General features: G+C 33.2%; 23 protein-coding genes, 2 long non-coding RNA genes and 3 other non-coding genes across 41 annotated transcripts in view; 12 read left to right on the plus strand and 16 right to left on the minus strand.

Annotated features, from left to right (window-relative positions):
* Nucleotides 1-390: 390 nt before the first annotated feature.
* Nucleotides 391-1,892, plus strand: LOC103484645 (1-aminocyclopropane-1-carboxylate oxidase 3). Its single transcript, XM_008441832.3, has 3 exons — nt 391-547; nt 625-1,185; nt 1,281-1,892. Exons 1-3 carry the CDS (start codon nt 440-442, stop codon nt 1,572-1,574), a joined length of 963 nt encoding a protein of 320 aa, XP_008440054.1. The 5' UTR covers nt 391-439; the 3' UTR covers nt 1,575-1,892.
* Nucleotides 1,893-4,156: 2,264 nt separating this feature from the next.
* On the plus strand, nt 4,157-4,281 carry LOC127150796 (small nucleolar RNA snoR111). Its single transcript, XR_007823377.1, has one exon. It is a non-coding gene; the product is annotated as a small nucleolar RNA snoR111 (small nucleolar RNA).
* Nucleotides 4,282-4,665: 384 nt separating this feature from the next.
* LOC103484649 (uncharacterized membrane protein At1g16860) lies at nt 4,666-8,613 on the minus strand. Its single transcript, XM_008441835.3, has 4 exons — nt 7,485-8,613; nt 5,973-6,128; nt 5,378-5,589; nt 4,666-5,290 (listed from the first exon to the last, which is right to left on the minus strand). Exons 1-4 carry the CDS (start codon nt 8,553-8,555, stop codon nt 5,098-5,100), a joined length of 1,632 nt encoding a protein of 543 aa, XP_008440057.2. The 5' UTR covers nt 8,556-8,613; the 3' UTR covers nt 4,666-5,097.
* Nucleotides 8,614-12,168: 3,555 nt separating this feature from the next.
* Nucleotides 12,169-15,915, minus strand: LOC127150602 (uncharacterized). Its single transcript, XR_007823100.1, has 2 exons — nt 15,767-15,915; nt 12,169-15,675 (listed from the first exon to the last, which is right to left on the minus strand). It is a non-coding gene; the product is annotated as an uncharacterized LOC127150602 (long non-coding RNA).
* Nucleotides 15,916-20,178: 4,263 nt separating this feature from the next.
* LOC103484646 (uncharacterized) lies at nt 20,179-21,121 on the minus strand. Its single transcript, XM_008441833.3, has one exon. The coding sequence runs from the start codon at nt 21,019-21,021 to the stop codon at nt 20,410-20,412; it is 612 nt and encodes a 203-aa protein (XP_008440055.1). The 5' UTR covers nt 21,022-21,121; the 3' UTR covers nt 20,179-20,409.
* A 3,066-nt stretch (nt 21,122-24,187) lies between these two features.
* LOC103484650 (probable carboxylesterase SOBER1-like) lies at nt 24,188-27,048 on the minus strand. Its single transcript, XM_008441836.3, has 6 exons — nt 26,648-27,048; nt 25,849-25,901; nt 25,353-25,476; nt 25,136-25,257; nt 24,599-24,706; nt 24,188-24,514 (listed from the first exon to the last, which is right to left on the minus strand). The coding sequence occupies exons 1-6, from the start codon at nt 26,925-26,927 to the stop codon at nt 24,425-24,427; spliced, it is 777 nt and encodes a 258-aa protein (XP_008440058.1). The 5' UTR covers nt 26,928-27,048; the 3' UTR covers nt 24,188-24,424.
* A 3,583-nt stretch (nt 27,049-30,631) lies between these two features.
* On the minus strand, nt 30,632-32,546 carry LOC103484651 (uncharacterized). Its single transcript, XM_008441837.3, has 2 exons — nt 32,013-32,546; nt 30,632-31,931 (listed from the first exon to the last, which is right to left on the minus strand). Exons 1-2 carry the CDS (start codon nt 32,377-32,379, stop codon nt 31,441-31,443), a joined length of 858 nt encoding a protein of 285 aa, XP_008440059.1. The 5' UTR covers nt 32,380-32,546; the 3' UTR covers nt 30,632-31,440.
* Nucleotides 30,853-30,954, plus strand: LOC127150794 (small nucleolar RNA snoR109). The gene has a single exon (XR_007823375.1). It is a non-coding gene; the product is annotated as a small nucleolar RNA snoR109 (small nucleolar RNA).
* Nucleotides 32,547-33,939: 1,393 nt separating the features above from the next.
* LOC103484652 (alkaline ceramidase) lies at nt 33,940-36,053 on the plus strand. 4 transcript variants are annotated; one of them, XM_051088662.1, is made up of 5 exons: nt 33,940-34,243; nt 34,352-34,374; nt 34,817-35,117; nt 35,310-35,478; nt 35,597-36,053. In XM_051088662.1, the coding sequence occupies exons 3-5, from the start codon at nt 34,864-34,866 to the stop codon at nt 35,651-35,653; spliced, it is 480 nt and encodes a 159-aa protein (XP_050944619.1). In that variant the 5' UTR covers nt 33,940-34,243; nt 34,352-34,374; nt 34,817-34,863; the 3' UTR covers nt 35,654-36,053. The 4 variants fall into 4 exon arrangements, with proteins under 4 accessions (XP_050944619.1, XP_050944618.1, XP_008440062.1 ...); XM_051088661.1 differs by lacking the exon at nt 34,352-34,374 and having other exon boundaries at nt 33,943-34,243; XM_008441840.3 differs by having other exon boundaries at nt 33,944-34,243; nt 35,310-36,053.
* Nucleotides 36,054-36,323: 270 nt separating this feature from the next.
* LOC103484653 (phosphatidate cytidylyltransferase 2-like) lies at nt 36,324-42,068 on the minus strand. Of its 3 annotated transcripts, XR_007823101.1 has the most exons (13): nt 41,884-42,068; nt 41,315-41,452; nt 40,776-41,029; nt 40,471-40,622; nt 40,054-40,195; nt 39,779-39,935; nt 39,345-39,392; nt 39,169-39,255; nt 37,775-37,903; nt 37,631-37,687; nt 36,879-36,949; nt 36,689-36,772; nt 36,394-36,562 (listed from the first exon to the last, which is right to left on the minus strand). XR_007823101.1 is itself a non-coding variant. In XM_008441841.3 (12 exons), the coding sequence occupies exons 2-12, from the start codon at nt 41,387-41,389 to the stop codon at nt 36,479-36,481; spliced, it is 1,269 nt and encodes a 422-aa protein (XP_008440063.1). In that variant the 5' UTR covers nt 41,390-41,452; nt 41,884-42,066; the 3' UTR covers nt 36,324-36,478. The 3 variants fall into 3 exon arrangements, 2 of the variants coding, with proteins under 2 accessions (XP_008440063.1, XP_016899297.1); XM_008441841.3 differs by lacking the exon at nt 36,879-36,949 and having other exon boundaries at nt 36,324-36,562; nt 41,884-42,066; XM_017043808.2 differs by lacking the exon at nt 36,879-36,949 and having other exon boundaries at nt 36,324-36,562; nt 41,921-42,065.
* Nucleotides 42,069-44,327: 2,259 nt separating this feature from the next.
* Nucleotides 44,328-47,925, plus strand: LOC103484654 (fumarylacetoacetase). Its single transcript, XM_008441842.3, has 14 exons — nt 44,328-44,674; nt 45,014-45,092; nt 45,273-45,331; nt 45,405-45,529; nt 45,612-45,686; nt 46,123-46,198; nt 46,322-46,421; nt 46,520-46,579; nt 46,763-46,833; nt 46,908-46,970; nt 47,152-47,216; nt 47,304-47,400; nt 47,490-47,618; nt 47,708-47,925. The coding sequence occupies exons 1-14, from the start codon at nt 44,471-44,473 to the stop codon at nt 47,813-47,815; spliced, it is 1,311 nt and encodes a 436-aa protein (XP_008440064.1). The 5' UTR covers nt 44,328-44,470; the 3' UTR covers nt 47,816-47,925.
* A 549-nt stretch (nt 47,926-48,474) lies between these two features.
* Nucleotides 48,475-50,798, minus strand: LOC103484655 (rho GDP-dissociation inhibitor 1). Of its 5 annotated transcripts, none has more exons than XM_008441844.3 (7): nt 50,442-50,798; nt 50,300-50,339; nt 49,697-49,972; nt 49,522-49,588; nt 49,178-49,399; nt 48,944-49,068; nt 48,475-48,838 (listed from the first exon to the last, which is right to left on the minus strand). In XM_008441844.3, the coding sequence occupies exons 3-7, from the start codon at nt 49,907-49,909 to the stop codon at nt 48,761-48,763; spliced, it is 705 nt and encodes a 234-aa protein (XP_008440066.1). In that variant the 5' UTR covers nt 49,910-49,972; nt 50,300-50,339; nt 50,442-50,798; the 3' UTR covers nt 48,475-48,760. The 5 variants fall into 5 exon arrangements, with proteins under 5 accessions (XP_008440066.1, XP_050944622.1, XP_050944620.1 ...); XM_051088665.1 differs by having other exon boundaries at nt 49,178-49,396; nt 50,442-50,777; XM_051088663.1 differs by having other exon boundaries at nt 50,300-50,797.
* Nucleotides 50,799-51,132: 334 nt separating this feature from the next.
* LOC103484656 (uncharacterized) lies at nt 51,133-53,323 on the minus strand. Of its 2 annotated transcripts, none has more exons than XM_008441847.3 (3): nt 52,913-53,323; nt 51,641-51,859; nt 51,133-51,533 (listed from the first exon to the last, which is right to left on the minus strand). In XM_008441847.3, the coding sequence occupies exons 1-3, from the start codon at nt 53,102-53,104 to the stop codon at nt 51,324-51,326; spliced, it is 621 nt and encodes a 206-aa protein (XP_008440069.1). In that variant the 5' UTR covers nt 53,105-53,323; the 3' UTR covers nt 51,133-51,323. The 2 variants fall into 2 exon arrangements, with proteins under 2 accessions (XP_008440069.1, XP_008440068.1); XM_008441846.3 differs by having other exon boundaries at nt 51,641-51,862; nt 52,913-53,236.
* A 730-nt stretch (nt 53,324-54,053) lies between these two features.
* On the minus strand, nt 54,054-55,949 carry LOC103484658 (uncharacterized). The gene is made up of 5 exons (XM_008441848.2): nt 55,578-55,949; nt 55,343-55,454; nt 54,913-54,994; nt 54,739-54,790; nt 54,054-54,437 (listed from the first exon to the last, which is right to left on the minus strand). The coding sequence occupies exons 1-5, from the start codon at nt 55,947-55,949 to the stop codon at nt 54,324-54,326; spliced, it is 732 nt and encodes a 243-aa protein (XP_008440070.1). The 3' UTR covers nt 54,054-54,323.
* On the plus strand, nt 55,453-56,068 carry LOC127150603 (uncharacterized). The gene is made up of 2 exons (XR_007823102.1): nt 55,453-55,597; nt 55,701-56,068. It is a non-coding gene; the product is annotated as an uncharacterized LOC127150603 (long non-coding RNA).
* A 4,836-nt stretch (nt 56,069-60,904) lies between these two features.
* Nucleotides 60,905-62,367, plus strand: LOC103484659 (uncharacterized). Its single transcript, XM_008441849.2, has 2 exons — nt 60,905-61,107; nt 61,641-62,367. The coding sequence occupies exons 1-2, from the start codon at nt 61,093-61,095 to the stop codon at nt 62,061-62,063; spliced, it is 438 nt and encodes a 145-aa protein (XP_008440071.1). The 5' UTR covers nt 60,905-61,092; the 3' UTR covers nt 62,064-62,367.
* A 1,367-nt stretch (nt 62,368-63,734) lies between these two features.
* Nucleotides 63,735-70,348, minus strand: LOC103484660 (E3 ubiquitin-protein ligase UPL5). The gene is made up of 3 exons (XM_008441850.3): nt 68,207-70,348; nt 64,631-65,220; nt 63,735-64,164 (listed from the first exon to the last, which is right to left on the minus strand). The coding sequence occupies exons 1-3, from the start codon at nt 70,128-70,130 to the stop codon at nt 63,901-63,903; spliced, it is 2,778 nt and encodes a 925-aa protein (XP_008440072.1). The 5' UTR covers nt 70,131-70,348; the 3' UTR covers nt 63,735-63,900.
* Nucleotides 70,349-72,433: 2,085 nt separating this feature from the next.
* Nucleotides 72,434-75,080, plus strand: LOC103484661 (inositol-phosphate phosphatase-like). The gene is made up of 11 exons (XM_008441853.3): nt 72,434-72,650; nt 72,758-72,813; nt 72,928-72,978; nt 73,069-73,149; nt 73,238-73,341; nt 73,428-73,512; nt 73,729-73,783; nt 74,191-74,234; nt 74,328-74,396; nt 74,493-74,650; nt 74,770-75,080. The coding sequence occupies exons 1-11, from the start codon at nt 72,620-72,622 to the stop codon at nt 74,861-74,863; spliced, it is 828 nt and encodes a 275-aa protein (XP_008440075.1). The 5' UTR covers nt 72,434-72,619; the 3' UTR covers nt 74,864-75,080.
* Nucleotides 75,081-85,607: 10,527 nt separating this feature from the next.
* Nucleotides 85,608-87,974, plus strand: LOC103484662 (U-box domain-containing protein 4). The gene is made up of 2 exons (XM_008441854.3): nt 85,608-87,404; nt 87,504-87,974. The coding sequence occupies exons 1-2, from the start codon at nt 86,088-86,090 to the stop codon at nt 87,564-87,566; spliced, it is 1,380 nt and encodes a 459-aa protein (XP_008440076.1). The 5' UTR covers nt 85,608-86,087; the 3' UTR covers nt 87,567-87,974.
* A 742-nt stretch (nt 87,975-88,716) lies between these two features.
* LOC103484663 (inositol transporter 4) lies at nt 88,717-92,390 on the minus strand. The gene is made up of 7 exons (XM_008441855.3): nt 92,180-92,390; nt 91,264-91,495; nt 91,103-91,173; nt 90,675-91,010; nt 90,469-90,576; nt 89,459-90,067; nt 88,717-89,361 (listed from the first exon to the last, which is right to left on the minus strand). The coding sequence occupies exons 2-7, from the start codon at nt 91,397-91,399 to the stop codon at nt 88,894-88,896; spliced, it is 1,728 nt and encodes a 575-aa protein (XP_008440077.1). The 5' UTR covers nt 91,400-91,495; nt 92,180-92,390; the 3' UTR covers nt 88,717-88,893.
* Nucleotides 92,391-95,728: 3,338 nt separating this feature from the next.
* On the plus strand, nt 95,729-95,819 carry LOC127150787 (small nucleolar RNA SNORD96 family). Its single transcript, XR_007823368.1, has one exon. It is a non-coding gene; the product is annotated as a small nucleolar RNA SNORD96 family (small nucleolar RNA).
* Nucleotides 95,820-96,105: 286 nt separating this feature from the next.
* LOC103484664 (pentatricopeptide repeat-containing protein At4g16470) lies at nt 96,106-98,598 on the minus strand. Of its 2 annotated transcripts, none has more exons than XM_008441857.3 (2): nt 98,231-98,598; nt 96,106-97,980 (listed from the first exon to the last, which is right to left on the minus strand). In XM_008441857.3, exons 1-2 carry the CDS (start codon nt 98,365-98,367, stop codon nt 96,681-96,683), a joined length of 1,437 nt encoding a protein of 478 aa, XP_008440079.1. In that variant the 5' UTR covers nt 98,368-98,598; the 3' UTR covers nt 96,106-96,680. The 2 variants fall into 2 exon arrangements, with proteins under 2 accessions (XP_008440079.1, XP_050944623.1); XM_051088666.1 differs by having other exon boundaries at nt 96,106-97,973; nt 98,231-98,380.
* An 851-nt stretch (nt 98,599-99,449) lies between these two features.
* Nucleotides 99,450-100,940, minus strand: LOC103484665 (uncharacterized). Its single transcript, XM_008441858.3, has 2 exons — nt 100,387-100,940; nt 99,450-100,307 (listed from the first exon to the last, which is right to left on the minus strand). The coding sequence occupies exons 1-2, from the start codon at nt 100,694-100,696 to the stop codon at nt 100,003-100,005; spliced, it is 615 nt and encodes a 204-aa protein (XP_008440080.1). The 5' UTR covers nt 100,697-100,940; the 3' UTR covers nt 99,450-100,002.
* A 178-nt stretch (nt 100,941-101,118) lies between these two features.
* LOC103484666 (scarecrow-like protein 13) lies at nt 101,119-104,264 on the minus strand. The gene is given in 2 exon segments (NM_001328442.1): nt 101,119-103,176; nt 104,174-104,264. A coding segment is annotated over 1 exon segment (1,626 nt). The 5' UTR covers nt 102,972-103,176; nt 104,174-104,264; the 3' UTR covers nt 101,119-101,345.
* Nucleotides 104,265-118,088: 13,824 nt separating this feature from the next.
* Nucleotides 118,089-118,802, plus strand: LOC103484667 (uncharacterized). Its single transcript, XM_008441862.3, has one exon. It carries the CDS (start codon nt 118,237-118,239, stop codon nt 118,765-118,767), a length of 531 nt encoding a protein of 176 aa, XP_008440084.1. The 5' UTR covers nt 118,089-118,236; the 3' UTR covers nt 118,768-118,802.
* Nucleotides 118,803-119,526: 724 nt separating this feature from the next.
* Nucleotides 119,527-120,917, minus strand: LOC103484668 (TPD1 protein homolog 1-like). Its single transcript, XM_008441863.3, has 3 exons — nt 120,272-120,917; nt 120,053-120,145; nt 119,527-119,975 (listed from the first exon to the last, which is right to left on the minus strand). The coding sequence occupies exons 1-3, from the start codon at nt 120,336-120,338 to the stop codon at nt 119,641-119,643; spliced, it is 495 nt and encodes a 164-aa protein (XP_008440085.1). The 5' UTR covers nt 120,339-120,917; the 3' UTR covers nt 119,527-119,640.
* Nucleotides 120,918-124,331: 3,414 nt separating this feature from the next.
* LOC103484669 (putative protein FAR1-RELATED SEQUENCE 10) lies at nt 124,332-127,475 on the minus strand. 3 transcript variants are annotated; one of them, XM_051088668.1, is made up of 4 exons: nt 126,141-127,475; nt 125,604-126,047; nt 125,475-125,513; nt 124,332-125,384 (listed from the first exon to the last, which is right to left on the minus strand). In XM_051088668.1, exons 1-4 carry the CDS (start codon nt 127,158-127,160, stop codon nt 124,899-124,901), a joined length of 1,989 nt encoding a protein of 662 aa, XP_050944625.1. In that variant the 5' UTR covers nt 127,161-127,475; the 3' UTR covers nt 124,332-124,898. The 3 variants fall into 3 exon arrangements, with proteins under 3 accessions (XP_050944625.1, XP_050944626.1, XP_008440087.1); XM_051088669.1 differs by having other exon boundaries at nt 124,332-125,041; nt 125,249-125,513; XM_008441865.3 differs by having other exon boundaries at nt 124,332-125,513; nt 126,141-127,469.
* A 6,825-nt stretch (nt 127,476-134,300) lies between these two features.
* Nucleotides 134,301-136,314, plus strand: part of LOC103485330 (microtubule-associated protein 70-5) — a 4,077-nt gene continuing 2,063 nt past the window's right edge. Inside the window, exons 1-4 of the mRNA XM_051088670.1 lie at nt 134,301-134,647; nt 135,786-135,871; nt 135,958-136,023; nt 136,096-136,266. Of these exons, the coding sequence (XP_050944627.1) occupies nt 134,545-134,647; nt 135,786-135,871; nt 135,958-136,023; nt 136,096-136,266 (426 nt within the window). The 5' untranslated portion in view covers nt 134,301-134,544. The remainder of the gene's footprint in view (nt 134,648-135,785; nt 135,872-135,957; nt 136,024-136,095; nt 136,267-136,314) is intronic.

Below are 136,314 nucleotides of genomic sequence, written 5' to 3' on the forward strand. Positions count from 1 at the left end.
CCACTTTCAAACTTTACTAAAATCTACACTAATTCTACTAATCTAATGAAACATACAACAACATTGGAAACAAACTCAAAAATACAAAATTACTCTCTAAATTACATTCTCTTCTACTTCCATGTGACTTTCCTTCATCGGCATGTTCCTTCTCATTGAATACCTAATTTATTTAAACAAATATTCCAACTTTTTTCTTTTTCCTGAATTTATTCTCCCACTGTTTTTGTCCTTTCTTCCAATTAAACAAATAAATAATTACACAACAACACACTTCATCCTTTTCTCAACCTTTTCCACTATCTTGTCTTTTTTTTTTTTTTCATTTGTTAATTTCCCACTCCCCTCTCCCCTACCCCCCCCACCCCTATAAATACCAACCATTTCCATCACCCAAACACACACTCAACCGAATTACAATAAGTTCTAGAGAGAAACAATGGAGATGGATTTCCCTGTCATCAACATGAACAACCTCAATGGCGAAAGCAGAGTATCTGTCCTGAATCAAATCAACGACGCCTGCGAAAACTGGGGCTTTTTTGAGGTAAATATCTTTATAAATTCATCATAAACTCGTTACCTTAAAGCTTCTGGGTTATTTATTTATTTCTTTGTTTGAAGTTGGTGAATCATGGGATATCACATGAGCTGATGGACAAAGTGGAGAAGCTGACAAAGGAGCATTATAGAAAGTGTATGGAACAGAGGTTTAAAGAAATGGTAGCTTCAAAAGGGTTGGATTCAGTGGAAACTGAGATTAACGACACTGACTGGGAAAGCACTTTTTTTCTACGCCATCTTCCTGTTTCAAACATGTCAGAAATTGGTGATCTGGATGAGGAATACAAGAAGGTGATGAAGGAATTTGCAGATGAATTGGAGAAATTAGCGGAGGAAGTTCTGGATTTGTTGTGTGAGAATCTTGGGCTTGAAAAAGGGTATTTGAAAAAAGTGTTTTATGGATCAAAAGGCCCAAACTTTGGGACAAAAGTTAGCAATTACCCTCCATGTCCTAAACCTGAGCTTATTAAAGGACTTAGAGCCCATACTGATGCTGGTGGTCTTATTCTCCTGTTTCAAGATGATAAAGTGAGTGGGCTTCAGCTGCTCAAAGATGGCAAATGGGTTGATGTCCCTCCAATGCATCACTCCATTGTTATCAATTTAGGAGATCAGCTTGAAGTACGTGATGATCTTCCTAGTGTGTGTCTGCTCCTTTTGTTTTTGTTTTGTTTGTTTGGTATTAACATTTGTCATTTTGTTTTTGATTGAAATAGGTAATAACAAATGGAAAATACAAGAGTGTAATGCACAGAGTGATAGCACAGGAGGATGGAAACAGAATGTCGATAGCATCATTCTACAATCCAGGAAACGACGCCGTAATCTATCCGGCGCCGGCGCTGGTCGAGGGAGAGCAAGAAAAAACCAAACTTTACCCAAAATTTGTGTTCGACGATTACATGAAGCTGTATGTGGGGCTTAAGTTTCAAGCAAAAGAGCCAAGGTTTGAGGCCATGAAAGCCATGGAGTCCACCAATCTCAATATGGGTCCAATTGCAACTGTCTGAAAAATGAAAACAAACAAATAAATTAAAAAAAAAAAAAAAGAATTTGGATTAATTGTGGGTGTTCTTATTATTACAAAAGAAATCAAGAACAAATGTTAGTGGTGCATTAGTGATGATAATGTTTGGGTGTTGGGGAACAGTTTAGCATGTATTTTTATTTTACTTTTTAAAACATATTATGATAGTGGTTTGGGAGCAATATATGAAGGGTTTCTAGGTTAATAGTTAACTTTAAAATAATGAATATGTGTGTCTTTATGTTTCTGAATTATGGTTTTTATTCAGAGTGGAAAATAGACTAATTACTTTGTATACAAACTTGTATGATTTTGATTTTTTTTTTTTTTGTTTCTCTTACTTAGAAATCTACAAATGTTGTGGCCATATATAAAAGTATATACCCACTTGAGTGTTTAAAGCAGAAGATACAGAAATCCCAATTGAGGGCATGAAAAATAATGAAGCAAGAAAGAACATAAAAATGGAAAAAGGTTCTAAAAAGGAGAGAGAGAGAGAGAGAGAGAGAGAGAGAGAGAGAGAGAGAGAGAGAGAGAGAGAGAGAGAGATAGAGAGAGAGAGACACCCAAAATGAAAAGTTATTGAGGGAATCTTAATAAGAATTGAGTTAATGTAGATTTGAAAATCGAATGACTTAAATGGAATAACTTCCTTTCTTACTGAATATAAATACTGAGAATGGAATTAAAATCTCACCTTAGTTAACAGAAAGTGTAAAGTGTAATATATAAGGTGACAATGGATAGATCATTCCTATTGAAATTAGATTTTGGGGATAATTCTGTTGCAATTTTAGAGCCCATTTAGTTATAGATTCATTTTTTGTTTTAAAAATATAATATTATAAACACTCATACCACCTATTAATTTTTCCTTTTTTGCCATAATATCTACTTTTTATCAATATTTTCAAAATCAAACCGAATGCCATAAAAATAGTTCAGTATTAGAACTAAAAAATTATTGGCAATGAGATGTTAAGTCATTTATGTCTTATAAGCTCGTAATGTCGTATTTATTTGTCAAGCTAACTTAATATCAAATCCATAGAATTAAAATCTGGTACAAGAACAAACATGAACTCACACCTACTGAATTTATATGTATGTGTTTGAAGAAAAAAGTTGGGATTCAAATATCCCATCATGAGATTGTACTAAAAGAAAATTAGACGCAAGAGTTTCGGTTTGTGCGACCAAATGGGATGTTAGGGGATCAATAATTTGGGGCATCGGCGCGGAGTCCAACACTTTGCTGACACTACGACTTACTTTGATGGTTAACTTTTGGTGAGAATCATTCCCAAATATAGCAATGAAATGGGTATAGGAATGAAAACAAATGGGTGAATCAAAATGCTGCATTTGGTGCAATAAGATATTGAGAAGATGCATTATCACTGATAAACATCATTCAAATTTCAGAGCGTTGATTGAAATTTGAACCCCCAACCCATGCAACCCATCCACTTTCCGCTTCAAAGGTTGCGTGCGGAGAACATAAATATTTGGTATACGTTTGCATAACTCGACCAAAAATATATATCTTTATTTGTGTTTATGAACGAAAAAACAAATATATCATATATAATTTTTTAAATCACATATCCATGTTCATATTTATAAATATATCAAGATATCATAAATCATTTCGTGTCTATAATAGCACGGATAGGTATGAAAAATAATCTATGTTGGATTATGATGGTTCGTCGTAAATAGGTTGTGATATTTTATTATATTTTAATTCATTTTTTAATATTTTAAAATTTACGTAAGAGTGAGATCAATTTAGCCTCATAAATGACCGATGGCTTGAAGATGAAATGTCTCATAGTATGTATTTCGGAGTGATTAAAATTATTATTTTTTCTCTTGCCAAATTATTTAAATGATGATGTTTGACGTTCACTAAAATTGATTTTAAAAAGTCTAAAATCATCTTAAATTAATTTCGAAGAAATTAATCCAAAAATTGTTATCTAACTCAGTTTTTGCTAAAATATGGTTGGTTAGAATTCAAAACTTGTATTGAGAAATAGTATGATGCGGAAGTAGATAGTGAGGAAGAGAATGAGAAAAGTTGGTAAATATTTTTATAATAAACATTACATCAACTAATTCATAACACAATGATAAAAGTTTTCATACCAAAAATGCTTTTTAGCCATATTACGTTAATACAGAACAAGCCGACACGTCGTAACGTTGCCATCAAATCGTCGTAACGAGAGAAGGGTAGGAATGTAATTAACGAAAGAAAGATATGCTAGGGTTTTGCAATGGAACTTGGAAGCTTCAACTTGACGCCGCCATTGGAATGAGGATAGCCACTATAAATAAAATTCATACGATTCAGCCATTAACAAAACTAAAGCTCAAATGGAGGGGGACTTGCAGTGTCGCCATGGCCAACCACTTTTTTATCTTTCGATTTCGTTTTCTTTTATTTCAGTTCTTACACATTTCTTCATCCTCTCCGATATTACTTTTTTTTTAAAAAAAAAAAAAAAAAAAAAATTCTTTCGTTTTCATTTTTAAAGGACCAAAAGCCTCTGTTCTCATATGAAGCGGTGCTTGAGATCATTATCTCTTCCGCCGCGAAGAACAGTGAGGTATAGTGAAGGCCGAGATATCGTTTCAGTCGTCATTTGTTATCGGTTGGCGATTCGATTGTTGCTCGTCCACATTCTTCTTTACTGAATAAAATCTTTCTCTTGATTTTGATTCCTGGATAATTTCTCTCTTGTTAAGATTTTCAGCCGGCCTAAACCCTAGTGCGGTTTTCCTGTTATCATCTTCGAGAATCTTAAAAACCGATTTTGCTATTAACTTGGTGGAAATTCCATTTTTTTAATATATTCAAGATCATATTACGACATCAAGATCGTTTTTTTATCTGAATTATTTTCGTTTGTTTGATCTTGGTCGGACTAGTTGGATCTGTTTGAGCTGAATCTGATGCTTTAAATCGTCTGGCACGAATGTGATCTTCATGTGTGACAATCAAATTTTAGAAATTGGATTTGGCGAGAGTGCAAGTAATGTGGAATGTTGATAGATACATTCTCGCATCCAAGAAAGTTTGAGATTGATTAAGATCGATAATATCAAGGCATTTTAGCTAAAATAAAGCTTAAAAATACAGACTCACGTGGGATTTCCCCTTAGGAAATGAGTTTTATGTACATAATATAATCAGTCAAAAATAAAAAACATGAAGATTATGCTAATGAAAAGAGTCTTCTTGCGTCATAGACTCGATTAGCACCTTGGGGACTTGATAATGCACAGCAACTCCATAGACAACAGATAACACTTGTTTATTATCTGGTCTTTCTGCATTCTTTTGATTTGCAGCTTCTAAGCCAACCTTACATACAATTTTTTCTTTTGCATAGACTTAACCTGGAAAATAAAAGTGGCATATGTAATTCGTGGAATTCATTCTCACATCCTTGGGATGGTGTTTACTAAGAGAACTTTGAGAGGAAACTACGGCATATCTACACGGGAACCACGTCTGCATTTTGATTATCGTCACATGTTATTATTAAGCCTTCAACATAGGTTGGAAGGAGGCATCGTGCCCATTGACATCCTGTTGACACAGGCTCCGTCGATGGAACTACCATGAGTACGTTATCTTGTCGTCGAACAACCCCCATTACACTCACTGTGCTTCCTTCCTTGATGTACCTGAAAATGGTGAAGCAGTAATTAGTTTCATCTGAATGTAACAACACAAGTGACATTCTGATCATATTGTAGGGAATTGCGTAATACCCTTCTTTAAGCCGCATTATGCGATCGTCACTCGACAGTTTGCGATCAGCTAGCCAGCGTAGGAAAGTTGGAGACAAGTCTCGGTTTTCTTTTGTCACATCGACAACAGTCGAGGGTTTGACAAATGGAGCAACCTTAGCTCCATAGCCTGCTTTCACCAGTGCTCTTAATCCAGATTGGAAGTCTGATATGTAAAAGTCAGCTACATATTTCTGTATTAGATGTGCAAAAACCAACCCATTACAACTCATCACATATGCTAAAGAAATAGACAAGTTTGGGTAATGGTGTATACATGCTGTATGAATCTATGGTAAGTCGATTCAAGAAGAATTTATAAAGAAATTGTATAGCATTCAGCCATCATAAACAAGACACATCAGTCCAGAAGCATGTGCACTAAACAAAAGATGTAATAATGTGCTTTATTACTACATGATGCTCTCTTTCAAGTTTTGTAACATCTCAGTTAGAGAAAAATTTACTGAGTAAACCAGAAATTAACACAACAAACCTACGTGTAAACTAAAAGCCATAAATCATCCATCAAGCTGCGAGAAGTAATGAAAAACAAGTTGGTGTGAAGAGTACTGACCTCAGAATACCTCGATCCCCACGAAAAGCAGCGGTGTTTAGGATTTGCAGGCTTTCCACCCCATCCTTTATATTCATATAGTTCTGTAGACACGTAAACGCACCTACCCACTTTCTGGTAGGACGACTCTAGAGGAATACTACCGCAAGTTACGACCTACAAGAGAAAATGATAAATATAATACTCAATTTCTGAAGAAACAAATTAACAAATCCAAACCCCACGATCAACCATAGTCAAAAAGTGGGCGCAAGTTAGGTTTCTTCAACCCGTGATCGTCCACGTCAGTTTATTGAAATTATTGATAAAAGTTTAATCGACATGGGCTTGTAATAATTTTTCCAATTGGTAAACAACACGTCTAAGGGAGAGAATCCAGGAAACCAGCAACCTAATATGCCATTTGCCTAAACAATTGGGTTCCATTTTGGTTAAATTACAGATCTAATCTCTCAATTTTTACGTTTGAATATCTAATAGGTCCTTAAATTTTAAAAAGCATATAATAGGTTCTCACTTTGTGTTTGATAGCTAAATGAATTTTAAGTTCAACAACGTACTTCACACAAACTTGAAAGGTGAGACTAAACTGATTGGGTTCGACGTACAGTTGCAGGTTCATAAGAGGATATGAATGTATCATGTATGGCCGAAAGTTAATTGCTAATCAAGGTCGATAACAGCTAAAGCCTATCTACTAATATATATTGCACCTGAAAATATATGTGATTGATGTGATGTGAATTAATTAAAGTTACATTTTTTTAGGCTTATTTTCATCAATAAGTCTAAATAATTTGACTTAAAGTCACCAGATGGTGACCAACAACCAGATATGGACTGAGAAGACTATATTTTTGAACTCTCCAAATCCAAAAATACTTCACACTAATCCCTTTCACTTCTACAAATAGAGTACCTATTCGTTAGGAGGGTGTATAACTAGTTAACAAGTGAAATTTCAAAGATGAGATTTATCAGTTAGCCGAGAAAGCTAGCTGTTAAGAAATTCATCAAATTCTGCAGAACCTCAAAGAAGTTTCCCTTGAGTGAAAACTGACAAAAGCAATGGTGAAGATTACAAAAGAAATGCATATTTGCTGGAAATCTAAATGAAGCCTTTACTAACAATCATACAAACCCAAATAAAATATGTTATATTCTCCATGATGATAATAAAGGCCAAATTTGGATTCCTCGTCAAAGATTTAGATTGATTTTGTCCGGCCACCGACCCTCAAATTTAGAACCTATACAATTTTAATAATTTTGTTTTATATTAAACTAAACCATAATATTGGCAAACAGTCAGCATCGTATTGACTATTCAATCCTGTGGCATAATACAAAGAGGAAAGTTGCATCCAAAATTGAAGAAGGAAAATGCTCCATGATTAGCCATAAAACATAGGATGATTAATCGATTTGACGAGTCATTACTTTTTGATTTTTTTATAAAAAATAAAAATAAAATTGTCATTATAATAATCTTAAAGCGAGAGAGGAAATTACCCCAGTGACCTTCACGTACTGTCCATCAATAGCACCTCTGAGCTCAGCGTCCGGATACCTTCCCACAAACCCTATCAACCCCCTTTTTCCCCAAGCTATATTCCACAGAACAACCACCACCGCCGGTACCAAAAGCCCTGCGGCCGCCACCAGAATAATCGGCTTCTTCGCCGCCACCATCAGAAACCCACCGACCAACAAACCAGTGACTAAAACCACAAGAAAAGCCCAAACCACCGCCTTGGAAACCTTGAACCCTATTTTCACATCCTCACTTAAGCTCGTAACCGCAGACCCATACATGGTTTTCCCAAAGGACGCCGCCTGTTCCAGAGGACCGGAGCGCCGTCCTCCACCGACGCTGCCGGAGGATCCAAGAGAACCGGATCCCGTCATAGGGCCGGAGGTTATGAGGCCAGTAGGTTGGAGGGAAATCGGGCCGGAAGATTTCTTGGAGATTGGACCGGAATTAGAGTGTTTAGTAACAGGACCGGAATTAGGGCCGGATCGCACCGATCCACTGTTGTGCTGAGAAGAAGAGGAAGGGCGAGAGGATTTAGAAGGAGGAGGACCAGAAGTTGGGGAATCAACAAGATGGAGGTCAAACATTTTACCAAGCTCGCCGGATTTCTTGACGTCTCCGCCGGTGTAAGGGACGGCGCGTGAGCCCATTGTAGGTGGACGCTCCTTGAGCTGCTCGGGGCGGCCGGAGACATAGAGACCGCTACTGAGCTGGTGAGATGGAATTCGAGAACCCATTAATGGAAAGGAATTGGGGATGGAGAAAGTGAAGTGGAAGTGAGTGAATGTTGGCGAAGAAGAAGAAGAAGAAGAAGAAGAAGAAGAAGACAGTAATGGAGTTAGAAGAGCGAGGGGGGGGGGGGGGGGGTGAGATGGGTAAAATGACGAAAAAGGGGCTGTTGTAATTTGAAGTAAAATGATGAAATGAAGGTGTCGGGGCGGGTGGGTTTTGTTTAGATTAGATTCTTTCTCACTCTCCACTGTTTGCAGTTTCCGTTTTAATTTCTCTTTTAATTTTTTTTTTGATGAAAATAGAAGACAATAAATCATAATTATGTTTATCACTTTCTTTTCTTCGTAAAATAAAAATAAAGATGGCTGTTTTTGTCCAGAATTTTGAACTCTTAACTTCACTCTGAATTTTATCTTATACAATGTTATACAGCTGTAAAAATATCATACATATATTATATATATATATATATATATATAATTAATAATTTTTCTTGCTAAAAAAACCAAATCCTTAAAACAATATTATAAGTTTAAAATTATATTTTGAGAGTGTTGGTGTTTTCTGGTTCTTAATATTTTAATTTTAGAAAGCTTAGAGAAGCATGAGAATATTAATCAATATTAACATTTTTTTTTTCTTCATAAATTTGAGAAAGTACGGATGAATAAAAGAGTTGGGCAGTGTTTTATAATTTGTCATTTTCCTGAGGGGAAAAAAGAAAAGTTTGGATCCAATCAACCAAAGTGGTTGCCTGTGTAAGATTCTTTGTCCATTCCACCTTCTCTATTCATTCAGTGAAAAAAATATAGGTAAATTACTTTTTTTTTTTCTTTTCTATAATAGTTATATATTATATATATTGAAAATTTGATGTTTAAAAGTTTGATTATTTATTCTCTTGTTTTCCTTTTAAAAGAGAGACGAAAGTTCTGCAAAGAATGCAAAACCTTCAATCTCCCTTTCATATATACATTTGGATAGTAATGCGCTTTTACTGTTGTAATTTCTTCTTTTAAAAAAAAAAAAGAAAAGAAAGTTTGCAATTTGTGCAAACTTTATATTTACAAACATTGATCAGAAGGAAAACTTATAGAGTATTTCTAAAATATGTACACTAAAAGCCTATATTGAATTTTCAAGTGCTAAAAGTTATTTTTTAAAGCAAGAAAAATGTCTTTTTAAATTCAATAAAATATTTGATCAAAAGCATGTTTGGATCAGTGGAGTATACTCATACTAATAATTACGACGGAACTCATAAAAAACAAATTTAAAAAGATGAACATATATATACTAAAAACTTCACATTAACGTTTTAGTCTGCATCATATATGTTTGAGTATCATTAAGTGAGCCATAAAATTAACAAAACTGTTATTTCTTCTACACTTATTTTGTTTTTGGTTTAATTTTTTGAAAACCCATCATTCATCATTTATTATTGATAAAGAAGGCAATGTCCAAAATCTTTCATCAAGCAACACTAATGAATGTCACCAAACACAAAGCATTATTTTAAAATCATGAATTATATAAATAAATGAGGTAAATCCACGTATATAATTTAGTAAAAATTAGAAAAAGTGGGGGGGAGGACCAGAAATGGAGGAGAGAAAGAAGAAACATGGGACGGTGGTCCGTAGGACGTAAGAAATGTTAGCCAAACAAAAAAACTAAAATGTTATCCATTTCCCTACACCATCTCCCAGTTTCTCCAATCTTAAACCCACCCCTCCCTTGTTTTTCCAATTGGGCCCCCGATTTTAAAATCCGTCTTGTTGTGTTAATTCCATATTGGGCCCATTTTAGATCTCTCCCCCCGATCATGAATTTCGATTTCGACGGTTCGGATCTTCCTCTTAGCCACGTGGGACCCTTCGTTCTTTGAAGTGGTAGATCTCAGGTCCACGTCACCACCCCTCCTACCTATGCATAAAGAGAGACTCTCGTAATGCTTCCAAATTTCGCTGGACTTCTATGGGCCCTTGATTTTGCTACTTGCGGATGTAGACGCTTCCTTGTTTTCTCCAACGCTCCCGATTTCTCCATCTTTGATCTTTCGAGGAAGATCAACGGACCACAACGACTTTTCTTTGCTGATTGAAACCCCTAAACCGAACACAATCCGTTGAATATCGGTTTTATTTAATATTTTAATTTCGATTTCGTATGCTCCAAATTCAATTTTCTTTTTTCTTTTTAATCAACCACCGACATATGTGAGTAATTAATTTTTGCTATGAAATAAAAACTACATCTTTCATTCTCTACTTGAAATAAATTACATATGTGTTTATTTATGTTGGAAAGTTTGGATTCTTAAACATCAAACCGTTCTTTTACTCCTCATGTGAAAAAGTCAAGTTAAAAAGGAGATTTGTTGAAGTGTTGAGTTATGAAGAATTTAAATTTATGTTTATGATTTAAAATTGTAAAATGGAGTTCATGATAAATGTGCATAGAAGGGAGAATCCAACACCGATTTACTGCAAACTTAAATTATTGAACACCCAATTACCAATAGTCTTTTTGGATTGCCATAAGATAAAAATATTTTACAAAAAAAACTTATAATAATGTAAATTAATACAATTAATTAACACAAATATTAAAAGAATGTATCGTAAAACTTTGAAAGTAAATGAAAACTAAACTTTAATGATAAAAGTATACTTTATAAAACGTAGGATGGGCGACAAAATATACTTTCCAATGTACATAAATTAATATTTCAGTATATGCATTTGAGATATGTTATGAAACAGTACATGAGAGAAGTGTGGGTATGTATATATTTCATTGGATGTTCCAATTGACATCATAGAATAGTATATTATTGATATGAATTTGTAGGGCATATGGATTAAAAACTTTCCAAGTTTTTGATTGTTAACGTGCAATTGTTTGGAGTTGGGGTCCTTATTTATTTCGAACTTGTTTATGTACTAATATTTGGCTACCAATTTCAATACCTCAATACATCTTCATCATGCAAATCAATTTTTTGCCATTATGTTACATAGGACACAAAAATATGATGTATTACAGATGATTTAAATAACTTTTATATGGATGAACAAAAAAGAGATTAATACATTTTTTTTAAAAAAATAAGTAGTTTTATCATGGGAGATGAAAATTAGTGAGAGTTGATAACTTGACATATACTATATTTATACAAATGACCCTAATTTTGTTGCATTAATGTCGAATGATCTAAATTTTGAAAATAGTGAAATGAGAACTAATAATTTTCATATAATACAAAAAAAAAAAAAAAGTACTAATCAACATTAAATTGTCATTAGATCCCATTGTAGTTGTAAGGTTCATCACAATTTTAATAAAGTAAAAAATTCTCGCCCATTATTAGAATATCGTAACCTTGAGAATTATCTCGAATATGCAATTGTGTTCGGAGCTTCGTCAATTCATGATAGGTGATATTTAGGATAATGAATGTAAAAACTTAACGTGATTCATTGTGACATAAGCAAAATGTTTAAAATTTAGGTCATCTAACAATAAGAAAGCTAAAAATTGAGTCACCATATAAAAATATCTATAACAAGACGTAAAAAACACATCAATCGATAACTATTAAAAGATATCGATCGATAATTATTAAAATCACCACAAATTGTTGTATAGTCCATGAATTCATGGTACAATACTAGTCAATCAACATCAACAATTAATTATGTAAATCAACCATTCTCACTTCAAGTCAAAACTTTCCATTATTATTATTTATGTCAACCAATGCTTAAAAAAAAATATAAAAAACACTTAGCTGGTATTTCCTTTTATTTACATTTCCATAAATATTGTAAAACAAATATGCACACATAATTTTTTTTTAAAAAAAGGAAACAATTAAATTTTCATAAAATGAACATACATCCTAACTCTCATTTAAGACTCAAATAAAGAACCTTTCTTTCCTACTCTTGTAGAATATGAACGAGTCCAAGCTTTTATTACAATTTCTTTTTCTTTTGCTTTAGTTTGACAAACCTACAAGAAAACTCAAGCTAGTGTGGTACCAAATCCAGTACACTCCAATGTCTTAGTGGTTAAAGTGATGAATCATGAGGTGGAAGAATGAGAATATTTATTGAAGTCAAGGCATGGGATGACATTCACTTGAGTTATGTACACTGCTCATGGTGCTGACATAGGTTGAGTTATTGTGGTTGCTGAGGTGGAAGAATGAGTTCGACACAACCATTTCCTCTAATGTGAAACCAAACACACCCATCTTCTTGCTTTGAGACTTGCACACTCCAAGGGTTCCCTTGGGCCTAAGACTGCCTCATGGGCTTTAATGTTGCCCAACACAAACTCCTAACTCCTTTTTTCAAAACTCAAATTCAATCCCCTCGAATAAAATGGTAGAACTTCTTGGGGGAAAAAAAAGGTCTTGATAGTTTCACATCTTCCCGAGTTGGACATCAATATTGATATGTATCATTCGAATTACAAGTCTACACAAAAAAATGAGCTTAATAGATTGCTATCAAACAAAAACGATGAATTTGGACGTTTCTTGCTTACCTTTCAAAAAAATTATCAAAAGTCATTGGGCCAACTCCATTTCTCTCTGAACTTATGCTATTCAACTGTGACAAAACTATTTGAAATACAGAAAATAATTCTTATGTTGTTGCCACAGTCCTTTCCACACATTTTGGTACACAATATGTTGACATACATTATTCCTCTAATCATTGATTTCCTAGTTTTATAATGTACCCATGGCCTTAGGACTGGAATAACTTGTCTGTCTTATTTTTTAATTCAAAACATTTTAACACCATTAATTTGTAACAAATTCCATATGTTTTAAAAAATCAAAGTGGGCAAGTTTGTCAATTGGTTTCATCCGTTTCTGGATGAAACCACACGTTATTTAACATATTTAACAAAGACGATACTAAACAAAATTTGAAGATAAAGCAGAACCACTAACCCCCATTGAAAAAAAAATGAAGCATCAAAACAGAGTACTCAAGAGACTTTTAACAAATTAATATTAAAAACAAATAAATAACAGCAATTTTTAAATCAAGGCCCGAGGGTGTGTAAAAAGATAAGTTAGAATAAACAACAAATTCAAAAATTCAAAAGCTATCGAACAAAGTAAAGAATGAGTCCCACAATCAAAGGAGCCGAGCAGTCCAGCAGAAGAAAGAGTTGAAGGAATTTCAAAACAAGTTATTAAATAACAAGACAACATTGGCTACTGACAACTTTAGTACAAAACTAAGAATGTGATTAAAGCTAGAAAAAGAAAACGACGAATACAAATAACAACAGACAAGTAATTGCAAGAATTGCAATCAAAGTACACAAATCACGGTTGTTGTAAACAATAGCTAAGAGAATAAGGATTTGACAAGCACTAACTAAGAACCACAGGATCTAATCTCCATTGCATTAAGCTACAGACCTCCATGTTCTTCACTATTGACTCGGCTCAGATGGTTGCCTTTTCACTTTAGCCTGGCCCACGTGTGCCTGCCACTTGTAGAAAAAATGTGGGTTTTTTATTTATTATTATTTTGTTTTGTTTTGTTTTTTTAGGGAAAAAAGATTGGTATTGGCATATATGCTTATTTTCTCTTAAGAGTTGAAAGCTAATCCATTGAGGCTTTGCCACTTCGGCCACTTAGCATTGATGATGGGAAATGAAACAGAAACAGAGGAGCTGGATTCAGTTGAAAAAAGAAGAACAAATAAAGCGGTTCCTTCTTTAAAAAGTTCGACTTTTGATCAAAGAGACGCCAAATCACGAGACGCTTCTGAACTATCTGCACCTTTTCATTGTCTTTCTACTGCCAAACGACCTAATCCTTCTCCTTATCATTATACACAACCGTGAAAATCAGACCCTTTTCTCTCTTCTACCTCCAAAAATTTTCTTTCTTTCTTTCTTTCTTTCTTTTCTTTCTTCTCCCTTTGATTCCACTCCCTGTAGCCATGAAATCCCAAGTTCTATCTTTAGGGTTGGCTTTTTCTCTGATATGTTCCCTGTCTTTTCATGAACATTTGCCTAACTATACAAAAGGCGTTAATGCTTGACGCGGAAAACTGTTCTTTGTGTTTTTTCTGCCAAGTTTTCTTTTGGGTCTTCGTCCTTGCTACCATTGATTCAATAAATTCATGAAAATCCATATCCAATTATCATTCTTCTTTAGAACCCATGTTTTTGAATCAGTTCATGCATTTCTTAAAATCAATTCATACTTTCAGAAGGAAAATTCCTTACGATTGTTTGCTTTGACATAAAAAAAAAAAAAAAAAAAAAAACAAGCCTGTGTTTGGTATAGACAAAGTCCAATTCACGTATAGAATCTTCATGGCGACCTCATGTTTCGGTTCACTTAGGATTCGTAAATCAAAAAGCAAACCCTTATCAACCCCTTCCTCTTTGAAATCCCAGATGAATTCTGAAATGGAAAATATGGAAAGGAGAAGATTTGATAGTTTGGAATCGTGGTCGATGATCCTAGAGTCTGAAAATGTTGAAACTTGGGAGACATCAAAGGAAGATCAGGAAGAGTGGACAGCTGATTTATCTCAACTCTTCATTGGTAACAAATTCGCCTCTGGCGCTCACAGTCGGATATACCGTGGAATTTACAAGCAGAGAGCCGTTGCTGTGAAGATGGTGAGAATTCCAAACCAAAAGGAGGAAACAAGAGCCAAACTCGAGCAACAGTTCAAGTCCGAAGTTGCCTTGCTTTCTCGTCTCTTTCATCCCAACATTGTTCAGGTAGAATTTCAACCTTCTAGTCTTTTAATTTCCTTTCATCTACCTTTCCCAGTTATTCCTTACAACAGAACCATAGACTTTCTCTCTCTGATATATGAACTGACAAATACAAGTTTTTAAGAATGTTAAATTCATGGCTGTTTGGTGTACAGTTCATTGCAGCCTGTAAAAAGCCACCCGTATACTGCATAATTACAGAGTATATGTCACAAGGAACTCTGAGGATGTATCTAAACAAGAAAGAGCCATATTCACTCTCCACAGAAACAATACTGAGGTTAGCTCTAGACATATCAAGAGGAATGGAATACCTCCATTCCCAAGGAGTAATCCACAGAGATCTCAAGTCAAACAACTTGCTTCTAAACGATGAAATGAGAGTAAAAGTAGCCGATTTCGGAACCTCCTGTCTCGAGACACAGTGCCAAGAATCAAAAGGGAACATGGGAACTTACCGATGGATGGCGCCGGAGATGATCAAAGAGAAGCCTTATACTCGCAAAGTTGATGTGTACAGCTTTGGGATTGTGCTGTGGGAACTCACCACGGCTCTGCTTCCCTTTCAAGGAATGACCCCCGTGCAAGCTGCCTTTGCCGTCGCCGAGAAGGTACCAAATCTCAAACTCCCCCTTCGACAAGTAATGCTGATTTTGATACTTACCCGTTTGAAGAAAAATCACAATCAATCATCGTAATTTTGCAATAATAGAATAGGAGATTAGGGTTTTGAGAGTTGAAATGTCTTACTTGAATTGGGCAGAATGAGAGACCACCATTGCCGGCAAGTTGTCAGCCGGCACTAGCCCACCTCATTAAACGGTGTTGGGCAGCGAATCCGTCGAAGCGGCCGGATTTCAGCGACATTGTGGCGGCGTTAGAGAAATACGACGAGTGTGTGAAAGAGGGACTTCCTCTTGCACACCATAGAAGATTGGTAAACAAAAACGCCATTATTGAACGCTTGAAAGCTTGTGCTTCAACCAGCTCTTCAATACCTGTACATGCTTGATCCTGATCCTGATCCTGATCCTGATCCGCCATAGCCTTCGTAATTCGAAAAGGTATCATTTTGGTCAATTTGAAGCAGGAAGAAGAAGAAGAAGAAGAAGAAGAAGGAAGGAAGGAAAGAAACGATCAAATACTTTGTAAAATGAGAGGGCCCCGCCGTAGATTCAGGTTCAATATCTGGATCTTGAAACATTGGGCCCAACTTCGTCGGCCCAGCCCATTGCAAATCTCACTAATTATTACGGTTACTCTTACTCCATCGGTTTTTAATTATAGTTTTGATCTTCCAAACTAAAAATTTTACTTTTTTTTCTTCTTATTTCATCTTTGAATAGTCCATTAATTTCAATCTAATCTAAATCTTAGCATTCCCTACCCCAATTTATACTTAAAAAAAACATGTTTTCTTACCTTGAATTGAAATAATTTTTTTAAATTTCGGTGGGATGTTTTGTTGATGTAGCTATCAAATATAATAATTCACATATTAACACTTAGATGTTCTTTTAATACAGACGAGGTGTAGGAGATTTTAACCTTAGATATATTCGTTCTTGGATAAGAAGTCTCTAAATTATCACTGACTATTATTATTATATATAAATTATCACTGACTATTATTATTATATATAAATTATCACTGACTAAATTTCTTAGTTTAGCTTTAGATTAGAACGAACTATATCTATTTATATATATATATAGTTCTAGAATCTTGTCTTTATTTTCAAAAGTGTTATTAGTAATCTATCTTTTTTGAAATTTTAACGAGAATTAGAACATAACATATTTCATAGTCAATGATATATATCTAAACTAGATAAGATTACCTTACGTTTAGACTTGAAAGATTCTCGACTTTGTAAATTATTTAATCTTAAATTTAGGTGATTTTAAACTTAACATAATTTGAAAAGATATTGTAAGAAATAAAAAATAGATAGTTGTAAATGTAGTAATTATATTCAAAATAATTAAGTATATAGCAACATTTTAAAAAAATTGCAAATATAACAAAATCTGTCAAAATCTATCAATGATATGAGTCTATCACTCATATCCCATGTACCAAATGTTAGTCTATCACCACCGATAAACCTTAAAAGCCTATCAATGATAGAACTCTATCACCGATAGACTTTGCTATATTTGCAATTTTTTTTATAAAATATTGCTAAATACTTAATAATAATTCTAAAAATTGCTACTTATTATAATTACTCATAATTTTTTTTAGATAACAAAATATTAGAAACATTAAAAAAAAAATTAGTAAAATTCATCGTTAGTGAACCTAAATTTTTAGTACGAAGTTTTGTTTTTCTATACATAACAATTTGCCAAATTAAAAAGTAGAGATATTTGTTTGTTAATGCAATATATAATGAATAGAATATGATAGTCAAAGAGTCCAAATTAAGGGGAAAGGGGAGGAATAAAGGTTTGCACAATATAGAGAATTTATTGAACAGCAAAAAGGGGTAGAGAATAAAGGCAACGACACTTTCTTTTCTTAGAATTATTGGGTTACCATTTATGTTTTTCTTCTTTTTTGTTTCTTTGAAGAAATCGCATTTAATCTTTTCATAATTAAGATACAAATTACGTATTTTTTAAAATTCTTAAAAGCATTATTTTCTTTATTCTTTTCCTCCTGATGTGTATATGGTTTGATGACTAAAGCATTTTTAATATCATTATTCATATAAATTATATCTTATAAAATAGTGTTTGTACTATCATTTGAATAATCCCATTATCAACTTAGGTTGTTTTATTAATTATAACTAACTAACCATACTTCACATCTCTCTTAACTATTATTTTAACATCGCTGCATTATATCAATTAAGATTATATATTGATTTCCTCACATCAAGATTAATCAAAGGCCTACTAATATTGATTTTCTAAAAACAAGTAATTATGTGATAATTATTTAAATAAAGTATTGTTACGACGTATGTTATAATTCATATATGACTACTAAAGACGTATATAGTGACTGTTTATCTTGAATAAACACATTTTATATTTCATGATTAATATCCTATGTTTGAGCTAGCTTCTAATTTCAATTCTAATTAATAACCTATGATATCATGAAAAGATAAATTAAATTAAATTAAATTCACTAAAACAAAAAATACGTTTACATAATTATGTACATTATTCATTAGAAAAATCGAGATGAATGTGACATGCATAGCGACAAAATATAGCAAAAAAAAGAAAATGATAAGACTTCTTTTAAAACATTTGTACCGTTTACGATAATCTTTTAATATTATATTATATTTCATTTAAAAGAAAGGGCATGAAAAAGTGATAGAGCTAAGAATGGACAGTGCTAATTAGTTTAACCAATGTATCTTTTTCTATATGATTAAAGTTGAAAAGAGTTAAAAAGTTAAACCTCTGTTACCTCACATGCTCAACTTTGGGGTCTGTATAACCTTACCTCAAAATTAATCTAACCTCGAGATAGGGCACACTTCCTTTTTTGTCACTTTTAAAATAACTTTGAATTTTATATTTTTAGAACTTTGGATAAATATTATTCTTCAAACTCTGTGACAATGAATACTCCTAAAAGCAAATGGTAAACATACTAAGATATAATAATAAATTAACTACCACACTTTCAAAGGTTACGTTATATAAATTAATATCTACATTAATCTAATTTTAAATATTTGTACAAATTAGACTCTTAGATGATTAAAAAAACGAATTCTTTGTGATACTACATCTAAAGGAGGCGATTTTTTACAATTTATTGGTGTAAGAACATAAGCTCAAAGAAAAGTATTGTGAGATGACATAAAGTTTGTAATTAACTTTATGAAATTGAGATGAAGGATACACTAATCATCCACTATAATTACAAATTTCCACGAAAGAGAGCCACCATATCACGAATACTTTATGAAACTAATTAACCATCTAATACCAACTTTAAAGTTGAAACTACAAATAAGCATGCCTAATTAAGGGCCATAAATTAAAACTACACTGAGGTCCCTCTTATATATATATATATATATATATTATATTTAGGTACTCAATGCCAACTTTAATTTTTCACTTTTTCGGCTTCTCTTTTAGCTTACAACTTTCATGAATTGCAACAAAAGCCCATCATCCACTTCTTACTACACACTTTTTAATGCATTAAAAATAACCATTTTTATGATTATTCACAACTCTTTTTATCTCAAAACTTTTTTAATCAACTTTTTGAGGGACTCTTTTGTCGATCTCTAAGCAAGAAGAAATATTTATCAACAAGAGCAAGTGTAGAGTGAGGAAGACCGATCATAGGTCCACTTTCTTTCTTATTTTTCCTTTTCTTATTTTTCCTTTTCAAAACTACATTCTTGGTGTTCAAAACAAACCCTTGTTTTACCTAAGATGAAATAAATTTTGACCCTTCAAGATTGATTTACACTCCAATATTATAAGTTCTTCGACTCTTCATATTAAGACTCATTTATTTCTGTTGAGTCAAACTGTTAAAAAAAATGAACGAATTTGAAAACAAAACTAACCCGAATGTCGAAATGTAAAATCTAATCTAGGGTGAAAAAGTTTTTTTTTTTTTTTTTTTCCGTTAAAAGATAACACCAAAGAAAGAAATTAAAGATATACCCTATGTGTCACTTCATACACATAACATATCTATATAGCTATTGTGACAATCTTTTTCAACAATTTTTCTATAGTTCGGGCCTACGAAATATCGAAATTATTATTTTAATTTAAAAGGACACCTCATTCTCCATTTGGGAGTGGGAGAATTACTTTGTTGTTTGGTGATGGACAGCCACCAAGAACCTTTCCAAATCCAACTATCAAAAACAATCCCCAAAATACTACCAATTGGGTGTCAAATTTAATTTGCAAAAGGCCATGCATGCACGTCTTGGCAACTCTCTTGCATTCCATATTCATATTCTTTCTATATTTATGTTTAAATTGGTGGGTCATACCCTAAACCCTTTTATCACATCGTTTTCCAATTATAAAGGAAATTCAACAACATAATTAATGATCAATTGTGTAAGAAGTTACTCTCTAGAATGGAATGCAATTCTACTTCTTCAATTGTAATCAAACATACTAAAACCAAATCTAAAATTTACCCTAAATTTGAGTAAGAACACGGAGAAGATTTTCCTGAGTGGAAATTATATAGAGATTATGTTATAATCATTCATTTTTACAAGGGGAAGTAATTTACAGAAAACAGAGCAAACAAAAGTTCAAACCAGAGAAACCAAAAACAGACCCCTATATTCTCCATCTTCTTAGATGATTAGAAGAAGAAGAAGAAGAAGAAGAAGAAGAAGAAATCTACCTTTGCGATTGTTCAATTCTGATTAACCCCAAGCACCCCAAATTTTCTCACCTACAAAACTCACGAATCTTCTCACCGATCCTCTCTCTTCTCCTCCTTCTTCTTCCTCCTCCTCCTCCTCTTTTTCATTCCTCTGTCTCCCGGTCTCCTGCACAGAATCCAACAACACCTCGTTTGTTTTCCCTTTCCCTAAGCTTGACTCACCGTTACCTGATTCGTTGTTCTTCTTTCGTCTTTCCTTTTTGCAATTCCTCTGTGTGCTTGTTGTGGCTTTCGATTTCGTTAATCCATCTTCATAAGCATCGATTATTTCATGAATAAGTTGCCGATTGGGTGACGAATCCCATCTCGCCCAGTATCGTCGATAGCACATGAAACAATCGCAGTCAAAGAGCGGAGCGTGATCGATACCGACTTTCAAGGCGGCAATTTTCCGACCGTTCTTACGGCTGCCGGATAAGTTAGAGAAAGAAGCAGTGGAGTTGGAACAAGAGATGAGATAGGCGAGAACTTCTTTATCATCGGCGGAGAGAGCGACGGTGAGGGCAAATATAGCGGCGGGTAAAAAGGAAAGGAAGTCGGAAATAATAGGCGGCGATGGATGAACGGTGCTTTTCCGGCATAGCTTCTTCATGGTGAGAATAGTAAGAGAGAAACAAGGGTTTTGGCAAGGAGAAAGCGGTGTAGAGTTTTTTTTAGGTTTTTATTTTCCAACTCCGGAGAGAGGAAAGCATTGGAGTTGATGACGTGTGTCTGAGGGTGTAATGGGCGATAGTCCCCTGCAACACACAACACCATTCCAATGCTGCAACGCCACTGATTGATTACTTTTTCTTCTCATCGGACGGCTGGGTTTGATTTGAACGAAAGGGACCCGCCACGATCAGTCTCTTTTCAAACACCCCCCAAATGCGTGTTATCAGTTCGTATACAGTGAAGCATATTTCTAACACTAAATAAAGTCAAAGTCAACTACACCTCAACTTGACCAAACGATGCCGTTTGTGACTCGGCTTCGACTCAGTCTTAGCTATCCACACCACACCACACCACACCACATTCCTTTTCTTTCTTCACCTTTGAATTTAATTTGTTTGAGAAAATAAATCATCATCTGTGGGTTATGCCGAAACAATACTTCTAAGCAATTTTTTAATATCTAAATTCGTCACATAGCTTCATTTTTCTTTTTAATTACTTTGACATATGATGCATGTAATATAAAATATATCATCATCTTCTTCTTTAATTCCTAATGACATGCTTACAGTTTCTTACTTTTATCACAATATATTTAAATACCAAGTTATAAACTTACATTTTCAAATTGTATCAACTATGTTAAACTTCTTGATTTGATAAGCTCGTTCTTTTCGTTGTGATTACCTTTGAAATTGGCTTTGCATTCATCTAAGTGAATAACGAAAGGAAGAGCAAATAAATGAACTATTTAAAAATATTTTATCGATATGTATTAACTTGATTCTTTATAATTTATGTGATTACGGTTTCAATTTATGTATAACAAACATTTATAAAAGTTGATTTAAATTATTACGCTCATTTTTACTTAGGTGCTTTTATGAGTGTTTTATTAGTTTCGGATATAGATAAGAAATTATATAAATAATGTAACGGCTCAATTTCGAGAAAGTTGAATTTCTCGCTACTTTAAAGAGAATAATACGTCATTGATGTTCTTTTCTTTTGGATAATTTGTGTAATCAAAGTATTTATGATCCAAACAAGTATAGTTACGTGGAATAATCATCATTCTTTGCTTTCTTATGAGTCAACTTGATTTGTTCAAAGTATTGGTCATAACTCTACTTTGACCTACGCCTCTCCAAACAAATTTTTATTATACGGCTTTTTAAAGTTGTTCAAGAAAATGATATTTATTCATTTTATCCAAGTTAAATAAAAATAACAAACTTCCAAACGATGAGTGTGATGCTCCAAACAAAAATGAGGAAGAACAACATTTTGCTAGAGTTTATATAGAATTTGGAGGTAAATTACTAATTAAATTTTTTCATATTTTAAATTCTAATAAAAAAATCATATCGAACTACTATCTACCAAATTGAGAGGAGGAATATCGAAAAAAATACAAAGAAACATACATAAAGAAATTGAAGATATAACAAATCCAACATATAACTTAAACCATTTAATTAGTAAATATAGTAAAATAGATATCAAATAAATATTAGGTCAATACCATATGAGTGAATGACATTGTTTTACACCATGATCATAATTAGAAGATTTAGAAGAGAGATAGGAAATGGAATGGTAGAATATAGACTTGTAAGCCAAAGGTGTGAATCATTTAGATTTAGGGTCAAATCCAGATTTAGATTCAGGTGTTTCAGATCTACAAAGCTTTTCAGGCTCACATCCTCTAGTATAAGGATTGACTGGATCTCCTAATATTTTGCACTTACCATTTCTACATCTTGCGCCTCCACCCTCGATGGCACCGTAGCTAATAGGAGTCGCGTTTGTTGAATTTACCATTAATGAACAAACCATGATCGTAGCTATCAAAATAATAAGTGTTTTGTTGGTGTTGCCTACCATTTTAATGATTTTGGTATTGACCTTTCAATTCTTCAACGTTTCGATTCTTCAAATTTTAGTTTGAATGAGGGATGAAAATAATAAGGGAATGGTTTTCAATTTACATTTTTTCCCTTTGAAACAAACCATACCCCATCAATTGCTTTCGCTTGATCTATTTTTAGCATCCTTGGTTATTTTTACTCTTAATTTAGTAGCTTTTTTGTGGTTCTTATTATAATTAGAAAGGAGCCTATGAAATGGTTGTTCAATCGAATAGGAACTCGTGCAACAATTTTTCGAAAAGAAAATATTTGGACGTATCCTTTGATGTACCTATTTTCGTCCATTCCATCAATTTATCTAATTAAATTTTATCATGTGTCAAATTTAACATTTAAAATACGAATATATACCAGACAAGGTGCATATGCAAAGCCAATACAACCAAATGAAAGTTTTAATTCTTCTTGTAATATCCTCATCTATATCTATACTGTGGGTTATATGAGGAGATATTTATTATTTCTTTTTCCACAACCTATTATTATTACTACGATACATGAGCTAATTTTATGAAGAGAAATAAAGATTAAAAAGTTTATTTTGAAGCCAAATTATGATTTGAAATTTTTTTGAAGTAACAATTTCTTAAAACAAAATAAAAATCACTAAAAACATCTGCCACCCTGTCTTTTTCCTTTTTTTTTTCTTCCAATCTATTGATTGAGATATAGAACTATTTCGAGAGCTTTATAAAGTTTAAGTTATTAATGAATTTATCAAACAGTGAATTTGTCCAACTTTTGATATCAAAATTTAAATGAGTGTGCTTATATGATAAACTTATGAACATTGTGGACAAAAATCTAATACCTTTGAAAAACATAAAGATCATAACAAAACTTCTACGTACTTTATATTTTGTCCCATTCTCATTCAACTATACATTTATTTAAGTGAACATATGAATGACGTTGGATTGACAGTAGAGAAAAACATTCTGAAAATAATAATAAAAAGAACAATTTATAATACACCCAATGTTATTTAGTTTGAATGCTTTTCAAAATCACTTTATTTTAAATTAATCGCTTGAAAATTACTATTTTAATTTAGAGAACTATTTTCAAATAAGAAACAAAATATAGCAACACATTAGTTCTTATTCGATTGACTAAGATAAATTATTATTTATATTTATTTATATCATGATAGACACAAATAATACAATCTTTTAAAATAAATTTTCAATTTCAATATTATAATAAGTACGAAAACGACATTATATTTCTAATAAAGTTTAGAATATACAATTAAAGAAACCCTACTTTGACGCCTTTCCAAATAAATTTCTATTATAAGGCGCTTAAAGGTTGTTCATGAAAATGATATTTATTCAGTTTATCCAAGTTAATAAAAATAACATCTTCCCACGTCAGGAAACGATGAATGTGATCCACTAAAAGGGTTTAGGAAGAGCTTTGTAGACGGCTCTTGATCCATGACTCAAGGTGTTTAAGCTCCTCCATGCTTATCGAATGTCCAAGACCGGGATAAGCCTTCAGAATTAGATGAATGAACCATTTCAGATTTTCAATCAAATTTTCCTTATGATTTGTAGGAGAGGAAGTTGCGCAAGTTACCTTGAATTCACAGCTCAGTCCTGCCTTTTCGAGGAATGGTGGCCCGGCTTGCCCAGCTTCAAACAATACGGTTCTGTCGTCGATTCCATGAGACCATAGAATCGGTGTCTGCACAGACAAAACATTCAGACCTAAGAAATTGAGCGGCATTCACACTTTCACAGCTGAAGTAGCCATGATGACAAGCACCTTCCACCATAAATACACGTTATAATTCTAACTTTTGAATAAAGATGTAACAAAAGGGATGTGTTGATGAATGTGGAATCATTTGGTTCATTCTAGAGCTGTTTGGATTGACAATGTAGTTAAAATGATTGAAGTGTTCTGATAAAAAGAAATGCTTTCGCTGCTTCAGTCATATGGAATTCAATTCAAACTGCACGTTTTAAATCCCAAAAAATGATCACCAAGGAACTTTATGAAAATAAACCCCCTAATCCAATAACATATCACCAGTGAGCAAACTCTTAGGGAGAACAAGCTCATATAACAATTTCAAAGTATGATCACATGGTCGCAGAAAGAGTGAAGTACCCGTTTTGCATCTGGATGTATTCGGTCAATAATGGTTGAGTTGAAAGGAACCCATCCACTAAATACTGCACCTCCTCCTAGAGTTTTTGGATATAGAAGAACACTGGCTAATGTCAAGGCACCTGCGAGAAGTTACCAGCAATAAGAAGGAACTACCATACAGGGTCTATAGATACGCATCTCAAGCAAATATAGATGGGAGAAGAAAGACTAAAACCTCCTTGACTGAATCCACACACAAATATGTTATTTGGACTTATGCCACCATCTACCACTTTGTCTATCTTTGCATGTACACTTTGTACTGCTTCAAGTACAGAGCTTTCAGCCTTCGGAGAATCCTGATTCATGAAAGAATCTGAGATTTTAAAGAAAGACTATATAAAACCTTAAAAAAAAAAAAGAAGAAGAAGATGAAAGAAAACTGAAAAGGAAACGGCTAGCATTCCCCTCTTGGCGATTCTTCAGGTTCTTTTCTCTTTGCTTAACCCTTTTAAAAGAAGTCAACAATAATCCATTGTCCATAGAATTAGAGCAAGTCTTCAGAAGTTTTAAGCGGAGATGCATCTTTTTAGAGGCATTAGCCCATTTTTAACAATTGAAGAGTTCAAAAATAATAATTAACCTTTGCTACAAAAGAAAAAATCTTCACATGGTACAACATTTTTAAGAAGAAAAAGAGTATATAAAGATGGGTTAATGCCTCAACTTACAGCAGTAACTGGAATCTCATGAATGTCAAACCATGAAGGCATTACAGCACCATCTGCAAGTTGAATGAAAAAGGCAAATTGAAGAATAAGAAGACTAAAACACTTGTTTAAAAGGGAAGATGCTGAAGACAACAAGTGGCAGTAGGGGTCGCAATCATAGGCCTATCACATTCTTGGCTATGCACAGGAGAACGAACGGAAATATATGCATTTCAGTTATTTGTCACCCCTTTCTCTTTAGTTTTCAGGTTATAATCACCCTAGGCTGTCCAAGTCATTCATTGCAGAAAAAACTGACACAGTCATCTCTCAAGGTAAAATTTACTACAATGGATAGTAATCTAATAATTGATAAAGAGCAACAAACCTCCCACATAACTCTACAATGGTATGATATGGCCCACTGACTTTGTTTTTGAAATCACCCAAAAACCAACGAAGATAATTGTTCTTACTTGCTAAAGCAAGTTCAGGTTCAGGCATCACACTTTTATCCGATATCATTCTAAAGCATTTAAGCACAAGGTCTGTCTTCCTCGGATCAAGACCAATAGTGATATTCAAGTTCATCATTTCAAATTCAATACACGAAGCATATAAGTTCTTTAATTCGAACAAGGAATAGGGTCAATTAACACAAGGATATCAAACCCATAAAACTACACTCCCATAACATGGGAAGATAATTCACGCAATAAGCCAAAAACATACTGATCAAATAAAACCTAACGCAAGCAATTTCATCCAAGCCATTTACGGACAGAGGAAAAACCCTAAAAATGAAACCATAAAAACTTACAATTACAGGTGACAGGGTTGTTAGGAGCAGAGGGGAAGGACCAGGAAGTGCGCTTAAACTCAGGGGAAGTGAAGAGACTCTTAATTGGCTCGTTGGCAGGACCCGAATCTCCTAATCCATGAAGCCAGAGGATGAAACTTCGAGCAGCCATGGGATGTGGGGTTGTTGAAGAAGATGAGTGAGGGGAATGAAATAGAACAAAGAGAATGGTTGCGGCGAGGGTGGCTACAGAGAGTGTGATGGGCTTGGTTAGTTGCAGACGAACCGATGGAGTAGGCATAGTTGGTCTCCCATGGCCATCGCTTCTTCTCGTCTAGAGTTATTGCAGAATTTTCTTCACGTTGACATGTTACTATATGTTATAAATCTCATATCATCTTTATAATCAAAACTACTTATATTGTTCTACATAAGGTATATATTTTACTTCTCAAAAATATATTTACTTCACCTAAACACATGAGAAATTAATAAATTCAATGTTTGAATTTTCTTAACCTTACTATATTTTAAAAATATTTAATCCGGTTAATTTGAAAAGAATCTAAGACATAAGGTCTAAGGAATAACATGTGGTTTGTTGTAAAAAAAAACTTATCGTAAATATAGACATATAATATAATTTATTAACTAAACCTCTTATTTTTAAATATAGGAATCATGTCAGTACCATCAAAACTAAGCTAACTTTGTTATATTAGATATATAAGAGAGAAAAGATAAAAGTTAAATTTGAAATTGAAATATTGGATATTGGAGATGATGCAAATTTTAGAATCCACAACGACTGTTATGTTGCAGTCCCATACTAACTTAGTTCCCAGTTTCTACATAACTTACATCCTTTGGTATAACTATTGAGTGGGCGCTGGATCTCCAAGGTTTTGGCAATGACCCTGGAACAGTTTAGTCTTTCCATCCTCACCAATGATGCCATAATAGAGTTTGCCTTCGTTGGAGTTACTATAAATGAGCAAATCATCATCATAGGTGGAGGCTGCCATTTTGATGCCTTTACTCTTATTTATATATATCTTCCGCTTCAATATTACTATGAATGAAGGTGGAGAGAATGAGGCAATGAATTTCACTTTATATTCGCCTTTTGAAACAACCATAGCAATGAATTTCCTATTTCTCACTTTTTTTCCCCACAAGCTTGGGTGGTTTTGGCTTGTTCGTGGTTGATATTATCGATGTTATTCGAACAAGTCATTGAATCGAATAGTGAAATGAATCGTTGTGTTACATTATTGTCACTTTTTCAAAATTGATCCACATTTTTTTTATCATTTATTTTTATCTACCTAGTTAAGAAACATGTGTACTGAAAATCTCGTGGTTTGACAAAATGTATCTTGAATTCATAAAATGTATTTGGTCTTTGAGATTTCAAATCAGATACTTTAGTCTCTTCTTTATTCTTCTTATTCTTTTTTTGCCTTACTCTTCTATTGCTGTTGTTGTTGTTATATATATATATATATATATATATATATATATATATATATATATATATATATTCAACAAAAACACACTTTCGATTGTAGGCAAAACTACATGAAGTTGATTGTTTCAAATCTTGTTATTTCAATGGTATAAAAATAAATTTACATTCGTTGATAATTATTTTTCAATTAATGATTTAACAAACGCAAACCGATATTAGAGAAGTGAAAATTGAATTGTGAATTTTTTTTATAGTATCTTTGTCGATCAAGGACTTACATAAATCCCTATATACATAAAAATTACTCTGATGATGATGTGAAATTTTGATCGGCATGGGCAAGTGAAAACCATAAAGTCAATAGAGAAAAAGGAAAAACGAGATTTGATTGATTTGCTCGTGTCAAAATCATCCATACAATACTATATTCAATCTAAAGTCTTAGAAATATAAAAGTTGAGCCTATTTAAACAAGAAATAAACCGGTTTTCTATAATAAAAATTTAATTCTATAATTCGACCACAATGTCATGTACCATGTAAAAAGTTTCCAAATTGATACTCATAAATTCTTTGGAAGAGGTTAAAATATTTGATAGGTTATAAGAGTAATTAGAGATAAATAAAATGTGATCTAGTTAGTTACTTGTAATTGTAAGGCAAGTCAGACAGTTAATGTGTGGTTAATAATAATCACTCTTGTCGCTCATGCATATGTACTAAGATGGTTGTATATAGGTTTGATCTTCCATGGTTTTTAACATAAAAATCAATTGGATCGAAAATTCGATTTTATATATTAATAACAATCCATCGTGTATTTGATTTATCTAATTCTTTTATCTCCTATCTCTCCCCTACTATCTACACAGCTGAGAGGAGGAATATCGAAAAGAATATAGAGAAACATACATAAAGAAATCGAAGATTAATCCAACATATATCTTAAACCATTTAATTAATAAATTCAATATCACGTAAATGTCAGTGAGTGAATGGCATTTGTTTTACACCATGATCATAATTAGAAGAATTATAAGAGAGATAGGGAATGGAATGGTAGAATAGAGACGTGAAAGCCAATAGTGTAAATCATTTAGATCCAGATCTACAAAGCTTTTCAGGCTCACATCCTCTCGTATAAGGATTGGCTGGATCTCCTAATATTTTACACTTACCATCTCTGCATATTGCGCCTCCATCCCTACCCATGGCACCATAGGTAATAGCAGTCGCATTTGTTGGATTTATCATGAATGAACAAACCATAATCATAGCTATCAAAATAACAAGTGTTTTGTTGGTCTTGCCTGCCATTTAAACGATTTTGGTATCACCCTTTCAAATCTTCAAATTTTAGTTTGAATGAAAGGCAAAAAGAATGAGAATGGTTTTCAATTTATATTTTCCCTTCGAAACAAATCATACCCCATCTATTGCTTTCACTTCATCTATTTTTAGGATCCTTGGTTATTTTTACTCTCGCTAATCTATCGAAAAAGGTTGAAGGTAAATTTAATTATATACACTCCCAAGTCCCAAAAAATAGAAATCAATATTAAATTAAAAGAAAATGACATTAGAGTTACTTAATCACACGACTTTCATGGATCATGAATAGAGGACTGATTTCATCTTAAGTCATCATTTAACCCCAAAACTTAAAATTGATATATAAAAGCAAGTTTAATCATGCATCACCAACAAATTTAATCGAATTTAACATTTAAAGTATGATTATATACCAACCAAAGAGCATGAAAACCTATACACATAATTGTAATAATCTTATCTGTATCTATAATATGGATATGTATGAGGAGATATTTATTATTTATTTTTCCGCAACCTATTATTATGATAGGTTGGGTAATTTTATAAAGAGAAACAAATATTAAATTTTTTATTTAAAAGCCAAATTATGATTTGAAATATTTTTAAACTCAATAATTCCTTAAAAGAAAAAAAACATCTATGAATCACTTTTACAGATTGAAATTTTGAAGTATTTTAAGAGCACTATAAAATTTATATTATTAATGAATTTGTCAAACAGTTATTTTGCCCAATTTTTAATATCAAAATTAAAATGAGTTTGTTTATATTATCAACACAAAAATCTAATACCTTTAAAAAAAACAATTAAATAGACTTTGAACTATAAGAGATACTATTTCTCATATTTTTACCAGCCAACCCATAAAAGATGCTATTTTTCATATTTTTACCCTAAACCAACTCATTTAGTATTTTTTAAAATGACTTTATTTTAAATTAAATATATGTTATAAGCATTAGATTAATATAAAGTGTTATCTATATTTATTTATATCATGATAACACAGATGATATTCTTTTTAATCTATATTTATAGATATTTTTAATATTATTATAAGTTTGAAAACAATACTATATTTCTAATAAATTTTAAAATACAACAATTAAGGAAACCCTATCTCATCGCCTTGAAATATCAACGGCCAGGATCTCTCGTACCCACTACATTCCTCTTCACTGAAATCTTCTATTAAATGGCCTCGCTAGGGTTTAACAACCTCATCGTTCCTCTGTCCTCTCACCGCAGCTTCTTCAACACCTTCGCCAGCTTATCGATTCCGTTCAGTCAGTCTTCAACAGTTTCGTCGCTCTGAAACTTTTTTCTTTCGTCTTTGAATTTTGTTTCTTACGATCTGTTTTTCTCGAGGCTGTATTGTACCAAGAGCAGGGCGATGGCCCTGTTCTTGACCTGCCGTTGAGGCTGCAGCTAAATCAATCCATGGAAGTTTACTGGCCGGTTGTTGTTTCAGATCTAATCTGATCTTCATCGACGAATCTGCTTACCGAACTTCTTACATTTTCTTTATAAGAATCTCTTGTTTTGTTTGATTATGAGAAGGAGAGATGAGTGAAATGGCATAGTTTTTAGCCTTTTTTCATGAGAACCTTCTCTCACATTAAGTTTTTCTGTCACCTTCCAGGCAAGCTGCTTTGATTTCCCAATAGCTTGCGTCTATCGGTGACTACAATTTTTCTATTTTCTCTGGTTTCTAGGTCTTGAAGGCTGACGAGCTCGAAACTGGGATCGAAATCGAGTTTGCAATTCTTTGATATATTAAACCAGAACACTTGTTAAAAAACAATATAGATCTATTATTGGGTATGTCCTTGGAATTTGTTGCTAGAATCAAAGCTAAAACCCCCCAATTAAAAATCTGTATAGATTGCTCTGAATTTGGGTGCAACTTTGGACCAAAAGATGCAGAAGAACACTAAGAATCAAACCCTAACTATACAAATTATCAATATGAACTAATTTTATATACACTTTATTGACCTATTAATCCTACAGAAGTAACTCATTGCCACCAAAAACAGCAGTTAAATTCCCAACTCTGATACCTGCATTTCGGCCGAAATCTCCCCTACAATAGTAGGATTTAAAACAGGGTAAACTCATTTCCGACGGTGAAGTTTCTGCTTCAGCCGATCCTGACACTTTGTGGTTCGTAGTTCGTTTGTAAGAACCAAACCATTTTGCTTGCATGTACCCATTTCTTCTCCACGGAGGTATATGCATATTCCTCTTTTTCATGGACTCTTTCATGGCAGAGCACATTAGCTTCACCACCTGCTTCAATTCATCCAAAGTTCCGACGAAAATCTCCGGAAATGTGTTGAGTAATGATACGTATTTACTTGTTGGTCGGGCAATTTCAAATTCTCTAGCTAAAAAGATTTCTACGATGTATCGATTTCCACCAAAATTGACGTCGATATACTCATGATCACCTGCCGGAAATGCCCGGAGTTTCTCCATCTTCGATTTGCAAAGACCTGTTTGCATTCAAATGAGTGAATTGAACAATGAATTAAACTGTCCGTTTGAATTTTAAAGAAGGATAAAAAAAACATCACCGGCATCAAAGCCTTTTCTTCGCAAATGTGCCATCAATTGACGATTAATCCCCGGTACCGATCTTCCACCAACGAGCTTCAGAGCTTGTTCTGTTTCAATTCTGATTTCCTCGTTCTTGTTTTCTAAGGAACCAAACAGATTCCGCAACTTGACAACCCCTGCATCCGAATCAAAGGAAAAACCGTCTGATTCTTCAGTACAGCTATCTTCCGTCTCTCCTTCCTTAAATTCGAAATCACCCTTTTCAATGAACGACTTAACGAGGTCGAAAAGGTCGGCGGTGGGTTTTTCCGGCGAATGGTCGCTACCGCTCTCCCAGACGGAGGAATCAGCACCGTAGCGGAAGACTGCGGCTAACCTATCCATTTGAATTGGGAATTAAATTCGTGATGGGTTTTTGGTTTATATTGTTGTGATAGTATTAGTTGGTTGAGATTGAGAAGAAAGTGGTATGGAAAAGCGGGAGAATGTGGTCATGGTGTGGAGAAGATGGAGTAATGGTGTTGTTTACGGTACGGAGTTGTGCGTTTATATAGAGATTTGGAGGTTGAGTCATGGAGAGATGGCGGTGACGGCGTTTTTTTTTCCAACAATTCAATTATTTTGTTTGGAGAAAAGAAAAAAGAGTGTAAATTGAGGTTTGTTTTTACCAAATACTTTTCCTTCACGGGAAATATAACAAACATTGGAGTACACGGACAACGTTATCTACTTAATTTAATTTAATCAAAGATTACTCACTCTAATGTTATGATGTATACATAAAGATAAACTCAAAACATATATTTTGAATAAAACTGGAGAAAAATACGTCCAACCCTCCATTACTTTGATTATTATTATTATTATTATTATTATTATTATAGAGAGTAATGTTATGTAATGGATAAAGAAAGGATGGGAGAATGGAGTTTGAATGTGAAAGACTTATGATGACATGCAACACTCATATGTATCCCACGTGTTTCCCACGAGCGTCATATTGACTCTCTACAGTCTTACTTAACACGTCACGTCCTTTTCTTGTCGTCATTTACACGTCATCTTCCTTTGCTCGGCTGGATGCGGAAATTTGGCGCTGCCTAAAACGCATATTCTTTCTTTCTCCTTATTCTCTCTTTTCTTTTTTCTTTTTTCTTTTTTTAATTTTCTTTGGCATTATTATTATTATTATTAAAATATTAATTATTAAATTAGGGTTTATCCTTTGTAGGATGACCAGATTCAATGAATCTTCCTTTTATCACTTTCTTGCCCAATGGGTTCTTCTCCTTATTTTGAGGGGGTGTGATGAAATAATCAGCTTCTAATCCAATAATCTTATCCACACTTTCCTTTCTACCATTTTTTACATTTCAATAGCCCCCTTTCTCATTTTTTAGACCTTTCATTTAGGTTAGTTTTTTAAGGTGATATTTTTAGTTTTCGAAGTTATTTGAAATATTTAAAATTATCCTCTTTTAAAATTGATCTTTAGTTGACTAAAGAAAAATAAATAATGAATTTGATTTTAATTTTGTACTAGCGGAAAAGGTGTGAAATTTAGAAGGATGATTTTTCTACTCATCATCAACAAAGCATTTCTTTGACAAAACATTTCTCGCAAAAAAAAAAGTAAAAGTAAAACCCCACCGAAGGTCTTAAGGAGATGAGAGACCAGAGTTCGATGGATATAAAAGTTCCAAGTCCCTGAGAAGAATACAAAACCTCAATTGCAATTTAATCAAACATATTCTTTTGGTGGGCCCGATTGTCTGCTCAGATTAGTGAGAGTTTGGGTGTGGTCGTATGCTGGGCCTAGGGCGGGTGGTTGGGCTTCTTGTGCCATTGGGCCAATAGTGTCGGCAAGCACCGGCCCGGCCCGGGCGGCGGCTGAAAACTTCTGTTCTTCCTTCAAATAAAATCTCGACACGGAAAAAAGTCGTAATGAACACGAAGTACGAACGAACGGTGAAGGAAATGGGAGAGGATTCACATTCAAGGACGAAGAATTGAACAAAATTATATAAATCTATTTCAGAAAGAAAAAGAAGAAGCATATAAACTATTTAAAATTCGGAGCTTTATTTAAACAACAGCAAAAAAAAAAAAAAAAAAAAGAAAAAAAAGAAAGCAGCTGGTCTTCGTCCCGTTCTTCCTTTGAAGGCGAAGACGGATTAGACTGATCTGTTTCCCGTCCAAATCTGAGAAATGAACACCAACAAAAGACTCGTCTTCATCAGCTAAAACGGTTCGTTTTTCATCCTTAATGGAATTTTTGGCCTACAATGTTTCCTTATCTCCTCGGCTATTGATTGATTTTGCGTTTTCTTTTCCGATTTTCCCCTTTGGATTGAAGTATTCAAGACCAGCAAGAACTGGGTTGGTTGAATCTTTGGTTTATCTTTTATTTTTATTTGATTCCGTATACAAACATATGGCAGTGTCATGCGGGCAATCGTTCATGAATCGTATTAGATCTTGTTATTTGCCCGATTTGTTGTATTCCACCGATAAACATGGCTACCCCAATTCATGGAATGGAATATGCATTCTGGGATCTGCTTATTGCGTTCTACATTTTGGGTTGTGATTTGATTAACCTCTTAGATGGGCATTTTGACATAGGATTACTGTTAATTAGAGCAATTTATAGGATACACGACGAAAACAATTTTTGGGGTTTGTATATTCTCAAATTTATATGAATCTGAGAATGCTTAGCCTAACGAGCTAATATATTCCAAGTAGCAGAAACTTTAGCTTGAATTTGTTCGGCACTTGGTTTAGAATTTGATGGTTATATAAAAACCTTCTACTTCAGGATCTTTTGGTGAATATTAACGGAATCTAAGGCGACAGTGGTGGAGGATGGCTGATGGAATATCAAGTTTCTGGGGTCCTGTAACATCTACGACAGAGTGCTGCGAGAGGAATTATGCTTATTCTTCTTATATTGCTGAGTTTTATAATACGGTCTCAAACATCCCAACCATTCTTTTGGCTCTGATAGGTCTTGCAAATGCCTTGCGACAGCGTTTCGAGAAGAGATTTAGTGTGCTTCACATATCAAACATGATACTAGCCATTGGTAGTATGTTCTACCATGCCACATTGCAAAAAGTGTAAGTTCAAATAGCAACAGATTCATAATGTGATTTGATATTTTGTTCAAACTACTTGAATAATTTAGGTGGTCTAGCTGCTGATTTATATTCATTTCATGTGGCCGGTGGGATGTTGGATATGTTCTTGAAATTTATGGTTTTGAATGTTTATTTACAACAAGCAATGATGAAGCTTTGTTTTTTAACCAGGCAACAACAAGGTGATGAAACACCAATGATCTGGGAGATGCTTCTTTACATGTACATTCTCTATTCACCAGATTGGCATTACCGAAGTACGATGCCAACGTTTCTCTTCCTCTATGGAGCCATGTTCGCTGTGGCTCACTCAATTCTTCGCTATGACATTGGTTTCAAGGTGCACTATGTGATTCTCTGTCTCCTCTGCATACCTCGGATGTACAAATATTATATATACACAGAAGATGCTTCGGCTAAGCGGTTAGCGAGGCTGTACTCATTGACTCTTCTCTTAGGCACTTTCTGTTGGGTTAGCGATCGGGGTTTGTGCGAGAAGATATCACACTGGATAATCAATCCTCAAGGTCATGCCCTGTGGCATGTTTTCATGGGTTTGAGTTCCTATTATGCGAACACATTCTTAATGTTTTGCCGGGCGCAACAAAGAGGATGGTCCCCTAAAGTACTTCATTTAATGGGAGTTCTCCCCTACGTGAAGATTGAGAAACCAAAAACACAATAAGAAGACAAGACAGGCAAAATTTTGACCTATGTTGAGTGTTTCCATGGAAGTAGTGAGATTTAAAAGAAAAAAGAAAAAAAAAAAAAAACAATCTTTTTGGCAATGTTGTTTCTTTTCCTTCTTTTCACTAAGGAACGAATAGAAACTTAGATTTTTTGTAGTAAAAAACACTTATGTATTTTTGTTAATTGACGTGGGGCATTCTTATTTCAGAAAACATATTGATTTAACCATTGATTTTAACATTTTAGTAGAAAGGTTTTAACTCTTCAAATGAATTGAAAGGTTCGGTACACATACTAATCTGAAATGGGTACACAACAATTCAACTTTTTCCTTTTTTCAATTTGTGGTCAGGAATATTTGCAATTCGGTACATGGCATATTCTCTTTAGTTAATGAATATAAACCTTATATACAAATGTATGTATACATATATATGTATAGTTACTGATTTCAGAGCAAAAAAAAAAAAAAAAAAAAAAAATGAAACAACACACTTATTCAGGCTATCCAACAGGATTATTGAAGTTATAATTTATGAATAAATCGGTAAGGCATGAAGAAATGTAAACAAGAAGAATAAATATTACATGATATTTTCATTCATTTCACAAAGGTACAATGTCCGAAGAGAGGATAAAAGAATCAGATTCTAGCCAACCATCCGTTGTTGCAAGATTTGCCCAAGCTTCATGTAAAGAGTTGCTTGTTCCTCAATTGTCAGATTCATTAATATCTATGATTGTGAGATCCATTAGTATGTATAAATGCGGTGAACTCAGTGGACAACTTAAAGAGCTTGTTTTGAATAGGAAACTTAAAGGAGCTTGTTTTGAATGACTTTTTAAGTGTTTAAAATTACCTGATCTAAGATTGTGTCAACAGATATGTTCTGTGCCACGACAAAGGATTGATGATATATGTAGGCAAAGACAGCCATCACCATCTGCACATAGTAAGAGCAATTATGTCGGTGAACAAATAAAAAGTCGCTTCTTCTGAATAAGCAACAGAAGGAACTATATTGATAGACAACACAAAAATATTCACACTTTCAAAACAGCTAGAACCTCCCACTCGATAGAGGACGTAGTATGTGGACCTGTACTCCAACTTTCCAGAACTGGAGGGGGAAGAGAAACTGGATATTACAGCCTTAAAATGAAGTATGTGAACCGATACTTGAAAAAATGATTGCATATCAAAACACAATCAGAGGAAGGATCCCGGTCAATAGATGAGAAATTGGAAACTTTCAAACAAAAATGTAATCATTCTAACAATAGCCACAGTATCTAGGGTTCAGCCTCTACTGCGGTTAGATGAACAACCCACTCATCGCCTTTTCTATACTAATGACACTTCAAGGTTCGGAGTAGAATTCAATTAAATTCCAATAAGAGAATCTAATAGAAGCATCATGGATTGATCCAGTAGTAAAAAAGAAAGAGTTTCAATAGCTAACTAAGAGGTCATTGGTTTAACTTATGATGGCCACCTACCTAAGAATTAATTTTTTACGAATTTCCTCGACACTCAAATGTTGTAAGGTCTGACGGGTTGTCTCATAAGATTAATCAAGATGCACATCAGTTGGCTCCAATGTTCACGGATATAAAAAAGTTAAATTAGAAAACCTAATTATAAAAGTCATCCTAATGATCCATCCAATGTTTGCAATATTATGCATGAATCTATGCAATATTATGTATGATATCTATGGTTTCTTCTCCAGATCTATTGTTGCTTTACAGTTATGCATACTTAATTAAAGTCAACAATGTTCTAATTCTCAGTGGTTCACCTGGCAATCCATTCTATCTGTAATTCCACCATGTCCAGGAATGCTATCACCAAAATCCTGCAACAATCAGAAAAATGATAAGCAACAGCTGATCTCACAATTGAGACTTTGGAAAACTACGCAAGGATGCTATTCAGAATGAACCTTGACTTTGAAAGCTCTTTTGAAACCACTTGCAAAGAAACCTCCAAAAGGAGCAATTATTGATGCAAATAAACCAAGGCATAATGCATGTCCTTGAACTGGCAATATGCTTATTTTCTTCCATGGGAACTGAAGGAGAACATAGATATGTGAGTTCCTCAGAGATTTGGAACAACTTAGTGAAGTTACTGTAAGCTAAACAATATTGAAAAAAAGGGAATAGAAAATAGATGAACGCCAGATCCGGTACCAAAAAGGCCTTTCACAGCACCAAGAGACATGTTTATGAAAGATTCAGTATAAGTTATTAGTTAAATGAAAATGTTTTGCAGGAAAATGGTGAGTGCATCGAGACTATAAAAGCCAAAGAACGTAGTACAATATACATGCCATGCAGCCATGTAGAACGAAATGATTATGCCTCACGACTCATACCAATTAAGCAAGAATAGACAATTTTATTGGGGAACAATGGGTTTATCTCTAATACCCATTGCATTCTTTTGAAAGAGAACCCACATGAGTAATTTTCTTTTCTAGGTTTTGTCAGGCTTTCTAGCTCCTTTTGGCTTGACCTTTCTTTTTATGAATGGCCCTCTAGAATTGTTTCGGCTGATTGAACTGTCTTCTTGTATTCTTTCAGTTGTTCACAACAAAAGTTATTCCCATCACAAAAAATAAAATACAAATAAATAAAAAGATATGTGAGGATCGATAAGCTAATAAAACTTCCAAGATTCACCTTTGCTCTCTGTAAATTAAATGGACGATGGATTACTAATTGGTGCCAACAACTTATATAGTATATCATCAAAAGAAAAAATCAAAATGACAAAATCTGAATAGATGTCCCTTTATACATTGCTAAAAGATATGCATCGCGGGAATACAGCATTCTCTTAGATACTCTCTGTACATTACACATTGTGTATATCTTCCTCTCTTCACTCGTCTCTATCCCACTCAGCAAGAGTTCCTCGACAAATTTCTCTTCTCCTTCATCTCTAAAGCGAAAAAGGCTTCAAGGCATCTCTCTCTTCTTCATTAAGTAACTTAAATGATCCACTCCTTTCAAATAAAGCTTGAATGGCACATAGGGTTGCATTTCGTCTAATAGAGGTTTGGTATATGGTCTAATAATGGACTTGCTGACTTTGCCAATAATTCTAAGTTCTAGCAAGCGTAAAGGGAACTTCTCTAACCAAAAATAAAATACAAGAAGATCAGAGATCGGCATTATAACTCACCCAAAGTCAGGTAGAGAAGCGTATAGAATATCAATGCACATGTTGAAGACAATTTTAATATAAGGTAAAAGGAATGGCAGAATAAGAAGCTATAGAAGAGTTGCACTATTCATATTAGATAAGATTCAATTAATAGTCATTACTGACCCAATCGGGAATCCACCCTGGTAAAGTGAAATAATCGGGCTTAAACAAAGGACCGGGATCACAGTGAAGCCAACCAGTTGATAAATCCTGAGATTATTGAACCATATGACAGAAAAGCTTCAAAATAAGAACAAACCTCTTCAAAAACAAGAAAGTTGGATTAGCAAAATAAGTACCGTTCTTGGACAAGTAAGCCACTGATAACGACCCATGACATTAGCTAGCTGCAAAACAGACAAATATGCCAAGTTCAGTAGTACAAATGTCAAACTGCAGATAGCACGTTAACTAGTAATCATTAGTACAAGAAACCATATATGACAGAGACATATATAACCTAGTTACTGCTAATGTAGCAATTTTAAACGGAAATACTAATTCGTTTGATGATCACTGATCTGTGTCCACCTTCTTTAATAAAATTCAATTAAGCCCTATTTTAGGCCATATCAAGTAATCCAAACGTGCTATTGGTGCTTCATAATTAATTCTGAAAACAAAAGCTACATAGCTCTATGGTGACCAGTCGAGCAACATCAAGAAGAAGCTGACATAAGAAACTCATCAAATCCAGTGATGAAAATTGAAAGTTGATGAAAAAATTGCTCACAAAAAAGGCAGAAATGATAGTCATAATAGAGGCTCCAATAAATCCCTCCCAAGTTTTCTTTGGAGATAACTTGATCAATGGTGTTCTTCCAAAGAAGAAACCAAATATATAGGCAGCAATGTCATTGATAACAATTAGTGACGCTGGCAGAAGAAACCTGCAGAAACATTAATCATTCATAAGGAAAAAGTGAAATTCCAGGGTAAATTGCAAGCCACAAAAATTTGATTTTTTATGAAGATAACATATTTTCCCTTTTAAGAAGGTTGAATTACCAGATGATTCCTTCAAAAATATTGGCTACCGTAAAAGAGGACTGCGTAAAAACAACGATTAGAATCATATGCGTCCATGCATACTGGCCAAATTGATATTTGTACATCTTCTTCTTTAAAGTAAGAATGAACCACATAAAACCTGAGTCCAACCAGAAGCAGAGAAAAAAAATGAGGGACACATGTTACAACGCTACCATGAAATTTAAAATTTCCAGACAATTGAAAAAACTAATATAATCATGGAAATTTTTTTTAGAGTGATTGATAAATGGGAATTAAATGAAAATTCCATGAAATTTTCACTCATAGAATTGCAGTAGTCTGCTGCACACCAGGAAATGATACTGACGGCAAAGGTCAAAGTTTCAAGAAGGTAAAATATTTAACCAGAACACCAAAAACAGGATCACTAACCTGCAATATATAAGGAATAACAAATAACCATATGATACTTGATGAGGCTGCTCACTGGCTGATATAAAAATTTATCTGATGTGACAGTATTAACAAGTCGCTGACTTAAAATGCGACCATACACGAATAGCATTGCTGTGAAGAAGAAGTGCCTGCACTAGAGTTCTAATCAATCAGTAAATACAAAATGCAAGCTCCTTAAAAAGGAAAAGTAAAAGCATTCTGCCCAGAATCAGAATGTAACAGGTATTATAGATAGAGACTAGAGGATAGACCAAGAAAAAATGTACAAGCCTTGACATTACCAATTTAATAGTCGAAACCCTGGTAGACGGGTATCCTCACGAGCTCGCCTGAGTAGGTTGAACAGTTCCTTCGCCATGAAAACTTGAATAACCACAACCATGGCAGTAATATAGAGATGGCCAAAGTATATAATTAATGCAAAACCCCCAATCATCCAAATTGTTGAGTATGCACGGATCAACATCGACTTGTATTTACTCCTGTCATTAACTAGTAAATTTTTTTCACTTTGCTTGCTATCCTCCGAAGTTCCCTAAAAAAAATGGAAAAAAAAATTATTAAAGTTAATTATATGATTAAACCAGTCAGTATCCTGATGCATACAAATGAAATACAAGTATAAGATTTGCGTTGACAAAAATAGGTATGAAGCTTTTTACACAATTAAGCGTCCCTATTATTACTCCCAAAAATTTAAGTGCATAAATCCATTTTAAATCGACTATTTGCGGGAGAGATTTTCTTTTGGGAAAGAGGTAACAGTGAACAAAAATTAGAACACAACAAAAACGGTACGCATCAAACAGGGAGAACGCACATCGCTTGGGCGCCTGCGATGCCGAGTCCGGGCACCTGGAGTCGACGGACTATTAGGAATACTCTCGTTTAACATGGTCCGAATTCAGAAATGCAATTCACCGGATCCCAAAAATCATTAGCTGCACAAGAACTATTCCTGAAACATAAATTAAAAAACAAGACCATAAGTTCAAAACTCAAAGTATTGATTTCAACGTACATAAATGCGTATAACACAAATAAATAGTATACAAACACCTAACATTAACACAAATAAGTGCTGAAACATCAAACTTAAACGAAATTCTCAGCTCGAAAGTTAGATATCTGAAAAGCTTTAATTCAAAAAAGGATAAACTAAAAACCGAATACATAATTCCATAACATCTCCAAAGAATAAACAGAAACTACCGAACAGTCCTGAAAACATGAAGTTAAACTATAAAGGTCACGAATACTTCAAAGCTTGCTATCACTTGAGTTCAGTTCAGCTCAGTTGTGAGTACTGGAGATAAATCCAATACGTTTGAGTTCGATACCAGAAAGTTCCGAACCAAAGAAAAAATCAATAAAACAAGTGAACAGTACCTGAAAATTCGAATAAGAACTCTCAACAGAAAATTACCCCAGCAGAAACGAGTACAGAAAATCGAATAGAGAGAAATCTGGTGTGGTTTTTGGTGAATAAGAAAACGATTGAAGGGAAAAGGAAGGAGACGAAGAAGAAAAGAGGAACTGTATACGAATAATTTGAGGATGAAAAAGCAACGCTAATCGATTTCTTGTATAAAGACGGTTGGAATTTGAATCCTAATATTTTAATTTGTTTTTCTCTTTTTTTCTTAATTACTTTTTATATAAATTATATCTTACTTTGTGTTGGGATGGCATATATTCGTCGCACGGTGACCGTCCGATCTTTCTCATCTTTACACGTGGCCTCCCTTGTTTCCTCCTTGCTTGTACGCTTTTTAATAAGTTTTAGTTTAATTGTTTAAATTTGGATTTTTAACTTGCACTTTTCTTATTTTTATTTTTCGCCTCTGAAAAGATTCCCATTCAAATATATCCTTTTCAAACCCATTTTTTAAATTCCAAAACTTTAACTCTAAATCCCATTCATGTTTTTTCTTTTCTTTTTTTACTTACTATGACCTTTTGGTCACTGTGTTAGACAAAAAGCACACTATCATTTTTTATTATGGTTCGAACACAAATATTTTTTTTATTAGGTTTGTTTGATGACATCGAGAGTAGGACACAACTTACAAACATATTTTTGTTTAAAATAAAACATTATTTAATATATATATTGTAATATGACACTTAAAAAGTTACTATTAGAATATAAAAATCGATAATATGGTAGGCACGTTTCGTGTTGGTACCTACGTAAATTAGTATGTGTGTAGTCAAGGCTAACTACTCCAAAATGTTATTCAATTAATATCATATCATTGCTTAATGTTCATTTTTTTGAATATGATTATAATTTATAAATTTTAAAAAATACTTGTATAGATGAATACAAACAATGTGAATTGAGGAAATGCATATTTCACCGCATATTAATTACATATAACGTAACGATAATGGTTATAAATGAATCGACAGTAAATGAAATGTAATTTTTTCTATGAAAAACATAGATTAGATTTTTCGTTATTTTACAATTGTTGTTGTTTCATCACATGAAAAAAAAAATATAAAAATGAAAAATAAATGATATTGGCACGGACAAAAAAACATCACTTAATGAGAATGAAGAGAAACATTAATAATATTAATTGTGACTTAATTATTGATGTTGAAGATTATACCAAATTCTTTTGGATACAATGAGATAGTAACCCTGAATAACACTATTATAATATTCAAAGTTGCATACGAGAGCTCCTCTACTTCTGCCAATTATGCAACCCTGCAATAATGATATATATACACATCTTGGCAACCATAAATTGCTCATAAAATTAGATGTCATTCAAATGGGACCAATACAAAATTTGACAATTTTCACCAAAAGAAATAAAAGAAACTGCTAAAGTGATTTTAGAATTATTCAAATCATTTTTGTTACTTTTAAGATTAATTTGAAATATATTTTTACTATTTAAAATCACTTGTTTGAATATGCTATTAACGTTGCAAAATCAGTTCACCGTTAACTTTTACATTTTCAAATATTGTTTTCATTCTATTAAATTTGATTTTTAACGATTACGATAAATTTGAAAATGACAAAATAAATAACGGTTATCTCTTGAAAAAACAAAGCTTTAATGGATTGGATTCAATCAAACTAAACAATCCTACTAAATTGCAAAGCATATCGATCTAACTACATACATCACACAGTTTGTTAAACAACTAGATTGCTCTATGGACAGATAGCACAATATCAATGTGATGGTATAAGTTGATCCTATCCAATCTTATCACTCCAAATTTTCAATGACTAATAATCATTAAATACTAATGAAATGACATTCTTTTTAACATAGTATTAAATGCCAAATTTTATATATTTTTTTTAATACATATCAAACTTTTAAATATAAACTCATATAAATTAAAAACTTTATAGAATAAAACATGAAAAATATAATGTGATATTAAAATAAGCATAAAAAACCCTTAAAAAACTTACTTGAACTTCCAAACTCTTTACAACAGGATTGATTGGAATTAAATAAAAATCACAATTTTGAACCATCATTTTATAAGATGAGGAAGACAATCCAAATTAAAAAAGAATGGAAGTGTCTACACCCAACCCAACACAACCAAGGAGAAGTCCAAGAAAGTCACACACCATCCAACCAATATGACCGATAAGGTTTGTAGGATTGAACCAAGGTGCATCCGCGTTCATGTTCAAACAATTAGCCAAATGAGGGACTTCATGGACCATAGACGTGATTGGTTCTATTGGGGAAGATTAGGGTACGATCGAACGGCGTGGATGCCAAATTGGCCAACCACTTAGAGACAGTTTAACAAGAAAGTTTTAACTCTAAATAACAAAAGAATTGCAATGGCCATTATATCACTGGCCCTCCATGGCCCTCCATAAATACATGAACAGAGTTGCCGTCTTCTTACAGCCAACTTCATTCTCTCTCGAGCTCTTCTTCCTCTTCTTCTTCTTCGTGAAAATCACTGACCATTGAACATGGATCTCAAGTCCTTTATCGAAGTTCAGCCAGACTCTCACTTCCCCATTCAGAATCTCCCCTACGGAGTATTCCGGACTGCTCCTGATTTGCCTCCCCGCCCTGGTGTCGCTATCGGCGAGTACGTCTTGGACCTCTCTGAGATCGCCTCCGCTGGCCTCTTCGACGGCCCTTTTCTCAAGAACTCAGATTGTTTTAACCAGGTATGTCAGCTTCAACGTGAACTGTTTCGTATTAGTCTTTCAATTGCGTTGTTTACCCCCCGCCGGTGAGATCCGGACTCCAATCTGTAGTCTTTATCATTACTTGAAATGACGTTTGATGGAAATTGATTGCTCGACTGACCAAGTAATAAGTTCATCGTAGACCTTGTTGCGCGTAATTGTGTATCTTAAATTACCCGTCTTGTTGTAAATGTGTCTTCGATTATTTCTTGAATGCCAATTGATGGAAACTTTCATGGCGTCATTGTTTTATTTTCTTTGTTTCTTGTGGAAAAATTGGCAATCAAGAGGCCCTAATCTTTTCACTTCTTGGTGTAGCCTAATCTGAACAAGTTTCTGTCTCTGGGACGGCCTGCTTGGAAGGAAGCTCGTGCAACGCTTCAAAAATTGCTATCGTGTATATTTACTTTACTATAACTTCTTCAATTCAGTTCTTGGATGCAATGAGGAAAAATGATCCCAAGATTACATTAGTATTGGGAGGATAACGTCTTTTATTGTTGGCCTGGTTATTATTTCTTCAGTTTTCATGTGTACCAAACACCAGTGTAAAGAACTGTTTTTCTTTTTGGTGCAGCCACTGAATCAACCTTGCGCGACAATGAAGCTTTAAGGTTGAAGTCACTTATTCCACTGGTAATAACATGCAAAATTTAGAATATTCAACTTCCCTCCAAATCTCCTCTTATAAGATGTTTACATTTTTCAGAAACAAGTAAACATGGTTCTTCCCGTGGCCATTCACGACTACACGGACTTTTTTTCGTCTATGCATCATGCAAAAAATTGTGGAACTATATTTCGTGGCCCTGTGAACCCGATTGTTCCCAACTGGTTTGTGGATGCTGAATCTGAATTAAATTAAATCTTCGTTTCTTTTCTTTCTAAGATGATAATCCTAAGTTTAAATATATAGGTACCACCTTCCAATTGCATATCATGGACGTGCATCATCTATTGTCATCTCCGGGACAGAAATTGTTCGACCCCGGTATGGGTTTTTCTTTTCTTTTATATTTAGTTTTTTAGTATCAGAGTAAAGAAATAGTAAAGTGAGATTGAATGAGATAAAAGTGTATGCCAATCTTTTGTTAACCTCTCAAAACTTGACTGAGGACGAAATATACTGCACTCGGGTGTCATTCCTTTCATTTAGTTTATATTTAATTAATGCCTCGTGCGTCTAAATACGTTAATCATATTTCTTTTTAGATAAAAAGAACTTGGATTGTAAATAGGCTTATTTCTCTTGTTGTCAGGGTTTGTTCCTGCACCATTTCTTTCTCTGTTTATCAGGCTTTCGAACCCCCTTGGTTACTGCTGATATAAAACTAACCCCCGTTCTTTCTAGCATGGATAATGGATTCATTCTTATAATGTCTGATTTTTATCTTTGGATTTTTCTCGTGTATTTTTACCTTCTCCAGTGGCCAGAGTAGACCAGTCGGAGACTCTCCACCACCTTTTGGCCCTTCTGCTAAGTTGGATTTTGAGCTGGAAATGGTTATAATCCTAAACTCAGATGTGCATGCAGATTTTTAATAATATTTTGGTAGTGTTATAGATCATGTTAGGTTGTTCTACTTCTTTATGGTTACAATTTTGACTTGTTAATGTTGCTTACAGGCTGCTGTTGTTGGTACTGGAAATCTGTTGGGAAAGCCTGTAGACATAAATGAAGCAGAAGATCATATTTTTGGCCTGGTGCTGATGAATGATTGGAGTGGTAAGAAATTATTTAAATTTATCAAGAATACTTTTTGCTTTGCTAGTACTTAAAGCTATGCTTGCTTGGTCAATATCTGATACTTCGTCTTTTCACAGCTAGAGATATTCAGGCATGGGAATATGTTCCTCTAGGACCCTTTCTTGGGAAGAGTTTTGGTAAGTACAAATATTTTCATTTTTTATTCTCATTTTTAGTTCTAGGAGCTTAACTGCTTAATGGAGAACTTACCATTGCATTTACTGGTTAGAGAATATAGTTTGCATTATTTCTGTTAGAATTCTCAACTCTATAAACGATTTTAGGGACCTTACCCTGTTTCTCAATGATATCTGCTTTAGGTACTACTATATCCCCATGGATTGTTACACTAGAAGCCTTAGAGCCTTTCAAATGTGATGCTCCAAAGCAGGTATGACCAGTCCATATCATCTGTTTTTACTTTTCTTTCAAATTGAGTTATATGATTTGTGCCATTTGTTATAGGACCCAGCTCCATTGCCATATCTCACCGAAAAGGAATCCAAGAACTATGACATCTCACTAGAGGTACTTAATTCATCCAATTTTAGCATTATGACAGCATCGTTTGTTCTCTTACTACATTTATTGATTAATACCTCTAACAAACCCAGTAGTTTGTATGCCTCTTGCAAAATTTATCATGCTCTTTGCAACAAAGTTTAGTTTGTTGGTTGAGATAGCAATAAATATATCTACCTACTGACAGGTTCGAATTCGACCTGATGGTGAAAGCGATGCACACATTGTGTCAAAAAGTAATTTTAAGCATTTGTAAGGAGGCCCTACAACTCTTGGAATGTTATATTTATAAATCCTAAGTCATGGCCATTCCTTACCTCTTTCCAAAACAATGTGTAGATATTGGACGCTGCCTCAACAGCTCGCACACCATACTGTCAATGGCTGCAACTTGCAGCCAGGTGATCTCTTGGGCACTGGCACCATAAGTGGACCTGTATGACTTTCTACTCCTCTTTTTTTCTCCAAAATCTGTGCGTGTTTGTTTGTTAAAAATGGTCTCATAATCTTTTGATTCGGTCACAGGAACCAGAATCTCTTGGGTGCTTGCTGGAATTAACATGGAATGGGGAAAAACCATTGGAGTTAACAAATGGGATACAACGTAAATTTCTTGAAGATGGAGATGAAGTTGTCTTCACTGGTCAATGCAAGGTGATCATCTTTTTCTCCCCATTACTTTTCTTTATCGAAGTTTTACTATGATTTGTCGTCATAAAGTTTGAATTTCAATTTTATTTCAGGGAGATGGTTACACCGTTGGGTTTGGGACATGCGCCGGAAAGATTTTACCTTCACCTCAAGAAACAAATTTGATTCCATTACGAGTCTTAGATCTCCTGAATGTTTAGATTTTTTTTTCTTCTTTTCTTGTAATAAAATTTGTATAAAGGCTGTAGCAAGCGGGAATCAACTTGATCATGATTGAATGAATATTACTTTTGCCGTTCTTCGGGTGCAATCTCTCTCAAGTCATCTATTTCTTTAAATTACTATGCCCTTCCTTTGGTAACCATTCTTTTAATTATTTTTATTTTAAAAAATTATTCTTACAGAACATGGCTTCCACCTCCAACTTTTTTGTTTTTAAAAATAACATATATATTTAGTACTTAATTCATTTTTTTACACTTCTTTTAAATAAGAAATTTGTTTTTTAAATTATGAAGTAAAATTGAAAAAGAAAAAAGCTTTCAAACATACATCTTGTTTTTTAAAACATAAAACAAAATCGATATATATGTTTTTTTGTTTTAATAAACAAAAATTTAAAAACAAATAGAAAAAATAGAAAAATAAAAACAAACATATTATAAACAAACGAGGCCTATCTACATGCTCTGCTTTGATCTTTTTTTTTTTCCTTTAAGAAAAACTTGATGAAAGAGAAAAATATTACTCTCTTTCATTCTTTCTTTCTTTCTTTCTTCCCTTTTAGATTTTGTTTCTCCGACTTGTTAAAAGCTTAGCTGTATAAGAGATTTCTTTTGACCAATCTAAAATCGCTGGATGTATAATCCTGCTCATCACGTTTCATCATACAAACCTTTCCATTCCTAATTGCCTTTGGAAAAAGATAACATGCATTTGCATATTTGTTTTGAGGCCATCAGTCTCATGCAAGTACATGAAAAGAATCAAGAGTTAAAAAGAAAGAGGTAAGAGTACATGAAATATTTGGACATCCAAAACCAAATTTATGAATGAGCTTCAAAAGAGAAGACATGTATTGATTGATCAAATGCAAATCCAAATCATTTAACAGAGATTCCTGATGTTTTTTTTGTTCCCTTTCTTTAAGATGATTGCCAATCTTTCCTTATATCAAATGTGTAGTTGATTTCCAGGTAGGATTTGTTATCATCGTCAAGAAACTACAACCAACAAACAAACACAAAAACCCACAACTTTTCTCATCCACTTTTTAAATTGAAACATCAATGTTTAAATCTTCATAATGAAATCAAATTCTAAATTACCTTAGTTCTTGCTGAATATGATCCTCGAGCAAACATCCCAGATGGGGTTGTATCTTCAGGCATTTCGTGAGTGTAAGGTTCTTCCTGAGGACTAAAAGTTCCCAGCATTTCTTTTGAACTATCCACTGTTTTATATATATATATATATATAAATTTCAAAGACCAAACAAACAAAAAGGCCGAGTCTTTGTAGATATTTAGTTCATAAGAGAATAAATAGAGAAAGAAAGTCACCTTTAACACCAGTTTTCCATACTGTGTTGGCATATTTGAGACCTGCAACAATGTTATTGCTAACTTTGAAGGTGAAGATCAAGTTGTAACGGCTACCTTCTTTCAATGTAAACCATAGCCCTTTTGGATTCCCAGTCTCAGGAACTTGTAGAACAATGTCTGCCCTTCCTGGAGTTCTAATCGCTAAGCTCAGAATCTTTACTTCTGGTTCCAAAGTTTCTGCTTTTTTTTTTCACCCATCAAAACAAACAAATGAAACACAAGTCTCTCAACACTTTCTTCACTTCTTGAACTATTTAAACGAAACCTGTCTTATAATTGAAATAACAACTTCAAATAATTACCTCCAACAGCTGACATATCCACACTTCCTAGAAGTTGTTCCTTCCACCTTCTCAAGCTTTCATCATCCTAAAAGAACCCATTTTGGAAGCATTACAAATTGAGCATGATGAAAAGCAAACAAAGACGAAAATTTTGCTCAATCCCAAAAGAGGAGAATGAAAAAGAAATAGAAACCTTATCTTTCTCAAGTTGTTCTTTCAATGTACATTGAGGACCCAACTCAATCTTCCTTCCTTCTTCATCTTCATCATCCTCTGCTGCACAAATAGAAGTCTCACTCATTTTTCTACTCAACCCAACACTATCGTCTCCATTCTCTTCTTCAACTCCACCTATTTTCTTAATTTCAAGAGAACCGTTTCCATCTTCATTGTTGTCAAGACCCATTTCTCTTCAAATGGCCAGACAAGTCAAAAGACCATCCACAAATGGTAGACAAAAGAATAAACTCTGTCCACCAAAAGGAAGAGAAAAACAGAGAAGGTGAGGAAAATGGGCAGAGAGAAGTCAAAGAGCAAGGGGGTCCAGCCAAAAGAAACAAACAAAATCAAAAGAGAACCCAATAACAAAAAAAATGAGGAGCTTTTATAAGAATTTCCGAAAGTATGGGTAATGGAATGAAAATTGAAAGAAACCCACAAAAGGATAAGCCTTGGAAGTTAGAAAGGAAAAGAAAAAGAAGAAATGAATGAATGAATGAAACGTGAAGAGAAATGGTCGCATGGTAATGCTAAAAATAACAAATACAAATATGGAGAGATCGTGCAGGACACTTACAGCTCCAAGATTCCAGGGGGTTTCGTCTCTCCAAATTCAGCTAATCGAAGAAGATGAAGAAGAAGAAGAAGAAGAAGAAGAAATGAGAGGAAACAGAGTAGGTAAAGAAATGGAACGAATGGAATAGAGATGAGCATTTGACCTTTTCTTGCGGAGAAGATTCTTGCAAATCATTGGTTATAATGGAGATTGTTAGCTGCCATGCCGCCTACAATCTTCATGTTCTTTATAACTTCTGTGTTTGTCTTCTCCAACTTATTGTTATTTTTTATTTCAACTCTTTTAAATGCCTGAAAGTGATTACTCAATTCCATGCTTAGCTGGATCTTTAATTTTGTTTGTTTGATTGATTTTATTTTTTCGTATTAAATTTCACTTTCGGATTTTTATTTTGTTGTCAAGTTCTAGCGTTTAGTTGCAACACTTGTTCAAATTCAATGTTTAAGCTAATAAAATCGAAAGATTAAAGTTTTAAACTTAGTTAATCACCTAAACAGAGGTAAAATTGAAGTTTTTCTATTAATTTATTATTTTGAGAAATTTCACGGGACAAATTGTATTTTGTATATATCCTTCAAAAGGGTTTGTTAATGAGAAATCTTTAATTTATTTATTTTCTGTTCATCTATATTTGAGGGGTGAAAGTAACAGCTTTCATCACTGTAGTTTTCTTATGACAAAAGGAATGAATTGTGTTGAATAATTGAAGATTTTATCGTCATAAGTAGACATTGCCCATCAAACGTTAAAATTTACTATTCTAATTCTTGTACTTCAAGAACTATGTTTGTTATCTGTTTATAAAAATAAATGTTAGATTAGATATAACAAAGTTTAAAGAGTAATTATGCAATCCAATGTATTCACTTTGGGATTGAATTTTGTTAAAGAGGGGAACAAACTCAAGCATCTGGTTTGAAAGGAAACTATCCTTTAAGTAATCCACATAAAAACGAAGAACTATTTCTAGAAGCCAAACATTTTCCAAAAAATTACATAGCAGCCTATTTGAAGGTCAAAAAGATCAATCGCTCCCCCATTTCCTTGCAACTCTATCTTTGGCAGTGACATCTTTGTTTGAAATCTCCTCAACCTCAGCATAATTACTAGCAGAGGACTTTCTCAAAAATTTTGAAGTTACAAAAGTCAATCCATTTCTTGTTCCTCGCAAAGCATAAAGCAGTGGGTTGAAAATAACAGCAAGCAACAGTTCACCCTTTGCAACTATGAGATACTTTTATTCCAAATTTGCAGCAGTGAAATGAGAGATTAGTTAGTTAGATTGCATTCTAAAATAGTTATAACCAGAATCTACGATGGGTTATAAAAGAAAATACTTACCATCACAATTATACCAAAAACAGCAAGACTAGTCTGTTGTGCTTCTGGCCAGAATTGGTCATCAGACCAACCAAACCATCCGCCTGATCCAAACCAACCCCCTCGTCCCCCACCACTGCCACCGCCAACCTCCTCTCTTTTCTTTATTTCATTATTCCATTTCTCAAATTCATTTTTCTTTCCCCCAAGTGCACTTTCTAATGCCTTCCTTGCTTGTTCCTGCTGTCAACAAAGAGAGAAGGCAAATTTAAGCAAGATTTCCTAAAGACACTTTGTTGGGCCCGATAATGAAGAAGAATGCACTGTAAGTTCGTATATGGTGCACATTGGATCCAGAAAGTTAAATAACAACATAAAATCAATTCTCATTGTTGTTCTTTTTTTCTTCTCATTCTTCTGAGAGGCAAGTGAAGGGGTGGATGTGCATATCTAAAAATAGTGGCACTGCCCTGGGGAAAGGGAAATGATGTAACTGGGCAACTACAGCTACCAAGGATAAATGTCGATCATTTATAATTCTCATGAACAAAAAAACACAGGATAGAAGAATGCTTCCTTAAAATAATTGAAAAGGATAGAAACAAGTTGAGTCCTCTATCAGACAGGATTAGAACAATTTATACTTCAGTTTTTCAGCAGCCAGTCTACTTGATTTATTGACCCTTTTTTTCCTCTTAGGACCAAATTTAGTAAAGCCAAAGCGGACAGATATAGAGTACATGCAAACGCTAAAGTGAACATAACTCAATGACTTCACGCCCTATTGTACAAAAAACAGAGTTCATGCGGTCCGGGTTCCAGATTTCTTCATACGAAAGCACATATTAATGGTTTTCTTAAGTTAAAGAATTCAAGTACAGGAAGATTAATATCCACTAAATTTTTCTAATAAATCTACAAATAGCTGTAGCTAGCAATACCAAACAAAGCTATCCCATTCTCATCCATTTGAAGCTTGTTATGGGTATTAAGTTCCAACTCCAAATCATCCTATCTCCCATCCTAGCTTTGAAGTATTTACCCAACCTCAGTGGTCCTTCCATATGTTCTAAAAATTGCCCCCAAAAAGTAAGCCACAGAACGCAAATCCATGGCATAAAGTTTGGCCACCCATTTATCTTTCCTCGAAAAAGTAGAGAAAATCGGGCCGGAAAGTATCAATCTCAGAAAATTAACTAGGTTGTTGAAAACGAACAGAATAGGAAAACGAACAAGCTACAAATTGTAATCAGTTGAAGGTTGAAACAAACAAAGAGAAGAAAAACACAGCACCTCTCTTCGATTGTTGGAGAAAAGGCAAGAGAATCTGCCGTTGCACTTGAGATTGGACAGCAAAAGCGCCCAATTGTGCGTTGGATTACGAGGGCGAAGTAATGGGAGGGCGGAGCAAGTTGGGTCATCGGATACTGAGAAGGATAGGGCCAGAATCGGAGGTGAGGTTCTTAGATTTAGAGCCTGAAGCATTGTTTTTGCATCTCCCGGCCGATAAACCACGGCCTCCGCTTTGAAATGTGATGGTCAGAGTTGGAGAAGAGACACCAGCGCCGTTGGCCTCAGGGTTTTGTTTTGGTTATGCTTTGTATTCAAAGGGGGATAACTTTATGGTAACAAACTAATAAAAATCTAAACAAAGTAAGCTTTGTCACACCGTAATTTGCATCCACTCACCCTCTCTTGGTATCATCTTCAAATCATTAATTAAACATATAGTCTTTTTCTTAATAAAAAAAAAAACTTAAGATTATGAATTTAATTCTTTTCTTTTTTATCCTTTTTTCAATTTTTTAACATCAATTCTATTTTTATTTATCTTAATTTATTAAAACAACAATTTTGATTGCTTAACTTTTAGAGTTATGAACCAATGTATATCATTCCAATCATCATTTTAATATGTTTGCATCTCATATTTAATATTTGTCAAACGTTTGTTTTTAACTTATATCATAAGCGATTCAAAATCATTTTTATATAAGCTTATGTAATGTTTAAGTTTGTGTGATTAATTATTTTTAAAAAATAATAATAATAATGAATTAAAAATTATAGATATTTCAAAATAATAATTATCCAAAAAAAAATTAACATTATTTTTGCGCTCAAACTAATAATTAGTAAATAAATATATCTACTCATTTCTTTATTAATTGATTTGAAAAACATTATTGAAAAAATAAGATTATAATAATATTTGAAATATTGAATAAAACAATCATTCATTATCATTTAAAAAATCGATGGTTGGATTGTTTTCATTCAAAAAATTATAAATACATAAAAAAAATTGAAATGATGGAAGAAGAATAACACTCCACTTATTTGTTAGTTACGTACATTTTAAAAAGAATAGAAATAAGATTAGATATATCATACCCAACGCAATAAGGAGATTAAGGACGAAGAGAACGAGGAGTAGATGATAATAGAATTTTCTATTTTCATGAAAGTTTTAAAGAGACAAGAAGATAGATTGAGAGAAATGGAGGCTGCAGGTTACATTACTACAAACCTAAGCGTCCATTATTATACTTTTGCATATAACAGAAATGACCTAAACTCTCAATAAATATATATGTATGTATGTATGTATATATGTATACAGATAAAAATGGTATTAGGTACATTAATATTAATTAAATAGTTAGTTAACAAATTTTTTTATTATATATTATGATAGAAAAAATTAACGAATAGAAAATTGGAGAGAGAAAAGAGAAACGAGGAGTAGGAATAAACCCAAACACAAAGATGCAACTCTTCTTGCTTTTGACTTTGGCTCTTCATCCTTCCATTTCATCTGCTCCAAAATGATCAACATTATTTGTAATTCCATAATTTATTACTTCACCAATTATGTATGTAGTGTACGGTTAATTAATTAATTAATTGGAAAGTTTCCACTCTTATTAAACTCGAATTTTATCCTATGAATTCGTTAATTATAAGTAACATAATATGGCAGTACCTAAGGTTAGATGTGTGTGATATATATATATATTCACAAAAATTAAAAGTTATTATAATTGTTTGACAATTATAAGAATAGAATTAACGATCGAATATCGGCTTTTTTTAGAATTTCGTAGAATTTCGCTCACCATTTTCATTGGCATGAGTTGAAGAAGAGGTTCCAATAACGTCTCAAAGTTTCTAAATCCAATTCAAATTTAAAAAGAAAAAGAAATGTTTAGAATAATTAATGAACTCGAACAAAGATATAAAAAGAAGAAGATATGTTTTTTCTAGAGAAAATATTTTGATTTAGTACATACCCAATAAGCAACTTTCCAACGTAGCTATGGTGAGAATGGATGGTGATTCCTTTTTTAGATTTCACCAATGGTTTTTCCCAACCTATTGATGCCACGATGGATCATTTAGGTTTTGTTTGGTAATCATGTAGACTTTATTTATTAATAATTAAATTTACAAGTGCACCCATGTTCATACAAATCAAAGCAACCTTAGAAAATTATATATGTAAATATAAATTAATGTGATTTTCTTAAAGTTCTTTTATATTTGAGAATTTGAGTAAGAAATTTAAATGTTATGGGAAGATTGATAAATAATAACAACAAAATATAGTAAGAGATGGAGAAAAAAGCATTATAAAGATAAAAGGAGAGTTAGATTAGTGGTTTAGCACTAAAAGAGCTTAAAACAAATTGAAGGTGTGGGTTTTAGTTTTAGAATATATACCTACTTTCCATTTAATGCCCACCATTGATCCATCTTTTTTTGTTGGGAGGACGTAAAATACAAGGCTCTCTTGTAATCCCTTTACCATATTAGACACCAACTTCCTCATTTTCTGACCAAAATAATAACAAACAACAACACATATGTATGTATCAATATTTAGTACACTCCATCACCAGAAATTCAATCATTTTCCCAAGGCTGACAGCTAGTGTCGGTTAATGAAGTTAATTACCAGACTGGTTCCAAGAAAAGGTATGGAATCCATGATATCTGGACGTTGATCAGCTATTACATTAGCCAACTCGATAACGTCTTTCTTTTTTATACTCTTGTAAACTTTGTTGATTGTTTCCAGAGGGTCTTCATCGTTGTCATCGTTGTCGTCTTGATTTTTCATTGAAAAAGAACCACCGCCATGGCACTGTACGCACAGAGAGGGTCGACGACGACGCTTGGTCGAGAGCGGCTGCGGAGGGAGGTAGCTATTATTATTAATTGTGGTGTGAAAAGAGGCGGCAGCGTTGAGATTTCTGGAGTTTGATGAGATTGAGAATGAGGTAGGGAAATGAATGAAATTTTGTAACGAAGAGAGAGCTGCCATCATGAGAGAAATTATTTGAAGTTGGTTGTGTTTATCATAATATGGGTATGAAGAGATGGAAATTAAAAAAGAACAAATATATATATATATATATATATATATATATATATGCTTTTCCCTCCTTCCACTGAATTTAATTTGTCTCTTTGTTAAGCAACTTGGGGTGTTTTTCGTTTGCCGGCAAGCAAGAATCTTTGTTCATACTTTGCCAATATCAGAATAGGTTCCAAAATACATTGCAAATGCAAACATTAGCCAGAAACATGTGTTTTATTTTATTTATAAGGTTAAAATTATAAATTTGCTATATGGGTGAAGATAATCGTGGAAAGAAAAATCAAGTGTCAAATTAAATATGATTGGAAAATTTCGAAATACTAATATGGTAGCGTTTCAACTATGTCGTGTTCAAACCAACCGACTCAATTGAGTTGAATTGAGATGTTACTTGAGAAGGTAAGAAATTAGATTCCTCCATCCACAACTTTTTTTAATGTTCAAGTGTTGGTGAGGAATGGGCTTAAAACGAAATATAGTTAGAGTTGGGCCTTGCTGCCCCAAATTGATATATTTCCCTCGTTTGGATTCAATTCTTGGAGTGTATAAAAATTAAAAAATATATATTATTGTTCATCATTATTATTATTATTTAATCAATTTAAATACAAAATTAAATTTAGTTAAATATTGATATATTGAATCTCTAAAGAAAAGTTGAATATTTATGTATATTAATTAAAAGAAAAGTAGGGGGTGGGGGTTGTTGATTCATAGTTGCTCAAATAATAAAATAAAAAGGAAAAAACGTGAAGCTTTTTTTTTTTTTTTTTTTTTTTTTTGTGAAGTCAGATTTGGGGTAAAGCCGTTGAATTTTCGTTACCTTTTCCCTTTACAGACTTCTCCAACAAATTCTTTTGAGTTTAAATAATACACAAATCAAATCTAAATAAAAAGCTTTTGTCTTTCAATTTTTTTTTAATGTCTTAATTAAGTCCCTAATAATTATTTTATTAATTTTCAAATACATTATTCAACAAAAAAAAAAAAAAAAATCCTCTCAACCCTTTAGTTTCTTTCTGTCAATGAAATTAAGTTTTAATATATAGACATTCAACTTCCATCCTCTACTAGACAATATATAAACCCTAAAAAAGTATTAATAAATACAATTTTAAAATTTCTTCGCCTATTAAATTTTTTAGTAGAAAATTTGATTCAATAAAAACATAAAATAGACGTGTAGATCAAAGTGTTTGAACAAGTATTATCCAAGATTATAATAATCACCTTTTATTACAACAAATCATGCTCGTTTATACTCTTCAATTAGCTACAAATCAACATCATTTTAAAACCTCTCACTTACTATCGGTTTTACTATTTTCGTTTTTTTTTTATTCTTTACAATTTTCTACTTAAATAACACGTACTAATATAACTCAAATAAAAATAATATACATCCTATAAATTATATAAATTATTATAATTTAATTTCTTGATTTAAACAGTCTCGTAGAAATTAAACGAATATGACCTAAAAATTTAGAGAATAAAGTATTGTTATTATTATTATTGTAACCATAAATAAAGGTCAGAAAAATGTCAAAAAGTGGTTGGCAGCAACAAAAATAATGAACCTTTTTATTTTCCTAGTTGGACTTGGCTTTTGACAACCTCATCTGACGTGTTTACATGCCACCGATTACTATTTCATCAATTTTAAATTTTATATTTGTCAATAATTTTATCCACACCACATATTTTAAAACATAATATATAAAAGGAGTTTGGTAACTTTAAAATATACCAGTTGTGTTGCTTCAACCATTTAAAAGAAAAAAAAAAAGAAGATTTATTATTAACCTATCGATATTGAAAATTAATAAAAGTTTACGATTGGTACTATCATTAATAGAGATCGATATAAGTATATCATATATTTACATAGAATAGAGTTGAGAGGTAATTGAACCATTTCATTTAGTGTTTGTTATTGTCTAATTGAATGTAAAAATGTGGGGAAAAGGTAAGCGGTAAGAAAGGGGAATCGATATATGAATCATTTGTGTGTGTGGGGGTGGGGAACAAAAGAAATTGAAAGAAAATAAAAATGGTAGCATAGGACATGACATAATTTGGAGAATAATTAAGGTTTTTGTAACTGTTAATTATGATAGTAATAGGGGGGGAAGGGGGGGCCCACAACCACGTATCAAAATGGGAAGAGTTGGGTCCACATCATCAATGCCTACGTGCTACCCTAATTCCCTACAACCACTCACATCCTAACTCTCTGTCCATCATCCTTCCCATCCACAAATCCCACCTGATGTTTTTTTTTTTACTTTTTTCATTTTTCTAATGTCTATTTCATTTACTTACTTACCATTCCAAACTAAACTCTCTTTCTCTTCTTCCCCTAATTATATTGTGTTAATTAAATTTGCTATCATCTCTAATTACGTTTTAATTAGATGATTTAATGTTCCTGTTTTTTTCAACCCTCTTATAACTTAATTTTTAAACAGTTATGTTTTTTTTGTTTTTTTATTTTTTAAAATAAAGATTAGAGGTACGACGACTACAAAGAATAGGAATTAAAAAGGAAATAGAATTAAGAAGAAAGAAGAAAATTACGTAATTAAAAAGTAAGAAAAGGCCAGACAAGTATGTATGTGGTTCCATGCGAGAGGAGGAATCTAGATCTACACGTGGCAGATAGTTATTGGAGGTAGCAAATGGCAGTATTCCAGTAGGTCCCGCCAAAAAAGGTACATCATCACCGTCCAGCTGTAAATCAGTCTTTTCGATATATACTAATAATACTAATAATAATAATAGGGGAGGGGAAGAGAGAAGGCAAAGGCCAATGCATGATGGCACGCATTTCCGGTTCACCACTTGCCCTAATTCCAAATAACCAAATTGTATTACTATTCGTATTGAGATCCACATCTCTAATTCCCTTTTTTATTTTTATTTTAACTCTCCCCAATTTTCACTTTTTGTCCTAATCCCCACCTCCCATATTATCTTCATTCACTATTATTTTACATTTTTTACGACTTTAAATTTATCTCCTATTGTCAATGTATACCAACACGTTTCTTTCTTTCTTTATTTATAATTTTTGTATTCGGGAATATTATAGTTTTAATTTAAAATTAAGTAAATGATTAATATAAAGTTTTCAATTAGTGACGTGGCTGGTTTTTGTTTTTATAAACCACAAAATGTGAATAGATACAAAAAAGTATAGAAAATGATGAACATCGCAAATGAAGAAAATGTGATGAGTAATGATGCATTTTGCATTGGATCTGATATTTCAAAAACCTAATTTTGTTGTTAAATTCTAAAAAAATTAAAATTAAAAACCACTTTGTAACTTTAAATTGTATTCTTCAATGGTTCTAAGAATTTGAACCCTTAAAATGAGGAGTGAGTGGGTTTCCATTTATGAGAAATTTGATGCTATTTTTTTTTTAATTATATAGTTTTCAATCGGAAATTTGTCAAATTAAATTACATCATGTCAAATTAAATAAAATAGATAAATGATGGATTAAGCACAACATGATATGTGTTCATATAACCATATACTAATGGCTTAAGTATTTTTACTAACTTTTTGATGTGATTGTATTCTCATCAATGAACTTTTATATAATGCAAAACCCAAGTGAATCGTGCTGGAAAATTTCGAGTTAGATAAAAATCAAGTCACATCATAAAGTGTAGATAATTATTCCCAAATCAATATATAGTAGTAGTAATCTAAGAGATAAAGTTGAAAATAAAGAATGAAAATATTGAGATATTGACAAATATTTCTAAAAATAAAAAATCATCAAAATTCTTTATACCAATAATTGAGTTAATTTTTTTAAAAAAACTTATCTATTAATTTTTATATTCAAACCTTGGACGTTTAAAAAAAAAAACAAAACAAAAAATTTTACATTAAATTTTTTTTAGTTTATATCAATATTAAATATTAATAGTTACTAATAAACTTTTATTAACATTTATATATATTAATAAATTTTTTTAGACAGATGAAAATATATAAATATTTTTACCCAATTTGTTATTAGGAGTAATTTTTTTGATCGGAAATGAATAGTTATATATGAGATATTTCAAAAGTTGAGGATTGAGGTTTAAGGGATTTTTCTTTCTTTTGTGGGATTTAATTGAAAAGATTAGTAAGATATGACGTGGCAAATTGAAAGAGGGGGTGGGGAGGTGGGGCCGGGGTCACGAGGGTCCGACCTGGAAAGCATATTGAGATGGGGCCCATTAGGAAAGGAAAGGGCGGTTACGATCCCAAAGGCCAAAATGCAAAATGTGCCACGCCAGCAAAGAAGAAACCTTCGGTTTTGATGGGGTCCATCTCTGATGTTAAATTCAACGGTCAAGATCGCATCTGGTGGCCCCCGTCCCCAACTTCAGCCACCGGCCTATGTTCTCCTCTTTCCTATATTTTGCCTCGTCAGCAACCACATCAATCACACCCCATGACCCACCCTTTTCATTTTCCCTTTCTTTCATCAAACCCATTTTAAATACCATTTATTATTATTATTATTTCGTTGCTTTCTTCCTTCAAAACAAAACCTTCATCAGATCCACTCTAACTTAATAAATAAATAAATTAATGGATTTGTAATAAAGTTTTTACTTCCAAGTTCATGTTTGGATGCAAGTTAATTTCTCATATCAAACTTCTTCTCTTCGTATGTTTTACGATCTCACTCGTGTTTCGCCTTTGATTTTTTAATATTTATCGGATTTTCACAAAACATTTTAGTAATAAAAAATAGGATTTTATTTAATTACTAAATATGTATTATTGAGTGTTTTAAAAGAAAAATAAGTAAAGGTAGACAAAATAAATGTCCTTTCAAAAATGTCAGCTAAATGAGGTGGCAAGATTAGTAAAGATTCTTCTTTGGAGTCCTCATGGCCTCTCTATAGCTCTTTTCCTCAGCCTCATAACACCTATATAAACCCCTCTCTTCTTCTTCTTCTTCTTACAAATCAACTTCTTCTCTCACATTTTTCTTAGTTTCCTCTCTCAAAACTCATCTCTCACTTCATCTTTTTTGTTTCTTTGTTTTTAAATTCTCTTCCTTTTTCCCAAATGGCCACCATTGAGGTAAATTCAAGCTTCTTATACCTCTTCCAAAATCTTGTTTTTGCTTCTCTTGTCGCATTCTAACTCTCTATGTTTCTCTTAAGTTTCATCTCCTACAAATGTCTATTTAAGTTTGATCAAGTTCCAATTGATTGATCTTGCAATCTGGGATTTTTCTCATTAATGCAATCAAATGATCTCTCTCTCTCTCTCTCTCCCCCATCTATCTATCTATGTAAATATGTTGGATCATATATTCTACTAGAAAATGAAAAGAACAAACTAATGGCCTTTGTTAGACCATATATATTATATTAAATTTTTCTTCACCTATCACTTTAAGTTTTTGGATTAACTAGTGATATAACATAGATTAGTTTGAGCTTTTGAGTGAGTAGGTGATTTATTGACAAACATTCTCTCATATGAAAATGATCGTATAAAGCTGTTGAACAATCACAACGTGTTCCTTTTAAGTCATTGCCATTTGATTCCATCATTACCAAAAATCAACTTCCGATTTAATAATCAATTGTGTGATCTGGGTTTTGTAGGTTGAATCAGCCCCAGTAGTATTGCCAGAGCCTGAGGCAGCTCCAGCAGTCCAACCTGAGGAGAAAGTTGTAGAAGAGCCAGTGGCTGAAGAAACCCCAGCTCAAGAACAAAAGGAGGAAGCTGCCCCTGAACCTGTGGAGGAGGTAGAGAAACCGGCACCCGTTGAAACTGAACCGGTAGTCGAAACCAAGGAAGAAGTTGTGGAAGAGAAGGAGAGCAAGCCAGAGGAGGCAGAGCCTGCAGCCGAACCCGAAGCACCGGCGGAGGCGGAGGCTGAAGAGAAGGAGGAAGAGACCAAAGAGGAGGCAGTTGAGGAGAAAGCAGAAGAAGAGGCTAAGGAAGTGAAAAGTGAAGAAGTTGTTGAAGAGAGCTCAGAAGCTGCAGCACCAGCTGAAGAAGAGAAGCCAAAAGCAGAGGAATAAAGAGAGAAAGTTTAAAATGTTAAAAGTTGGTTGGGGGAGTTAGTTTTTTCTTATGTTGTTTGGGTCTATGGATTGAGGCAAAGTCATATGAGAGTTGGGAGTTAAAATGGCTATCTATGTATTTTCGTAGTGGCAAAGTTTCAACTCGAATTGAGTCACAAAAGAGTTTTAAAACACAGAGTTGGATTTAAGGTTTGCCAATACGGGATATGGAAGTCAATACCCACAAGTGTCATTTCATTCACTATTCTGTGTGGTTGGATATGTTGTTTCTTAGCTTTGAATAAAAATCATATTTTACTAATTTCTTTTGTGTTTTGAATTGTCCTTTCCTTAACAATATAACTAACATAGTTTCTTTTGTTTGTTTCCTCTTTGATTCAACAACCAATTTAAATAAACTTCAAATTGGTTGAATGTTTTAGTGTATTTGGAACACTTTTAGATTCCAAACAAAAGGTTAATGCTCCTACTTAAATGGTAGGTTTTTATTTATTTATTTTCATATAGGTACAAATATCTCCACCTTAAACCAAAAATGATTTCACTATAGGAAAAGAAGCCATTTGTAGATGGGGTTTTATTTTGAACGTGTTAATCATTTTGGAAAATTGAGATTGCAGGGTTTTTCCTCCCCATATTACTTACTTTTTATAGAATTTGATTCGTAAATCGTGTAATCTTTTAGTTCACTAGATGAAGGAGGATTTGGTTCATAGTAAATATTAGGTTGGATATCACTTTGATCTTTATAACGTTTGTTCCATTCTAATCCCTACTTTTAAATGTCTAACTTTAGTCACTTTTAAATTAGAATAATTATTATTTTAATAAATCTTATTTTCATTTTTCAATCTCTCTCATTTTCTCCTCCATCTTCTCTCTCCAAAGTTGGAACGTGTCTTAACTAATATTTAGACTAAAATGATATTTTGTCTTTTGTATTTTTGTAAATCTTTAGTTCAAAAGTATTTTTTGTAAATTTTTAGTTCAAAAGAGTCAAAGAGATGCAATGGAAGAAGTTGATATTGAAAAAACTATTCCAATCAATTGTTTTGAGGTTATTTTCAATAAATATTCCAATGACTTTTAAGAATGTAGGTCATACCAATTCCAATGAACTAAACTAATTAAAGTCATAACATTTTATATTTATGTTGATAATAGATAACATATTAACATCTCACATTTTAACACATCTAATTCCTTGTCATTCATATTTTCTCGAGGATTAATGGAATTCTTACTACAAAATAAATATTAAGCCTTTATTTTAAGGGGAAAAAAAGTTCAATTCTACTTAGAGGCCATTTGGATTTTACTTTCATAACCATATCTTTAACGTTTGTTTAAACACTTTTTCAAAGTTCATCCAAACACAGAAATTTGCATATAGAGTAAGTGGGTCACCTCGTCTAATTAATTTATTCTGTTTGAAGTTTATATGGCACATAGATCGTATCATTGCCCAAGAATTCATTCAAGTTACGAAGACGTCTATAGAAATTTGCTTTCAAGCAAGGGATTTAATAGGGCATAAATCCAAAATTCAAACCCTAAAAGAACTTTTCAATGCACATGAGAACCAAACTTATAATCAGAAAATATAAACATCAATGAGCGGATCTATACTCAGCTTCTATAATAAATTGACACCCAACACAGCAGTAATTACATTTTCAAAGCTTCAATCCTTAAAGCAATAGAGTTAAGAGTTTAAGCGTTATTACATTATCTGTGGATTCTGTACAAGGGCAAGAACAAAAATATGTGCATACAACAATGTACCATTCAATATACTAAGGACTGAATACAAACAAAAGCAAAAGGGGTTACGTTACCATGTACCAAAGCTACATCCAACGTGCTCTTGAGTGATAATTTGAAGACGACTTTTCATGATAGACCTGGAGGGATAAGGAGGGAAGCATAAACGGTAGAAGCATGTATGAGAAGATGGAAGATGATCGTATGGAGATGAGGATTTGTAAATGTACAGCTTTGAAGTCAATCCACTAAAACCCTGAACTGGAAGGTATTTCAATGAGGTCCAGAAAAACAGAAGATTCTTCCTCTGCTCCGGTGTCATCCCATATACAATCTGCAATGAAAAGTATGGGAAATTCATTTTTACAAGTAAATAAACCAAGAAGAAACGTAATTGATACAGATCGACACAAAAATTTACGTGGTAAAATAACAAACAAATTGCAGAGGTGTGAGTTAGAGAGTTCTTTGAATATTATGAACTTCTCTAAACCCTAAGGCTAAAATCGTATACAACTTAGCGAGACCCATGCTTGGTGATTCGGAGCATCATATAATACATTGAACGCAATCCAACAGTTTATATACAGGTTATGTACTTGCATATGAAATCTCTTCTTTTAATCCATAAAAAGTTTCATTTACTACCTGAACTGTTGGAAATATGACAAATCAATGCAAAAGCTTAAAACGAAATGTGATATGTCAACTAATTGTGAAGTTATGAGCTAGGCGGAAAGCAAGCAAGCCGTGCAAAAAACTAATGACAAAGCTACTTAATCAATTCTAGAAATGTATACCTTCCAGAACCAGGATATCTGAGGATCAGATTCTTTGTAGCCATTGTATTCAGTGTGTGCCTTCCAATCTCCAACAGAGATCGCACTTTCGCTCCCATACAGCATCCAATCAAGATCTTCAAGTTCTATACTTTGGAAAAAGCATTTGTGTGTTCTTTTGCCAGAAAGTATATCAGTAAAACCACTTGCAAAATATGATATCTGCTCAGAGACAGATTTCATGAAGCGGTTCTCTATTAGAAGCTTAACATATTTCTCACGATTCTTACTGTTGACAACCATGTCTTTGCCTCCAGGGCAAAGATCCACAACTTTTCTTGTTCCTAGCTCCTCAAAATCACTAACAAATGTAAGTCCTAAAGCATCTGAATCAACAAGCTCAGGGTCCATATCAAGAATCTGCTTACAGCTATTGTACAAGCATGGATCGGCATCTCGTATATCTTCTAAGGAGATACACATTCCAGCCAATTGCAAGAAAAAAACACGATCGAAGACAACACCAACTTGCACTTTATACATCAAAGCAAGGGCAATAACTCGGCCAGAAAAATTGAAATAATTGAGATGCATGGGGTCCACCTTTGAAGCTGCAAATCATTACAGGTAAAGATAAGAATAACTTGCATCTAATGTTTGCATTACACATGATTTGTAAACAGCACCATAACTGAGTAGAGACACAATGTACTTATGGACCTCAAGTCTCAGATGAACGCAAAAATACTACACTTCCCACATACTTAAGCTTTAAATACTATTTCCCACGTACTTCATATTGCTGTATTAAAAGAACTGCTTTTATTTCTTATATAGCGTGAAATACTTATTAACCAAGAATAGCTTTTAAACTTCATATTCTTCAATTCTACCAGTAAATTGACAACTGCAATATGTGGGGGAATAAGAGATACTATCCGATGGTAAAGCAGTTAAATAGGGGGTGGTAGGCGCACAGGTAAGAGGTGGGAGGCAAAGCAGATCATTGAATCCATTTACACAGGAATATCAAAGCAGTTATTTATTTACTTTCTATTATTATCCTTTTTAATATATGTAAATAAATAAATAAACCAAGCCTTCATTGAGGGGAAAAACAACAGAAAAAAGGGCAATAAAAAAAATCAAGCCCACCGAAAAAACCAAAATAAAAAAACAACTAAAAGATTGAGCTTCAAACAAGAAAAATGAAACCTAACAAATAATACAAAAAGCCTTTGTCACCAGCACCAAGAGAGGAACGTCGAACCTAACAAGAGACCATATATCAAGAGGATTCCTCTCCAACTCTTTTCCAACAAAAAATGCAACAAAAAGATTCAACCCTGGATTTTATGTCAATATATCAAAAAGTTTTGGGAGTCAGTAGAAATTGGTCATGTTGAAAGCTTCTTGAGCTTCAAGGGTAATTGCAAGACTTTTTGCAGGGGTCAGTTTTGAGAGAAGATTCAATCTATGGGGTTGAGAGATAATCCAGCAGCTTGATTTGTGGATAAGATGTTCTCAAGTTATCCTGTTTTGTTCTTGTTCTATGGCTGATTTTGTATTTTGCTTTGTTTTTGGTCATACGATGTAATCTTTGAAAGTAATTCTCTTTAGCTTGGGAAGTGCTTTAGATGTTGATTACTTGTTCGGCTTTTTGTGAGTGCTAAGTGGGTGTCATCTTAGCTCCTTTTACTAATAGATTTTTTTTTTTTTTGGTTGAGAATTAGTCTCATTTCATTTATTAATGACGTCAGGACTCCAAGAGTGAGTATCCCTTCTCCAAGGCCTAAGCTCAACAAACTCTCCTATCAAAGACAAGAGAGTTAGATGTTTGTCATTCAATGATTGGATAACAGACGAAGGAAACCAAATCATGAAGAGTGAGAGCTCCCTAAAGGAATAAAAATAACAGCAACAAAATGGCTTTGCATAGAGGACAAATGTTATAAACGAGGAGAAGTAGAGCAAAGGGGTCTCTATCTCCCTAGAACTTAAGGACACAAACGTACAACCTATAGAACAGATCTCTGATCAAGAAGGTCATAAGGGGTCTATCTCCCTGCCAACCACTTATCCTCCTAGAAGTACACTCCTTCTCATTACCCACATAACAATGGATTGGATCCAAGGAGGAGACCTCATGGAAAATGTCTTTCCAAGGATTTTTGTAAGTTCCTTTAAACCCACCCATCACCCTTCAAACGTATGAGGATCGTGTTTAGTCGCAATAATCCTATGACGTCAAAGGGTATTAGTTTCAACAGAAAAACACCATAACTATTTGGCCAACAAGCCTTTGTCGTGAGTCCTTAGCTCCAGCTCCCCAAGATTTATAGACTACCCATACCACACAGCTCTAAAAATGTGTGCTTTTCCCCTCATCAACTCATTCTCATACAACGTCCCTCACAGGCTTCTCTAAAGTGTTAACAAACAGAAGCAAGGCTCTAAGAAGAGAAGAAAATAAGCAAAAATACCACTCAACACCAAATAAATGAGGGTCAATCTACCATTCAACGAAAAGAAGCTCCTCTTCCAAGTGGGCTAGTGGCCACTAGCCACTTTCACTCCTCCACAACAAAATCCCACAAAATGAATAGTTCTCACTCACAGAGTTACACTTCTTTCACTCGTTACATTGCAGAGTGAGATCTTTCAATGAAGTCGATCTTTTGGAAACTTTCATTCGAAGGAGATATCTTATTTCGTTGAGTTTAGCAGTATCTTAGATCTAAAGGAATGAACTTTTTTGTGTTTCTTATCCAAAAAAAAGAACTTCAACCAAGTTCGTTATCAATCACTTTACCTAAGATCCTAAAATTTTCTCACATAAAGTATACAGTTTGAGGATTAATGTCTTGAATCACAATAAGATACACGAGACAAATATTCAGTCGTTTAATTGTTGTACCTTTTTCCTTTTCTCCTATGTGAACAGAATCTGAGAATCTGATTTCAGATCCCACAGCCACCAGATCTAATAAAATATGTCCCTAAATCATTGTTTTGCCTCACTTTGCCTAACCAAGTCATCTAGCATGATAACTAAACCAGTGATCAAAGGTTGCAATGTATGCAGTGACCAAAAGGCTAAAAAGCAAGCCGGCTGCAACCAACTGCTCTCTTGAATTGTTATTAATTATTGAAAAGAAAAATAAAAAGATGCTGTGATTGTCATTAGAACCTGCACGTGCACACAGTTGATAAGGAAAATACTTAATGATGGATCATGATTCATGGCTAGCTTTTAAATTGTTTTCTGTAAAATTGAACGAAGTGAATAGTTGAAAAGTATAGTCCATAGGTATGGTTGAAAATATCAATTTCACAAGTATTTGTTCTATCTAGCCTACCTAGCAAAAACAACTAAATAACATCTCTTATTTATTCATGCAAAATGAAAACCAAATGCATTCTACGTGGCACATTCCCCACTCTAGTAAACACTATGGTGGATGACTAAGAAATACTACAACGTATTACAAATGAAATACATCTAGGAAACTTCTGCATTCTTGGTTACTCATTTGCATTCAGAAGAACAAGTATCTAAGAAAACCTGCTATCAAAGGAATATGCCAGTAAGCTCACCAGGGTTGGGAAAGAACCTTCTTCGATCATTAGGACATGCAACAAAAAGTGCATTTTGTGGATTAAAAATAGCCTTGCAGACCAGCAAAAACCACTCTCGCAAGACACCAGGACCTGTAGCTTCCTCATTTTTGAATTCCATAAATAGTCCATGGCGTAGAGCCTCAACACTTGCATTTGTGATGTACTCGAATGATTCTTCCAATAAGTGGGACCTATCAATAAGCATTTCTTGCAGTTCCTCATAATCCTCTGTTGGTTCAGGAAACATAAGCATTGATAGATGTCTTCTAGATGCAGAATCAATTATATCCTTGTGGCAAAGAATCCACATGTAATCATCAGTTCGTTTTGCAAATCTAATAACAAGCTCATTAATAGAAGATTTCCTAGACCTCATGATTGCCCAAAATTCTTCTTCAAGACCCTCAAAAAGAAGGGAGATGCTATTCAATTCTTTTAGAATTGGAAGATACTGAGACCATCCAATATAGGGGATTACACAGTCCCCCTTTCCTTTATCAATCAAGAAGGCTTCCATTCCGTGAAGACACATATCCATCTTTTTCAACAAACCAATATATATACTATGAAGGAATTCGCCCTCTTCGCCATAGGAAGGATCTCTAGAACCTCCCCTATACAGTGGCACAAGCTTGGAGCGATGAAAACTCAGTTGCTCTAGAATCACATTCCGCAAGGGAAGCAAAAATGCTGTAAAATCCCGAATATCAGTCACGGAAGGCCCTGCAAGTGCATTTGTGGGAGCCTGTATGCTCGAGGATAAATCGATGGACAATTTATTCGCCAGTTCATTAACAAAAGGAAAAAGTTCAGGCGTTTTGATGGGTCCTCTAACACTTTCTAAGCATCTCATCCCACGAATAATGCCATCAGTTTCCAACAATGATCCCAGAGTACTGCGGCATAAAACGTATAAACTATCTTCTGGGGTATCTCTCCTAAGCAAATTACAAAATTCTAATACTATAATCGCACAAAACTTGTGCAACGATTTGGGACTTGAATGACGAAGCAAATCCATAAAATGCTTAATCAAATTTTCGGCACACTCTTTATTACCTTTGATCGGAGACAAATAAAGCATCACTAGCGCTGCTGGAGCAGAGAGGGACAAGAAAACCTGGAGTTGCTTAATTGCGGGATCTAAGTCCGCTTCCGTAGCCAAATTTAAGAAATCAGTTATCAAGGTAGTGATGATTTCCAAGGCAGAAAACACAAATTCACCTCTATAAAGTCGTAGAACCAACGAAACCATGTCGTCAACAATTTGCCAAGCTTTCGGATGCTCCGTACTCCTCATGCGACCAACCAATTGAAGCTCCGCATTATTCTGTATCGAACATTCGAGGAGTGACTGTTCGTGCTGGAGTTGCCTTCCCCTATATATCAATCTCTGCTCGAAAACTGGTATACGCGTAATCGCTTGAATCCGTTCATGAAGCGACATCACAGTATCGTTAATATTCGCAAGCATTACCATAGTATTCCCAACGGAGATGGTTCTGACAAAAAATTGCAAGTCGTACGGATATAGAATGGACTTTGTTGAGGTTTCTGCCGCCACAGACGTCGAGGAATCATCAAACCCCCGATGGTCAAAGTCGGAGCTAGTTCCTTCACCGAGACGGCCATCAAAAGAAGAGTCCATCGCACACGTTTCGCCCTTCTTCATCCTAACAGAAACTAAGTCAAACAAGTGAACGTCCTCGTCGTCCTCGTCGAAACTAGGACCATAGTCATCTAACTTGCGCTTGGACAAGACGCAAGGATGACGATGACCTTGAGAGTGGTGGCGATTGAGCTGGCAGTGTTCGTTGTCCGGATAGGAGGCTGAGGATGCGGCAGAGCCGGTAGTGATGTGTACACAGTCGACGGTGGCAGGAAATTCGGTGATAGACATTGAAGGTGGGCCACCCACCACCAAATAAGACAAAAGGACGATCAGAAACGAAACGGAAAAGATAAAGAATCGGCGTATGAGTAGGAGGAGAGCAGTTACGACGGAGGGTAACGGCGATCGGTGGCGGTCGGAGAGATATCGAAGAAGAAGAAAAGTTGGAATGGTTCACGTCAAAGGCGTCATCACCAACCACACCGAAATTTCTGAAAGATTTTATTATTACGAACTTTCCTATTCGGAAAAGAAAATTAAAAGAAAAAAAAAAAAGATAATGCTTCGGTGCGCAAAGTTGTACCGTAACTTTACTTGTAACTGTAACTTTATATACATGTATGGCCCTGATCTCTCCATGTCATCCATTCATCTTCATCCCGACAAACAACCGCCCGGATTTCAAAGGAGAACGTTAAGATTACTTGCACCTGATTATAATATTTCTGTGGTAAACTGTAAATTAAATTTAAGTCCGAGGTAATTGCGAATGCGATCTAAAGGTTAGCAAAAGTGGTTAGCACAAGCGGTAATTGTAATTTTGCACTTAGCGCCTTTGACTCCTCATAACCACCGAATCTCTACTCCAAAATAATTTATTTCCAATTTAGAATGGAAAAATATATTTATTGTATTTTTTTCCTTGTTTTAGTGCAATATATTATATGATTTATTTGATATATATATATATATATATGTGTATGTATCATTTATTACGTTAATATATTCTCTCTAACGAACATATATAAAATTAGGATTATATTTGGGTCTCGCCTTTGCATGAAGGAAAGAGAATCACAATTTGCATGAATGAGAGAACCATGGTTTCTCTTTCCTTTCTAAATAAGCCCACAAAACACATAGGGGACCCCACTGCACGAAGAGGGCCAAGCTAAACAACATCGTGTCAAGTGGATAATTACAAAAATACTAACCGTAAATATAAATTTACTGGACATCAAATTATTAATTATACTTTCTTTAATAACTTTGTTGTAATTTTAATTTTCTTTTTTAGCTTTTTCTTTCTACCAAATGTTACTATTAGGTTTTTAACGAGTTTTGACATTGAATTAAATTTAGTCTTCGTGTTTATCGTAAGTTTAGCTATAGAGCTTCTTCCATATATCTTATTGGAAATAATCATTCTATAATTAAATTTTGTTTTTTTTGTTTAAAATTTGATTTTAAGGCGATCAACGTCTAAACAAATCCTTAATGTTGAAATCATATTGATTTGGATTTTTTTAGTAGATGTGAATCGTGAGTTACTAGTTTTCTAATTATATCAAAAATTTATCAATCTATTATCATTAGAATCTAAATTTTTATTATATACATATATATATATTCTCTATAAATGAATAATGACGTCATTCCAAAATCTAAGGTAGTTTTAATTTATTTCCTTATTGATGTTGTTGGGAATATATTCTCACCAATTGATATTTCCTTTTTCTTTCAACACGTTGATTTTAATAAAATAAAATACTTGATTATGAATTTATTCTTTATACCATACTCCAACCTTTTTTTTTCCGGTCTGACGGATGATAATTTTATTCCTGTATTTTAAATACATCTTAATTTTTATCCATATTTTCGTCTTAAAAAATAATATTAATAAATACATAATAAATGTTGCGTATGAAGAAAAAAAAAATATCACCCTCAAAAGGTACCCATATAATTAACATTTTAGAGTGGTCAAATGAATCTTTAAATTGATTATTTTAGGTATAGTTCGTTATATTTTTGCAATTTAAATCATTATCTTTGTTCATTTTTTAGCACTCACATTTTGTAACATTGTCGATTAGGAATGATCATGAATTTTTTACCTCGAGGTGAAAACTTCATCTACAAGATACCTTCCTTTTTCATTTATTCCATCTCATCTTTAACTGAGCACCTCCCTCTCATCATCGCATCAATAATGAAAGTAAAAAAGAAACTTATCTTTTTATTTATTTATTATTTTATCTTCGGTTTAATGCCTTCCTACTTTTGGTTTTTTATGGGACTTACAAATGTTTCTAATGTATTGTGACAATAATGCTCTTTTGATAACTAAACAATAAAATTCACCTAATAATTTTTGGCGAGTCCTTCCACAAAATGAGTAAAATTAATCTAACCAAGACTTTTGTCAAATCCAAACTTTCATAACAATTTTTTAGGGTAGCTTTGTAAAGTTGTTTGATAACATAACCAAAACTTTAAAGTTGTGTTTATAAAAGAAATTTGTATGAATGACCTCCAAATGAAATCTGACCTATAGTTGAAATACAACTTTACCAGAAGGACAAGTTAGGTCAGTTTGCTACAAACATCTTCTCATTCCTCTTTCTTGCTTATTAGTCTCTTACTTTACTATGAACTCCTTCGATAAATAATAATTCCTACGCCCACCACTACATCTTATGCATATTCATATTAAGCTAATGCTATGATCCAAAAACACACACCATTTTTTAACTCCCATTTCTAATTTCTCCATGATAAAAAACACAACAATGTCTGAAAATGGTGGGTCGGCGCTAATGCCCTGGCAATTTCTCAATCTAATGAGTGTCAAATTTTCCCATTTATTCCCCGTTCTAATTGATTTCTGTCAAATTTTTCTCTGATTTTAGATTCCCTCCAGGAATTCCTCGCCGCTGCTGTCGATGCCGCCAAGAAAGCCGGTCAGGTCTGATCTCTCTTCTTGTTTACTCCTCTACTTATTTCGCTTTCCAAATCCACTCCACCCCCGTTTTTACCTATATAATGATTTGGGTTTTTCTCTGATTTTTATTTCTTGTAGTTGATACGGGAGAAATTTTACCAGACCAAACATGTCGAACACAAAGGAGAGGTACCCTTTATTATACTCACCATCTCAGGGTTAATCTCAATTCCCTTTGTTTTGTTTCTGGATTCGATTAAGTTTTGTCTTCGAATGCAGGTGGATTTGGTTACTGAAACTGACAAAGCTTGTGAAGATCTTGTGTTTAGTCATCTCAAGCAGTGTTTCCCATCGCACAAGGTTAAGTTTTAGTCAGTTTCTTCAGGGGAAAATTCTGTCATTTTGTTTGGTTTGTGATTTTATTTGGTTCAATCGTTCATTGTTTTAGTTCATTGGAGAAGAAACTAGTGCTGCTTATGGTACCATGGAGCTGACTGATGAGCCCACATGGATTGTTGATCCCATTGATGGAACTACGAACTTCGTTCACGGGTGCTAATTTACCTATATGCTCTGTGGTTATCCATTATCGTTTATTGTTTATAAAATCTCGATAACTTTTCAATTTCTTTTTCCAGATATCCTTTTGTTTGTGTCTCAATTGGTTTAACTATTGGCAAAGTTCCGACAGTTGGTGTTGTATTTAATCCAATCATTGATGAGGTGAGGAAATATAGGCTCCACCATTTCCTACTCTTTCACATATTGAGTTCAACTATGACTGTTAGAATGATATAATTTGAATTCTACTTTATTATGTCTGAAATTTTACACTTATTTTGATTTTGTCTTTGTACTTTTAATACTCACTACCATTATCAGCATTGATGGGCCGAAGTCATTTATAATTTGATTCAGTGTTCTCCTTATCATGTATAGCTTTTTACCGGTATTCGTGGACAAGGTGCTTATCTTAATGGGAAAGCCATTAAAGGTGAATTTTTTGTGATCTTTTAAACTCTACCTTTCTACCTTTCAAGTTGTTGAAATACTTACAATATTTTAGCTAAGTTATTTACGTAATCTTCATCAACATTTTTAACATTAGGGTTTAGAGAAATACTATATAAACTCTATATTTATAGAGGCACCTCTATATCTTGAATTATCATCTCTAATAAAATTATTCCTTCTTTATCTTATGGACGTAACTAACAAACGGTTGGTGAACCACCCCGTGTGTTGATTTCTTGCTATTTTATGTTCTTTTGTTTCTTTATTTTTCAATTCATAACATAGGTTAAAGGTAATAACAATAATCGGCATGACTAGTTTTTTTCACAACGATTATCTTAAAGTCTTGCATTTCTCTTTTCTTAAATGAATTTCTACATTCTGCAGTATCCTCTCAAGATCAACTAATCAAATCTCTTCTGGCTAGTGAGGTAAATATCAGCACTCAAATCAAGATCTTATACCACACTTTAAATTAAACAGGGTGAAAACCCAATCTTAATTATTGATTTCTGGATGAGCAGACTGGAACTTCACGTGAAAAATCGACAATCGATGATATTACTGGCAGAATTAATAGGCTTCTCTTTAAGGTGCACTTATAGTTGGTTAACCTCATTTGAAAGGTTGACATCTTAATCCAAATTGGCTTTGGTTATTATCATCAAACCCTATCTATTATCCTGTAGGTAAGATCTCTTAGGATAAATGGATCGTGTGCGTTAAGTCTCTGTGATGTTGCGTGTGGAAGAATCGATCTATTTTATATAAATTGCTATGGAGGTCCATGGGACGCGGCTGCTGGTGCTGTAATCTTAACGGAAGCTGGAGGATTAGTCTATGACCCGTAAGTAATTACAGAGAGTTTCTTTTTATGCTGTCTTTTGTGGTCTTCAACATTGGTCGATGAGTTGAGAAACTTGAATGTTTGATTTGGGTTGTACTGGCTGTGGTTTTTTGCTTCAGATCTGGTAGAGAATTTGAAATCACAGCTACGAGACTCGCTGCTTCTAATCCACTTCTCAAAGAGGCATTTGTTGAAGCTTTGGCACATCCTTGATGAGAATATGCCTGCATTGACAACAATAGGTACCAATTCCACAATTTCAAGGTAATTAACATGTTATAATCGTTAGCTTATCTCTTGAATTGTTGTATGATTAAAATTCAATCCTAGAGTTGAAACTAGAAAGCGTCTTTGAAACTTACGGCTGGTAAATCCAAACCACAAACTTTCTTGTTGTTAACACATCTATATGCAGGTTGAGTTTTGCTCACTTTGGTTAGTTTTTGAAACTATTGTTTTTTAATTTCACAACTTTCCACTGGGATTTTTTTTATAAAAGAAGAATAATATTAATTATTATTATAAAATTGTTTGATTGACTTACTGACCATCTCTATCATAGTTTATATAGAATAAACCGCCATGGTTGATTTTCCCTATGTTACAAAGAAAATAATAATGTGTTTGTGAGAATGAGGATACAGATTGGTATCAACGATGCTTTATATATTTCAATGTCAACAATGGCATACTTCAATAAAAATATCATCAACTATTTAATAGGTTAGTTTAACTTTTTCTTATTCTTAACATTATCGACACAGTATGAACGAATTTAACTTTATTCTCCTTTTCTATTATGAATAAATTTTATTATTAGTTTGTGTATACATATGAAGGGAATTATATAATTGTAGTGATGAATTGTATTTTGCATCATGTTGATAGCAAAGGTTCGAATATTCTGCCCTATATAATAATTGTAAATTACTTATTTATTCTTGTTATTTTATAGTTCAACAATATAGATTAACAAAAGCTGAGATAAATCGAATACTTTAACCAATCAAGTTATGTTATAAACAAGTTAATCCTATAAAATAACATCAACCATTTATGGATCCATTATTTAACTTTTTGATATCATAGAAGAAAACTATGAACTGCCGCATTTTTTATTGACCTTTTGAACTATGAAAAACCAATATATATTAGTTGGTCATTTATCGGCGGAGAATCCAAATCACAAACTTTTTGGTCGTTAACACATCTACATGTTAGTTGAGTTTTGCTCTATTGGCGTGTCTTCAAAACTATTTTTTTCTTTCATAGCCTTCCAGTGGTATTCTTTTCTTTTCTTTTAGAAAAAAAATAATAAATTGTTTGATGGACTTGCATACCATCTCTATCCTGGTTTGTATATACGTATGAAATGTATGTATGGATTCTCATGTATTGGAGAATTAGATGATTGTAAAGATTAGTTGTGTGGCAATGAATTTCATTTTTTTAAAAAAAGAAGTTGTATGCATTGAAATTTAAATCTGAAAAAATGGGCTTGGAGAATACAAGAGCCCAATGATAAATGGGCTGAGGTTAATCCAAGGGTAGTAGATCCGAAGAAATGCTAAAACCATCATTGTTGCTGTATTTTCTAAAGCTCAGCTTAAAGGTTATTGGCACGATCCTTCCTCCTCCCTATAGATCTGGCATTCGACCTCCATTCCCATAGTCGTTAATTTCAAATCATGTGTTAAAAAGGAAAAATACCTTTCTAAAGGTAAACCTAACCTAACTCAATTTACATACTCATAGAAAGCGTCTATAAACTTTAAAACATTACCCTGTTCTTTAAGATTTTTTTAAAAATAAACGGCGAAGGTTGATAGAAAAAATATTGACAATGGTAAGTTATGTTACAATATTTATAGAGAAATGTAGGGGATGGCAATTATTTATACCATAAAGTTACATTCCTTCACAGACGTGGTTGATGGGTGCAATAATTTTTGGTAAATGTAGGGGGAGGGGGAGGGCTATGAAGAGGTAGGTGAGTTGGAGGTGGACCCATAAGAATTATAGTATGAGAATACTCTATTTATTATCAAAGAAAATCAATAGGCTTTGAATAAAAATCTTTCAAAATTATAAATTAATTTAACAAGATCATCATTGTGTTACATTTATTGATCATATCATTAGTGTTATTAAAGACAATGCATACAAATTCTACTAAAACTAAGCTAAAATTTAAGATATAACAACACAATGTAAAATACAACTCAACAAATGAAAGTATAAAATATATGTGGGTGGTGAGAAATTAAAATTGATGGGAATATTGAAAATGAAATAAGAAAGAAAGTGAGGTTGACTTTTATGGAAAAGAAATAATTAAATGAAGGTAGAAAGGAGAAGTTGAAGAAGAACTGAATATTAAATGAGAAAGGGAAAGATTATAATGTTATTATGGGGAATAAAAATAATTAATTTGAAGAAAGAAGAGAGGAAAAAGGAGAACCAAACATTTAGAAACCCACCGACTCATTTACATTCTAAACAAATTAAGAATCCTAAATCTAAATTATTTTATAATTTGTGGTTGTGGTTAGTGAACTTCCTTCATCTCAGTGTTGATTTTAAAGTGCATTTAGATCTTCTTCTTCTTCTTCTTCTTCTTTTTTTTTTTTTTTCTTTTTGGATAAAGTTTTCTTTTCCTTTTTTTGTCTTTTGTTTATTTTATTTTAAAAGAGAATCACTTTTTTTTTTCTTTTCTTTTCTTTTTCAAATTGCCCTTTTTCTTTTGTTATTTGTCTTCTTTCCCTCAAAATAATAATATATATTGTTTAGGATCATTTTTCTATTACATCTTATCAAGAAAAGAAAAAAAAAAATAAATATCCATCGTTTGAATTTATCAATTAAAATAATAAACTAATATTGTTAAAATTTTAACCATAAAGTTTAAATTTGGTTAGAAACTTAATTGATGCAGTTATAAGTTCTACGTAATGGAATCAGAAAAAGACTTAAAATTGATACGGATATAAAAGTTATGAATTTAAAAAGTAGATTTGAATGAGTGGAGTTATAATTCAATAATCAAACTCCATTAAACAACAAAGTTTACTTTCTTTTTAATAAACTTTTTTATTTTCTTTGCCTTTTTTTTTTTTGTTGCCATGAAATATCTTATTGGTTGGTTCTTAATACGCGTAATGTCAAAATCAGAGAGTGTTATTTTTTTTTTAATTTTAAGTTTATACAATATAACGGTGAAAGATCAAGGTTGGTTATCTAAACATTTAAATTCATAATACATCACTGTATCAGTTGAGTTACATTCATTTTAATCATGACTCGAGTAGTTGATAATAACTAATACCACAAAATGGTTTTTTTTTAGCCAAATGTATAGGAAAATCAAACTTTGACATTGAAGTCGATAGTACAATTTCAAATATTTAAATTATGCTTAGATTGGTTTTTGAATCTAAAAAAGAAAATTTTGAATTCAAGAGATTCAATGAAAACAAAATCGTATTTCACAATTTTGAATATACATCTTACAGTAGATTCGTAAATTTGATCCTAATTTAAATAGCTATTTGATACTAGAAATTATAGTATTTCAATCGTAATAATTTAAAAGTAGTTTCATAAACAAAATTTAAAAAGAAAAAAAGAATCTCTAAAACCACAAATCTATTAAAGAAAAAGGCAGAGTTCCTAAGTTGTTGTATTTCATACATCTTTGAGCATATGAAGAATAATTTGGAAAAGTTAATGGATATGGTAGAAAGTAAATACAAATTTGAATATGAAGTTGAAGAGGGCAGGAGGCTGGTTTTGGTTGAATTTTGAGACCAAGAGGGAACCAAATTCTTCTTTACATATACACATATATATACACACACACATATATATATCACACGTTTGAAAAAGTAACCATCAAACACAAAAAAGAGGCTGCAATTCCAAAAAAGAACAGAGAGGTGGTGGTAATGGAAGTGGTAGTAGTGATAGTGGGTTTCCCACAATTTCTTTTTTAGAAAATCAAACATTTGTACTAAGAAACAATATTAGAGCCGGAGACAAACTTTATTTGAACCTAATTTGTTCATAGGTTATATAGTTGAATTATAAGAGTATTAGAGTCCGAAACAATAGATAAAACCTAAGAGAACTTCGAGGAAGCACGAAGAAATTGGTTGAACCCCATTCTTTGCTCTTCAGCTTCGATTAGAACATGATGAATCATTCAAGAAACAAACTTTCCATTCATATCGCCTAATCTAATTGAAAAGCAAAAAATAGGTTGAACCCCATTATGAACTCCTCAACCTAAATCAAGGTTGACAAATGAACTAGAAAATTATGTTACTCACTCTACACAGTCTAAAATCCTAAAAAAAAGTCCTCTTACTATAGAGGATTAGGATATAAGAACTTATAAAATACAATTTACCTCATTTTAACGTATATATTCCCTAATCAATTCAAACAAACCATAATTAAATTATATTTTTTTTTAAAAAAAATAGATTAATAAAATGAGGTTATAATTTAGAGAACTATACTTCACCAGACCCATAAATGACTTCTAGACGTAATAGGACCAAAAAGAAAGAAAGAAAGAAAAGAAAAGAAAACCAAAGTAATTCTAAAGTGACATTCAACATAGCCAAGACTTTTGGAAGCATCCATTTGATTTCGAATATATTTATGTTTCACCTAACCAACCATATGGTCAATTGAAGTGTTAAAAAGTAAGTAAGTAAACAAAACAATTAACCAACATTCAAATCTTTTTTTTTTTTTTCTTTTTTTAGAATTTTGTAAACTCATAAAATAGTTACACCTTAAATTAAATAAATTGTGACGTATGCACATGGTTGATTATTTAAATATTATAACACATAATTTTATATTTGCCCAAATTCGTGTCTAATCATTGTGGGTTACGTAGTGGACTAAAAATTTAGTATTCTAGATTTTACAACTCTACTTTATATTAAACAACAACAACAACAAAAAAAGTGTATTTTTTAGAAATGAAATCACCAACCACATTATTGAATCCGTGTGGTGTAAATTCAATTCTTAGATCATCAATGCTTTTTACCTAAAACTCCCCTCACTACTTTATAGTTGATTTTTATTCACAACCAATTTTTCTCCTTCAAATAAGGTGAGGGTTCATATTAACTTTTAAGATCTTAAAAGCAATTATTATCCATCACTAAATACTCTTTCTCAATAAATTGAAATAATTGGATTGATTAGTAATTAGTAATCATTTTTCAACATTTAGTATAAGAGTTTTTGTTACGTAAAATACGAATCCTCGATTTTAGGACAACAATTTAAAACAAAAGTATTATATATATATATATATATATATATATATGTGGAATAAAATTTGATAAATCACACTGTGTGCAATAAATTTTAGGGTCCACTATTGTTTTGGAATTGGAGAGATTGGCATTTAATTTAAGAACCCTACACAACTATTTACATACACTTTGATGAGTGAAACCATATCTTTATTACCTTTTCAAAATGCTTTCATGCCCAAAAACATATTCTCTTTCTTATTTTCAAAAGTACAAATTGAATTTAACCCCTCTTTCTTAGAAAGAAAGTAGTCCAAATTATCTATGAACAGTTTTAATTTTTTAGAATTAGCACCTTGTCGAGAACTTATTGAAATAGTTTTTTTTTTTTCATCTTGATTGAGATCAATTACGACAACTTATCTAAAAATTAATTTTTTAAACTTCTATCTATATTATCGCCCCTATACTTTCTAATGCATTGTGAAAGTAAGAAAGAATCAAAAGGTTGGATTTGATGTAAAGTTGAAAAAGTTTAACTTTTACATCAATCTTAATGATCAATTTCTGACTAGAAGTATCGAGACAAACTTATTTAAAGACGTTACAAAAATTATACTAATTTTAACTTGATGGATAATTTTTCTTAAAAAAAAATCTACAACAAAACTATATAAAAGAATGTTGTAATCTCAAATATAAAGGAAATTATTAAGCTTACATACTATTTTTAAACTATAACTATCCCACTCAATGTTTTGTTTGTTTATACCTTCAATGTTCTAATCATGAATCGTCATAAAAAGGTTCGTAATCATTATTTCATTTCTTCGCCATAAACTTTTAAGCGCGCGCGCGCACATATATATATATATATATATATATATATTATTTTTAGTGGAAAATTTCAAACGATTTATTTTTAAGCATAAAAGAAACAAAATAAATGAATTTTTCGTATAAAATTAAAAAGAATAAACATTTCAAAAATTAAAGAAAAAATAAAAAAGTAGAAGAAAGGAATATGATGAAGCGATAATAATAATATAATGGCAATGGTCGTTATTTTGGGGTATGGAGAGCTTGAGAAAATCTGATAAGGAAATGTGATGGACGTATAAGATCCGATAATAAAAGCAAAACAAAATCTCAATTCAGTGAATTAAATGTTGATTTGATTAGAAGAAAAATAAATAAAATTGTCTTTTAATTAATCACAATGCAATTTAATTAGGGTGATTGACAGCTAAGCATGTTGGGGCCAATACCATACGACTTAATATAAATTAAACCACTTAATTACAATTATTAATTCCATAATGTTTGTGTAGTTGGTGCTTCTATTTTTGTTTCTTTTTTATTTTTCTCATTACTATTTTTCCTTTTGCTAATATGAAAAAGACACTCTTTATATTTAATGTCCCCATCGATTATATCATCACCTTTGTAAACGTCCATCTTAAGAAATCCACATTACCAACCAATTTCATTTTAAATGCCTTTTCTTTTTTTAATTTCTTCTCTTCTATTCTTTTCGTCTTACAGAATTAATTTATTGATTACTTCTTTTGGTACATTTTGTAGGCAAACAATCTCCCACCTAACCTCCACTTTTATATTAATGGTGGTAGCATCTTTATTCTCACAAGTAATTTTGATTTCAATGATATAATCTATGTTTTATTAAATAAGATTAAAACAACAAGTCCAATACAATAAAAAAAATTCGAATAAAAGTTAATCTAGCTTGAGTCAATACCCAACTTAACATGTTTGATAAAAGTCAAATCCAACATAAACACAATTAATAGGACATGTCTCGATCCAAACTTATTCTATTCATTTGTTTATTTTTCTTCACTTAAGCATCGAAAGTTTTTAGGGGTGAAATGCAACATTGATGTGCATGATAGGTGAGAGTCGTCCTTTTTCTATCTCATGGGATTTTGGCATTAACATTTATTTTTAAGCAATTATAATGAGTTTTATAAATAATAATTAAATATAATAAAGTAAATTTTATCGTGGATAACTATTTGGTAGACTAATATTTGTAACATAATCTACGATAAGCTTTTATCATTGACAAATTTCATTTTATTTTATATTTTTAAAAAATGTTACTAAATATTTTGAATTCGATTGCTATATTTGCAAGGGTGACGTCAAATTAGACCGAAATTAATTGAATGGAGGATGATATCAGAGATGCGTTCTGTTGGGAAACCGGACCGGGTTACCCTGATTTCATATTTCTATCTCATTTGATCGGTCTTCAATATTAATAGTCTTTTATTTAATTTCAACTTTGTAGACAACATTTTTTTGTCAACAAGATTAAAAGAAAGAAAAAAGTATATTGAGAAATATATGATGTGACATAAATGTGGATTTATTAAGTCAAGTAGAGTGGAAATGTCTATTTAATGATTTAATATCTCCTCCATATGAAATAATATATTACTAACTCCATCAACATGCCACGTACATCAAATTTCTCATTTTAATCAAATCATAATCTGATTCGAAACACACAAATGAGAGGCTGACATAACTAGAACAAAAGTATTTTAAATATAGGAGATTCCATAAATAAATAATTAATATTTCTATGTTTTCAAAATCATGTTGAGTAAAACAATACATTCATTAAAAAAAAAAAAATTACTATCAACCTCAAATGTCATTCACAAATTTTTAATTAAAAGAATTCGTAACTATTATCTTATAACATTATCATAATATATGAATGTTATGTTGTACATGTTTGCACTCTAACAAGTTCAATTAGTTCATGGCATGATATCATATCTTTTATCGAAATTTTATGTTTCGATTTTCAATTTAAACTAAGAAAAAAGTACAAAAAATATTATTGAAAATACATACTTTAAAATAATTTTCTATTTAAGTTAATTTGATTCAATATAAATTAAAGAAATTAAAAGAATACGAATTGTACAATTTAAGGATCAACCATATTCTATATGAATTTATATCAAAAAGATTGTTTATTGATTAATTTGATCGGCAATGATATTTTAATTAAAAAAAATATATACTAAACATGATTTGAATGAAACAGATTAATGATTAATTATTTATAACGGTGGGCTTAAATTAATTGATTAAATTAAATAACATTTGATATGTAACATTACTGATTTGTTTGGGCAATATGCATGCATGTTGATTAATTCAATAAAATCTTCTTTATTTATTATTATTATCATCATCATCATCATCATGATCATCATTTATGGTCTATTTATTTAATACATAATAGAGCATAATAATAATAATAATAAAGAAAAAGGATAGGAACTGAGAAGGGTCGTGAAATTCGAGAGACACACAGCTTTCTTAAAATTCAACTTAAAGGAAAAGCAGCTTTTTAATATACAATATATATGTATGAATAATTTGTTTTTATTTACTTCCAAGTTATTAAATTCTTTTAAATATTGTTTTTTTTAAATGATTAAAAAAAGAAAAGGGACAGAAATAATAATGAATAAAGTCTGGAGTGTGTAGAGAGTACACATTGGGAATAGTATTTATTTTAAAAGCATAGTCGTATTGAACAGTTATAAACAATCATTATACGCTAAAATACACCTCATCAACACGCTATTTCAATATACTACAACTTTATTATTATTTGGTTTCCCTCAAAATCAATTAAAAGAAAATAAAATTTGCTTTTTTAATTATTAGTAATTTCATTCATTTTCTAACTTCTTATTCTTACATATCGTGAATAGTAATAATATAGAGTTCTTTCTAAATATTATCATTTACGAAGTGTATGAGTTTCAATTTGTTTGGTAAAATTTTTTAATACCAAATTACAAAATCATATGTATTTTTACATTTAGCCCACATACAATAATCTCAATTGTTAACTATATTTCATAATTTTGTTACGATGGTAATTTCATCTCCTCTCCTTTCGTTTGTGATGGTAAGATATTTTCAAATATAATTTAAGTAAAAAATGTTAAAAATAATATTTTTTGATTTAATTTTTCCAATTTTGAAAAAGAGTGAAATTTTAAGTGATTGTTGGGATTATTTTGAAAAAATAGTCTTTGAAACATCTTTAAATTTTGGTTTTAAACAATTGTTATAGTAAAGGTTTAAATAAAGTATTTTTTTTTTTAATTAATTCAAACATGATCTAAGTTATGCAACTTAACTTGGTTACAAAGACATTTCACTTATGGAATTATTTGGTTGAAAGCAATGGATTTGAAATTATTTACAAAAACTATCCTCTTTTTATCTAGCGAAGATCAACAATTATAATTAACCATAATAATCCAATTATTTGAATAAGATAAGTAAATTGAATAAATAATATGATGTATAAACTTGACAAATTTGTGTCTAACACATATGTAATTTATGCCTTGTAAATCAGGTTGGCATGATTGTTTTCCATATTGTTAAAATTACGATCACTATTGTAAACATATCAATATATACAATGCTCTTGTTTTCATGGGATATTTGGATAAAATGGTGTTATCAACATGAGTATAAATATGAGTAACGAAACAAAAATATAACAATAATTCAAGCTAACAACGATAAACGAAAGATTGAGCTAGATAAGCAAAAAAAATATAGGGTGGTTTAGGTCAAGTGGAATGCTCCCGTTTGACCTCTACCAAACTAGTAAAATTTGTATAATTTATGGATATCAAAGTCGAATATATGGAGAGATAATTCAAGCGGGACCATAAAACTGAATAATAATACATGATAGTCATTTCGAATACGATATAAGTCGATAGTCTTTATAAATACAAGACAACAACACTAAACAAAGTAAATTACATAGTAGATGATATGAAAAAACTAAAAAGACTCTCTATTTTTAATATAAGAGTGCATGTGAATAATACCACACTCAGCCATATTGTTGTCACGCAAAGACATAGACATACTACTTGAGCTATTACACTTTTGACATAGAACATACACGATATAGATAAACAAATTAATCTCCTTTTCATTGTATTTTATAAAACTACTTTAATTTCTCTCAAGTCACTGTCCATACAACTTTTTCCCACGAATTCAATTATCTCTATTTCTCAAAATAAAAATTGGAATAAATTAGATATTTTCTGTCCACACCACAAGAGAAAGTACAGCCTCTGGTTATTTGCAAAAAGGAATTCACACAACTAACCTCCATTCTCTCACAAGTGGTAAAAAAAAACAAGAATTTACCCTTTTTACTTTTGGAAATTTATAGTTGTACCCATATTTTTGTCCATATTAGGAAGTGAAAAATTCCAAAAAATTTACCCCACTTAATGCCGGTGGTAGTAAAGGAGGTATTCGATTTGAGGACTACGGGTACACACACACACACCCTTCCTTATCCAATGGAAAATGGAAAATGGAAAATGGAAAATTCCTTGCGCCGTCAGGCACGTGTGCATTGCCACTCTTGGGCACGTGTGGATGCTTCAGGCCTTAAAATTAAAAATTAAAAAATTAAAAAACGGAGGAGTAGACGAGGAGGGGTGGGATCGGGTACGGCGTATCCGGAGAACGAACACGTGTTAGTTTCACCGCTGAAGTTACAGCTGTAGGCTGACTGTTGTCGTAAACTCCCAGACGCGATTCTGCCACGTAACACCACATAAGCTAAACTGTGTTTAGTGTATGAACCCTGGAGGCTAAGCGTAGTCCGTCCGTAGGGTGTAATTGGTAGGAACGAAACGACGCCGGTTTTGGTGAGTTGCCGACGGTCCCACAGCAGAGGAATCCATGCCCCACAAAGAGAGGTGTGTTAAGGGGAAAGATGAAACTAGGGGAAGAAGGTGTGACGGTTGTCACATCTGACGGTCCTGTTTGCACAAATGGATGGTGAAGATGAGTGGGATGCGATAAGAGGTGGCCCAACTTTCCGTTATTAAAATCGTCTGTGACCATTCCAACCATACAAACCCCTCGGGTAGCTCTATCTATCGAAACCAAAGATTGAAGATTCCATACTAATTGCAACACTCATAAACAAAAACCAAATATTACCTCTTTTCTCTTCCCATCACATTCCTTCTTCTCCGGCCATGAAAATTTCCCCATAAACGAAACTCTATATCAAAATCTTCTACTGCTTTTCAACTGAGATTTTGGAAATGGTGTCGCTTGAAGATTCTCATTCCACTTCTAATCGTTTTCCTTTGACCAGAAATTGTTATAGTCCATCCTCTACTACTTCCAGTAAAATCAGCAGGAACATTGGCCGTTCTATGCGTACTATTCGTTCTAATTTCTTTCAAGATGATAATAGTTGTACCTTTAATGGCTCTGTCGCTGCTAAATCCGTCTGTGTCTCTGAAAATCTCACTGATTCTGTCATCGACTTGAGACTTGGCGAGTTGGCATCGCGTAGCCCTAAATGGTCTAAGCAATCTTCTGAACAGGAACAGGATTTTCTTGAACTTTCTCATGCTTTCAGTGATTTCTCCGCTTGTAGTAGTGATATTTCTGGAGAATTGCAGAGACTTGCGAGTTTACCTTCTATGGCGGTTGTTCCTCAACGAGAAGGTGAAGATGGTGACCCGGAGCCTGAACCGTGTTTAGGCTTTTTGCAGAGGGAGAATTTCTCTACTGAGATTATTGAGAGTATTTCGCCTGAAGATCTACAGCCGACTGTTAAGATCTGTATCGATGGGCTTCAATCTTCGTCAATTGCGGTGAAGCGATCTGCGGCGGCTAAACTGAGGCTTCTGGCGAAGAATCGGTCTGATAATCGTGTACTCATTGGGGAGTCTGGGGCTGTTCCTGCTTTAATTCCTTTGCTTCGATCTACCGATCCATGGACACAAGAGCACGCTGTAACTGCCTTGCTGAATCTCTCTCTCCATGAGTCTAATAAAGTTATTATCACAAATGCTGGAGCCGTGAAGTCGCTGGTTTATGCGCTCAAAACCGGTACGGAAACTTCGAAACAGAATGCGGCGTGTGCTTTGATGAGCCTTGCTTTGTTGGAGGAAAACAAAACTTCGATTGGGGTTTGCGGGGCCATTCCACCACTGGTATCTTTACTACTAAATGGATCGAATAGAGGGAAGAAGGACGCGCTCACGACGCTCTATAAGCTTTGCTCGATCAAACCAAATAAGGAGCGGGCCGTCACTGCTGGAGCTGTGAAGCCATTGGTGGCGCTGGTAGCGGAGCAAGGTACGGGTTTAGCAGAGAAGGCGATGGTGGTTCTGAGTAGCCTGGCTGGGATTCAAGAGGGAAAGGATGCGATTGTGGAAGAGGGTGGAATTGCTGCGCTTGTAGAAGCAATTGAAGATGGGTCGGTGAAAGGGAAAGAATTTGCGGTGTTGACACTCTTGCAACTGTGTGTTGAGAGTGTGAGAAATCGAGGGTTGCTCGTCAGCGAAGGTGGAATTCCCCCTTTAGTTGCACTTTCTCAGACTGGAAGCGTTCGAGCAAAGCATAAGGTGATTACCAGAAACTGATTAGTCGTCAATTATTACACGATTTTTGTTAGCTGATTCTATGAAATGAACACCTTGATGAAAAATTGTTAATTTTTGCAGGCAGAAACGCTTCTGGGGTATCTAAGAGAACCAAGACAAGTTGCATCCTCATCAAGTCCTTAACAATTGGCCTGAGATGGTTTTTTTTTAGGAGGTAATTGTATTATTGAGTAGTGGTATCGTGGTTGCTGTATATAGGGAGTGGTTTTTTTGATGGTTTGTACAGCGTGGTTGAGAATGTTGGAAGAATGAAGATCGTAGAATGAAGTTAGTGCAGTTAGTAAAGCCAAAAACTGACGGTTAGAGAAGAAGTTGTATGATTTTTAACTAGGTTTTGGGATATCCTTTTTAATGACATTCCGATTTACTAAATAGTGTAATATCACTTGGTTTCATTTTCTGGGTTTGGGGATTTGATGAAATTCTGATTGGTGGTTGTGTGTCTTGTATGGGTGAAGAACCCAAATTCTGTGGAACTCATCGTCTTATTTCTTACATATTAAAGCTGGGAATTGCACAGATTTTGTACAATTCAGTGTGTTGGGTATCTAACTCTTTTTAATCTCTCTTTTTCCTCTCCTTTAATTGTGATTGAGTGAGATCAATGGTCTGAAGAAAAATCTGGTTCATATGTATACGGCTTTGGTAAGAAATATATCTTTCTTGGCTACTTGCAATGGCATGAACTCAAAGATGAACATCATCATCATCTCAGGGGAAGGGCAGAGGCTGTGGTGAGGATGCCCCACCATAGATTTAGAAATATTTTGTAGGGTTTTTAGTCTCTTACTGCGTCTTGTCGTTTGTCGTTTTGGGGTGAATTATTGGTTGGCAGAGCAGGTATGTATGTTTTTGTCCTGCCGCTGCTTGCTGTGCTGTTTCATCATTTTCCTATTTCTATTCAAAAATCCAATTTTTTACACCACCCAACAACTGTCGGTGTCCTTCATCTGAAGGGCACCCCTAAAAGTCTCCCCATCTCTCTCTCTCTCTCTCTCTCTCTCTCTCTCTCTCTCTCTCTATGTGGCTCCTTATTGTGTTATATTTTATTTCTTTTAACGTTAGTTGAGCTGTATTAGAACGGCCTCTCTCCTTTCCTTTCCTTTCATCTAAAGCAAAAAAAAGGTTCTCCATAGTTAATCTTCCAATTCTTTCCTTTTCCTTTTTGAACTGAGTTAATTTAATACTCTCTCGACATTTCACTATATCGAAAGTGAAAAACAAACAATGAAACCCCAACTAGGACAATAAAGCAAGAGAGTTGCAAGTGGGATAAAGTTAATAATAAATAATAACCAATCATGCATCGCTGTCGTCCACAATTTATTCCAACTTACCAAAAGTTTCTCATGATTAACACCAACAGAAACATTAAAGTGTATTTAGATAAAAGTTAACGCCAATTCTGCTGAAGATTATAAAGTTATATAGATGATTGAAAACTAAAGAATTATTGTGCAGGAACTTCTTTCTGGCCCTTACTACTCTTATGCTTCTTCCCTTGCCTGAGCAGTTCTTCAACTTCTTCGAATTGCAATCCTTTAGTTTCAGGTACCAAGAAATATATACCAACTAATCCAAGGAATGAGAATCCTGCAAACAGCAGGAACGTACCAGCTGCCCCAAGAGTCTCCACTAATGTCAAAAATGTTTGACTTACTATCAGATTTGATACCCAATTTGAAACTGCAGCAATTCCTCCTCCAGTTCCTCTGTATCTCAGTGGGTAAATCTCTGAGTTCAACACCCATGGTACTGTCCCCATTCCTGGTGCATATGAAATTATGTAAAGCCCCATCACTACCACGGCCAAGAACCCGATCTTGCTTGGGCAGCCTTCTGTGAACCATACTCGTCGGTTTGACCGACATTCGCCCCTCACTTTCTTCGTTAAATCTAAGCATGCTCCAGGGAGATACTGATATTTCATTGAACGTATAAACTTATGTGAGTTTCTGTTAGAGTGAGAATTAAAGCAATAAAAAAACAAAGAAAGCAAGTTTATGTTTTTATACCTCATTATCTCCATTGGCACAGAAACCACATTGTTGTTTCAAACATGACATGCAGTTCCATGAAGATGCATCTGGAGCTGAGACGTAGGCTGGACAGGTAGAGTTACTTCCAAAGTGAGTAGATTCCAAGGCGTTGATGGATGGAGCATGGCTAGCAGATTGGAAGAACACTCCAGCCAATACCACAAGGCAAGCGATAATTCCAATCATCGAGATTATCATAATTCGTCTTCTTCCATATCTGTCAACCGTAAGCATGCTGACAACGGTGCCAGCAGCATTGAGAAACGATGTAACGAGAGAGAGCGCCATGGCTGTTGTATTAGAAGCATATCCAGCAAACTGCATGATTGTTGGACTGTAATACATGACAGTGTTAATACCACAGAACTGCTGAGCTACTTGGACGATGATCCCGGCCCAAAGCCCTCTTCGAACAACTTGGCTACTCAGAGCACCTTTAACTTTGGTTATTATACTACCATCTCCAATTGCACCTTCTTCTGCCTTTTCTGATTCAACAGATTCATGCAACAATCTCATCTCTTCATCAACTTGATTGGCAGGATATATCTTTTCCAATATGGCTCTTGCTTCATCTACTTTGTCCTGATCATCAGGAGAAAATGAGTATCAGTAAGCTAATTACTACTAGTCCATAAGATTTTTTACACGCAAACACTACTAATGTGCACTGACGAAGAAACCAAAATGATTGAGAAACTTAAATGGGTGATCGGAGCACTAAGTTCTGAAGGTTCTGAAGTTTTTCTTGCGGTTAAGAAGCCCAAACAACAGGTCCTTGTTTGGGGTGTTAGAGTTTTTTGGTTGGAGATGAGAAGTTTTGTCAATAAAAATGAAGTTTCTTGATAAATGTGTTGAAGGCGGTGGAGATGGGTTATTTAACTTCAATTTATGAAGTTGATGGATTAAACGCACATAAAACAATTAGATAACTCTTGTTTGAGAAGCTCAAAGGAAAAAGAATGGTAGCATTTTTCAAACATTACCCGTCTGTAAAGCCACCTAGGAGATTCAGGCAGTGATAGCATTAAAACAAATTGAACCACAGCAGGAACTCCTGCTATTCCAAGCATTAGACGCCATGTTAACTTTGTCTGCAACACCGATAGATACAAACTCAAAACTTCAAAATAAGAACATAAAGTTCACATTTCATAACGTTTTAACCATCAGAAAGGTAGGTTCATTTTACCTTAGTGAACGCCAGGTTGATTAGATAGGAAACAAATTGTCCTCCGGTGATTAGCAACCCATTAGTACTAACAAGAGCACCCCTGATTCTAGCAGGGGAAGCTTCTGATATGTAAAGAGGAGCAGTCATGGATGCCATTCCAACTCCGAAACCGACTATAAGTCTCCCAACAATAATGAATCCAGGAAAAGGAGCAACAGCCATGACAATTGCACCGAGAAAGAACACAACATCAGCAACTAGGATAGACATTTTTCTACCAAATTTATCGTTCATCCAACCACCAATTGCAGCACCCACAATTGCACCTGCTACAGCCATACTTACAATGGTTTCCTGTATATATAATCAATGAACAAAATGGTGAAAACAATCACTATTTAAAAGTGACATTAACCACCAAAAACTTGAGCCTAAAAGTAACTTGCCTGCAGCCATGTTTTCCTGTCAACAACTTCAAAGTCCTCTTTAATGTAGAGCATAGCCCCAGAGATCACACCTGCAATACAATATCAAATATAAAATTAACATCACTGTACGTCTTCCTCGTAATGATTCAAACAATAAGGCAATTGGGGTTGGGAATTACCAGTGTCGTATCCAAAGAGGAGACCACCGATTCCAGCAGACAAAGCGAGGCGCATAATGTAAGGTGTCTTCCATGTTGTTTGCCAACATTCTGAAAACTCTGCCTTGTCTGCCTTTGTAGCACCTCCTTCCACCATTTTGAATGGCTTTCTTCAAATGGGGTTGAGTCTTTAACTTACTCCAAACGTTTATATAGATGGCTGAACCTTAATGTTCTTAACAATCAAAGAAAACTGGAAAAAAGAACCAATCTTTAATAACAGGAAATTGCTGGAATCTCTAAGAACATCGATCTTCGAGGCTGATATCATGTTTGAAATTTGAATTACTATAAATTGACTTATTCGCATCCGTTACAAAAAAAAAAAAAAAAAAAAAAACCCAACCAACCAACAAACGACAGTAACATCCATCATCATTATCATCATCATCTAAAAATTTCAACTGATCGTTTATCGATGATTGAGAATTTGAATTCAGATGAATAAACAACAGTCCTGAACCAAGAATCTAATGAATCAAACGTTCCAATAAGGGAAAAAAGGGAAACTAAAACAGCCAAAAAAGTTTTCCATTGCCACACTGAAGGAGAAACAGATAATTAAAAAGACCTCACCTTTTGAAAGCAGAAGCTTAAAGTGCATGTGGGTTTTCTGATTTAGTCTGTCCCTATCGATCCACTTAACAATGGTGCGCAATGGAAGTTTATATAAACGAAAGATAGGTGTAAATATGTAATTTCCCAATTGGGTTAAGATTTCTATGAAGTTCTGCACACTTAAATGCGAAAGAATTGAAATTCCCCACATCCCAAATTTGGAAAATACGGTAAGAGTTTATCCAAATAGTATTAGATAAGTTATCAAATACGTGTAACAAAAATTCATAAAACCCCAGAAAAACAATATGAAACTTACCATAAATTTGGTTGTGAGTTGAGAAGAAAGACATGCAGAAGCAGCAGAGAACAAAGAGAGTGGAAAAAAAGAGAGAGAGTTGAAGTGGGTCTTCTTCAAAGCAAAAAACAAAAAAAAAGTAAAATATATAAAGAAACTGATAATAGAGATGAAGATTATCTGAGGCCAATCATTTTTTTCTCTGGTTTGTTATCTAATCTTAATGACAGAAAGGTCCTTTAAATCCTCCTAAAAAAAGAATTAAGATAGAACATAAATGCTCGGTGATAAAAAAACAAAATTCTTGCAATTGAAACGCTCCTTCTTCAACGGAGTGGATCATCTCAACAGTTTGTTTTAACAGAGCATTTTCCGGTTAAACAAATTGTTATTTATTGTGAATTTGTTTTTTATTATAAAATAACTGAATTATAATTTAATGTAAAGTCTTTTTTTGAAGTGTCACAATGAATTATTAAAGATTATAAAACTTCTTCAGACAAAGAATGATTGAAGATTAGAAAGTAAACTCCTCAAGAGAAAAAAGGAAAAAAAAAGGTGGAGACTTTTTAGTCTTTTGCTCACATGTTTTTCTGGGCATAGGTATCAGATGGGGAAAATCTTCAAAGTTCTTTTTTTTTTCTAAGTATACAAATGATTCTTCAAACATAAAATAGGAATGTTCTGAGATTTCAAAGTGATTGTGTGTGTCTTTGTATGTTTGAAGATTACATTAATGTACATATTGAGTTTAATGTAAGTATTATTTTATTGACTTCGATATTTGTTTGTTAGTCGAACGAATGTCGAACGAATGTGAGGTTAATAATTGAACTATTAGTCTTTGAAATGGTAATTTTTGGATTAGTTTAGTTAAATCCAATAATGGACACTTTACCTTGGAAAATTGTACAACATGACCTCAAAAGAAAAAACTTTTATATGTTTGAATTATTTCTCAAAACTCTTTTTGTTATATACACTTTTGGCATGGGGAATACTAATTTTACCCTTGATGTTAAATGTTCTTTTCCCTTATATTACCCACGACTCTTTTCTTATCCCTTGCAACGGTAAAACGAAAATTTGAAGTTAGTTTAAAACTTTGTATGCTTTAATGTTTTACCAACTTTTATAAGCATAGTTGAAAAAAAAAAACGCAAAAGATAATATAAAGTTGAATGGTCATTTAGTTAAAATCGAGTTGTATCAACAAAGATACGACAAAAACAAAATTATCATAAAAAGTGTGATCGCTTGTGTATATATGTGATTGCTGACATCAACGTTGCAATTGCTTACATCAGTGCACTTTTTTCTAGTGTAACTATTGCTTATGTTGATGTCAGCGATTGTATATGTTGATGTAAACAACATGTACAATGATGCCAATTATTTCTTTTCTTTTTTGCAATATTTTTTGTTTTTGTCATATATATCTTTGTTAATGCAATTTTGTTTTAATTAAATGACTGTTTGTTTTTGTACAACTTTTTGTGTTCATTATAACTATGCTTATAAAATAAGCAAAATATTGAAGCTAACTTTAGTATTAAATAATCTAAAATTTCTGCTTTGTCGTTGTTGGAAGTTAATAGTAAAAACGTTGTATGTAATACAAAGGAAGAGAACATTTGATATTTAGGGTAAACACAATATTTCACATACGAGAAGGGTTAATTATACCAAGTAACTTTTAGAAAGAAACAATTTGTAGAAAAGTTTTGGTTTCAATACATTGTCAAAATCACAATTATAAGCGACAAAATAATTAAGACATAATTGCTAAAGTGAGTTTGGCTTTTTGGTATTCACATAACATCCCTAGGATTACTTAGGAAAACTATTATTTCACCTTTAAATGTAAGTTATGAAAGATGAAAATTTTTTTAACGGTTTTTCCAAAGTTATGTATATTCATAAATTTATAAGTTGAATCAAGTAAAACTTTTAAAGCTAAGTTAAAATAACGTTTTGGTCCATCAACTTTGTACTCGAGTTTGTTTTGGTCCGGATACAAATAGGCTAAGATTTAGTAGTTTGAATAAAGTTCAAATTTAGTAGGGTTATAATAATTCATGAATTTAGACTTTAACTCTAAATGAAATTGATTTAATATTAATACTAATCGTAACTTTCACTAAAAAAAGAAGAACCATGCAAATTTCTTATTTCAACTTTTTTATTTTCTTTCGATTGTTTTGTTCTATAATCACGATAATATTCAACCAAAATATTTGCTCCTTAACACGTATTAAATACTGATTTTTATATTGAATCTAGTGTTCTCTTATAAGTTTAACCTTTCATAATTTAAAGAATCAACATTTATATTTTCTAAGGACAGAAGAAGAAATTGAACATTTTCAAAAAAGTACTCGCTTTTGTGCGACGTCGAACAAAATAAAACCTAATATAAATCCAAGAGAATAAGCTCTTCTAAACTTTATGCTTTTTGTAACGATTATTACATCTTGACATTTGGATTACATTTGTTTCTCTTGATACGACCAACATTTCTAGTTACGTGAATAAAGAATATTTTATAAAAAAGTATTAATGATACTGTTTTTTTTTTTTTTTTTTTTTTTTTTGATGAAATTTATTGAATTGCTTATAAAAAAATATAGGTTTAATTAATTTTATTATAAATTTAAGAAATTAATGGCAATTTAAAATATGAACTCAAATGGACGATTGTAACCCCCGCCTCATGGCAGTGTGTAGCCCTAGACAATTCAAAGGCTGAGATTGATTTCTCTAACAAATCCAACGGATTACAATTCTCAACCTCTCCTATTTATTCAAACTCCACGGCCGACCCATTCTTTTTCCTCCGACCTCTTCTTCCTTTTGATTTTTATGGTCTTCGCAATGTGTACCGATTGCCATATTTTCTTCTCCTTTTTATCTTTCGGATTCTACGGTTTTCGTTCATGTTAACCTACGCTTCTGTTTCTTACTGTAAATCTGCTTTGATTCTTATTGTTCGTAATCTTCACGCTGTTTCATACATATTATTCTTAATCTTGAATTCGGGTTTTGGTCTTTGATAATGTGTTCAAATGCGACGGGAAACTTCTGCGAGGAAGTCTCTTACTAAAAGGAAGCAGACTAGTCCTATATCTGCAAAGTTCCGAGTAAACGTCGTACAAAAATTCCTAACGATGTTGATGGATTTCCTTTTTAGGAATGTCCTCCGTTGTGGGTGGTCTCATATTCCGTCGCCTTGTGGAGCAGCGTCGCTGCAGTTACCACCTTGGATTGGCCATGAGACAAACACTTTAATTTCTCTATTGTAAAATTTTTGGTGATGTTTGTGTTATTGATTGTTTTTATGTGACGGGGGATTATAGATCCAATCCTTTACTAGATATGGAGCGAACGCGTTATGTTCGTATATTGCCGGAGTTAACGTCACAAAGAAATTAGTCGATGTCGATGGCTCCTGTTTGGAGTCTCCATCGGCTGTTGTTATCATATTCCATTGCCTTGTGGAGCAGCGTTGCTGCCTTTACTACTTGGGACTGGCCATGAGACCTACATTATTATTTCTAATGTTTGAGTAATATGCTGATGATGATATCGGTTAACAAAATACCATCTTTCGGGACTGAATGGCTTTTCAAGCCTTGCTGTCAAATCCGATGATCTGAGGCTTCTCTTTCTTGTATTTTTGTTCTCTCTTTTGTTTTTCTCTTTTGCAGGTATTCTTGGAAGTGGAAACTGGATAACATCAACATCATCGGTGACTGCTGGCATTCGGACTTCATCGATCTTACCTTATGTGAATGGGAAAGCTGTTGTTTGGGTGTTGGACATGAGGACGTACTCTGTTTCTAAGCCTCGTTGTGTAGCATATGCTTGATCTTCATTCGCAACAGATAATAAAATTTCTATTTCCGAAAGTCTGCAACTTTTTCTACACCTCCATGAAATCTCTTGGATTGATGAACTGTTTGTATAGAATTGGGATAGAATTGCAATATAGGTCGATTAAATATTGTTTACAGATGATTAAATTCAGTTGTTAGTAAACGAATGCTTACTCTTCACCAACAACGAGAAATTCTCTATGTTGAATGAATTATAGTACTACTCTCATACGAGTTGCTCTTCAGGAAAGCTTGACCGTAAGTTGGCAGTGTTTGGGTGTCCACTGTTGGCGCTATGAAACCTGGCGACTGCATATACGTTAAAATGTTAACTCACGATTTCACTCATGGCAACAACTCTCAAAATTAACTCCTACTTCACAATTTCGCACTCCTTTTTACGTTTCACTTGTAGTTTTTTTGTGCCTGGCTGGCCGTCTATCTCTATTCAAGTGCCTGATCTCCTTGTGCATCTCAGAGTAATCATGTTATTTGTTCATATGTGACAAACCAACAAAACTAATAGATCGCGAACTTGCTACAACCGAACCGTAAGCCAAAAATATGGGGACTTCAACGATTCTTCTAATTGACATGTCTACATTCAATTTCAATTTGTATGGTTCAGCACCAACTTCATCTCTCTATCACTTTTTTTCACATAGTTCAGGAGTATATCCTGCATCCTTCAAAATTGGAGTTATTCTGTCAATGGTTCTATAGATCTCCTCAGTTTCTCTGTGAGATTTATCGTTCTTAACAAAAATGTGGAATTCCCTTTGAATTTCAATTTTGCTGCAACCAGGATCTTTACTCATTCCTGATTTCTTCATCATAGCTCTTATCTCTTCAACATTGTCCCACAATCCGGATGTGGCAAAAGCATTTGAGAAAACAACCAACTTTCCTGAGTTTTCAGGGTCCAATTCGAAGTAACTTGCTGCAACATGTTTCATCAAATCTATATCTTCATGAACTTTACAAGCTCCAACCAAAGCACCCCACATAACAGAGTTCTCCTTGCAAGGTGCATCAAGAACAAAGTTATAGGCTTCTCGCAATCTCCCAGCTCTGGCAAGAAGATCAGCCATGGCAGCATAATGTTGCCCTCTTGGTTCAATTTCATAGGTCTTTGTCATCAAAGAAAAGTACCTCCATGCTTCCGACACAAAGCCTCCACGACTACAAGCAGCAAGAACCACAAGGAAAGTAACGTAATTCGGCCGGTAGCCTTCCTTTATCATACTATGAAATGATTCCAAAACTTCAGAAACTCTTCCATGCTGTCCATACCCAGATATCAAAGCAGTCCAAGTAATTACATTCCTATTTATAGATTTGTTAAATGCTTTATGCCCGTCAGATAAGCTACTGCATTTGAAGTACATATCTACAAGTGCACTTGACACAACAACATTATCACCAATTTGACATTTAATCAAAACTCCATGTGCTCTCTTTCCATGTTCCAGTGAAGCTAAGCTAGCACAAGCTCTTAAAACTGATGCAAAAGTATACTGATCTGGCATTAAACCACTTTGTCTCATCTTTAAATAAAACTCCAATCCAACTTCAGCAAGCCCCTTCTGTACATACCCGGCAATTAATGAATTCCATGAAACCAAGCTTTTCTCCAACAAATGTTCATGAAGGATGTATGCAGTTTCTAAGTCACCTGATTTGGCATATAATATCAATAGTTTGGTGTTGAGATATTCATTGGGCACATATCCAACAACAACCATTTGGGCATGGATTCTTTTTCCTTTCATATACTCTTTCCTGAAAATGCATTCTTGTAACAGAAGACAGTAAGTTTTGGATTGAAATTGCAAGGCCATACAGCACAAAAGTGCAACAGCTTCCGCCAATTTCCCAGTCAAACATAGCCCCCTAAGCGTTTCATCCCAGGATGAGTTATCTTTGTGGTGTCGCTTGACCTGAAAGCTGGGAATTTCTAAGAGAGAGTATTTAAGTTTTCAAATTAGAGAGAAATAAAATAAGACTCCTTATACAACAAAGCAGAGTATTACCAAGAAAAATGCAAAACCCTAAATTGAAAGGAAGCATTGCTGGATAAATTCAATGTGAATATCGGTGCGAAGCAGGAAATTATGAAATGTCAAAGAGAAGAACTGTGCGGGGGAGCATTAAAGATTAAATATTGAATTAAGAAACGAAGAAAGAAAAGGGGCACCTGGGACAGGCGGATTCAGATTCGTGGCGGCGGGGGAAATGAACAATGGGGAATTGAGTGGCTACGATGGACTTGGTGAAGAGATGAATCACGGCGGAGAAGGAAGAGCGAGTGAGTGGAGAGGCACACTTGAGCATCTGGTTGAAAGAGGAGGAAGGATTAAGGATTGAGATGGATGGAGAATTGAAGGGGATGCCAAGTTGGGGTTTAAGGGAATTAGGAGAAGGTGTAGCGACCGAGTGATGAAGGTTTTAGGTTTGTATAAAGGAAACTCCAAACGAAAGCCATTCGCGATACCAACCACCTGGGCAGTTCTACATTCTTTCTTTGTTTCTGATTAACAGTTGGTTGATTTTAACTTCGGAACCTCGAAGAACATGGTAAAATATCAATACACTTAAAAAGCAATTTAACATAAAAGACGATTTATCTAACTTTTCGTCCATTTGAAGAAAGGAATGGATGGATAGTTTTCTTTTAAGGAAAGTTTGATAATTCTAAACTATTATGGTTGAATTTACAGTAGTAGTTTGTGTTTGTGGTTATAATTTGATTGGTAAATAAAGTAGAAAAAAAGTAAAAAGTAGTAAAGATAAAATGGTGAAATCTGTATGTTTTAAAATAGCATTTACAGTCTTTAATTGAAAATTTTAAATATTATGAGCAAAGACTAATCTTTGGGAGTTCATTAAATATTTGATCCTTAATCAGTGCATCATTTAGTGTTTGTAAGTTTGACCTTTTAACTTTTCACCACAGAGACTATACTATAAAACTCAATTGGTACATAAAATTAATGACAAAATAGATTGTTATGAATTTAAAAATAACGTATCATAGAAAACACTTGTGAAATAGTTTTATTGTCACTTGGCAAACAAATAAGATACTAAATACGTTTCCTTTTGAGGATCAAGAAAGCATTCGAGTTTTTTTCTTTTTCCCTTCTTTTTTTTTAGAGAAAAACTAATCATATCATTTAACGTAGCTTCTATCCACTTTTGAAGTGGTTTACAATTAATTACTCCCATATTTGTTTCTCAACAAATGTATTAGGGAAAAAATTGTGTAGGGTTCTTTGCTTTTGAGGTTTATGTAGCAATAGAGTTGATTTTTAAAACCATATGAGAGATCAAAATTTAATTCTGATGTGTCAATTTCTCATTCTCCAATCACACGATTCATACGAAACCAAACCCCAACTATAAATGTTCCAAAATGGAAAGAAGAAGAGAATTTTGAATTTTAATTCCTTCAAGAAAAACATAGACTGCTCAATCAAGCATATCAACCTCATCCCTGTTACCCCCAAATTTTCACTCATAATGTCTTCAACTCTCCATGCAAATAAAATTGCGCAACAAATAGTGCAACATATATGATCTTACAAGTTACAATATCATCCTCTTCCTCTGTTCTTTCGCTGGAAGATTGAATTTCTCTCCCACCTGTAAAGGCCAAGCCAGCCGATCTGCCATCCTTTGTTTCTTTCCATTGTTGGGCATTTGTACCCTTTTCTTTCCTTCAGTAAGAAGGATTCAATCCAAGATAAAGTAAAATCCCCATCTGACTCACGTTGCATCAATGGAGACCAACAATTTGATAGGTTGTTAGGAATCCCAAATGACGAAGAGATCTCACATGGATTAGTCATCTCCTTACCAATTGGTTTTGAGATAAAATCCATGTTTATCTAATGCTTACAAACAAAACCCATCACCCTTTTTTATCCTGAAATTTGATCCATCAAGACAGGTACATCCAGTACATACCTAAGTTTGAAAAGAGAAGATTGCACTACCCGCAATGATGGTTTGATGTTGTGAAGATTCATTAGCAGATGGTTTCACAGATGAATTCATCATTCTCGCTAGGCGCTTGACATGCCTTAACGATTTTGATGGTCTACTAAGATCATACTCCAAATTAGAATCCTTAGACTTACAATTGGAAGTTGATTCTAGACCCACCTGTGAAAACATTTGGTGAATCCCAATTGAACGTGCAAGTCGTCGAATATGACTCAAACGTACCCTCCCTTGAAGAATTTCAGCTCTTGGGTCCAATGTTTCGGAACCTATTCATCAAATTCCCAAAGAAAATTAACTCGAGAAAATTATCTCGCCATTTTGTATCTTTCAAAAAACAGATCTTACTGGAAGACGTTATGGAATCTGGATTTAAGGATTCTTGTTCGTGATTGAAACCTACGAGCATAATCCCATTTTGTTGCAGATCAAGTTCTGCAATGGAAGTTTCAGATATTGCCTTAAATGAATTTGTTCCCGAAAAGCTTGGATTCGTAGTTTTCACATTTTGATATTTCAATCTTCGTAGTTGGTAGTTTCTTCTACGTCTTGCGAGATGCCTTTCTCTCTGTTCAATGCTCATTGACGATCTTCTTTCTCTGTCCCTTATACGTCTTCGTTCTCGCTCTTTCTCCCTCCGCAATGCCGATCCTTCCATTGAAATTAATGATTTCCCTATGATCTGCAACAATTAGCGATTTTGATTGATCGGGAAATTTAAAGAACCGGGATTTCCCGATCAACAATTAGCAGAATTAACACAGCTGAAACATGATCTTGATCGGGAAATTTAAAGAACCGGGATTTTGATTGTACCTGATTTTAGGATAATTGGAAGAGGAGGAGGAGAGGCTTTTCTCCCTTACACAAATGGAAAAGGATAGAGCTGTCAGAGACAAATTTACGGCAAGGATCTAACCAATCAGCTCTCTGACACCTAAACATCAGTTAATTTTACCGTACGAACGTTTAATCATTTGTGCAAAATTAGACAAGAGAGAGAGAGAGGTTTCTTAGAATATCCGAACTAAATAAAGTGATTAAGGTAATCAGATACGATTTATCTTTATAACTATAGTGTTTAACACGCGGACAAAATTCTTTCGCCAAAGTTAGAAAATTTACAGCAGGTTTCAACATTTGGGTTCCTTCCTACAAACAGAAAGAGCTTTTAATAACCTCACATTCTATAAATCTATGTGGGTTATCACCGCTCCATGGCTCTTAAAAGTTACTTGTAAAGGAAAGCTCGAGAGCAAAATTTTACATTAACTAATTAAGCAATGGGATTCAGATTTTTAAAGCTTTCATCTCCATGCAGATGCGGTTGCCATTGCCCTGTTCTTCCATCCAAGGTAGATAGCTCCATCAACTTCTTGGAGTCTGTAGTTCTCATTGAAATCCCTCAACATATTTCTAACAGCTCCAGTTACGGATGAGCTCATTGGACATAGAGTGAAACCAGCCATCCTCATTCTCATCCTCCACTTGCCAAGGAGTTCATGACGTTCTACCCTTTCGAATCCTTCACAAGCTACCATGTTCACTATGTCTCGGGCCACACAGTGTTGCTCTGCCCTGATTCTCTGCTTGTCATCTCTTGAACGAGCTACATCTATTGACTCAAACATAGCAGTGTAATAATCTAGCGTCTCTATGAAACGAAGAAGGAATGGAGATGTGTTGGTGTTGGACTCCTGCTCAATAATGGTTACTACTTTGGGTGAGAGACTTTTAACCAGCCTAAGAAGCCGGTCTCGATGATTCTGTGTGCTCACGCTCTCGTCTGGCATGTGGTGTAAGGTGTATGGAAAATTTACAGCCAATGCTTCTCCTGGTTGTATTATGAGATTACTGTGTTCAACGTCACAACCGGACATTGCAGCAGCATGAAATTGGAAAGGAATTCCTTTTGATTGAGCCAGCTGAGCTAAGTTCTGTCCCACGATTTGTAGTCCCCCTCCTCGAGCATGAGCTGATTGCGAATCATCCACACCCGTAATGCGAAGAAGAGCTGGGGGTCCGCCAGGCCGATTGGCAAGATCCTGGATGAGAGATATATACTGACTACCCTGTGCAATCTGAAAATCAATGATGTGGATTATGGGTTCATTGACCATGGCCTCCCAAATTACAGCATTAGCAGATGTGTAACCAAATTTGAAGTATGGGCAGATCTGGAATAGAATAGACATATATGACATTAGTTCAGAGCTTGTTGGCTCTTTGCACTTTAGGGCCTTGTATATTGCACTCCCAGATCGTTCCAACCTCGCTCTAAGCCCTTCCAACAAGTAAGCTCCCACTCTCTGGGCTGGATCACCAAAGACGGAAACCATCTGCCCTAAAACATCCATAAACAGTGTTGCCACGTTTAGATCAGAATCATGAATCGCTTGGGCACAATGGATAAGCGTGTCCTGAAGATTTAGTTTAGGAATCATTTCAACCACTTGATTCCAGTTCCTCCTTGCCACTGAAGCATCTTGATGCGCCCCACCCCTGAAAGAACAGTAGCAGCTATCCACCATATCAGATTCAGGCCCCAGCAAAGAAATTTCTAATTCTTTCAGCTTGTGCTTTATGTCGTTGTCATCATCAGTTACAGAGCATCCACTCAATGGTGATCCACATGTGTTCTCAAAGGAATGGTGTTGGTCCGATGAGCATGATTGAGAACCCTGAGGTGAGAAGGGGCTCCTAGACGACAGAACACTCCCAGCTGAAGGAGAATTAGAGCCACTCAAATCAGCAGTAGCCGGGAATGACTCCAGAGTAAAGAACTGATCCTTATAGGAAGAGAAGTTAACACTGTTTCCCTGGCTGCTTGCGTCAGAAGAGACGTGGTTTCCCAATACGTGAAAACGAGATAAATAGTATGGATCCATCTCATGGATCATAGATGAAGCCTGCCGGTTGTGAGATGCTTGCATTAAGAAATCAGAAATGAGCCCAAAGCAAGAATATATTCACCGCTAGCAGTTGGTATCAGAAGCGTTTCAGTACTTGGGTTCAGTGGAGTCTAGTAAGAACTCCTAGGCAGACATTTTAGGACTCAAAATTCTTAATATGCTCCGCAGTAGTTAAAGCAGTTGCCTTCTTTACTGGTAAAAACTGGAATCGAAGAATCCCCAAAATCTGCAGAGAACAGAACAAAAATCAATACTACAGAATTAAAATTGTTGAACCAAACAATACAAGTCAGCTGGGGTCCAGAATTGAAACCACAAATTAGATCCAACACTATCATATCGAACTTGCATGAACACAAATACAGGGTCAAAAACCCAAATCCTCAGAAGAAACTTTCTACGAATTGAGCCAAAATACAACGTTTCAACATCTTCGGCGTATAATTTAAGATCTAAACTAAAGAAAAATGAAGAAGTTTTCAGTATTCCCTTAAAAAATACGAAATAAAAGGCATCATGCTCACTAAAAATAGATTAAAGATAAAAGATCTCTTCCGTTTCAAACACCACACGGGCAGAACGTATCACGGTTGGATGAATCAGCACATAGTGAGACACCATTTCTTCACATAATACACAACTAATTACAAAAAAAAAAAAAAAAAAAAAACACGAATACTCCATAAAATAGCCACAATTAAATTGAAAGCTAACAAGGGACATAAATCTAAAAAATTAAGCCGGTTGAGCAACTCAAGTACATTAGCAGATGGCACAAAAACTAGTTTTGCGAATTCAGTTTCAGAAACTCAGAAAAGCTAAGTTCCTGGTGAATTAGTACCTACCTGGAAGCCAGCACGTTCAATAAAATTAAAAAACAATCAACGAGTAAGAGAAAGAAGAAGAAGAAGAAGAAGACGAATACATCACGCGTTTTGCAATAAACGCGAGAAATCAACCAAAGCGCGGAGCAGTAAAGTTAGAAATCCGAAGAACAGCTGGTCAAATTTGGAACACAAAGCAAAGAACAATTGGAGAAACCAAAGAAACTCACCGAACACCAAATTAGAAGTCAAACTCACAAACAGTTATCCATAACTATTAAAAAAAAAAAAACAATAAAAGGAAGAGAGTGATGGTGACGGCCAGAATCTCCCGCCGGACCGCCAATTATAAAACAGAGATTCAACGGAAAAATGAAGAAAAGAAAAAGGATCGTATACCTCCGATGGAAGCGGGGCTTAAACACTGAAACGCATGTTGCACAAGTTACGGTAAAGGAATTGTTAAGAACTATCTGGTGATGAAGGCGATGACAAATAAAGAATCCTCGGCGAGTGCCATGGGTATTTATATGGCGGTTCTCAAGGTGGAAATGACAGGTCTGCCCCCAGGATGGTAAAATATTTACGAAAATGCCGAGGCAAGTATTTTTGTTTTTGGACGGTTTAGCCCCCAAGAATTTCATATTTTCTTTGTTGCTTGTGGAGGAATCTATGCCCCTCTTACGGACAAAACTCTTCGCTAACGTAACCTATTACATCTCACAAAAAAAAAAAAAAAAATATATATATATATATATATATATATATATATTATATTTAAATTAAGCCAATAAAAATTCCATAATTATTAAATTATAATTTATTTCCGACTATGATAATAACTTCTCCACACTGTAGTTTAGTGTTTCTTTTATTTTTATTAAAACTACTTATTTCAACTACCTCATGTGCTCATCCACGTGGTTTCTTTATGATTGATTTGTTCTTTTTATATATATATATATATATATATATATTTAATTAAGTTTTTACTTTGTTTACAATTTTCCTTTCGTAATTAAGCTTCAAACTGATATAATAAAAGATAATCTAATCTATCAAATTGTAGTTGACTAGAACCATCGCAATTTTGTGCCATTCATCTAACTTCCTACTTAAACTATTTTAACTACCATCGTTAAACGTACCTCGGTTGTCTTTAATTGGTACACTAATTCAACTACTTTATTTTCATTTAGAAAACAATGAGAAGGTAGTTGGATTGATTGACTTAAATTACATTTTTATTTTTTTAGAATTTATAATAAGATTGTTGCGTAAATTTAACTTAACGTACATGGTTCCGAGTTGATTTGTATTGTACGAAATCGCTTTTAATATTTATGAAAATTATAGTAAGCTTTAAATAGATAGATGAAAAGATCTCGTCCAAGTTGATATTCTTTTATAGCATAAAAATTTATCCATTGCAAAAATAAATAAATAAAATAAAAGTAATATATATATATATATATATTAATATAGAGAAAAATTGCTTGCAATTAACAGCTGCCAATTGTCATCCTTGTGAAGAATGTGTATTATTATCGGTGTCCCATCTTGAAAATGATTTGTAAAATTGGTCAAATTATGTACATTATTTTCAAGCAAAAAGGAATAAACTTGCAATTATTTTGGTCAAGGCTAATTGTGGGCATGTGCCAATTCTTTCAGACCAACCCACCAAATCAATTAATATCTTAAATCCAAATAAAAAAGACACTAATTATAATCTTGACCTTATGATTTTCATAGTGCATTGACAAATTAAAAAGAAAGATAATGATATTTATATAGTATAAGATAGATAATTATGATTCTCGAGAATTTTCCATGCATATAACGTTATTGTAGCTAGGTAAGAATTTTGTGCTAGGATGAAGACAGTAATAAGCAATTATTGAGAGAAACAAAAAGTTCACGTTATAATTTTTTTTCACAAATTAATTTGTATAGGATTTCACTCAAACTTTTAAAAGTACTTTATAAATGAAAGAAAACGAAATTATTCTTTCTGAGACAATAAATTATAATATCTTAAAAGTAGACAATAAATTTTGAAGCGTAATGTCTAGAGTTTGTTTTACTTATTATGTGTTTTTTTTAAACATAAAGTTGAAGTAGATGGACAGTATAATTTGAATGTGAATTAATTATTTGAAGGAAAGATATCGGTAAATTAAAAAAATATATATCTATATAATCAAGCTATTTTTGTTTTCTAATTTTTTTCAAAATTAGGTCAATGGATAAATTGTACAAGTATATTTTATGAATCTATTAAACAGAAGGACATGATAACATGTCTCGTGAAATATATTGGGTTTCTCAGTCTCAATAGGTCGAATTGAGGCCGATCCAAGACCCAATCTTTCAACTTTCTACCTTCCTTGACCCAAATTTCCCTCCTTCAAGCTTGCATCATTGTTAGTTCTCTCTTTTGTTCAAAATAATCCATGACAAATACAATACATCACATGATCGTCATTATATAACCATTTCCCATTTCTTTATTAAATTTTAAGATAGTCCATAAACCAAACAATAAAACGTTAAAACAAAATTATAGATTAGGTTGACTTGAGATTTAAATGATGAAAATACAACAAATTAATCAGTCAAATAATGTATGTTTTGTTTAATTCGAATTGTAAACATTATAGCTAATTAGGATATATTAATATATATTATTGAATTGAAAAACAAACAAAACTTTGGTCAAAAGGTAGAAATTGATCAAAGTGAGGGGAAAAGATAGAATGGGAAGAAAAAAAAATGGGAAAAGAGAAGTTATTTGGTCAGAGATTAGAATTCAAATGCCCACTGATTTCGTAAAGTTATCATTTCTCACTTTTGTACTATCAATTTGGAAGAAAATGTACCATCAATTTCAACTAACCTCCAAAAGAATAACGCTGTTTTTATTTAAAAATACACCAAATTGTAAGTGAGGGCGATTGTTCAAAATAATACAACTATAGATTAATTAATTGAAATTATTTAGATAATTAAGATGACTTGGGGTTTGTGGTCTTTGAATAAAAGATTTTAAAAAGGAAGACTAGAAAGTTTAAAGCTTATGTGGTTTGAATACGGTCTTCAAAATCCATTCATTATTGAATTTGACTCTAATTAGTGGCCAGCTTATACGTCGGGATGGTATTAGGTTTGAAGAATTTTCTATTATCGTTAAATTTTTAATAATTATTGTGCTAATTAACTTTTGGAGGAATACATTCAAGTGATTATTTCATAGTCAAACTTTAGCTTAAATAATTTTATTTATTCGGTAAAATGTACTCAATAGTACTCCTTGGTTTTTTTTTTTACATTGTACCTAATCAATATTTTTTTATAAACTGAATAGTGAAAAGGAGTTCAAAAATTAAGAATTAGATTGAGGGTTTTTTTTAAAAAATAAGATTAGCTTAATTGTTGATGCACTAAGTAAATCTTGATAATTAATGGCAAAATTTCCTCTTTATCTGAGGAGTTGAACTATAGGATTTGTGTTCTTAGTTTGGTAAGGATTGAATTTTTTTTCTTCTTGGTTTTGGTGTAACTTTTTCTTTTTAGGATGGTTTCTGGCAATCCGTTGATCCCACCATTTATATACTTAACCTTAGAATTCTATTGTGGGTGTGTTTATCTATTTGTGGTCTCTTATCTTAAGGGAAAAAAAAAAGGTAAAAATGAGACATAAAAATTAGGGTTTTATGACTACCATCTAAGTCGTGTTCACCTTGCTGATCTAAATTAGTTCATTCCTAAAAGACAGCACTGTTAAGGTTCTCGAAACAATGATCATATGTCATTAGTGTTGAGCACACCTTTGAGAATAACAACATTTCAAGTTTTGTAGTTAGATTCAACTACACTTGAAAGAAGTTCTTTTAAGTTACCAAATGCATAACACGGTTGTGGATCTGAACAAAAATTATGTCGTTCATGGAGGGGACCAAAAGGAGAGGGAAGTGAGGTGATGATCAGGTAGTCGTTTCTTTCTCTCATTATTTGTGTAAAAAAAGAAAATTGAAGGATGAAGAATCTGGTGTGTCTCCATTTTTGCTACCATATTTATGATATAATTTGGTTGAGTGACTTCTGTCACGTGATTTTATTGTGTAAAAATGGTTCATACTGGGGAAAGCCAAAAGAGGAGGGTTATGGTATGGAAAAGAAAGAAATGGACAAAACCAAGGGGCTGGCTGACACGGTTTCGATTGGAATGGCATTTCCGTAGTTAACTACCGAATTTGGAGTATTTCATTAAAAAGCTCTTCTACCTAGAAGGGCAAACACACACACCTCGGGATCTGCGAAGAAGCACCTTACGATTTCGATTTTATAATAGTAATAAATAATATAAATTAATGCACTTTTATTTTTAAAATGAATTCTTTAATTAATGACGTGGCATTTTCTAAGGTTCAGCCACGTTTCCCCGAAGTTGGAATCGGGTGGTTGATTGTATAAGTTAATACTACAGTACTCTACGCGGTAACCATGACGTCATAGATGTCAGTCACCGAAAAGCTCGTCACTGCTTCCGTACGCGTTTTTTGAATTTTTTCAGACCAATAAGATATTGCCACACCCAACCTGTAACCGTTTAATCGTCACGGCGGAGTGATAGACGATAATCCCTCCCTCCCTTCCTCCCTCCCCCTCCTGGGTAAATTAAGTTGAGAAACAATTGTTGATTTGATTAAAAGAATGTTTGGGTGAGGATTACCGACAAAGGAGGTTGTGGATGAGGTTGTAATTAAGTTGATAAGGACATGGCTTTTTGTGTGCAAGGAAACAAAATGGAATTTTTTAAGATACAAATTTAATTAATTTCCTTGTAGTTCTTCTTTTTAGAAAAAGTAAATTTATAAAATGGTTAGTGTGGCCCACTCCAAACTGTACTGACAACAACTGGTCGGCGACGCCAACTTCCGCGGGAATCTATGATCAAAAGAAGAAAGAAATTAAGGGTTAATTTAATTTAATTTGCTCCAATCATCTTTCCTTAAAGTTTCGATGAAACAAAACATTCACTCTACACCAACCATAAATTCATTTAATAGTGACTATTATTTGTGTGAACTCTTTTAATTATTTATTTTATACGATAATTATCAATTAAATTTTACGCACGAATGATTTTTACTTTATATAAATTTGGATATTTTATTAGACTCGAGAGCGAGCTTGTGGGGTTGAGGTGTTGGCTGCTACCACCGGGCCTATTTTGGCTATTTTTTGGTCTGGGTTCTTTAACTTTTTAATTATACCATCTCTTTATCTTTTATCTTCTTTTCTTTCTTTCTTTTTAAGTGTTGATTATGAATGTAATAAAAAATCACCCTCTCAAGATGTCTTTCATAATATAGGGGTTTTTCTGTAATTTAAAAAAGAAAAAAAAAAGGTTAGAAAGTAATTTAAAGTGATTGGTGGATTTATTATGCTTTGACGTGGAGATGGAATTTGATTTTGGTTCGAAAATGGGCTGTGACGCCTCACTTGGTCACCACCAGGGTACAACAATCACTTCCTCAAAAGTAAAAGAAAAGAAAAAGAAAAAGAAAAAGATGACGCAAAGAAGGTGGCGCCACACGAGTCATCCATCCACGTCATGTAAGGAGAGACGGAAAGCACGTGCGACGACCAAGCCATTAATTCCAACTCCTCTAATCAATTAAAAATCATGATTATGACTAATTAATTAGTTAAATTTACAAAAATATCATTTACACCCACAAAAGCTTTAAAATAGTATTAATTTAATCCTCAAACTATTAATTATATCAATTTACATCTCCATGATAATAAAACTAAGTGTAAAATTCATAATTAAATCTCTAAAATTTCATAAACGAGTAATTTAGGCTCTTAATCATAATTTTTTTATAAGAATTATCCATACATTTACTTCAACCATACACTATAATTTTGTAAAACTGACACGTGAAGTGAAAATGAATACATAAATAATCTTAATTTCAAAAGGTAATGAGACAATTAAAAGAGTGCATTTTTATGGATCAATTTCAAATGTTCATCTTTAGAAGGTGGTGGGAAGTGGGTATAAAGAAATGGGAAAGGGTTAAAAACGTAGGGTCCAAAGAGAAAGGGAGAAGAAGGAAGGAAGTTAATAGAGTTGTTGTTTCCCATGATGGTGCACACAAATAATCTATGGATTCATTTGGGATTTTCTTAGTTTTTTTCTTAAAATAAAGGTCATGCAAACGTGTGTGCGGAACAATCTTTTTCTCTTTCGTTTTAGTTACGTTTGGAAAAAATATCAAAGAAAAGTAACAAAAATTAGAGAAAAAGGGAAAAGGAAAAAAGAAAAGAAAAAAAAGTAAAATAAAGATTTAAGAAAGGATAAGCAAAGATTGGATTGGCGATTGGAGGGATAATGTAGGGATGAAAATGAATAATATATTATATTACATCAATCAATCAATCCCACCGCTCCTTCCACCAACTAAACATGAAAGTGACTTCAACGTTCCACATTCTCTTTACCATAATCTTCTAATTTCAACCTTTTTAACTCATTGTTGATATCTATGTTTCATACTTTTCGACACCAGTAAAGGAGAGAGAATTAAAATTTGAATTTCTCTACTTTTAAATAAACTACCATGGCAGGTTATGTTACTCTATTCAATACACATATGTATAACTATTCTAAAATTTATTAATAACTTCGGACGAAACATCGATTTCTATTTTTAAAATTGTTTGGATTGAAAAAACTAGAATAAAAACATGAATGAGAGTGAATATGGAATAAACATATTTTTGCTCGATACAAAGTTTTATAGCATAGACGTGGAAATGAACTTATCCCTACGCATATTATATTTTATGTCAACAAACTATTTCCATCCAAAATGATGAGTTTTAATTTAAATTATATTGTGTCCATTTAACTACATAATTTATTAAATTAATATGTACTTTATTTTTATTTAATAAATTAGTTTATATATATATGTATTCATACTTATTTATAAATAAATGGTACTTTTAATTAAACGGTAAATATCCAATACAATAAAACTATTAATTAATTAATTATACTTGTATTGAATTGAAGTTAAAAGATCATTATGATTAATATAATATAATTTTTTTAAGTAACTTTATAAATAATTAATTTTTCTAAAAATTTGAATTAAGTTGGTTGTTTATCGATTAATATATTGAGAATTTATAGATCTTTCGTGATTAATTTTTTAAATGAAATAAAGAAAGGATTTATTTCCATACACATTCTTATGCACAACCAACTAAACGCATGTATCCTTAATCTCTAGTAATCTTCTTCTCGTATGTTATTAATTTCTAACAATTTTATTCTCATTCCAATTTGTTCGATCCAAATAGTCCTTTTTAACTATTTGGGTAAGTGCATTGGTTCACACTATTGCATCTGAAGGGGAATTGTGGGACATGTATTAACTCCAATAATCTATTTCATAAAATCTAACGGTGGATGAAATTTACACACATTAGAAAATTGATGTATGCATGATTTTCATGATAAGAAACTCTAAATTGATTTACTTAGGTTGGAATCTTATTGGGGACCAAACCAAAAGTTGAATGGAAAAGTCCATTATTTTGGCTGGGAGCCCACAGTTGAAGAGGCTTTCAACACCTTGGTCCAACCCAAAACCATTTCACCTAATGGTCCATCGCCCAAAATATATCTCTTCTAATTTCATAAATATTTTATTCATAATAGATAATAATTTTCGTATATATGATATAACATTAAATGTATGTTTGTCATTCATATTTAATCTGATGCATTTAGCTTAACTTTTTCAGTTCTAAAAAAATTGAAGAATATGGAGTTTTGAAGGGTTGAATGAACACATTATATCGTTGGAATATGGGAGAGAATAATTTTGTAATAAAAAGAAATATATAAGAAAAATAAGTTTAAAATTTGGAAAGAGGAATAAATAAAAAAATAAATTAGTAGAGAAAACAGCAAGATTACGGAGCCATCGAGGAAAACAAAACAATACAACACCCATTATTAACAACATTCATATTATTCAAATACCAAAAATTTAACATGAAGAACAACGACGACAAAATATATATTGAAAAACAAAACATAATTTGAGGCTGAAACTAATTTGTTAACAACGAAACAAACTTCATTTATTATTCATCCTACGTCATTCATATTACCCCCAGTACGTATTATTCTCACAAACTTTTCAAACTTAGTGCTTCTACCCACCTTGGCTTCTTACTGCTTATCCTGATCAGCACAAAGTAATTTTGAGGGAGGGAGGAACCTGAGGATTATTTGCTCTCTACTTCCTGTTTGAAGAGAAGAAAGAGAAATATGAGCTCGAGAATCGTCAGACGGACACACAAAACCCTAAACCCATATATTGCACTTTAATTAATTTATTTATTAATCTTAACTTATAACTTATATCACAAAGTTCGAATTCTTTTACCCTTTTGTTGTACGCAAAAGGAGAAAAGAAAATCATCAGTTCTACGGTTTAATAAACTAATTAACAAATGATTACAGTTTTAGGTATTATATATCTCATTTGATATTTTTCTTTTTGTTTTTAGATTTCTTTTTCTAAAAAAAAATCATTAAAAAGGTAAAAGGCATTATTGAGTCAGTCTTATTAATGTTGTTGTCATTATTGTTGTTACTATTTGTTACTCTTTCTAAAGAGAGCTTGTAAATGGCTATTATATTTTATTTAACTTTTAACAACAATACAATGAAAAAAAAAAGGAAAGACAATTTATAGATACCAAAATTTGAAATAAAGAAAAAGTTTTTAAAAATAAAGACTTTGATCTTAGCTGTTCATATCTTCAAATTTGGCTGCTCTTGTTTGTCTATTGAATGTACGAATTAATCCTCAACAAAGTTGATGGGACAGATTTGGTAGGTTGTCTAGCTATCCAATTTACCACTTACCATTACCACGAATATAATAATTCTCCTATGTTTATGATTAGAGCGTGATGATATTAATTTCAATTTGATATCATATATCCGACTAACATTGTTTCTTTCGAATCGAGTTTAACTTAATGATAATTTGTAAGATTTTTCTTAGAGATCGAAAATATTAATTTGAACGTTGTAATTGTTGTACTAAAAAATAGAATTAAATATGAAGTCATTGTCTTTAATTTCTTCTTTAAATGCATTATATTGTAATAATAATTTAATTAGTGACCACACATAAGGGTTTGGTGTTAGATTCTCCCAACCTTAGGTAGCTATATAATTAAAAAAGAAGAGTCAGGCTTTCAAACATTTCAAAATCCACTTTATTACACCATTATTTGTACAAAAATGGCCTACACACAGCAATAAAGAAATGGAAAACTTTTGAAAAATGTAGTCAAAATTATAGAGAGAAAAAACCAGAGAAAAAGAGTACCTTAAAGGGAAACTTTATACAAAGCTGAATAAAACTTGAAATGCATGATATTGACAACTGAAAACTTAAGCATCATTTGAAAAAAGCTATAAGAGAAAGAAAAAAGAAAATGGAAACCCCAGTAAACAATACATTGTTTTATCCCCTCCCCATAATTTCTTATCCATGCTCCACCACCCTGGCTCCCCTCTACAACAACTAGGGTTTTACACGTATCGAGTTCGAGAATCTTTTAAACCAATCCAAATATTTAAGTTGGTTGAATTGATTGATCAAACATATATAGTCTTCAACCCAACCCAACCCTTAAGATTACAATTTGGTTAGGTTAATTAGGTCATTGTTATTATTTTCAAATATACTTCAATTTATCTACAACATAACACACATGACCAATAAGTAAAATTATATTTCAAGGTTAATATCAGACAAAAACAAGAGCATGCATAACGATCCTAAAAGGAAAAAGCATTAAAAAGTTCAATCTAAATCAACATCTTAAAAATTAAAACTTATGATATATGACATAATTTTTGAAACCAAAATAGAATTTTCTTGATGTCTAACATAATGTATAAATGTAACCCAAGTTTTCTTAATCATTAATATAAATAATACATATTCAACTAGCAAGAGACCCAATCCCCAACTTGACAAAAAGAAACCCTAAACTAATAAAGAGCAACTAATTCAATCCAACACTTAAAAGAATTCTTCAAGTTATATAGTTAGTCACATTATGGAATCATATGAAGACCGTAAATGGTAAAAGAAATGAAATAAATGAATAAGAAAAGAGAGAGAAAAGAGATTATAATATTAAAGATGATACATAGCAGTGGAGGGTTGAGAGTAATATCCGTATATGGTAAGAGTAGTTAAGCCAGGTTTTAACATAGAAGTGTCCTTAATTAGGGGAATAATAATAATATTAATTAATGAATTAATGAATTAAAAAAATGGATAATGGATATGGTAAAAAGTTAAAATAATTTTCGCCTTTTTCTTTAAAAAAAATTGCATGGACATGCACGCGTTGTTGTGTAATGTGTATGAAGAACAAAAAAAAAAAAAAAAAAAAAAAAAACACAAATTAAAGGGAAGAAAAGAAAAAGGTATTTTCTTTATTTCTTATCAATCTTTCGAATTCCGAAGCCCAAAAAAGAGAGATTGAAAAAGAAAATAAAATAAAACTAGAGAGAGAGAGAGAGAGAGAGAGAGAGAGAGAGAGAGAGAGAGAGAGAGAGAGAGAGAGAGAGAGAGAGAGAGAGAGAGAGAGTGTAGAGTAGAGAGAGTAGTGTTTATTGTGGGGGCTAAGAGAAGCATCTAATCCAACAGGTTTGGGTGTGTGTTTGTGGGTATCTGCAGCTTTGGGTTGAGCATGCCATTCTCAGCCAAATACTTTGTGACAAAATAACCATACACATTATTTCCCCTTTTTCCTTTTTCCCTTTTTTTTTCTTATGAAAAACATCAGAAAAACAAATAAATAAAATTGGAATGTCGTGTCGTCGTTGGTATCTTTGTCTTTCTTTCTCATACATTATTATTGTTCAATCAATTAACTTCTTACTATGCACTTCCACCCACACATACTCTTTTATATATATACATATATATATATATATTTCATTTTTCAATTATATAAATCGACCTCATTACTCCATTCTTTATATTATATTATATAAATGCTAATATTTTGAAACTGATATGGTATTTTTAGAAACAATATGAAAACTAAATAGATAAGATTTTTTTTTTTAAGAGAGAGAGAGAGAGAGAAGGAAAGATAATTCCTTTTAGTAGGTAGTTCCGTTGTAAGTGTTTTTTTGTTGGGAGTTCCCCAAATCATTCTCATGCCCTATATAGCTTCTGTCTTTTAGCTCCATAGCTCTTCTCTTGCACCGCCCCATTCTCTTTCGTTTTCTTCCCTAAAACTCTTTACCAACAAACACCACCCAACAAATCTAAACCTAAGAGAATGACAATAAACAACAACAAAAAGAAAAAAGAAAGTCAGTTTCAGTAGGTTAAATAAAAGAAAACATCATCGTAAGGTTGTAAGAGAGCAACTATCTTTAATAACATGACACAACATTTTAGATAGAACCAAAAATAAAGTTATATATAATGGTCAATTATATCATACTATTGTAAAGATGTATGATCGATCTCTGGACGTTCAATTCGTTGTTCCTATCTCACAAATCCAACGTTCGCAGATTTACACAAATTATTCCTAATAAAATAATAGGAGAGGGAGGGAGAGAGAGAGAGAGAGAGAGAGAGGTAAGAGGCAAAAGGGTCTCCATCGTCTCCAAAGTTTAAAAACTAAAGAAAAAAAGAAGAAGAAAAAAGGAGATTGCTTTTTGGGGACAAAGTGACAGAGCATCACCAAAACCTATTATTCCTCCAAACACACCCTTCCATGTGCTATTTAACAACATTCCCTTGTTTTTTCCTCCAAACCCTTTTTCACTTTCCCCACCCTCCACTCTTTAGATTTTATGTTTTCTTAACCCTTTTCTTCTTGTTCTTTTCCCCCTTCCAACCACATTCTCATTATTCCCCTTTTCTATATTCATAATATAATCATCATTTTCATTATTATTTTATTATATACTACCATCATCTCTTCCCAATCATATTCATGTATATAAACACACACACACACACACTCACACTCATCACAAAACCAAAAAAAACCCCATCTCTCCCCATTCTCTTATATATAAACCTTAACAAAAATCAATCATTTCCCCTATGGGTTGGGAAGAAATTAGAAAGGATAATCAAGAAGCATCTGTGGTTGTTCATTCCTCTTCCATTGCTTTACTTCAAGAAAGATTCAGACAACTTCAAAAAGTGAAGGAGATGAGAGAAGAAAGAGAGGTTGTGAAATTGCTCTCTCTCTCTCAATACCCTAAGACACACAGTTGTTGCAGCTTCTTCTTCAATAATACCAATACAAATACAAATACTTGTGTGGTTTTTGAGCCTTCAATTTCAAATAGTAGTCCTCATCATGAGTTAATGATGACGATGAAGAAGAAGAAGGTACCATCATCATCATCATCAACAACGACAATGCTAACATTGCTGCCTCAAACATCCCTATCTCTTTCCTTAACTACTTCTTCTTCACACGATCATGATCATCAACAATCCAACAATATCCCAACTTTGATGGATTTATGGCCAGTGCCTTCCAGTACTTCTACAACTTCTTCTTCTTGTGATAGTGCCATCTCATTCATTTCTAAACTAAATGATCATGATCATCATGATCGCGACCATCATTACTTTGACTCTGATATCGAAGTCGATACTTCTCTTCACTTGTAAACATCATTCTCTCTCTCTCTTTCTCTTGATCGACTTTATCGTACTAGAGTTGATTATTAATTCATATGATCAGTTCTCAGTTTTGTGTTATTGATTATCTAATCTCTGTCATCTTCAAATTTTGCTTTCTAACTCTTTAATTATATATATTATCATCTATTAACTAATTGGTTTTTTTTTTGGCTAAATCATAATAAATACTCTTAGACGAAATTTTGTCATATATTTCAAAAATACCCTATTACTTTTATAAAGTTGCAATATTTATCTCTCTAACTTACCTAAATGTTTCAAAACATTTATCATGGGAAGAAATCAAGACTTTTAAACTATGTGGTGATAAAATAAAGACAATTTGATTATCAACTTTTTCGGTCATACCATTTCTCATATTCAAATTTATGTTTCCAAGAGTATTTTTCAAACATTTATGAAAGTTGAAAGATAATATTGCAACTTTTAAAAATACACAAGATCACTTGTTAAATGAATAAGAAAGCTCAAGGATATTTATAAACATCCATTGTTCCTTTCTTCTTTGCTTTGCCCTAATCCTAGGTTGACCTAATGTTGAACAACGAGCATGATACAAAGCTAGATTTAGTTATCAAGAAATGATTAATCCGGGGGTATGATATATTGGTGTACTAGGGTTTAGGGAATATATGATGTGTACAAGTGAAATATATATATGAAGCTAAGGGAGAATAATATAATATGAGTTTTGGATAGTACGTAGTAGTTGGTTAAAGCATGATATTTGAAACAAAAACTCGAAGACAGAGAGATATGTTTGTGGAGGAAGAGAATGTGGAAGTTAGGTAATTATAATTTTGTTGGTGTTTGAGGGAATATTTCTTTTTTGCAAAGACACGTGAAAAATGAAGGTTCATAATTATAATTCAGACAGAAGAATGTCCCACACGAACACCAACCAAATCAAAAACAAACATCAGATACTTCAAAACCCAATCATTTTTTTCATAACTTACCCCAACTATATATATCCTCTAGTTTCCCCCTTTCTTTCAGTTTCTTCCTTATTTTGTTCATTATTGCTACCTATTATTTATGCCTAAGCTAAACCCAACAAAATACACTATTTGTTCGTATTCTTCTTTCCCCCTTATAATAATATCTAATTTCTTTTAGAAAAAATAAAGCTTTGGGAGATTAATTTCACATAATTAACCTTGCATCTAAGGTCTTGAATGAGACAACATTTCTTCTAATAATTCTTTAGCTTGTTTTGATTGTCTTCTAAAAAATAACTAATATGAACATGCACTAATCAGTCTCAAGGTTTGAGATTGGATCCTCTATCCCATTTATATAAAAATAAATAAATAAAATTGAATAAATAGTAGGTGCCTCCTAGGCAATTACCAAATTAGTCATTACAAGCTAAACAGCAGTGGCCCATTAAGATATTGGGCCTTACCTATCAGAAGCCCAATTTCTCTAATTATTCCAAACTCTCTCGGCCATAAATCCCCAATTTAGAATTGAAAACGATAAGATCTTAACCTCTTAACTTCCTATATTAACATACTAATCCTCCATTAATCACATTTTCTTTAAGTTAATCCCCTCGTCAAAACTGTGGATAACACATCCCCACTTCAAACTTCATGACCACCATGGCCTGAGCTCCACCTCCCATCCACAAACTCAACAACAATGGCCACTTCTTTCATAACTCCATTCTTCCCCACTTTCAGAACATCACTAATTCCTCTTCCTTCATTTCCAGTCAAGCCCATTCCCCCTATCCGAACCCCTTTCCGGCCTCTCGCTTCCTCTGCGTCGCCGCAATCACCCGCCAAACCCCTAAAAATCCCTCACCCGTCGGATTTCAAGACAATCGAAGCAACCCCAAGTGGGAAATCAAGGTTCCTGATCATCGGAGCCGTCTCGGTGGGCGTTGCCCTGTTTCTGATTGGTTGCGACAGCGAAAGGGCTTTGGCTTTGGGCCCTGAAGGCCCTTTGGTGGAGGAATTTTGGGACAATGTTAGAAGATATGCAATTTACGCCCTTACTGTGAGTACTGGTGCTATTTATACTATTCTTCTCCCTATTTTGGAACTGCTGAAGAACCCCATTACTGCTGTTCTTGTTTTGGTTATTTTTGGGGGTGCCATTTTCATTATCTCTCAAGTGCTTTCTGCTATGGTTGGTGTCACTGAATTTTCTTATGATTATTCTTATTGACCCATCAAATGAAGTTCAATCTTGTTTTCTTGCCATTGCCTCCATACAAATTACAAGTTTAAGATTTTATCCCATTCAATGCATTGTTACTTTCTTTTATCTTAAATCTAATAATTCATCGTTGATTGAATGTAGCCGCCATACACTGAACCATATGTTAGAACGTTGAAAGATCAAAATATTTCTCTTACACTCCAAGATGATACATATAGAAAGTTGGAGGGTTTTGTTTTGCTTGTTACTAAAGAAACTGAGGAAGAGATGAGCAAATATCTGTGATTTCTTTATTTACTGAACACAATGAAAGCTTTGCGGTTTTTTTTTTGGTTTAATAGAGCTTTGCCAAAATAAGTGACAAAAGAACTCTATTACTGCCCAAATATCAACCCCTCAGGATTTAGGGCCGAGACTTGCGTAGGAGTAAATATTGGAGGTCGCTGTAGTGTGACTACAGTTTTGTACCGTTGGAGATAACTTAGAAGACTGTTTTTTTGAATGAATGTGCAAGCTGATCCTTCGTGGATACGAAATGGACAGAAATGTTTCAAACTGATTCTCTAACAATAAATTGTTTCAACAGATAACTATTATTAGTTACTTGTGATAAACTTGTCGATTGTCATAATGTACTAAAATACCCGTTCCTTGCTAAAACATCTGAGAATTGACAGAGAATAAGAGATTCTACATCGAAGGTTTGATCTTTTGGAAAATGAACTTTTGATGATGATCAATCGATATGTGTGGGAAGAATATGGATTCATATCTCAACCATAATGTATATATATATATAGAAGATGGATTTCCTAGAATATTGATTGATCACAGACAATTCTTAAGGTTCATCGACTGTTTGTTCAAAGACTTGTAAAGTTAAAAAGAACAAGTTGCAGAAGATACAGAAAGAGGGTAAGGGAAAGTATTAGCATATTGAAAAGACAGAGTTCGACCAGGACCAAGAGCCCGACCATCATTGACAAGGCAGTCATCATAACTGACTCGCTTAAAAATTCTTGGATTCACCAATCTGGCTGAGCTGAACCATCCACATTTCACGTGAATGTTGGAGATGCTGCAGTCTGAAGCACATGAGTTCAAGATCTGAACTATGTATGTTGGAATCCCACCCGGTAGTGGAGTTGCTGGGCCTTGAAATATAATGATATCTTTTTTTGAACATTCCGAACCAATACGATTCATCTCTTTACCTATTTAGATCAGAGATTCATGGTATATACGTAAAGAACAACAATCTAATTTTCATAGGTAAGAATGAATTTCTTACCACTATTAGAAGATTGAAGCGACATCGAAGAAATCCCATTTCTGTTTTCTCTTGCAGCTGCCTGAAGAACTCTCAAATGAACCAACTTGAATTCTGAATCCACCCAAAACGAAAAAAGAAAAAGAAAAAGATGGGTATAAAAGTAAGTCAGATGGGGAAGAAGATGCAGTAGATTAACAGATTAGAGATGAATAGATCAAAAGAAAAGAAGAGTATTACCATTACCAAGAAAGATTGCAAGGAGAAAACAGAGGCAAAATCTGTGAAAAGCACCACCACCTTTCATGTCTGAGTTCACTTTGTTTCTGAATTAGCTTAAAAAGGGGAGTATATAAAAGACATTTACGAAGAGGCGACAAGGAATCTAAAAGGAATGGAGTGAGCACACGTGTAAACAAAATGGTTTATATGAGTCAAAGAATAGTTAGTCTGGTAGCTGGTTGACTAAGTTTGGGGATATTGTATGAAGTCGGTGCAGAATTCGATGAAGAAGAGGAGGAGTAAGAAAACATGGAGAGGAGTAGAGATGTAAAAGCAAAGTGAAGTGGGGATGGCCGCCATTAAAGGGGAGGGCGTAAGGTGTAAGAGGGGATATGGATTGCTCAAACTGGGTGGATCAAGATCAGAAAGAGGGAGGGTGGGGAAGGGGAAAGGTTTATCCTTTTTGGTGCAATTTACAGAGCCGCCGCCAAAAACAGGGGATGTCGGCTTTTGATGTGCGGCGTTATTTATTTACTTGTCTGTGGGTTCAGATTGAATCTTCTTCTCATAGTCGTTGGTGGGAGAAGAGTAATTGAACTTGGCAATTGGTGTTTATTTGGTCGGAAGAAAGGAAACTCCTATACCTACCCAGACACCAAAAGCCAGTTTTGAAAATTTAAGTGTATCTTATAATTATATGAATTCAAATGTTACCTACTAAATCGTTAAAAAAAATGATAAAATCATTCGAAATTTGAACTTCAGACACTAAATCAGTAGAAGGGAGAAGAACGTTGTAGAGTTTTATCCTCCAGATCAGCATCCACGTGGACTCGCCAAAAGCGTTCTTACAAGAAAAGGTCTAATTTTTCATCCCGAACTCCATCTTTTTTAAAATTCGATCAGTGTGTATACGTTGTTTTCCTTTGGTTACCTTAATCCACTGATTCGAGAATATATAATAATCTTACGAATCTGATTGGTTTTAATGTACGTAAAAGTTTAAAATAAAATTTGACTTAATGTTCCTTAGGTGGAGATGTCATTGTTTTTCCACCTTAATCATTGTCCTATATAACTACGTCTGTCACTTATTTCTAAGTTTATCTAAAATTTTAGTTTATTCACCGAAGTTTGTTTGGCTATGTGGTGTTGATGCCATCTTCGTCTATAAAAGCTAAGTTTGGGGCTCAATTTTCCACAATATAATTTTTTGTAAAAAATCAAATTATTCTCCTATACAAAAGTTATATTAAATTATTTTTCACATTTGAGCGAAACTCAATAACACATTTGTGAAAGATTCAACAATCTAACCTCTTAGTCGAAAATATATGTTTTGATCTTAGTTGATCAAGTTCAAACTCAACTTATCTAGAACTAATATTAAATAATAGTTTAATGACAACAATTAAATAAAAATATAAATTAAAGAAATACTTGACTGGAAATTTTTAATACACAACCAATTCATGGTTAATAGGTCTAGTCAATATAGACATGGCAGCTATTGTTGTTAGGAATAATGGGAAAACTTTTTCTTTTGAAATATGAAAATCAATAATAATAATTAAAAATAAATAAAAATAAAAAAACAGAAATAGTTGTGCTCACAAGTTTTTGTTCTTTTTCCCATTTGAAATTAGGAGTATAATAAGGCACTCTTAAAAGAAAGGGCTAAACTCCTTTATTAGTAATTACAAATTTAATTTAACTTATATTAATTACAGTTTATATAAATATATATATATATATATAGTTAAAACCAAAGAAGAAATTTGTAATAAATAGGTAGGAAGAATATAGTAACGAAGCATTAATATGCATGGAATCAAATGGTTGCCACGTAATCATAAACTTTTTTTAAGGAAAAAAAACATAAAAGTTAAGATGTAAATGAATGAATTACACATAATTCTCCATATTTCTTTTCTTCTACGTTATAAACTCTAAAACGCTTTTTTCTCTTTACACCTTAATTTACTCTGCATACCATTTTCAGACACCCACTTTTTCTCTATTGTTAATGTTATTTGAGTTTCTATAATTTAAAAAATATATTGTTTTTCTTTTTGATAAGATTCAAAATATCGATATCGATGTTGATGAAAAAATTTGCAATCTCAATTTTATGATTTTTTTTTTTTAGTATTCCCGGCTTACCACAAACTTCTCTTGATATCTCTTCACAAAGTAATCATTTTTTAAAAAGCAAAAATGAATGAATCACCAATATAAGCTCAACAATAACCGTGTGGTTCAAGTTGCATCATGAAATCTTTTTGGTACTAACGGAATTTTTTATACTATGTCACATGGTAAAAGTTTCGATTTGTTGAGACAAAAAGTAGAGTTACTCCAAGAAGTTGTAAAGTCTAGAGAATTATATACATTTTGGTGCTTATAGTATAAAAAGTTAATATGACATAAATTTAACGTTATGAGACCCACAAACTCTTCAAGACAAACGAGTGAAATTCATAACTCTACCATCTCCAGATGATATGCGAATATATTATTTAATGACATGTGGACTACTAACTAGAAGGAACATATTACTTCTGTGGTACTACAAATTTTGCTGGTTTGGTCCATGTTCTATTAATCTATTCAACAGAGTGTTTTGGTTTTTGGTTCAAGCAGATTCACATTCAATATGTGAAGGATTCCCATGCCATACCCCACAACCTTAATTCCTTCTTCTGTGTCCACCTAAGCCTAAGTGCCTAACTGCAACTCCCAACTTTTTCTGTCAAAACAAAACAAAACTGACCTTAATTTCTACACACTCTTCCACGAAAAGCCCCACTTTGAATCTAAATACGCAACTCCCTTCTTAATCATTCCATTCCCTCCTCGATTGTTCATTTCAAAATTACTTCACGAAAGCATCAGCCCATTACTAACCTTCCAAACATAACCAACCATTAATTAATGGCCATTTCTCTGCACAAAACCAGCATAGTCTTATACTTCTTTTCTTTTCCCATTCCTTTACCACCTATAAATATGCTTGCTTTCCATTCACAGCCTCTTGCCTCTTGAGTCTTAACTTACAAAAAACACTTCCCTTCTCCTGTTTCTCTCTGCTTCTTTCTTTGACAGAGACCCAGCCATGGATTTGAGATGGCTGCTTCATTCAACAAGTTATCTTCTTGGTAACCCAAATGAGGCCCATGCCTATGGTGAAGAGAGAAGTTCAACAGGGAAAAAGGGTTATGAAGAAATATGCAATTCTGGGTTTCAAATGCCTCTTCATTACCCTCGCTACAAGAAGTCGGATTATCAAAATATGGAGGGGTGGAAGCTGGATCTCCTTCTCAAGGAATATGGCTTGAGTTTTCAAGGCAGTTTAGAGGAGAAGAGGGCCTTTGCAATGGGTGCATTTATATGGCCTGATCAGTATTGATATGGTCTTTTATCTCCCTCTCTTTCAAAATAAAGGTTCGAATTTGACTGTCATCTGCTGTCATCTTCATTTCTAGAGAGAGTTCTATCCGTTAAGCTCAGCCTGTACTTGTAACGAACTAATGGTGTTGGTGCCTGTGAAAACATAGTCTTGTATCAGTTTAATAGAATGTGATCTCCACACTACTTATGTATAATAAGAGTAAAGCTTCCTTTGCTTCCTTGTCTCTTTTTTTGCTGTAATGAAAATGGTTGAAAATTGATTTTATTGCAACTATAATTTTTCAAATCGTCTTCAAAAGCTTCCAGAAACGAAAATGACAGACGCGTACAAATAGAACTTTGCTGGTGCAAGAAATAAAACAAAACGATTGTTGGCTGTAATGGTAGATTCGGAAGGAATCTGCAGAATACATGGCGAGATTCCAGGAAATAGGTGGATTTCCTATTTCAAAGTCCTGGATCAACCACTGACAGAAAAGAAAAAAAAACAAGGATGACAATTTGTGTTATTAAGGGCCCACCCTACACCATAAATGGAAGGGAATCCCTTCTCTACAAGGAAAATAGAAAGAGAGAACAATCTGATACAGACCAATTCCAAATGTCGGAAAAAGAGGTCCCAAATTAATCTTTCAAAAGTCATCTACAATCCAAAAATCATACAAAATTCAAGAAAGAATGCTGCTCCATTCATCTAACAATGATCAAAACGATCACAACATTCAGTTTAGTTTTATAAAGCAAGCAGCCAAGTTTGGTCAGTGTAGGTCCATATATGCTATAAGGAGAGCCGTTCGTTCATGGACTAATATAAATCATTCATCTAAGAATCAAAATCATGCATGCTGAATTCTCCAGATGCTAGAGACAACGTACAGAGCAGAACTGCCTCAAACAATAACTCTACTCTACATCTCTTAGATATTCTAGCCTCAAACCTGGCACATTCTTATTTACAGTACACATAAAAATGACTCAACAGCTTGTACAACCATTACAATTCCAAGCATGTAGTTCTCTTCCTTAATATTACATCGTCCAAAGTATCAACAGAGATGAATTGAATGTCCTTCGTCTATCACCATCTTCTGCCAGTTTGTCTTTTCTCAATATGAGGCATTGGTGCAGACAAATGGATGAATGTCAGACAAAGAATCATACCCAGCAATCTCCACTTTAAGAACAATCAGTTGGGGAGAAAGTCAAAATTTGTAACAATCCCTTTACAGATGCATTAACCATTTAGTGATTCAGTCAAATCCATAGCTGCAATTCCTTCACTCTCAGGCATTCTCCTAATATCGTTAAGAAGCCTTGTGATCTCCTTCATTAGTTCCCTACGTACATGCTCACTCCGTTCCTTAGTAATGGAAGATTCTGCAAAAAGGGCCTCAGTAAGGCGCTGATATTCATGAAACCAATCACCATCGCTACTCTCAATACCATGACCACCACCTAAGCCTAGAGAGCTTTCCCGCCTCCATCTACTTAAATAGTATTTATCAGGAAGCTGAAAGTAATTCTTTATAATGAATACGCGTAAAGCATGTCTGCATAGCAAGCCTGAGGATTCAAATTCCTTACAAGAGCAGTGAATCTGTTCACTGTCTGCAATCCACATCACAAGACGCTCTCCATCCATCTTCTTGAAGTGGTGTATGAGATACGAACCATCTGCCATTTCAGATGCAGCATACTGCATGGCCAATACTAATTCATGCTGCAAAGCATTGAAGGCAAAAGGGGTGAGGATGCTTTGTGCATGTTCTTCAATCGGTATATTTGTCTTTACTTGCAAATACTGCATCACCTGATGCTCGTGGTTCTGGAAGTTGGCTGAAATACCAACCTGAAAGAATTTGAAAAAACAAATATGACAAATCCAAGGGCTGTAACATCAAAGAATTCTCCAGGAAAGTATTCATCCCCAGAAAGTTACCTGCTCAAAAAAGCTACGCAAACACATCTGTGCACTAAAAATTCCTTTCAAGAAAGTATCGACGGCCTTGAAATAGGCCGATGTTGCCATTTGTGCTAAAAGATAACCTCTTATGTATGATGGTACCCAGTACTCCCGGAAAGAAAATAGTAAATTTATGTGCTTGTCAGAAACGAGGCCAAACATTGATACCATCTGATCCCATCGAATTTCGAAATCCTCTGAACTCTCCACTGAATACAGCAAATCAAATTCGGATTTGAACTCTGCATAACGAGATCCAAGAGGAAGAGAAAACCAACTAGATACCTTTGACAAAATATTCCATCTGGAAATTATATGCTTTGTGCCAGGTAATTCACTTCTTATGGCATCTCTAAGCCCTGGATCAAGATCAGTCAAAATTGTCTGCGGGAATGCTCCTCTCATGAAACGAATAAAGGTCTGTAATTTTAGGGTGAAGATGCACGAATGATCAGAATTTCATAAAGAAACTAATATGAAAAAGAACAACAAAGAGAGAAATATAAAATCTACCTGCAAAGCCCATGCAAATGAACGAGATGCTTCATCTTGCAACAAAACACAACCAAAGAAAATGGTCCTACCATGGTTATCAATGCCAAGCCACACTCCTAAAAGTAACCCATATGTGATTGAATAATAAGTAGTGTCAAAATAGACTACGTCCCCAAACATGCCATAAGCATTAACGGAGTCCCCATATGACCAAGCAACATGTTCAACCTTATCATTTGCATCAACTGTAAAGTCATAAACAAATGCTTCATCTGATTCTTTCGTGGCTTTGCAAGCCTCTAGAAGCTCCATTGTATCAATCTCCCGTTTTTCATTTAGCATCGCATCGTGTTCTTGAACAATCTTCTTGCGATTTTGAACAAAGTTTCTGACATCTCTCTCCAAAAAAGGCAATTGCCCTCCATGAATGCCCTTTTCCAATTCCAATACTTTAACTATACGATGAATAGGAAAGCCGGCTTTGGAAAGCAATAGTATGCGCTCTTGATCAGCCTCATGAATTTTGCGATAAGCAGGAAGGAGGCGAACTTGGTCATCTTCAAGAAGTTCATGGTTATGTACATTACTGAATTGCACTACAAACCATTGTGCAACTCCTTCACTAACTTCCTTTGACAAATACATCTTAGCATCACACCCACAACGCACTGATTTCCTATCTCTATGATGCTCCCCAATGGGCTTTTTCTTAGCAGGTGCAAATCCAGAACGATAGCAAACAAAGTCTCGTTTATAAACACCCAATTGTGGGCTAAGTCTCGACCGCTCTTTCCTAATCGAAAACCCATTCTTCCTAGCGAAATTTCCATAATACTCAAACGCATCATTGTCACTTTTAAACACCATACCCACATAAGGAGCAACCATAGCTTCAGATGAAACTCTTTCCGACTTCACTAACTGAGCTGCCACAGAAGTTTCTTCGCCCTCTCCATCGTACGAAACATAACATTTCCAATCCCCACAAGGGCATTGCTGCCGTCGAATCCAAACATTTTTCGACGGTATGGATGCCATTGGCAAACGGTCTCAGATGGAATCCAGAGTGCAAAAGTTAAATATATTGATGTTGACAAGAATTTACGTCCAAGAGAAATAAAAGCTTGAATTTTAGTGGGTTTAAAGCTGAATTGAACCCAAATCCATAAACCCAGAAAGAACTACGTACCATAGATGAGAGGTGTGAGGATTAAACCATCGTTCTTCTTCAGTTGAAACGTCACCGGCTGGGTTGTGTTTTTGTTCCAACAAGTTCCACCTCTGGTTTCTTTTCCTTTGCTCTTCTCCAGGTGATTTGCACCGAACGGTGGAAGCGTTCACCCAACCCAATTTCGAAGTTTTGGGCTTCCTTTGTTGGGCCTTTTTCAACATTTGACCCTTTTCTAGTTTGGGGATTTATAATGGATATCTCTCTCGGCATAAAATATAAAGGATATAGCAACCTTATAAACTATTTGCAAAAATAGCAAATCTTTTATTTCTTTTTAATATATTCCTAAAATACCCCTATTTTAGGTCAAAAATATATGGCTTGATTTTCTCTCCTCCACGATCTTGATATATATATCAATTTTTTTCATTCTCTCAAATCTGATCAATTTTTTCTGACTTTCACAATTCTTCCTCTCTCTTTTCTTTTTCTAATTTTATCTTCGCTTTCAATTGTCGATTTTTAGTCCTGCCTTCAACAATTTTTAGCCTTCAAAGATTTTCGACGAGTAGCAATTTTCTACAATTTTCCGTTTGCGTCTACTTCGGTAGGTCAATGTTATGGTTTTGATATTAATTTTTTAGTATGTAATTAAATTTTCTTTAAAAATGTGAGATTTGTTCCCCAGTTTTTTCATCCAATTTATGTTCATCATCTCAGTTAGATATTTGTTTTCAGATGTGATTCTTCCCTAAATTTTTCATTCGACGTCATCCAATTTTTACAATTTGATCTAGTTTCATCTTTGTAGGTTGATTTGGTTCAATTCAATTTGATGATTTACTAGTATTTTTATATAAAAAATGTGTTTGTTTACTTGTATTGGATTTCATCAGTTTGAGGCTTTGTAGAATTGAACATATTATGAATTTTTCAATTTTTCTATCAATTTTACGTTTTAGGTTAAAAGAATACAAGTTATTGATGAATACAAGTTATCACTGTTAGTTAGACTAGGTAGTATGAGCATGGTGATATTAGTCTATCAGCGATAGATTTGTATCCTACATCTAATATTAGTCTATCAGTGATAAACTTGTATCCTACATCTAATATTAGACTATCAGTGATAGACTTGTATCCTACATTACTGATATTAATTCTAAGTTATCATTGATACTAGTCTATCAATGATAAACTTGTATCCTAGTCCATCACTGATATTAGTCAGTCAGTGACAGACTTTATCTTTTATTAATGCAATGAGTGTTACACACTAGGATGATAATGGTATATTTTTGTTTTTTGTTTTTTTTGCAGGAATTCAGAATTATGATTATTCAATGTTATGAGTGTAACACTACCTCTAGTTTGCAAGGGTCAAGCAAAAGGACCATGAAAACAAAAAAAAAAAAGATTGATTGATGAAAAGAAAAGTCACTCAAAATGTAGTTATTGTTGTCGTGCTGGTCACAACCGTAGAACGTGCACACTTCCATTATTTTTACAATTATGTGACATTATGTTGTTGCCTTTTTTTTTCTTTTGTTAGAAGGAAATACTTTCTATTTGTTTGACTCAAACCTTTCGATAATAAGCCACTTTTTTTATCAATACATTTCAAGTCTATACATGTTACTTTATTATAAAGTAGTAATGTCATAATGGAGTTTAATTTAGTTGATAGTTCTATTGCTTATAGACTTTACTATGAAGTTTATCGTTGATAGTTTCTATTAATGATAGACTTCAACATGTATATTAACGAAACTTTTCCTCAATAAAATGCACTCATTAATAATAATTTGCAATTATTCAACATGTATAATTCTAATTTCTCAATGGGAACACAAAGGCACATAACTTACAATGATTATTCCACCTGTGATCCAACATTTTTCTATATTAATATGTAAAATCAATTCTTTCACCGTTATGGTTTATCTGTCTATTATTAATAGATTTTAACATCAATTAAAAAGTCACAACTATTTAAGAATATAAAAGGCATAACTTGCAATGTTCAACTTGTGGTCCAACCTTTTCTATATCAATATAACAAAATCAAATAAAATGTGAAGTCTATCGTTGATCTTTTCTATCATGAAATATTCACAAAACTAATATACAACAATATCCATTTACTCGATGAGAGAGTTGCAATCAAACTAGGGACAAATCAATAGGTCTCTTGCAATTTTCTAGTCTTCTGCAATCACCAACATTCTCTTTGATCGGTTAAGTTGTATCTTCGGCCTAACATTTTTAACATTCTTCGCTATTTCCATAGTTTTCATCTTTTTTTCTTTTCTTGAACAACCTGAAATGATAATATTGAATGAAAGTTTATAAATATATATATCATAATGCAAGCAATCTAAATATCTTCCAAGTCTACTAGTGATAGAAACCTATCACCAATAGACCCTAAGCAACAACACATAAAAAATACATATTAAACTAAAGTATCTACTAGCATCCCATTGCAAGCAAGCTAAACATCCTCTAAGTCTAAGTGATAGAAATCAATCACCGAAAAACCTTTAAGCAACATCACATAAAAAATGCACATTAAACAAAAGTATCTACTAAACATCCCTAAACATATTCCAAATCTATCAATGATAGAACATATCATTGATAGTTTTTAAGAAACATCGCATAAATAAATGCACATAAACTATAAAACATTTACTAACACACCTTAGCGCAAACAAGTTAAGCATCCTTAAAGTCTATCAAGATAGAAACAAGTTAAACATTCCAGCACAAACAAGTTAAACATCCTCCAAATCTATCAATCAGTGATAGAAACATATCACTCATAGACTTTAAGCAACATCACAAAAAAAAAAAAAAACACATTAAACTAGACTTCTACTAACTTCCCAAGTCCAAACAAGCTAAACATCTTCTAAGTCTATCAAGGATTGAAACATATCATTGATAAACCATATCATTGATAGACCATATCACTAATAGAACCTATCATCGATAGACTATATTACTGATAGACCATAAGCAATAACGGATAATAAATGCAGATTAAGCTAAAACATCTAATACCAAACCAACACAAACAAGTTAAACATCCTTTTTAAGTTGATAGAAACATATCACTGATAGAACCTAAACGACAACACATAAAAATTTACATTAAACTAAATTATCTAATAACATTCCAATGCAAACAAACTAAACATCCTTCAAGTCTATCAGTGATATTATATATCACTGATAGACCCTAAACCCTAAGTAACAACACATAAACTACCTAAACCCTAAGTAACAACACATAAACTAAAAAACAAAGCGGAACCAAACATAAAATGAAGAAATCGATTTCAAACAAATAGAAAAAGAAAAAGAAATCTATTTCAAACAGGTTACGACTAAACGGAAAACAAAGATACCTTATGAAAACAACTTATTATTTCAAAAGAAAAACAAATAACTTACAATTGAAGTGGAGAATAACAAAAAGCAGAGAAGTCTGTAGATGATGAAGTCGAGAACGTGAAGCGAAGCGGAAAACGAAGGCACCGGCAAGAGAAAACCAAATCGGAATACGAAGAAAGGAGAAGAAAGTGGAAGATGGAAGGAAAACGTGAAGACCGACGAAATCTGAATACGAAGTGTACGAAGCGTGAAATGTATCTACTTACAGGGGCATTTTCGTCTTTTACTTGGGATTGTATTTAAAATTTGTCATATTTGCAATTTTTTTTATTTTTTGCTATATCCTTAATATTTAAAACAAGTTTATAATTCTCTAATTGTAAAATTTTAGAAATTAAAATTAAAAGAAATAAACAGTATAAATATAGATTTGAAAAAAGGTATTAGAGATGTCAAAAAATTCAAACAATAAATTCTATCATATCAATATCAATTGTCACTCAAAATGTGATAGTGAGTTTTGTTTTTGACAACATTATTTCCATCCCAAGCAACCTCTAATTTGGTCTTCAATATCTTGATTGCATCATACATGAATATTTATTTAGATGGAAGAAAACATTAAAAAGATGCTATAAAATGGAATATTATTTAGAAAATTGAAAAGAAAATACCTAGCGATAATTTATTTCGTTGAGTTTAATGAAATCATGAAAAATCGTCTAAATTATAAAACTTTTTGTAATTTATTTTAATTTTCATCTTTATTTGTTTGGAGGCTTTTAAGTATGAAAGTTATGGTCTTTTCGGTATGTTTTGTTCTGACTCACATACATTCTAGACAAAAATTTTAGAAGATCATCCAACATAAAAATTGTTCCAAGCTAAGCACGCTTAATTTTAAATTATATAATCGAACTACCAAAGAGGAATGTGCACTCTGTTGATATAGAGAATACCTTTAAATTTTTAATCATACCTTCATATTCTCGTGATTCCTTATATCTAGATGTAATATTGATTCATTTATGTCTCCCTTTTGATTAAACTATAAATATTATATCATAACTCTATGATAGCATCTAAAAGAATTGTAATCAATGATAATTTTCAAAATAAAGTCTAAGTCTTTAAATTACGATTTGAAAAGTGAGAGATCCATTTATGAAGTTTATAGAAAACTTCGTCCTCTTGCATCCAAAAACTTTTGAATTCTATACTTTAATAATTACACAACTTCATCAATATTTTAGAATAAGTAGAAAATAATTTTGGAACCAAATGGTTGATTTGATATATCTTTTTGCTTTACAAATCGCATTCAAAAAATAAACACTTACAAAGAAAATGTCTACTCCTACAAAATGCCCCAACCAAACACAATAAATTGTTATAAAAATAAAGTATGTATTATATGCAATTATACAGTCGTTATAAACTTTCAATTCTATGATTAGTAGATTCGTAATCTCTAAGATAATCTAAAATTTAAGAACTAAATCTATAATCTTGAATGTTTTACGGTCAAATATATTAAAGCCCTCACCGTTCGGAGATTAAATTAACAACTTTGCTTAACAAAATAATTAATTTTGAAACCTTGAAAGTTAGGTTTGTGTTGTTAAGGATAATGGTTGTTGTTGAACAACAACTCTTCCCTTTGTGGCATAACCCAATTAAACAAATCCATTGCCAAATGTCTACTCTTAGTTCTAATGTAATTATTATACTTTCAAGCAAAGAAGAGTTTAATTAATGAATGACTTTGTAATCCCTATTAAGGTTTTTATTTTTCTTCTAAGAAAATGTTTAATCTTTCAAGCCACTTTAGGTTTTTTTCCTCTAAGTTTCATATTCAAATATCATATCATATAAATGACATTAACTTTTATGTTTGAATTTCTTCCACAAATGCTTAGAAAAGGCTTACTTTAAGCAAATTTTAGCGCTTAAGCAACATTGTGATGTCTTCAAATAAATCCATAGCTTTCCATCACCACACCACAACACAACAACTTATCCATTGATTAAAAATTTTCAATCCGTTTTCAACCAAATTCATAACACTTGTCTCTTTACAATGACATGAAATGGAGTGCCTTATTGCACAATATTGAGATTGACACACCCACCAATAATTTTGGTTTTTTTTTTCTTCATATGTTCGCACTTGCATCCTATCCTATCCTCATTGAAGGGCTTTGAGGTCTCTTGTGGGACATGACCTTCGACTTGCATCTCTATTTGGTCTTCGAACTAATATGTATAAAAGATCCTCGTATTGATGTGGTGTTGAGCCCTACCACACTTCTGATGTCTAAGTTAGTACAGTGAGCATACAGTTCATTCAAGTACAAAAGAAGGAAGATCATGACTATTTTTTGGAGACTGTATACTATTACTCTTTAGGATCATTGAAGGAGATATTATTTATAGGTCATTCCTAAAATACTCATCTCTGTTATCTGTCAGGATGAGGATGTCGAGGTTACTTTAGTGTACGAAATTGCATGGGTATCAGACTGATGCAACTTGGTTATTTCCTTATTGGTATATATTTATAGTTCTACCAAACGGTTCAAACTCTAAGGTATTGACTTTTCTTATTGAGTCGAATATTGCTTTTTCCTAGTGTCCTATGAGTTTGGACTTCACTGTCTGAACTTTGATACCTTTTCTTGAACAACCTTTGAACGAAGAAACAATCCTTTAGTTCACATATTTTGAGATTCATTTAGCATATGTATATATATAAATGACAACGAAAAGAAACGAAAGAGAAAAAAGAACCTACTTTAATCTATTTATTTTTAATAATTCTGAACACAATTCTAATTAATAACTATTAACCTTAAATGAAAAGTATATCCGGGAATCAAAGTTTAGATATTTAAAAGTAGATAAAATTTATTTATTTGATTTGGTCATCACATTCCAAGTTAGAAATGAATACAACATTTTGGAAAAATCGATACTCTAAAAAGAAGAGGGTATGAATAAAAGGGATATAGGAATTTAAAGGCATAAAAATGAGACTAAATGCCATACCCCCAAATACCTTTAATCAACACTCTGCTTCACACATCCTATTAATAGACTAAATTAGAAAAATGCAACAAATCAAAATTAAAATATCAACATCCATATCAATATCAAATTAATATTTTAATTAACTATATATATATCCCAAATTTATACTGCAAAAGTAATTTTTTTAAGCTCTCAATTAACTTTTCAACCTTTTTTTTTTTTTTTTTTTTTCTGGAGATGCCAATCATTTTCATGAGTTAGGTAATAGAATATTGAGAATAAAATGATCCTAAGTTCAAATTAAAAAAAGGACTTATCAGAAAAATAGAAGAAAAAAGAAAGGTTAAATGTAGATATCTTGATTAGATTGTTGTTGTGGTTAACTATCACATTTAATGACGAAAAAAAAAGCTTTTTTTTCTCTACAAATTTAATCATAATTACTGTATGTAATCAAATGGATCAGCGGTTGAGGATTCTAAAATCTAAACCTAAACCCAAAAAAAAAATAATAATAAAATTATTTCTTCTCTATTTAAATTAAATATAAAGATATGAAATATTAAAAGAAAGTGACCGTTACTGTGAAGTCGGAGGGAAGAAGCCGGCTTTGCCGGCTACGAAATTCCCCCTTTTCAAATCTCTCCTTTCTCCTCTCTTTACGGCCAATCCCTTAAGATATTGGACTCTTTTTTTCTCCTCCTCAATAAAAACCTCACTCGCCTTCCCCTCTTTTGTATTGTTCTTTCAATAAATAAAAATCCTAACTTCTCTCTCTTTTTTTTTTTTTTCTGTTGTTTTGGAAAATTTGTGGTGTCGAATATGGTGAGTTATTACGAGGAACATGTCGGCAGAGAAGAGGATTGTGTTGTTCATCCTGATCCCGTTGTGTTGGAGCTCAACCGTTTACAGAACCTTCTTTCAGGTTCTTCTTCTTTTTTTTATTCTCACATTGGTTTCATTTGTAGTGAGATTAGTTGTTTGGTTTAAAGCAACCCCATTGCTATTTTTGAGTTTCCAAAGGTGAAAAATGGTTTCTTTCTTAATGAGGTGAACTGTTGAATTCATTTGCTTTTATGGGTCTCTCCTGTTTTCTCTTATTAAATAGGTTGGTCTGTTATTATTTTTTTTTTTTTGTTAAGTGGAAGTGCTTTAGTGAGTAGGTGATTTTGGTTGTTTAGTCTCTGTTTTATTTTTGTCTTACATGAAATCCTTAACTATGGCTTCTTCTGGTTGTTTCTGATAATAGTTTGTTTTATTACTTCATGCAAAATCAATATATTTATAATGTTTAATTTTATATTTTTGCATGCCAATTTTATTACATAAACTTGATTTTAAGTGATTAAAAGTTGTTTTGCAATGATTTTAATAAAATCACTATCAAACATGTTATAAAATGGAGGAAAGAAAGAATTTTCTCTAATTTCATTTCTTATTTTAATTATTGATTTTGAAGTTACAATTCATGAGTAGTAGTAGTGTCTTTCAAGGGTATATTAATTATGGCAATGATTTGTTTGATATACAATAAGAACAACCACCATAATAATGTATCTTTCCAAAAAGAATTACATCAAAATTTCTCCATTTATATAAGTATCTGTCTATCTTTAATTAGAAAAAATTATTAGGGGAATATAAAAGGTACTATCATGATATTAAGAGGGCATAATTGTAATTAGGAGGCATTAATGGAAATTAGTATAAGAATGATGATTTCAAATAACTTGGGCCCAACAAATGACCATTTTGTTAATTTATTTTCTTTGTGTTGCTATCGACTGATTTCGTTAAGTAAAAAAATTGTTATAGAATTTGAATTTGTTTTGTGATCTAAAATGGGTTTTAAAAATAAATAGATAATACCAAAACAAAATTTGAAAAGCAGGCACAATTCTTAGGAACAGAAAATTGGCAACAAATTTGTTATAAAATTTCTAAAATAAATTTCATTTCAATATCATAATACATTTTCAATGTTATTTTCTTTACTTCTATACCAAAATTGGGTCCTATCAGTCTTTGTTTTTATTTTCTTTTTTGCCTTTCAAAATTTGTAGAGAAAAACAGGGAGCTGGGAGCTGCTCGTAGTGAAATCAAGGCCTTGAAAGCCACAGAAGCCCAGAAAGATAAAGCACTAGAAGAGGTTACTGCTTGAGTCATTTGTAATCAAATGAATGAACTATTCACATGTTCTAACTCCTAACTGCCTTTTCAATTGATCATTCTCAGCTGAAAAGTGAAGTTGATAAACTTGATGACAAGCTTAGAGCCACTGAAAATCTTCTTGAACACAAGGTTGCTAGTTTGCCTCTAGAGTTTATTTTACATTTCCTGACTTGTTAATCTCATAAAGTTATGCATATGCAGAACCTTGAAATAAAGAGACTAACAACTGAGAAGAAAGATGCAGTAGCTGCACAATATGCTGCTGAAGCTACTCTCAGAAGGGTATATGCAAATCAGAAAGATGATGATTCTCTTACCCTTGCGTCGGTCATTGCTCCTCTCGAAGCCGAAATCAAAATCTACAAGAATGAGGTGTGAGCCATGAAACTTATCATGAATTATATTTGCCACTCCACATTG

The sequence above is a fragment of the Cucumis melo genome, chromosome 8 (assembly GCF_025177605.1).
Source record: "Cucumis melo cultivar AY chromosome 8, USDA_Cmelo_AY_1.0, whole genome shotgun sequence".
NCBI lineage: Eukaryota > Viridiplantae > Streptophyta > Magnoliopsida > Cucurbitales > Cucurbitaceae > Cucumis > Cucumis melo.

What these genes read in the sequence shown, in the direction of transcription:
- LOC103484645 (XM_008441832.3), top strand. Translation starts at nt 440, where the DNA reads ATGGAGATGGATTTCCCTGTCATCAACATGAACAACCTCAATGGCGAA. An exon ending in AAAACTGGGGCTTTTTTGAG is followed by an intron (nt 548 to 624) that starts GTAAATATCTTT and finishes CTTTGTTTGAAG; the next exon opens with TTGGTGAATCATGGGATATC. An exon ending in ATTTAGGAGATCAGCTTGAA is followed by an intron (nt 1,186 to 1,280) that starts GTACGTGATGAT and finishes TGATTGAAATAG; the next exon opens with GTAATAACAAATGGAAAATA.
- LOC103484649 (XM_008441835.3), bottom strand. Translation starts at nt 8,555, where the DNA reads ATGATTTATTGTCTTCTATTTTCATCAAAAAAAAAATTAAAAGAGAAA. An exon ending in AGTACGTGAAGGTCACTGGG is followed by an intron (nt 6,129 to 7,484) that starts GTAATTTCCTCT and finishes TTTCTCTTGTAG; the next exon opens with GTCGTAACTTGCGGTAGTAT. An exon ending in GGGGATCGAGGTATTCTGAG is followed by an intron (nt 5,590 to 5,972) that starts GTCAGTACTCTT and finishes CATCTAATACAG; the next exon opens with AAATATGTAGCTGACTTTTA.
- LOC103484646 (XM_008441833.3), bottom strand. Translation starts at nt 21,021, where the DNA reads ATGAAGAAGCTATGCCGGAAAAGCACCGTTCATCCATCGCCGCCTATT.
- LOC103484650 (XM_008441836.3), bottom strand. Translation starts at nt 26,927, where the DNA reads ATGCCTACTCCATCGGTTCGTCTGCAACTAACCAAGCCCATCACACTC. An exon ending in TACATCCAGATGCAAAACGG is followed by an intron (nt 24,707 to 25,135) that starts GTACTTCACTCT and finishes TTGTCTGTGCAG; the next exon opens with ACACCGATTCTATGGTCTCA. An exon ending in GACTGAGCTGTGAATTCAAG is followed by an intron (nt 24,515 to 24,598) that starts GTAACTTGCGCA and finishes CTAATTCTGAAG; the next exon opens with GCTTATCCCGGTCTTGGACA.
- LOC103484651 (XM_008441837.3), bottom strand. Translation starts at nt 32,379, where the DNA reads ATGGATAGGTTAGCCGCAGTCTTCCGCTACGGTGCTGATTCCTCCGTC. An exon ending in AAGAAAAGGCTTTGATGCCG is followed by an intron (nt 31,932 to 32,012) that starts GTGATGTTTTTT and finishes GAATGCAAACAG; the next exon opens with GTCTTTGCAAATCGAAGATG.
- LOC103484652 (XM_008441840.3), top strand. Translation starts at nt 34,864, where the DNA reads ATGGCTGATGGAATATCAAGTTTCTGGGGTCCTGTAACATCTACGACA. An exon ending in CATGCCACATTGCAAAAAGT is followed by an intron (nt 35,118 to 35,309) that starts GTAAGTTCAAAT and finishes TTTTTTAACCAG; the next exon opens with GCAACAACAAGGTGATGAAA.
- LOC103484653 (XM_008441841.3), bottom strand. Translation starts at nt 41,389, where the DNA reads ATGTTAAACGAGAGTATTCCTAATAGTCCGTCGACTCCAGGTGCCCGG. An exon ending in GGGTTTCGACTATTAAATTG is followed by an intron (nt 40,623 to 40,775) that starts GTAATGTCAAGG and finishes ACTCTAGTGCAG; the next exon opens with GCACTTCTTCTTCACAGCAA. An exon ending in AAAGAGCTTTCAAAGTCAAG is followed by an intron (nt 37,688 to 37,774) that starts GTTCATTCTGAA and finishes TGATTGTTGCAG; the next exon opens with GATTTTGGTGATAGCATTCC.
- LOC103484654 (XM_008441842.3), top strand. Translation starts at nt 44,471, where the DNA reads ATGGATCTCAAGTCCTTTATCGAAGTTCAGCCAGACTCTCACTTCCCC. An exon ending in TGAAGTCACTTATTCCACTG is followed by an intron (nt 45,332 to 45,404) that starts GTAATAACATGC and finishes TACATTTTTCAG; the next exon opens with AAACAAGTAAACATGGTTCT. An exon ending in AAAAGTAATTTTAAGCATTT is followed by an intron (nt 47,217 to 47,303) that starts GTAAGGAGGCCC and finishes AACAATGTGTAG; the next exon opens with ATATTGGACGCTGCCTCAAC.
- LOC103484655 (XM_008441844.3), bottom strand. Translation starts at nt 49,909, where the DNA reads ATGGGTCTTGACAACAATGAAGATGGAAACGGTTCTCTTGAAATTAAG. An exon ending in GGATATGTCAGCTGTTGGAG is followed by an intron (nt 49,400 to 49,521) that starts GTAATTATTTGA and finishes GAAAAAAAAAAG; the next exon opens with CAGAAACTTTGGAACCAGAA. An exon ending in ATGGAAAACTGGTGTTAAAG is followed by an intron (nt 49,069 to 49,177) that starts GTGACTTTCTTT and finishes TATATAAAACAG; the next exon opens with TGGATAGTTCAAAAGAAATG.
- LOC103484656 (XM_008441846.3), bottom strand. Translation starts at nt 53,104, where the DNA reads ATGCTTCAGGCTCTAAATCTAAGAACCTCACCTCCGATTCTGGCCCTA. An exon ending in TCTCCAACAATCGAAGAGAG is followed by an intron (nt 51,863 to 52,912) that starts GTGCTGTGTTTT and finishes CTTTGTTGACAG; the next exon opens with CAGGAACAAGCAAGGAAGGC. An exon ending in TTTTTGGTATAATTGTGATG is followed by an intron (nt 51,534 to 51,640) that starts GTAAGTATTTTC and finishes TTGGAATAAAAG; the next exon opens with TATCTCATAGTTGCAAAGGG.
- LOC103484658 (XM_008441848.2), bottom strand. Translation starts at nt 55,949, where the DNA reads ATGATGGCAGCTCTCTCTTCGTTACAAAATTTCATTCATTTCCCTACC. An exon ending in GGGCATTAAATGGAAAGTAG is followed by an intron (nt 54,995 to 55,342) that starts GTATATATTCTA and finishes TGGCATCAATAG; the next exon opens with GTTGGGAAAAACCATTGGTG. An exon ending in GTTGGAAAGTTGCTTATTGG is followed by an intron (nt 54,791 to 54,912) that starts GTATGTACTAAA and finishes AATTGGATTTAG; the next exon opens with AAACTTTGAGACGTTATTGG.
- LOC103484660 (XM_008441850.3), bottom strand. Translation starts at nt 70,130, where the DNA reads ATGTCTATCACCGAATTTCCTGCCACCGTCGACTGTGTACACATCACT. An exon ending in AAGGTTCTTTCCCAACCCTG is followed by an intron (nt 65,221 to 68,206) that starts GTGAGCTTACTG and finishes AATGATTTGCAG; the next exon opens with CTTCAAAGGTGGACCCCATG. An exon ending in AGATATCCTGGTTCTGGAAG is followed by an intron (nt 64,165 to 64,630) that starts GTATACATTTCT and finishes TTTTCATTGCAG; the next exon opens with ATTGTATATGGGATGACACC.
- LOC103484661 (XM_008441853.3), top strand. Translation starts at nt 72,620, where the DNA reads ATGATAAAAAACACAACAATGTCTGAAAATG. An exon ending in TTAATCCAATCATTGATGAG is followed by an intron (nt 73,513 to 73,728) that starts GTGAGGAAATAT and finishes TATCATGTATAG; the next exon opens with CTTTTTACCGGTATTCGTGG. An exon ending in TTAATAGGCTTCTCTTTAAG is followed by an intron (nt 74,397 to 74,492) that starts GTGCACTTATAG and finishes ATTATCCTGTAG; the next exon opens with GTAAGATCTCTTAGGATAAA.
- LOC103484662 (XM_008441854.3), top strand. Translation starts at nt 86,088, where the DNA reads ATGGTGTCGCTTGAAGATTCTCATTCCACTTCTAATCGTTTTCCTTTG. An exon ending in GCGTTCGAGCAAAGCATAAG is followed by an intron (nt 87,405 to 87,503) that starts GTGATTACCAGA and finishes TAATTTTTGCAG; the next exon opens with GCAGAAACGCTTCTGGGGTA.
- LOC103484663 (XM_008441855.3), bottom strand. Translation starts at nt 91,399, where the DNA reads ATGGTGGAAGGAGGTGCTACAAAGGCAGACAAGGCAGAGTTTTCAGAA. An exon ending in ACAGGAAAACATGGCTGCAG is followed by an intron (nt 91,011 to 91,102) that starts GCAAGTTACTTT and finishes TTATATATACAG; the next exon opens with GAAACCATTGTAAGTATGGC. An exon ending in TCAACCTGGCGTTCACTAAG is followed by an intron (nt 90,577 to 90,674) that starts GTAAAATGAACC and finishes TCGGTGTTGCAG; the next exon opens with ACAAAGTTAACATGGCGTCT.
- LOC103484664 (XM_008441857.3), bottom strand. Translation starts at nt 98,367, where the DNA reads ATGCTCAAGTGTGCCTCTCCACTCACTCGCTCTTCCTTCTCCGCCGTG. An exon ending in TCTGAATCCGCCTGTCCCAG is followed by an intron (nt 97,981 to 98,230) that starts GTGCCCCTTTTC and finishes AGAAATTCCCAG; the next exon opens with CTTTCAGGTCAAGCGACACC.
- LOC103484665 (XM_008441858.3), bottom strand. Translation starts at nt 100,696, where the DNA reads ATGGAAGGATCGGCATTGCGGAGGGAGAAAGAGCGAGAACGAAGACGT. An exon ending in AGATTCCATAACGTCTTCCA is followed by an intron (nt 100,308 to 100,386) that starts GTAAGATCTGTT and finishes TTTGATGAATAG; the next exon opens with GTTCCGAAACATTGGACCCA.
- LOC103484667 (XM_008441862.3), top strand. Translation starts at nt 118,237, where the DNA reads ATGGCCACTTCTTTCATAACTCCATTCTTCCCCACTTTCAGAACATCA.
- LOC103484668 (XM_008441863.3), bottom strand. Translation starts at nt 120,338, where the DNA reads ATGAAAGGTGGTGGTGCTTTTCACAGATTTTGCCTCTGTTTTCTCCTT. An exon ending in TGCAATCTTTCTTGGTAATG is followed by an intron (nt 120,146 to 120,271) that starts GTAATACTCTTC and finishes GGGTGGATTCAG; the next exon opens with AATTCAAGTTGGTTCATTTG. An exon ending in GCTTCAATCTTCTAATAGTG is followed by an intron (nt 119,976 to 120,052) that starts GTAAGAAATTCA and finishes TGATCTAAATAG; the next exon opens with GTAAAGAGATGAATCGTATT.
- LOC103484669 (XM_008441865.3), bottom strand. Translation starts at nt 127,160, where the DNA reads ATGGCATCCATACCGTCGAAAAATGTTTGGATTCGACGGCAGCAATGC. An exon ending in CATTTGCATGGGCTTTGCAG is followed by an intron (nt 126,048 to 126,140) that starts GTAGATTTTATA and finishes CTAAAATTACAG; the next exon opens with ACCTTTATTCGTTTCATGAG. An exon ending in TGCGTAGCTTTTTTGAGCAG is followed by an intron (nt 125,514 to 125,603) that starts GTAACTTTCTGG and finishes AAATTCTTTCAG; the next exon opens with GTTGGTATTTCAGCCAACTT.